Below are 110,007 nucleotides of genomic sequence, written 5' to 3'. Positions count from 1 at the left end.
CATCCATAGCACCTGATGCCTGCTGTGTTTTTGGCTTCAGCCATAGCTGCTTGTGCTTTATGTGCTCCTGGTCAGCCAGGGAAGGAGGGGAGTGAAACAGAGATCTTCTGGTCTGACAGAACAAATGGGCGGTTAGGTTCAGACCAAGAGCTCATCTAGGTAAATCTGTCCAAAGGTGCCAGATCTGTGGCTCGTCCAGGAAATCAGTGAAACGTGATGATTCTTGTTCACAGTCTTCTCTAGATGAGTTGCCTCAGGGGCTTTGCTGAGCATGGTGGGAATTGTCTGTATGGTGATGCTCAAAGTTCTCCTCTTATCCACATGCTTGGACAGTCTTTGGAATCCATGTAAACCTGTCTTGGTTTTGGTTGGAAAGGAATTCCCATGAGTTACCACTTCCTTCATGAACCTCTTTCATTTTTTCAACTTGGCTTCTGCTGATTGGTGACCCCTCATTCTTGTTTCAGATCAATCCCTTTCCGACATTTCTATGCCACCTGGACTTTTGTAGACCTCTTCTTTCTCTCTTTCTCAAGACTCATTTTCCTTTCCCAGTAATCTGTACAGTTGATTCTACTTTTTCTGAATGCTATTGAACTGATGTTTTTTATGGAGCAATCTAGTTAGGTGAGACTGCAATCATCTTCTGGATAATTTTCTCAGAAAAGGATTTGGCTAAATTTATAGAGCTTTGAAATATAAATATATATATGTATAAAAGCATAAAGGAGGTCTAGATTTAAGTCTGCCAGTACAGTTATGTAAAAGAAAAGATCTCTGGAGGAAGAAATTGCATCTGTAAAACTGCTCAATAATGAGCTAATGTGATACAATAAAACATTTCGTAGCATATCCTATTAACAGAAGATGGCTCGGTCACCCTGGTGAAGTGCTCACATTTGTGTCTACTAGAGGATGATCAACTCAAACCCTTTTAATTACACACAAGGACTAAGGGATGCTCAAAAAAGGAAAGTAAATCTTTCACTCTGAAGTTACTTATGAGCAATGGCGTGACCTGAAATTACTTCTGAAATTAAGGGGGAAAAAAATGTTATTGCATCTCTGCCAAGGAAACTCTTCAGTTACCTGCACTGATAACCCACAAACTGCTCAGGAATTGATTGACAGAACAAGTGTGTTCTGTTGACTGACTTCAGGTGGCTTCCCTCATGAATGGACCAAGTTGTAACACCAATTTAGGAAGTGTCAAAATGCATCACTACATTTAACACAAAACTGTCTCGAGTCACTTAAGTATGTAATGTAACTTAACATCACTAAACAACACAGAAAACATATCTGGAAGATCGTTACTGAAGACTGTTGGGTACATCAGAATTTTGAGCTGATGAATCTTTCTGAACTCCCTACAGGACTGTTGATGATTTTGTCTTTAACCAGTCCTTGCTGGGAGGAATGACAAGTGAAGTGGGACTGGGCAGGGAGGGTAATTTGAGCTGCTAATGCCTTTTGGTGTTCTGTTATGAAAGTTGAAGGTGCAGAGGGTATCACCAGCCGGGCTATCCGATGTAATGGGGAGAGGAAGCGTTACTGAAGAAGAAAAATATAATGCAAATGAGACTATTGTAATAGACCATATTGAGCCTATTTACCTTTGAAAAGAAAAACAAGAGGCTAATGACTATGAAGGGGAAAGAAAGGGGTGTTGCATAGCATGGTGTGGTGTATCTGCCCCCTGACGCCTTGCAGGTGTACGTTTCAGTCCCATACTCCCTGTAGGGTCTGTTGTGCTCTTCACCTCAGGTACCAAGGGAATTGTTGATACTACCTCTGGCAAGTAAGGAGAGCAGCTTAACCCACATTCTCCGCATTCCTAAATCCACAAAACTGGGTGTGGAAGTGACTCAGAGGTGCCCCTAGGTGTATGTTTCAGTAAGCTATTTCCACAGCATCTGTTGTAACAAATACCTGAGAGCCCCAGTCCTGTTCTGAAAGTCAACTCAGATTGTCTCCTGCAGCTGGAGACAAATGATGGATATCACAGCCGATAACACCATTTTGGAGATACCTGCGAAGCCACTTGCTGTTCCAGTGAATGCTTGATTTGGCTTTTGTCAGCAGCACCATTAAAAAGTGCATTAAAAAGTAAATTAACTCAGCAAGGTGTAAACATCAGTGTTATCCTGGCTGCTGATCACTTCCATCAACAGGTCCAGTTCCTTATTGCCTTCACCAACAGGTCTGATCAGCCCGGTGGTGTTGTGCTGCTAGGACAGGTGATTTACATGATCACTCAGCATCCTATTAACAAGCAGGTATTTGCAGAGTATTTTGTGCTGGTCTTTTCCTGAGAAGGTATCAAATTTTTAAATGTTTTTACTGTAAGAAATACCCTTCAGCAGAAACCATGACAGATCTTATTCTGCTGCCCAGGAAAGCTCGTTTCAACCACAGCTTATTGTGAGGCCTTTCTGGTTTTAGTGTCAGCTGCGTTCAGCAGCCTGGTGACCGTCTGTGGTCTGTAGGGCCCGGCTGCAGTGGGGACTGATGCAGGGTGACCCCCTTCCCGCTCCTGATGGAAGAGGGAAGGTCCTTTGGGAGAGGGTATCCTCTCATATGGGCTCTGAGCTGCGCCTTGTCTGGTTTCCGCATACTGGTGGGTTATTTTGCAGAGGCAGCGCAGCTCCCTTTGCTTGTGTGAGCGGTCAGACAGGAGTCCTGGTCCCACCGCCGCCAGCCTCAGCCCCCTGCCGCCTTTGCCCTTGAGGCTTCCTCCTGCCCGCCATGGGACCCTGGCATGGGTGGCTTGTCTCTGTGCTGGGGGAACGAAAGAGCTGCCTGCTTGTCCTGGAAGAAGTTTGTATTCCTGCTCCTACAGGTCTCCATTTCCTTCTCTGGGAGGCCATGTGCCGCAGGGCACGTAGCAGGAGAGGGGCTGAAACCCATTTGCTCCAGTGGAAGAAACACAGGCCAGGTTGTGGAGTAATAAGTTTCAAGTTTGGCGCGTGACACTTCCTAGGTCTGAAATTCAGCTTACGATAATGACCAAAGTGTTTCCTCTGTCATTGCTAAGGTCTTTTTAGCTGCTCAGGAAAGGACTATTTTGTCAGTGAGCCTACAAGGTGATTGAAAAGTGTGAGCTGTACTTGGCATGTCACTGCTTGGGGTAGTAAAAACAGAATTGTCCAGCTAAGGTTAAATTTTCAGCTATGCATAACTAGATATTAACCACCAGAAACTAACCTACCCCTTGCAAACCCCTTCTGTGGATGCTTTATTAACCCCAGACCTCACAGATGCGAGAAAGGAGAAGGCTGCCGCAGGGGAGAGGGATCTTGTGCACTGAGAACCGCTAGTCCAGGGACCCGGTTGTTGAAGCCGATGGATAATCAAATCCCTGCTCTCTCCCTTGTCTTGGGACTCTTTTCTGCCTTTAATCTGAAATCCTAATTCTGCAGCCGGGCCCTAAACCTCTTGGGATCCGAACGCGGCGCTGGCCGCAGTGTCCCGGGCCCGGCCCTCCTCAGCCCCCCCCCGCCCCGACCGGCCGCCGCGGGAGGCGCCGCTAGAGGGCGCCATGGGCTGGCCCGGGCGGGCGGGGGCGGCACCTGTCGTTTGTAGGCGGCGGTTTGTGGTGGCTTCGGGCCTTAATCGCCGCGATGGCTGCTCAGGTGCTTCGCGTTAGACAGCCCGAGGCTCTTGTGAGTTACTGCTTACCTGCCTGTAGTTCTGTGTCTCTCCCCCCCTCCCCCCCCGAAAAAAGCTGCATTTTCTCACAGAGGTTTGCCCGCAGGCAGGCAGCGGCCGGGCCGCGGCGCGGCTGAGCTGTGCGAGTTTTCCTCAGCCTGGCTGCGGCTGGCTTCCTTCAACCGTGGTTGTACTTCGTACGTGTCCTCCCCATCCCACAAACCTCCTCCCCATCTCTGATTCCAGAGGGGACACTTCACCAGGTAACAGAAAAAGCTGTCTGTGTCCCCCTCAGCGCTGAGTACACAAGAACGCCAGCTCCTCCTGGCTGCTGGCCCCCGGGGTAGCCCAGCAGGCCGGTGCCTTCCCCGCGTGTTGCTGGCTCAGACGGAGCCTCGTGTCCCCCTGAACCCCCACACTGATTCCCAGCCTGCCCCGATGCATCCACCTACCCGTGAGGAGAAACCCGATGGGCTTTCTTCAGGCGCAGTGTCACTGCGGACTCCCCTGGTGTGGGACCTTTGTAAAGTTACTGAAATAAAACCTACAGAATTTGTACTTAGGCTAAATACCCAACTAACGTTACTGCCGTCTTGGAGAACAAGGGCTGTGTGTCACAAGAAATGCTCCGGGAGCAGATCCTGTGTGTCTTTCTATATTATGGTATGCAAAGCGGTGACTGCAAAACTCTTCTATCCCACAGAGCTGCATAAAATTGAATCTTGACATTAAAATACTGTGAAAAGCTGCTTATTATGTTTCTGAATAAGTACCAGAATATTCTCCTAGGCGTTTTCCACTCTTTAAGCAATTTTTTTTGCAGGAAGATACTTGGAAATGTCACAAAATTTGGTATCTTTATTTGAACTGCAAAATAGCGATGTAAGATGCAGAAAGTCAGACCTGTGCAGTTGGTGAATCGTTATCAAATCCACTCATAGGTGAAGCTTTGAGACATTTTTGTATTTTTCTCTCATTTCCAGCTGACTTGTCTCCATTGATCCACAGACACAGGAGCAGCACGAGAGAGGCGGGAAGAGTCACTCCTGATGAGAAATGGATTTTTTCCCCCACACTCATTATTGCAGAGGACTGTCAGGTTCCCTTGGCAGCCCATACAATGGGCTTGCTCTCTAATAAATGCAGATAGCATTAAATTAATGTTTCATTCCCATGGTGACAAACAGTGGCATCCAGTTCCAGTGCAGGATAATTCAATGACAATATGGCACTAAACAAGTACCTCGCCTGTTATGGGCTAATGAGAGAGGCAGAGTGTTCAAATTGGACTCAAAGCGTCCACGTAGCTTGGAGTGAGTTTATTAACCTGGAGACACACTGGTGAAAATGAGCTGGGAACTGGGAAATAAGACAATGTGCTTTAAAAAAGAGCCAAAGCACATAAAAATAAGCATTAAAGTATGGTCAATTTTACTAAACTTTTTCCTTCTACTTTTTATCTAGCTCTAACCAGAACCTGTGCAGGAGCTGTCAGGGGAGAAGAACTGTATCCACACCCGAGTGCAGGAGTGTAAGTATGCATGGAGATGAAGAAGAGGATCCTTGGTTCCTATGCTTGGTAGAGATCTGGTTGCCAGCCTGGCAGATGGTGGAGTTTGGCTTTGTCATGTTCTTTGGTCAGAGATTGGCAACCTAGGATAAGGCAAGGCTGTGGAGAACCAGACCCAGAAGTATTTGGAAACTGTTGCATGAAGGAACTCCAACAGACAAGAGCAGAGAGACTATAAGGGCCATTGAAGCCTGAAGGGTGACCGGAGCCCTTCATCACCCTGCCATGCTGGGAAGAGAGCTACTGGCCCTCAAGCAAGACCTGTCTCTGAGGCTCCTCTCTCTGCTTCTCCTCTGCTGTTTTTGTCCCCTCCCACTGCATACATGGCTGGTGAGCCTTCAGTAGGCCCAACAGTGAATGCATCTTTCTTTTGAATTTATCATGCGTGTGGGTAGACACTCTAGGGGGAACAAGATACAGAGCTCTTGAGACAAATGGCAAAGAAGGAGAGATTTTGCAAGGACAGGGAATTCAGCCTTCATTATTACGACTCGCCTCAGGGTTTTTTTCTGCACATCAGCAGGTCTGCAGGAGGGGAAGGATGGGCTGCAGCCTTTTAGAACAGAGGGTTCCCCTTTCACTTGTGCTCAGCTGTACATGCTGCATGTTTCTGAAAGGCTATTTTGCTGCGTGTGTTATCAGTGAGAGCAATGCTTCAGTTAGTGCTTGGGATAAAATCTTAGGGGTGCTAGTTTCTTTTTTCTTTTCAACAGATTAGTTATTTAAAAGCATCTCAATCATGTCCCCTAGAATTATTCTAAAGATTCTCATCACACTTGTTTTTTTTTTATTAATGAAAGCTCTTGGAGCCACATCTGGCATGTTTTATTGATCATAATCTCGTGGCTGGAAGCTCATCTTGGTAGCTATAGCAACAGAACTTTTTTTTCTTTTTCAAATGTCAACATAACTCCACAAAAAGTGGAGTAAGGAGGAGCAGATCATTTAAATTACTGAGGAGCTAATAACTCTCTTTTTCTGTAACCAATTCTGAGTTTTCTAATTTGATACAGTAAATAATGGATAGGAACAAAATCTTTTGACAGCTACATCTGCTGTGGAAGCTCATGAAAGAGAATAACATGGATGCACATGGTGTCTCGAGAGTCCTTTTTGCTGGTTGTGCGTTGTTCCCATCCTCCTCTGGGCTGCAGGCATCACGGGCAGGCTGAAGGCATGGGCCCTGGAGGAACGGCACCATGGAGCACATATTCGTAGCCCACCCTCTGCTACCCAGCCAGGCAGGGGTCTCAAACACTGCCCACGGCAGCAGGGCTTGCTCCAGCTCGTGGGGGCAAGAGGCACTCCTGAAATGTGCCTAAGGGTTAGGGTGAAATGCTACAGACTGAAATGGTAACTTTCTCTAAGTGCACTCTGATGCCTAAAGACCTCTGTGAGGTAGACACCACCAAGTTGTTCTTATCGGAGATTTTCTCAGGTATGTCTGCTCAGGTACAAGTCACCTCTGAACCAGAGGACCTGCAGGTAACCTGGCCTGCGTTGCAGGATGGCTCTTCCCTCTGCTTCCAGCTCCCTTATTTGGCTCTGAGAGCATTGGGAGCAGTGTCTCTTCATCCTGCCTGAAAGTGGCATCCTGAAAATGGTGATGCTGGGACAGTCAAATGAAGCAATGGGTGGATGCTGTTGCCTCTCTTGCTTTCCCTTAGGGCTTTCCAGCAAGGCAAGCGGAGAACCGCCCTCAGTCTCCAGCCAGGGCAGAAAGTCAGATCCAGCTGCAGCTGCCTGGCTTTTTCAGGTCTGCAGGAAACTACATATGGGTATAAACAGTATTTCTAAAAAAATTCTAGAGATTCACCCCTTGACATCATCTTTTCAGCAGCAGAAAAAAATAGCCCTTTGGAAGTGCTGGAGAGCACAGCCCTGAAAAAATCACAGCGGGCGAAGAGCAGGCTTCTTCCCTGGGGCCCCCCACTGCTCCCCAGGTAGGGGCTGGAAACTGTTCCCATCAGCTCCCCGGTTGGTGATCAGTGGAAATGGCTTCGGTCACCTTGACGTGTTCCCCCAATTGGCACCTGTGTTCCCCAAGTCCCGCTCCCGGTGTGGGAGCTCTCCCTGGGGTGCGCAGCCTCGAGCAGGGCTGAGGTTCTTGGCAGCATCCCACAAAGGGCCTATATTCCTATATTTCCTGGATTATGTTAAATCTCCGTCCATCTCAGTGGATGGCTGCAGCCGGGCGTAAGTGGCCGGGGCAAACAGCCCCAGCATTTTTTCCCTGTGCAGATGATGCAGCCGCTCATGCATGCTAATCCCAGCACCAGGTCACTGAGCGGGAACAAGGCGAGGATTGTTCCTCCAGAGCCTGGGGGAAAGCGGGAACGCAAGGCACGGGGAGGGGAGAGGAAAGATGCACTGCCCCATCCCAAACAGCGGCAGAGGGTGAATTGTTTCTCCATTTCGCTCTGGGTAGTACCAAGGGCTGGTTGCTGGTAGAGATACTGGAAGAGATGCTAAGACCTTGTTGCTGCTGAATAAAAGGGTGAGCTGGCGCGGATTGGTGCTGATTTGGTGAAACACGTTTCCCCTCTGCTGCACCCACAGAGCATCCTGGGAGAGGAGATAACCATCGGGAAAATATGTAGCTATGGTGCTGCCAGGGATTTGACGCAGCAACATACTTCTGCCGTTATCGGTTTCTGCTGGTTGAAGCTCACCTCCCTGCCAGGGCAGGTCTCTTGCTGCTTTAATGTTTAGAAATTCGGGGAGGTGTGGTGGTGGGTACATCAGCAGGAAGGACCAGTCTGCTGTGTGGTTAAGTGTGGGCTCCGTGATGCTTTGCTTTGAGTTCAGCCAGTCAAGTGCATCGCTGTGACAAGTTTGCAATTTTATAAGGTGAGGGCAGAAATGGAAGGGTAAAGTGCGTCCATAAGAGTAGACAAACCCAATGTGCCTGGAGAGAATTTAAAAGACAAAACAACTTTTGTGGGGGAAGGTCGAGGGGACTTCAGAAGAAGTTGTCACTTTCCTCAATTTCAAGTCTTCCCTTGCCCCTAGGTTTACTGGATGCTATCTCAGGAAAAACCTTTCACCTTAAGCAAATATATTATTATTTTAGCATAGCTTAGGTCCTCTAACAGAGCAAAGCTGGAAGAGTTTGCCTGGTGCTGCTACTAGTGATGGGCAGCGTCATTGACAGGTTCATTGACAGTTTCATCAATAGCAAATTCAGTGTCCTGTGGGAAGTTTTGGACTCATACAGACCTCAGATACTTTAGAAAAGATTAATGGGATCACCTTTTATTTTAATTCCTGTTGTATCTTTACAGCAGTGCAGATTACACACCACCGCACACATCTGAGAGGAGCCTCAGAAAACATCATAACCCAACATTTAGGGGTACTCACAGCAACCTGCCCTGGCCCTGTAAGGATCTGGTTCTGTTACCTCCTGCTTTTCTGCACCTGCAGTCATCAATGTCCCTACATGTCTGTCACCTCCCGGGCTACCACAGCCAGGGAGAGGGGAGGTGCTGACCCCTCTTACACCCAGATTAGGAAGTCTGGGTGACAGGGAACCTGCTGCAGGGAATGTTTCAGTCTTTGGTATTCAATAATTACAGGAGCAAGAATGGGAAAGGGCTTTTCTACCTCTGCTGATGAGTGGTGGCCTCTAGGCCAGAGACTCACACTGACTTGACCCAATAAATATTTATGGACTTCGTTCAGGAAAGGGAGAGCTTCCGCAGGTGGAGCTGGGAGGGCAGCGAGAGCCTGCAGCTGCCCTTGGGCGGAGGAAGGGGCTGGACCAGGGTTTCCCACATCTTGGCTGACTATTTTAACCACTAAACCAGTGGGTGAAAGTAGCAGCAATGAAAACCAAACCCAGCACCTAAATGAACCAAACCAGAAAGTGATGATTCATGTATGGGTCTACAGAGAGGATTCCCTGCTCCCACTTCCTGTATACCTTCAAAGAGCGGAAAAACCTCCCTTTTCTTTTTTCTAAATATGGGATTAGAGAGAGTGTTTGCAGAGGTGTTTAAGCCCTCGTGGGGAGCGGGGCTGGGCTCTACTTTTCCTGGCAGCTATTCCAGCAGCTGCCTGGGGCATGCTGTGCTCCCTGCACTGGCTTTTCATCTCGTGGGTGGGTACCTACCTCTTCTGTGTCCCCCATGTAACTGGGATGTTATGAATGCTAAACAAAAAGTTAAATATCACAGGGCGCTATTGCAGCCTAAATCATCCCTGCGACTCTAGTCCATGTTTCTAGCTAGTCGTGTATGATTGTAGCAGGATTGTTTTCTAGACTTGGAGCCTGAAACTGCCAGATAGAGGAGAGCAGGGCAATGCATTTAGCTGAGGAGTTGGGTTTAGCTGCTGTATATATTACTGATACCATCATTTGTATTTGACTCAGTCAGCGTTCATTTAATACGCGTGCATTAACAAATACTCATTAAAGTCAGATAGAAGCTGACTGCTGTCTAATACACCAAATACCTCAGGCTACTCACAGCACTACACAACGGATGCGGTATTTATTCAGGTGTATATATATATAAATACATATGTATGTGCACATACATGTGTGTGAATGCACATATGTATATGTATGTTTGGATTTCTTATTCCTCAAGACGGTATTGTTCTGCTGATCCTTTGCTACAGAGATAGCCTTGTGGATGCTCTCCAGTTGAAATGACCTAATTCGATTGACGCCATCAGTGTGGGGTTAGGCAGGGCTGTTCTCCGCTGCAGTGAGCTGCAGCCCCAGCAGTGCCCGGGGAGGCTGCAGCCGGAGATCACCCCCTCCAGGGAGAAGAGCAGCCGCGGCTGAACGTCCCTCTGTCGGGCAGGAAGGGAGCAGCTACACCGCCCCAGCAGGGCATTAGCTGCATAAACCAGCTCTGCGCAGATTGGGCCTGGTGCCAAGTGTCAGAAAAGCTGGCGTTTTATTTAATGCGGCCACTTCCAAGGCAGAGCCAGAGTTGGCAACAGTCCTGTGCTGTGGGCTCCCTGCTGTGAACTTGCTGCCCACCCCACGGAAGCAGTGAGCGGTCGCTAAGGAGCACACAGCACTCTGGAAATGCAGCGTGCCATCTTAACGCTGCGGCCAGCCCTACTGCCGTTGCTGGAGGCAGCAATGTACCAGTTGCTGTGCCAGGGCAGGCCGAGGGGGCAGCCGGCAATTGAGGCACCTTGCTGTCAGGTAGCATCGGTGGCTGCTGCCACTTCTGCACCAGGGAACAGGATGGTGGTAGGAAGCTGCTTGCTGCCACCTCTCTTTCTGCACGAGCATCCCCAGAGCATCAGTAAAGTAGAAGAGCGTGTCCTGTACTCTCATTTACTTGGAAAAAGATATGTCACAAAATATTGACTCACTCTGCAGTGAGACTAATACTTTCCAAACAGCTGCAGGTCTCTCCTACCCTCTCACATATTCTTGTGGGGGAGTGACGTGGAATATGTTCCCCTCTAAAATGTTCTTTTCATTTGATGTGTGTGCTAATGCATGTGCAATACTGTCACTGAGATTACCTCAGAGTGTCACGTGTTGGAGACTATGTATTGTTTGTTTCTATAATGGCAATTCTTACTGCTGTTCATTTTAAACTATTTTTAAAAAATGAAAAGCAGACAAACAAATATTGGGAAAGTCTTGCTTGAGACAAGGAAAACAGCTCCTGGGGGAAAACCACTTTTATTGCTTTTAGTTTATGAAACACTTCACAGAGGTCAGCCTTCTTTTCTGTGTAAAGGTCACACATGGGATACAGAATGATCTTCTGAAAGTCTCATAGTGTGTTAGTAGCAGAGGTAGAATATCTGTTATTAATTAGGCATTAAATAATTAATAACTAAGATGCTGACAGAGGGCATGGGGTGGTAGGGCTGCATTGCAACTAAAGCACCTTGCTCTCAGTCTGCCTCTTCAACCACTCTGAAACAAGTTTACACAAACTCTTGCCTCAGCCCTTACGATTCAGCTGTGCTAGCTGAGCTGTGTCCCGGCCCTCCCTCTCTCCCCTTGCAAAGGAAGGAGGCCTTTGCCCACAGGAAAGGGAATATTAAATGAAAAAAACCCACCCTCAAGCCCCAGGAAAGGGCACTATGCTTTGAAAGCAGCCAGCCTGCTCACTCGCTCCCTGGTGACTCACGTCCTTCATGGCTGTGAGCAGCAGCCACAGCAGGAACCTGAATCAGGGTGTTGACGGATGCCACGGGCAGCCATGGGCATGTTGAGACTGAACGGGAGGTTCAGGTCTCAGGCAGCGGGGCTCTGGCACACACTGCCATTCCTGTCGCAAAACATGCGCGTACCAGACTCGACACAGGTGTTTAGGGACACTGCGTTTGCGTTGCAGGCACTTTTTGAGCACCCCTGGCTGCGTGTGACAGTGTCCAGGGTGTCACCTTTGCGAGAGCCATAACCTTAACTGCTAGATGGTTCAGTAGCTCCAGGGGAGCAGGAGGAGGTGTGCAGGAGGAGGTACTGAGCAGGGAGGAGCGCCCGGGTGCTACAAGGAGTGGTGACTCAGTGGAGCGTGCTGCCAGCCCTGAGGCGCCTGGCCGCCACCGAGCTGCCCCGTGGCAGGCGTGGGTGCGCACCGACTGCCACGCTCCTTCCTGGAAGGAGTCTCTGCCGCCGTCCCTCTTTAAAAATGATGAAACTAGGTTGTTCGGAGGAGTATTATTCATAGTCATATTTCACTAGATAAACCTCCGAGTTGGATGTGATGCCAGGAAAGGCACCAGGTTAACAAGGCATCAAAATCCACTCTTCCTACTTGATGAATGCATGTATGAATTTAACTCTCACACCATGACATGTTTTTGTACCTCCAGCTGGCCCTCGGCCTCCTGCTGGCACTACTTGCCTAATATTCATTGTAATTTTATACTTCTTGAATGACCAGCTTGGATAGATCAAATCTTTGACATATTCCTACCACCCCTGTGTGTGCGCAGAGGAGGAAGTATAGAAGCACTCATCAGGACAACAGTAATTAGCTGCAACTTCCGAATTGAAACGCACAATTAATGCTGTGTCACATGCCAAGTATCAGTCATGCAATGAGAGGGTTTTGATGGCAATTAGGAATTGCAGAGTTTTAGGGCAATTGCTCTGCCAAAAATCGCTCTCAGCTTGTACAAATTGTCCTAGGCGGTATTAATCCATTGTGCAGCATCAGCAGAGGGGCTGCTTGCATCTCACACTAACTCTTACAACCTGATCTCCAAAGAGGTGGCAGTTCCTCTGTCCTGGAGCACATCTCTGGGTGATAAAGTAATCCTGAGCCCAGATAAGAGCCAGCTCTCTTCCTGCAAAAAACAGTCAGTGAATACTGAAGGTCCTCCTGCTCAGCTTTCCTTGCTTGAAATCTTCTATGCAACGTCCAAGAGCCCCCTCCCTCTCTCACAGGCTTCTCCTCTTCCACTGAGAGCAGGAAGTGGACATGCAACAGGAGGCCCAGGGCTCCAACCCACCAGCCCATTGAAGAACAGGGAGACAGTGACGGCAGTGCCCGAGCAGCACTTCCCTCCACCACAGTCACCGCCAGGCTGTGTGAGGATTGTGAGTGTCTCTCCCTGACTGCACCTGGGAAGAGACCTTGTCACCTGTCCTACAAACATGGAGCATGGCGAGCCCCACAGGTGCTGTGCTCTGCCATGCCAGAGGGGCTCAAAACCTGAGAACTTCACAAAATCATATTTTCTTGCTCTTGGAGTCAAACATGCCAGCAGCCCTTACCTGCCAGCTACCATTTTGGGGAACAGATCTCAGACTTGCCCATGCCATCAGAGATGTGTGAACATAACTGACCTCTGCCTGCCTCAGTGCCTGCGGCTCAGCAATGCTGTCCACCAAAACCTCGGGGTTACGCAGTTTGTCCATGGCTATCCTACCTTCATTATCGCACATCGAAAATATTTGTCCCGGATCTGAGGCACCTTTGCAATGACTAAACTCTTGAGTCACCTACCAATAATATTTGCCATTGCAAATGACGTCCTGAAGGACAGCACTGCCTGGCTGATGCCACCGCATTCGTCCTCTGGCCCTGTCAAAGGTTTCTGGCATCACAGGGGCACTGCCAGCTGTATTTGGTTGGGGAACCCAACCTGAGATTTCCTGGTGGTTGGGTTTTCTCAGTGATGGTGAATATTGGGGCATTTTCATGATCACCTCCAAATGCAGGGGAAAGCCAGACTAGCTGCCTACTGAACAAGGCGGGGACATACAAGTGGTGTTCCCACTGAAGCTGAAGTTTAAAATCCTGCCTCTTTTAATATGCTAAGGCACTTAATAAAAGAGGGAGCTTGGTGCTGGTGCAGACAGCGCAGTGTCACCGGGAGCAGAGGGAGGGCAATGGCGAGCTCCTCAGTTTCCCCGTTAGCACTGCTCTTTCTTTTTTATTTTCAAGAAAGCAAACTTGGTTTTTCACCAAACGCCTCCTGCCTCTGTACCCCAAACTCCTTAAGGCCTGTTACTGTTTTCCCTAAGCATTTTGAACTAAATGCTGCTGTCAAACCTGTCCCCAAGCCCTGCTGGTACTGCTGGATCAGGTTATTTAACCTTCCACCCCTTAATGGTCCTCTTACAATATTTACTGCTCCCACTTTGAATAATGGGAAATTAATTTAATTCTGCATCCTTTTCACATAGTAATTGTTATTAAATCTCTGAATCCCAACGCAGTATTGTCAAGCAGCTTCTACCAGCTGCTGCAGTGGTCGGGCCTGATCCACAGGCCACTGATTTCTTTCGTTTCATGGAAATCGTACAGGACTCAGAAGAACCAAATATTATTTTCACTGCAGACTTTCCACAGGTCACTAAACAGATGCAAGTGCCATTATGATTCTGAACAGGGAGGCAGCCCCATCCCAGCATTATGAACTGGCTTGAGAAAATTACTGATTTCTTTTTTCAGTTCAGCAGCTGAATCAAAATGTTAATAAAAGAAATGAAGAAACAAAGACCAGAGTGAGCGGTTTGTAAAATTTTCAGGTGTTTCTTTTAGGTTAAAAAAGCTTTGTCCACATCTGACCCAAAGCAAAACATTTTCTTTCCTTGCATTTATAAAAACAAAAATAAGGAGAGGCTCCATACACAGATCTGTTCCTGCACACCCAAATTTGTCCCCTAGCAATATTACCTCACACAGCAGGTGGGAAAAATGGGGAAAGAAGGAAGATTTAAACCCATATCTGCCATTTAAGGTCAGTAGAGAATTCCCTGGAGTGGGCTGGCCCAGAGGGGTTGGGGACAGCCATATATTTGGGGGCCGAATGTTTTGGGAGAGATAGTTGTTCCTCTGGCTCTTTTCTTCCCCCCCAGCTCTTCTCCTCCCCTCCCAGCAGGTTTCCGGACGTTGTGTGAATAAAAGCCTTTGTAAGGAGAAAGGAGAGAGGGTCACGGAGACAAGCTGGAGAGAACGATGTCAGCCAGTGCCGTGCTTACAAGTCCTCCCTCAGAAAGCAGCTGTGCCCGCATTGTGTTGGCTGAATGACAAGGCTCTGCCGGCATGTCATGATGACCAAAAATGGTGCCGCTGTGTTCAGTTGACCAATAAATCATGTCTTGTTCGGGGATGCTCTCCTGAATAGCTTGGTAATCTCTGCTCCTAGCTAAATGTTCCCTAATGGGTGAGGTTTCCTTTGGACTAGATGTGAGTCTCCGATGCCTAGGGGTGAGTTTTTCAGTGGTGCAAACTGGAAGAACCTCTGAACGAGTGAGGCCAAGAGCATCCTGCAGCATCCCCCATCCATAGTGGGGGGAATTGTCACCAACAATTAATCATGTTTTCATTTGTTTGTTTGTTTTTCCCTAGAAATTTGGGTCAAAGATATGAACAGTTTTGGGATGACTGAATTACTTTTGGAGGAGAATTTGCAATTTTCTTCTAATAAACTGCTGAGATCTACCTGTTAATTACTATTAGCAGCTCTAAGGATCCTTTGGGCAGGTGGAGACTGTGTAGAAGAGACAGAAGCAAGACAAAACATTTTCCAAGCAAAGATATAATTAGGGATTAGAGAGACTGATCCTGTTGCATAGTGTAATTAGGAGATTATGGCATGGCATTGGCCTGGATTAGACTTGACAGAAAAATCTCTACCCTGCTATATAAAACCTCCCAGGTTTTGAAATGGAAACCTGTAAACAAAAGGTCTTCACTGTCTTAAACCCGTGTCCCAGAGCAGCCTTGCGCTGCTGAGGCTTGCGTATTGAGGAGTGAATGGAAACTTGTGGATTCCATTCACCACAAACTTGTGGTTTCCATTCTCTACCTCTAACCTGGGTTAGTGGCAGAGAAACCCCTGATGAGAGGTGACCACCAGCTCCATCTGCTGCTTCCCCATCCCTGCAGGGAAACTGGTCCCAGCTGAGCCTCCTCTGGTGTCCCCAGCCCTCCCTGGCCAGGCCTTTCTCTGAGTCCTCCCAGGTGTCTGCAGCACAGGGCAGTGGGCTTGAGGACCCCGTGCTCTGGCTTCTGGGCAGGATCCTGCCGGGATCTCCGGGTTTGGGAAGAGGCTTGAAGGACACCCACCACCCCCCCAGCCCTGGGTATTGTGTGGAGGACAGAACCACTCCCTTAGTGCTACATGGGGCCAAGGAGCACCCGGCGGGCAGGGAGAGAGGGGGAAACCCGTCTGCGCACAGCCTCGGTTTTGCAGAGCTCTGTATCAATCAGCCAAGCAGCCCCTAAATTAAATGAACACAAATAAAAGTGTGAGAATCAGCCACATGGATTACATTCCCTTACCTCCTACCCTAAAGCATTTCTAAAGTCAGTAACTAAAAAAAAAAATTACATCATACCTCTAAATGGACCACCAGCAGGATAGGCTTGGTGTGCTCTTGGTACATTAGTCGATTAATACTTGCTGAAAGTCAGTAAAACACCCCAGTGAAGCATCCCCCAAATCAAGCAGTAAGACCAATGCTGCCATCCAACCACAGTGGTTTTGTGGTGCCCAGAGCCGTAGGTTCCCCGAGAAGAGGGGAGTGGGGAAGCGTGGTGCCTCCCGCAGCTCCCAGCACTTTGCCAGGGCTTGCTTTGTCACGCACTACAGTTGCAGCAGCAAGGCTGCCCCGTTCCCACAGCATCTTCCTCATACCACTTTTTTCTTTTATCTAGTATTAATTCTTCAGTACAGAAGCCACGTTTTTACTGTGTTATATTTATTTCTTGTTCACAGCAGTATAGATTGTAATTGCAGACAACTCTGAGTACTTCACTTCCCTCATTATATACTCTCCAGCACACAGGTGGATAATAAAATAATAATCTGCATCTTATGGTCAATTAACAAGAATAAATGAGTAGGTAAATAGCATGTGACAAAAGCCCAGTGTAAAAGGCCCTGCAGCCTCTGCATCCGTTGCCTGTTTCTCTTTCCGATGCTCAAAAATCAATGTATAGTAAAGTTTCAACAGCCTTCACATGTAAGTGCTAGATAATAAGAGAAGATCTTGATCAAATCAAAGGCTTCTTTTACTTTAGGGAGCATTGATTTTAACAAGGTCATTTGTCTTTCTCTTGCTGTGCAATCACAGAATGAAAAATTGCAGAATTTACAGAAAATAGAGTCATCAGCACATCATCTTGTCAGACTATGATTTGTCTGGAGACAAATGACTGCTAGATTTCCTCAGCCTGGGAAGATAATCTGAACACTGTTGTCTAGTAGTTTTGCTCAACTTCCCAGCACTTACACCAAGACAAATATTCAGGATACTAAAATGAAGATATTTCAACATGTGATTTTAATTAAAAATTATTTCAGAGCAAGTGCTTGGATTCTCAGATCCATCCTCTTTTAAGGTATTATTTTGAATTGCTTTGCAATTTTATCTATAGTATGAACTAAATCTTTGTGATACACCATAGGCTTGTCTAGTAAATGTAATTGTCTCCCCTTTATATTGTATTTTCCTTGGTCAAGATTATTACCCCCTTGAGTACCTTACTTAGCCTTTTGCTACCTGACAAGCCAATTAAAAAGTTATTTGAAGTTGTAAGTAAAGAAAGAAGTGAAAGAAGATTTAGAACTATAAAAAGTAATCTGTATACTTTTATAAAAGCACCTGTCTGGGGGATATTAAATGACTGCAATGTATAGTCAGGAATAAAAGATAACACTGCAAATTGGAGCTGTCATTTCATCTCCTATTAAGAGATTAATTAATTTTCCTTGACAGTGATAGCAGTTGAGCTTCAACATAACGACACGTGATATGAAAGCATAAAAGCTTCTTTTAAAAGTGCATATTGATAGTCATCTGCCTGGGATCCTACAAAGTACTTCCCCCCCACACATTTGACCCAGCAGGACCATTAGGTGGTTTGTCAGAGGCTGCAGAAAGGCTCAGGAGCTCCTGAAACCAGAGTGCATCCTGATTTCCAGTGGTTTTTTTGGTTTTGCAAGATGTTGAAGATCTTACTGCTTATAAAATACCTGCTTGCTGTGGGGAATTTTAAATGTGAGTCTTCTCATTTGTGTTTGGGCTTAATTAACCCTTGGGAGGAACAAAGTCTTCTTGTATATCTAACAAAATGACCTGAAAATATCTGTATTTAAAAGCAAGCGTACCAACTGCGTGACAGCCTAGTTCTGCGGAATAACCCTGTCAGTGCTGCATGGCATTTGCTTTGGGGTTCACCCAGAGCCACAGGGGCAACTTGTTCCCCCAAAGATGCCATGCGCTGCAGGGAGCCCCAGCTCACAGCTCAGCCACCCAATCTGAGGGGCCTGACTTTACTTCCAGGAACTGGGATGATTTTCTCTGGCAGTCCAGCCTGGTTTTCCAGCAGATGGCAATAAGCCATACTGGGGGAGCGAGCGGCCTGCGGCCTGCGCAGCGGTGGGGCAGGAACCTCCCCAGCAGCCCTGCCAAATCCCAGCGGCAGGGAGAAAAGGGAAAAGCAGGGAAGAGAGAGCAAGCCAATGAATAATAGATTACTAAAAATCCAGCCAGCTAGAGAGTGCATACACAGGAGAGGGGAAGAGTACATAATTCATCTGTAACTGCTTGGGGGCGGGGGGGGGGGGGGGGAGATTTTAAATAAAGAAGAGAGATGGGTTGCACATTCCCTTTGTTTCTTTTTTTAAGTTGTCCAGCAGTGGAAATGTGTTTTTGTTCACCCATCTTGGCCTTAGGGCTCAAAGGTGACCCAGCTACCGTCCTGCCATCTCTCAGGTGATGCTGCCGGTCACACACGGGATGCCAAGGCGTGACTGAAGCATGACCTAAAAATGGCTGTTACCTGTAATACTGCAGGCAAAAAAGTGGTGAGCGTAGAGGATGCACCTTTAAAAAGACAGGGACAAAATCCTGGTACTGTCTTGTTGATGGCTATTTCATAGCTCCTGAAAATACTCAGGAGGAATTTCTGTCTTGAGATTCACCGTTAATCATCCTGCTCACTTTGCAAACCACCGAATTTATGTGAGGTTAGCTTTTGTCACAGCAAATGGAAACCTGTTTAACTTTGTTGTTTCTCCAGAATAAACAAGGGAACAGGAGAAAACAGCACGGGTTGGCTAACCTGGAGTCTACAAAGCATGCTTCCTTGGGAATCAACCATGTTTGTGTCCAGAAGAGATGATTTTAAGTGATAAACCTTGCGTTTGTCAAGATAAAATGCCTCAAAATTCTTACTGGACATTACAGAAAGCAACATAAATATAGGCTCACGCTCTCAGCTCAGAGGTCTGTTTATGCCAACACCCCGTCTCTGAAAGCTGAACAAACCAAGCTCTCCTGGAGGAATGGCAAATGAGACAACAGGCCCTGGTGTCCCGCTGGCAGGGGCAGGTACAAAAGGCTGCTCTAGGCTGTAGGACCTGAGCGTTTACAACTGCCGCTGTTCCACGGCTACCTGCGTAAAGCTCCTTTTGTTTTCTCATCTTGCTACACTCTCGGCTTCAGTGAAAGGCTTTGGCAACAAGTTCCATGTTCTAGTTTGTGTGAAAACCTTTCTCAGTTTCGACTTTGTAACATTTCAATATCACTGAATGTTCCCTTCTTTTTTTCTTTTCTTTTTATGAAAGAGCACCCTTAGAAACATCTGATCTGCTTTCTCCTTTCCATGACGTTATTTTTTTTCTTATAGTGTTTCCTTTTACTGGTCTATTCCAAAGATAATTGTTTTCAATCTCTTAAAAAAAAGGCCTAACACAGTGGGAAGAATGGGTAATGCCCACTCATAAAACATGTAGAAAAATACAGAGCTACTCTTATAAGCAACTGCAGTTCTTCCATTTTTATGTCTCCCTTACCCTCTTCCAAGAAGCAAATTGAAAGGGCTGAGGAAGATAATCGTTTTGGATGGGTATGTGATTGAGATCCTAATAATAACATAATTGCAAGAGCAATAGTTGAAGACCTATATCTGTTAAAAATTCCTGACTGTTTATTATTTGCCCACCACTGTATCAGCGGACCTGCTTTAACTTCTGCTGGCATGACAGCCTCTCAGCCTCCACGGCAACAACCTGTTCCATGCTTATTTTTGAATTGTTGTATGTTCAGCACCTAATGAGACACTCAGTTTGTGGCATGCATGGAGTACGTGGTCCAGATTATCAGCTCTGCATTTATTTTACCGTTCCGTTATGACGACACTGATGCAGGGAGGTAAGCGCCAGTACGTCATTCAGTGCCAGACGGACTGGCACTGAAAGCTGCAGTTTGAGAGACCTGCTCAGAAGTAACTGTCTCATGCTTTATTTTCTGACCAAGAGACAAGATGCCTATAGCTACCGTGTTTCTTTTAGTGATAAGTTGTGGTTATTAATGCACTGAACAAGAGTAGGAATGGGTGATATTTTTCCCATGGAACAGTAAAATCACAACAAACATGGTCTCATTCATTCAAAAAGCTCACAGATTTGATCTGAATTCATCTAAACGATGCTGCCTAGGCAGAGTGAAGGAAAAGCAATGTCACCGTATTCCCATCACGGAGCTGGGGGAGGGGGCCACCTCTCTTTGAACATTCGCTCTCAGCGTGAAAGATGTGAAAGACACAGGTTCAGTGTCTACTTGAGGGGATTTAAGTCCCTTCCACCACCTCTTTCTTAGTCCTTCATTGCTAACTGCCACACTATTAAATATTCTGGGGTGCTTTCAATCCTGTTGCTGCTGTTCCACTTAGCATTAATACTTGAATCTTCACAGGCAGAGGGACTGAGCTTCAGATATCTTCCATCCTCGAGGAGTGCTCCAGGCTGAGAAGCATTCACATCCTTTGTTGAAATGACTGCTCATATATTTTCCCGCACCAAAACCGCGCCAGCCAGAGGGACTGAAGGCGGCCCACTTTTGAGTGACTGTCTCATGGTTAGGATGCTAATCTGGAAAAGATGGTAAACATGATTTTAAATCCAGTTTCTGCTTCATTTGAACTAAACTACAAGGTCTTTGTTTTGCTATAAAAACTCACATTTAAATTTGTTTTGACCCAAGTCAGGGCCTGTTTTTAATTTTGTTCCCCCCCCCCCGCCTTGCTTTTTCTGTCTTGGCAGGAAGCCTGAGAACTCTCCTTCCCTTTTCATTAATTCCAAGCATAATGATAACAAAACTCTGAGCCGGTGAACACCTCTCACTTAGCTTTGGAGTTTATTCATCCCTAAAGTATACCTACTATTTTGTAATTGGAAGCACCTTCTAGGTATTCTTTTATCAGTAGTATAATAGATACTTCCATCTCTGCTGTTACTTCCTTGTGAACCTGCCTTGGTGTTAACAGCCTTTATCTTGGCTCAGCTGTTTGTAACAGCTCCGGGGCTCCTCCCTTCCAGGACATAGTTTCATCCTGACCGAAACCAGCATCCTACACAGCGTCACTCTGTCGTTAGGGCAGACAGGTGCTGCTCCATATTTCTTCCCACTCTGCAGGAAGAGATCATCACCTCAGTTATGTAAAACAGCGGATGGAGAATACATATTATGTACTGCTAAAGTCATGACCTAGTATGCACAAGGCTTCCAGACTTTCTAATTAGGGACTGAGCTAATTAGAACTGGCTAAAATGTCCATATATTGGACATGCTTTTATTTCATAGGCTTCAAAAGAGAGATAAGCCTCTCCCCCTTCCAAAAATGTTTATATTTGCCATCAACATTTTCACTAAAAGGTTTAAAATTGCATTGAAACTTGACTTTTCAAATGACATCTGTGATTACATGAATCAATGGTTTTGATGAAAATAAGAGAGTTTGGCTTAATGTCAGTGATATGGGTAAGAAGTTTTTACGAACGCTTTAGGGAGTGCCAGGACCGTGAATGGCTGAGCATGGGGGAAGAGGCATTAGACACAGCCGTGCGGAAGAGGTGCAATGCAGTGTCACAGCTAACATGGTCTTTCTTTTCCCCCTTTCTTTATCACAGAGCAATTGTAAAGTCAAGCTATGATCTACCTGAAACATTCCAGGGGATCCTTTGCATCAGCTTGAGGTGTAAACCTATGCTGGTCCAGCCAAAATACAAATTTCCATTCTTTCTAATGACAAAGCAATTTTACTATTTAAAAACCACATACAAATAACCAAGACCCAGCCAATCCCTTTTTATGAGTTTCTCCCATGGTTTGCTCTCTAGTGAAAAACTTGAATGACTCATTTCTGGCTAGAAGCAGCTGAGACAACAGAACTAACGGCAGCATTGACTGCATCACCTACAGCGTTATTGCTATGCCAGCCTTAGAGCAATGAAATATTTGTAAGGGTTTCTTTTCCTTTTCCAATGGAAAACAATTGGGCAAACAGAAGGAGCAAGGAAAACCAGCAGAGAAGCTTGCAGGAAAGCAAACATAAGACAAAATGTGGACTTGGATTCCTGAAGATATCTCTTATCTGAAGAAGGAGCGACAGGATTGGAAAGGGTTTGGTCCCTGAAGTCCAGTGACTCCTTGGGAATGGCTATGATGTGCTGAAATTACTAACAACTCTGAGCCAGCACATAGTTTCCTTCATACCAGCCCACTCAGGGACTTGAAATAACTTTTTTGTTAGAAGCAAAACACAGAACTGAAAGAAACACAGCATGTCATGGAAATGTTATAACCTTCTACCTGGCTCTTTCTGCAGTAGCTGTTGGCACAGAAGGTTTGTTTTCTCTTTTAGGAAGCAGAATTAAATAGAGGAGAGTTGGTGCAGGGCCTGTAACGGAACAGAGGAACTGGAGAAGGAAGAATAAAAGTTGGCATCTGTACTAGTAAATTAAACAAGGTCACAGACACTGGAACTTGATCATCTATACTGTGAAATTGTTAGAACAGCCCTTCCCGTGGTTTTGGTCAGAGGCTCACTTGCCGTTTCCCACACGTGTCCTGTGATGAGACCTTTCCCAATAGGTAGTTTAGAAGCGAACACCAGATTTTGCAGAGCAAGAGCTCTATGGCTGTGGGCCCTTCTGGGCCGGCTGGCCTCACTGTCTGAGAGATGCTCAGGCCTGTTTAACTCACTGGTACAGGCACAGCCATGGAGAATTCAGGGACCTTCACATCCTTCTTCCTTTGACATAAGCAACCAAGTCACATCTTTTCTCTAAATGTATCGAACAGCATCTTGAAATGAGTTAAGATTTTTCCTGATTCTAGTGCTCTCTCTGAAGCCATTCAAAGTCTCCACCCTCCTGATGGCAAGGAGCTTTAAAAAAAAAAAGAAAAAAAGGCCAATTTACATCCATTTTGCTTAGAGAAAAGCTGGTGTTTCCCCTGAAAAAGCTGGTGTTTCCCTGACATATTTACAGAGAGGAATAAAAATTCCTCTTCACTTTTGTTGTTTTCAAATGAATATGGGAGTACGGAAATGGTTAGGGACCTTGCAGAAGATGGAGTACACTGTTCACATATTTCAAATAGTTTCTTCCATGCTGAATGACAAAAAAAGAAAAGTATTTTTTACCCTTGCTTCTACTGGCTATTCTAGTTCTTATTTCTATTATGGGTAGAAAGCACCTCCTAATTTCCAACTCACATCTATTCACAGCTCCCATAGGAAAGCCACCCTGCACATACGATATTTCATGCAGCAGCAGCTTGCCCGGTCACATAGACAGCCCTGGACACTAAAGCTGTGCCTGTACAACTAAACAAATCAGGCTAAGGCTGTCCTCTGGCCCTGGTGAACTGGCAGCATCCGTCAACTCTTTCACCCTCAAAACTAGAGTGGATACATCCGAAGTGCCTCATGGGAACAGTCTCTGGTCCGTGCTAATTCTCAAACTGCTCGAACATGGAGAGATTCAGTTTGGCCAAAACCATGTGCCAAAACCATGCCAGGGAGCACGCTAACAATTTACCATGGTGGCTGGCCCCATTTGTTTGCCGGCACAGCCACAGCCTTAGACTGTGATTTGCAAGAATGTTTACTGAGTTGAGTATCACAGTTACCAGATGAAATATTTTTCTGAATCACTGGGATCCACAGAGTGAAACCTCTTTTCCCAGGATTGCTCTCTAGCTCTGTTCTCTTCAAGACTAACCCCATGGTGGCCAAGCAACATCTTTAAGAGAAAATATCATGCTTAAAGAACAAAAGATGTCAGAGAAAAATGGAAATATCACACATGCATGTCTAGTTTTCTGAGGATAGGTAGGATTAAATTACTTCAGGCAGCTCAAAATTAAAATGCTAAGTCACTCAATTTTTTCTCATGAATTTATCTAATTCTTTTTGAACATGAAAACTTTCGGCATTCACCAATTCCCGCAACAATGATTTCTACTCTTTAACCACATCAGTAGACTCTAGAGTGCAGCTGTTCTGATCACATGCGGGCACCTACTTTAAGATGAGATGAATTATCCTCCAGACTCCTTTGACTGTAACAAATACAACCCCACTGATTCTCAAGGGAGCTTAGATACCTGCCTTTGATGTAGATACATATGAACTCGGGCAGGATGAACCTCTCGTGACGTCTAGCCATGCCTGTTAAGCTGAGATGAATCCAGTCTATCAATTTCTGCTGTTTCTCAGCAATAGCATTCAGTACAAACTGGACAACCTCATATAACTTCACTTTGACCGTCCACTGGGAACTTTATTGGACCGTGAGAAGCCTTTGCAGTTGCAAGGGTTCAGCAATGCACAGTCTAAGAAACTTCCAGTTTCAGAGGGCCCAGAAGCGAGCACGCTGCTCGCTGAGCCACACCAGGCCCTCGCACTGGACCGAATTCTGAACTTGTGCCATTCGGGGAACCAGAAAGTCCCTCGTGTATCTTCACTAAGCCTGAATTTTGTGCAGAACAATCAAATGAACTTCAATATGAATAAAACATTTAACACACAAGGTTTTATTTCATTCTTTTTGCACAGCTATGCAATATCTTTATATTTATTTCTATTCTGCTTATTAGTGGTTCATAAACACAATTCCTTCCTTTTCATCAGACAAAAAATAAGCTACTTAGAAATTAAAGACACTTCTCCAAGGTATAAATGGACATTTACATTGTGCTTTTTCAATATCAATACCTTTCATTATAGGTTTATCCCAGGAAAGAGATATTATTATTGAAATTATTAATTGTGCCTTTTGTATGTTTTTGCTGTTAGCTCAAACCACGGCTAGATCAAGACACGACTAGTTGTGCAGAGCTAAGATTGAGCTTAGACAGAGGTCTTAAGCCAAGGTAGCACAAAGAAATGTCCTCCTTTACCCAGGGTCTGCTTTAGCAGTTCCGTCAGAAAATTAATTCAATATCTTTCTCCACTTTTCATTCTGTGCTGCGACTCAGCGGTCTATTTTCATGCTCAACATAGAAGTGACACGGTTTGGAATACTATGGTCAAGATGAGAAAAGCAATAAACAGTTAAACTTCACAGGTATGTAGTGAGCCTGGTCTTGGTGAGAGCAGAATTAAAGGATCAGTTTGACCAAAACAAATCTCACTTTGTTCTTTAGTAATGCTGACAATCTGATAGTTGTAAAAAATTGTTCTTTACTTGCAAACTGAGACTGCTAGTACAAACAACAGGCACATTGGAATTTTTGTCACAGCTTCCATTGGGTGATCTCAGAGACAGATGCAAATACCGAGCACTGCAATGACCACGTGGCGAATGAACAGAGCAAAGTAAAAAAACATGCGCTGACCGCAGTCCATTCTGGCTAATACGATTTACAAAAATAATCAGCTGGCAAGATTGAAAAATCTTACAAATTCCTCCCTGATTTTTCATAGTAAACCAAATTATCATCTCTGAACTGTGGATAAAAGTTCCTCCTTAAGGCAGAGAACATTCCTTTGTAGTGTCATGGTGAAACAAGTTCTTTACTGAACTTCTGAGAAATCTGGGTTCCTTTTTCTGTATTCTTTACCTCTTTGTTCCCTTTTCAATTGATTTTCCTTATACTGCGCAGTTATATAAATAAAAATGGCTCATCTGTTAGTTGAGTCAGGAGATGGGGAGTAAATTGACAAGTTCGTGCAAAAAGCCCACAGTATCTGCACTTTGCTAAAAAGTGCTTTTGTAGTACTGAGAAAGAACAGAAAGGAGGAATTGATTGTAGGTATATGTGTAGGTGGTAAAAGTATTTTTAGATAGAGGTGAGAGGCTAGAAGCTGTCAAAAAAATGAGAGTAGGAGCAGAGCAGACAGGAGATGCCCCAGGTCATGTGCTTTATATCAGGTAAGTTGAACCATTTTATAAAATACACTTGCAAGTAGTATTTGAAGTAAAATAAAAATATTTTCTATTTATATCAGAACTGTTTGCTTAATTAAGTGCATTTCTTTGTCTAAATTCACAATGGTTTCTCCAGTGTGTATCACTACTGAGGTTCTAAGACCAAACCCAGAGGAAAAGTCTCTGAAAAAAGGAGTGAAAACCCAAGGAAACAGCACAAAGAGCAAGGTGGGTATTTGCAGTATTTGCCTGTTAGAAAGCTTTTCGTATTTGCCTTCTCAGCCATTTCCTAAAGAAAGAATCACCACAGTTCATAATGAGATTAGTCTGTTTGGTAAGGGGGGGGTGGCAAACAACGAATAAACAACCCGGATTTAATACCAATCACGTTTTAAGCAGCACATTTCTGTTGGTTACCTAACATCAGCCTGGCATTATGAGTAACAGGACAGCAATGTCCAATCTCAGATACGCATTTCAAGTTAATTAAAACATAACACACAACTCAAAGTACTGCGACTGAGGCATTAAATACTGGACAGCTGACCTTGTAGAGATTTGAAATAGAGAACTCAGAAGAAAAAAAAAATAGCAGAAAAGTAAAATGAGAATTTGCCCTTCAAATTTAATAGGCTCCAATTTTTTACACACATTACCCTGGTATTCCAGAACTTTGAAGCTAAGGACAGAAAGGATCCTTTCTATGGCTAATTCAAACACCAAAAAAGGATTTTTCCAAGACTGGATTTTCAGAACTGCGAAACTTGTTTTCTATGGTTTTGTGTTTTATGATAGATTGTAAGTATTGGGTCAACTTTTCCTCCACAATTGCAACATTCATAATGTCACTTTCTTACGTGGCTTCTCCTGCACCTCTATACAGCTGCCTGGTTTTTTTTTCACAAAACTTGTGGGAGCTTAATTACCTTTGAGACAACTCCCTTTTGGCAAACACAGGTAAATTTGGACAAAGGTTTTGAAGTTTGGCATAACAGGACAGATAGATAGACACAGTTCAAACACTGACTTTTCACGAGGAATCAGTTTACGAAGAGAGAGATTGATGTCTGTGTGTGTGAGTTATAAAACATTCAGAATGCGACAGATACATGAATTAAGTCCTGCAGTTTCTACCACAGCTCACGCAGACTACATAAAGCAGTTGTAGTTGGCAATTCTTTCAACCTGAGATTCATGAGGTCACCACATGTGCTGTGTCTTTCCACCTACCATTCACATATAGTCCCACCTGAGGTGTCAGTGTGACAGTCATCTCCAGGAAAAACAAGGCACGGTGAGTAAAGGTTGTGAGCTCTAGCTCCTTCTACTCCAGTGAAATGATAAAGAAATCCTTCCCAGGCAGAATATGTAATAGATGCTAAAATTGGATTTGGGCTGGACAGTTTATTGGTAATGTGGAATCCTTCATGACTGCACTTGGGCAGGGACTCAAAATTACATATCTTCTGGCACCTTCAGCTCTATTATGCACGTTGATATTATGCGGGACCATTGGTTCAGCACTGACTCAGAGGGAAGAGTGCCTCAGACTGAATCACTAATGCCATATCCTGCAGCACTCCAGCGAAGCCTTGGCAGTAAGGACGGATAATAACAATGTGGTTACTATGACTGATTTTTGAGATGTTTTTATGTATACCTCAGGCGTGTCAGTAGGTAAAATGCTGTCAGCTTGCTCAGAAATACCCAAGTGTGCTAAGTATATTATTCTCTACCACAAAACTGACAATACAGATAGAATCCTATTAGACAAAAACATCCAACTGAACACCATACCCTGAATTACTCTGTATCTCTTCCACATAGATATAATTTACAATAGAATAAGTATGAATATGAAACTACTGACCTCTTACATGTTTCTTTTGCCTTTTAATGATAAATAATGGACATCTGTATGCAAGGTGTTTCAGTTACAGTAGAAACACTAGTCTCCAGTTGGTTTTTCAAGACTCTGTGAATAACTGCTGAACGAGTAGGTGTGACAGTGGTATCAGCCTTACATCAACAGAATTTTAATAATGATGTTTTTTGGACAGACAGCCCAAAGTCAAATGATCCTTGGTGCCAAGGGGACATTTTCAGAAGTATTCAGGCTAAGATACAAGAAGCAAAGCTGTAAGGTATTTGCAGTGTTTACTACTTGTCTTGCATGTTGTCACATACCACCTGATAAAAGGCATCACAGAAATATTGACACTGGAAATATCATCCAATATGAAAGTGTGTCCACATGTTCAGTTACACCTATTGATGCTATTTTTATCTTTTCCTCAGTCTCTGTTTCTCTCTTTTTCTTGCTTGCACTCCTCAGGTCTCTTCCCATTGCCTTTCTTTGCCTTCAGCAAATCTGTTCTTCCCACCTTTTGAGGATCTTACTGTTGCCTTCTTCCATGTGTTAAAATAATCAAAGAAAAAAAGTTAGGGCCAACATTAGTCTTGATTAGAATAATAGAGTGCAGACAGTTTACACCTCTCAGTGCCATTGTTTCAGGATGTTTGTGGATTCATTCAGATACGGCTGTATCGGTCACAGTCAGTTCATGCTTTCAAGGTTATCTTTGCAACCACGAGGACTAGATACCATTTTTTTTTAAAGAGAAAGATAAGATCACTTACAATTTGAAAATGCTGTGAAGGCCATATAAACGTTCCCAAACTGGATGTTTGACAACTTTTACTAATAGCATAAGAGATACTAAGCAAGTTAACTTGGACTAACTGGATAGGACTACGTCTTATTATTTCTTTTTGGTCAGACTATTTAAAAATTGCTGTTGCTTCTGTTATCAACTACAGATCACTCAGACCCCTGGCTGCAGCGAGGAAGGGGCGTAGTTTTTGTTTTCCATCTGTTCTTTTTGTTACGGACAGAAAGGCCCAGACGTCTCACACCACCGTGCGAATCGGAAGATGACCTTACCGCTCCGGCAGCGGCACCGGGTGACTTTAGCAGAGCACAATGCAGGTGGACGGTAGAATGGACGGACGCTCACCAATTTCACATTAGGGGCAACATGCCCTTCGGGGGGCAGGACCCACGCCATCCGTCAGGCTGGAGCCCCTCCGGTTCTCCTTTTGGCGAGAGGGCTGAACCCCTCTCTGCAGTCCCCGCGGCCGAGCGCTGCCGCCCGCAGCCAGGCCCGGCAGCAGGCGGGGTGTCGGGCTCAGCGACTCGCCCCGGGCACGCTGTTCAGGGCGGCTCTGCGGGACCACCCCCCCCGCGGCGCGGCAAACCCGCCGGCCCGGACGCCGTGAGCCCGCGCCCACCCCCGCTCTCCCCACAGACCCCGCCGGCGCAAAGCGCGGTGTCCCCGGGCGGGGGGGGGGGGGCTCTGGGCGCCCCCCAGCAGAACCAGGCGCAGGACCGCGTGCGTCGCCCACCGAGAGCGCGGCCCACACCGCACGCCTACGGCGGCGCTCCTCGGGCACGACCCGAGCGTCCCCGCTGTACCGGCAGGGCCGGGCCGGACCGGACCGAACCGAACCGGATCGGGGGGCGGGAAGTTGGTGCGCTGCACCCGCCCCGCCACACCCCCCCGCACGGCCCCGCCCCTCGCGCCCCTCCCCCGGCACGTGACACGGGACGGGTGACGCCGCCGTGCCCCGGAGCTGACACTCGGCTGCGGGGTGGGCGGGCGCAGGGGCCGCTGCTGGCGGGAGGGGGAGCGGGGAACGAGAGCAGCAGCAGCAGGCGCCGCCGCCGCCGCTGCGACTGGAGCGGGGCCCGGCCGCACCGCCGAGGCAGGTGAGGGGCCGCGCCTCTCGGCTCGGCGGGGGGGGAAGGAGGGGGAGGAGCGCGGCGGCGCTGCCGCCGGGACAATCGGGCAGGGCAGGGTGGCCCTGCGGCGGTCGGAGGGCACGTCCGCGCCCGGGCCGGGGCCAGCTTATGGTGGCGGCGGCCTCAGCCCCCCCGGCGCCGCCTTCCGTCCCTCCCCCCCGCGGGGCACCGCCGGGGAGCGCCTCCCGTGCCAGGCGGCCGGCGGGGGAGGCGGGGTGGTCCGGGCGGCGCCGCCCCGCGGTGCCCCCGTTGGCGGCGGCTTCGTTCCCCAGGCGCCGCCGGGAGCGCCGAGTTGGCGGCGGCGCCGGGAGGCAGCTCCGCACCTGGGCGCTGCCGGTGGGCCCGCGGTGCCGGGGGCGGCGCGGAGGCTGGGCAGGGCCGCCCGACCTGCCTTGTGCAACCGCCGCTCACCTGCTGGGGCCGCGGCCGGCGGGAAACAAAGGGAGGCGGCGGGCAGCGGCGCCTCGGCGGCCTTTCCCAGGCGCCCCCCCCCGATCCGGGAGGGTCGGGTTTGACGCCCTTGTATTAGCTTGAGCGCGGTAACTTCGGGTGGTTCGGCTGGGGTGAGTCGGTGCGGGTGTGCTGCGGTATTTATAGCCGGTCTTTGGAGTCACCAACTTAACAAAAGCCCGCAACGAGGAGCAAGTGGGCTGGTGATGCGCTGGAAGCTCGTTAAGGTGTGGGGTGCTGCAGCGAGGCTTGAAAAGTTGTCCTGACAGTTGTTTAAAATGCATCGCTTATTCAGTACTCTGAGTCACAGGCAATTATTAAGTGGTTACTTATTATGCCTTTGATTTTAAGGACGTGTGAGCTCTGGGAAGCTGGTTTACTTGGAAGCAGTGCTCGATTTGTAACCCATGTTAGTAATCTCGGAGGAAACAGCAAAGGATTAAGCTTGTTTTCATAAAGCTTGTAAGTTGTCCGTGTTTCGTGTGTATCTGTTGTTTGCATTTGCATCTTTGCATCTATTTTTATAGAACTTTTGCATGCTCTGGATGCACGGTTTGCAGATGGTGGTTTTTACAGGCACCGGTGAGGGCTGTTTGTCTGCGTGAAAGTATCAGGTGACGAGTTAGTTGTGTTGGATAAAGAGTGGCGTCCCTTGGGAAGGAAGGTATGAGTAGGGTTGAGTTCTCACAAGGTTACTGAGGGACTGGTCTCCAAGCAGTGGCTGCTGTATAGCTTGAAGCCCCAAGGAAACTGCCCAGGGAGAAGCAGAATCATGAAATCTAGTGAGCTGTAGCCAGGGTATCTCAGCTGGCCTGAACCGATAAGAATTTATCCTAATTTAGCTTCAGTAATTGAGTTTATTTCTGTATCAGCAGTGCAGAAGGGTTCATTTCAGTAGTGGGTGAAGTTTGATGCTGAAAATGGAAAAAGATTACACAAGTCAACTGCTGCTGCTTTGTAGGACACCATGAACAAGGTCACACGAAGAAGTTTAAGGCAATCGGTTAATATTCTGGGTGGTATACTTATTATCTGTTTGTATTATACAGTAAGTAACAATTCCATAGCCATGGTGAAAGTTTTTTTCCAAGAGGAAAATAAGAGAAATAGCAAAAAGTCTTTTTAGTGTGTCTCAATTACCTGGTTCTGGAGGATCAGAGGAAAATACTCTGTGTCTGATAATCTCAAGAGAAGTTTGAAATACCTGTTGTGTACCTTTTTTTTGTGTGTTACGAGTTCTAGGATAATGCTGAAGTTAGGGATGATCATATCTAATATATGATCATATTATATACATATCATATATGATCATACTTACGATTCTATGTCTATGTGTGTTAGGACCACGTTTCTTTCAAGACCATTTACACGTGCTTCAAGATCAATTTAGCGAGCATCGTTCTGCAGTTAAGTCTGAGTGCTGTAGGGTTTAAGTTGCCCTAGGAAAGGCTTACCTCCGAGCAAACCTAAAGCTCTCCCAGCCCAACCCGTCTGAGGGCGGCTGAACTGTCACATTGGGGTTTAATTAGACAAGGTCTCGTTTTGTGGGGACGTACATAAAGTCTAGCTAGAGGCAAACGTTTGCATGCAGAACCCCTGATGGTACGTGTGCATCCCCCCGCGGGGAGAGGCCGGGCCCCGGGAGGAGCGGGGAGAGGCCGGGCCCCGGGAGGAGCGGGCTGTGCCGCCCCGGGAGGAGCGGGGAGAGGCCGGGCCCCGGGAGGAGCGGGGAGAGGCCGGGCCCCGGGGCAGGGCCGCCGCGGCGCCCGCGGGCGGTGGGAGAGGGAGGAGCTGACCTCTGCAAACACCGAGGGCTGCCAGCCTTACTCAGCCTTAGCTGAGTAAGAGGTGGGAACGGTTCCAGTCGGAAATCGGAGCCCGAAAAGATCCACGCGTGGGTACGGAGTGAAGGATCTCGGCAGGGTGCCTGTACGTAACCACGGGTGGGCTCTCGTAGGACAGCGTGAGTGCCTGTGAAACGGCGGAGCGCGTTTCCACCTGGGGATGTGGCCTGCCTCACATCAGTTAGCCTGTAGCAACCAGGGTTTTCTTCGCCAGAAGAGAAGTGTGGCCTGACTCTGGTTTTTTTTTATTCCTGAATAAGTTTTCTTATGTCTTCCTTGTCAGTGGGGCTGTTCATTGTTACTAATCTTTTAATCAGGTGCTGAGACTTGATTTAAGGTATTAAAGCATGCAGATGTTCTCTGTGGAAATAGATAACTTTTCATGCTTGTCTAATTAGGGTTCTTCAACCTTCTTTACCAATGTGGGTGCCACCCAGTATTACAGGCAATGGCAAAGGAAAAAAAATAGTTGGGTTACAAGGTCTGACCTCCCGTATCCCTTCAGTTATTGACTAACAGCACGATGAAGTCAGTACTCCAAATGTCAATATTGTGCATTCACATCTGAATTATTCTAAGCCTCTTACAGCAGAGGTTTGGCTGAGGCTTCCAGAGTTCTTTAACCCAAGTTCTACGAGACAGATACATGGACCTGGAGAGGACATGACTTACTGTTAACTATACCCTCGGCTGTGCATAGGGTACAGGCAGTCTGTGGCATAACAGCTGCATTAAAAAGATTCAAACGAAAAGTTAATGCATTTGGATCAGTGAAATCAAGGCCATAGTACTTGTTTGCAGACGTACAGGGTTGATGTTGATCTTAAACTTACTGAGAAGGATTTCCCACCTATAACGTAGGTATCTCTTGCTTCTGTCTGTTGAGTCAGAGAATTAGAGCCTTGCTTGATTCTGATGATGTGATCTGTTTATAAAGCTGTTTTAGTATTCTGGCCAAACACAGAACACAGCCTGTCTCTTTTTATCTTATGTTCAACATTACCAAACGTTTGCTATTGACTTGATAATTTTGCAGCTTGGATGAAAGAACAAAAAATTGCGCTGATTTTTGTTGGGTTTTGTTTTTGTTGGTTTTTTTTGAAAGGGATGAGGCTGCAAAACTGATTTCAAAAGTGGATAGAGCTACTTTTGTAGCTAGTGTATTTTATTTAACTTGTATTTCTCAAAATTCTGATTTTTTTTAAGCATAAAATGCAACTTATTGAACCCAGCTGTCTTGAAAAAAATGTTAAGCATGCATTCTCAATAAATAGTTACAGGCAATTTGCAAAAGAGAAATGAAAAATCCAAGTTTTTAAATGTTTGGTAGCCCTGTGGGAAACCATGGGCTTATGTTCTCTTTTTGGTTTCTGTATGGGAGAAGGAAAAACTCTGAATGTGCCCTCGTCCTACATTTCAACTTCCAAGGTAGCAGGCCTTACAGGTAGACTGTAACTCGGAAATGCTTGCATTTTTCTGGCCTATGACCTTGAAGCAGTGAAAGGGGTTGGTAGCAGCTTTGAAGAAGTGTTGGGAGGAGTCAGGGTTAGTAACGAGGAAAAAATAACATTTGTATGGCTTAGCTTCCGAAACTAGGAAGAGAGTGGGAATGGCTGCAATTTCTTTATGCTTACCTGCTGCTACAGTTGCTAAACAACTGCAGAGCTGAACTTAAAAATACCTGTTTATGTAGAACAGCAGGTAAGCAAGTTGTTCTGTACTGAGGCTGTAAATAGACTATAATGCTTTGAATTTCAGTGTAGCATTTTATGGTAGAGAGAGTAAACACGAGAATCCTAGCATTCTTTTTTACTGCTTTGTGTTCCTGCTGTCAGCTTTGTTGAATGTGGTACCATCACTCCAAGTCCTCCATAAAGTTGTAAGTCTGACCTTGTGATTCCATTTGGAGTCTTGTAAACAATGGTAGCTTTCAAGTTACCTGTAGGAAATGCTTCCTGGAAGTAAAATATGATGAACTGTGGGAGAGAGAAAGTTTAAAGACGGGCACTTCTGTCTTGGCATCATAGTTGAGCTTTTTAGCTTCTTTTTCTACTGAGTTATGTGGGAAATGCATTTGTTGTTTTTTGTTTTGTTGGGTTTTTTTTTTTTTTAAGGCTCAGAGCAAATGGTAGAAATGGTGAAAGAAAAATTGAAGAACTGTTAAAGGTTTCTGTTTCAGCTGTCCCCACAAGTCCTTTTTTGCTGGCGTTTCTGTCCTTAGCCCCGTTTAGGGTAGCTGAGTTCACTCTGCGTGTGTGTGCCTGCATGGAATTGCATTAGTTCCACTTTGTGGCAGGGTAAACACTACAGATCTCATCACAAAGTCTTAACTTGCAGAGCTGCAAGTTTATACATAATTTTTCTCATTCATGAAACATGCATTTAGAAAAAAAAATCTATTTGTTAATCTTTATAAGATTAAATGTGGCAGCATTTTACTTGAGTTCTCCTACGTTCTATTTGAATGCTGTAGATCTTCCCCTTTACTTACATGCTTTGATTTTCAAGGTTATCTTTCATGTTAATTTACTATGTTGTGTCCAGCGTAAGTTGGCAAGACTGGTGCTTATCCACTCATGAATTGATGTAGCGTTGATGCTACACGATTAGAGACAACTTGGAGTTTGTGGGTGTGGATACAATGGTGGTTGTCTGCATTATAAGATGCTGAAAGTACTTTTCAACATTTTCATGTATTATCGAGTTCTGGTTTTGATTTGTAGTTCTGTTTCATTATTGTTGGGATTTTTGTTTGTGTTTTCCATTTTAGCCCTTAAACTTTTGGTTAATTAGGTTTTCTGTAATGTAAATACCACAAAAAGCTCTCTTAGGAGCAAAGTAAATATGCAGAATTTAAACCACTGAAACCAAAGTATCTAAGTATCTCAGAAACTTTGAATTCTTTTATTTAACACTACCATGGATTGACTCAGACTAGTGTGTCCCATCCCCCCCAAGCGCCCCCCCCCCCGATTAATCAACATTATTTAGTAATAGAAACAACAGGCTTAATGAGCCACTTGATAGCAGGAGGCTTGTGTGAATAGGAGAGTTAAATCGGTGACTAAGTTGTTTTGCTGCCTTTCTATTTTATCACTGAGAAAAGTATCTGAAAATCTTCCATTTTCCCTCAATTATTTAGTCTGAGGTTGACATAAACGGAATGGGCAGGGTTATTTTTGAAATTATTTTCCTCTGAAGTGCTCTTAAACAATTATTACATATACATTTTTTTCCCCTTTTTTACAGCTCTGATTATTAACAGGCAAATAACACTTCTGAAACAGAATGTTGCTTACCTTTTGCCTGAAGAGGTGAAATCTTTTCAAATAGAAATGGCTGATAAAGGTGGGAAGATTCTCCCAGGACAACTGTACATTGAAGTGGAGTACGACTATGAGTATGAGGCCAAGGACAAGAAAATTGTGATTAAACAAGGGGAGAAATACATCTTAGTGAAAAAGACTAATGACGATTGGTGGCAAGTCAAAAGAGATGAAAATTCCAAACCCTTTTATGTGCCAGCACAGTATGTGAAGGAAATACCACGAAAAGCACTGATGCCACCTGTTAAGCAGGCAAGCATGCTGCCAAATAATGCTCTGAAGTTGACACATGGATTACAGAGATCAACGGAAAATGTGAATAAGTCACCAGAGCTTTCTAGTTTTGGAAAATCTTCTCCAGTTCAAGTGTCTTGCTTAGTTCGAGATGCCAATCAAAATCTGGGACTGAACACTAGCCCCGGTCAAACTCTTGGTTTAAGTCTGGACCTTACCTCAAACAATGGAAAACTTAACAATGAGTTGCAATCTCCCAAGGTTTCCAATCAGTATAGAACCGTCTCCATGGGTCATTTCCCATGTCCAGAGTTCTTGGAAATAGAGAAGACCAGCTTTTTGCATGAACAATCTTGTGATTCAGCAGGAGAAGGCTCAGAGAAAATTCACCAAGATTCAGAGTCTGGAGATGAACTCAGTAGTAGCTCCACAGAACAAGTGCAGGTAAGCTAAAAAAAAAAAAAAAAAAAAAAAAGTCCTTGTAGGGTTGTGTGTGTGTGTTTTTCTTTTGTTTCCTTATTGCCATAATTGCTTGCTGCTGTTTTGAGATGTATTCCTAATAAATTCAGATTGCTTAAGTAAAAATGTCTTATCTCAGCATGAACTGGTTATTGCAGTCTAAACAGTTGATGTGTATAGCTCTATTCCTTGCAGAAATACTTTGCTTTGTTGATGAATTCCACTTATGTTATGCTGTGATTCAATGTTACAGAAACACTTTTTTCTTTCTTTATTAGGATTGTTTTGAGATGATGCTGAATTTGGGTTATATTTTCTTCCAGAGGAAGGCAGCCTACTGCAGTAACTCTTCGCTTCTTGGCTTATTGAAATAATATAATAGTGCTAGTTACTGTCAGCTTTTCCTAAGTATGTGTATAGATAGCGTGAGAGCTTTAAATTGATGTATTAGTGGGTTTAATAGTTTAAAAATGGTACACTTAAGATTTATATGGAGTTTAATTTCTGGCTTGATTATTTTATTTGTAGACTGTCGTAATGAGTCAGCCTTGCCAATTTTGCTTCTCACAACTTTGCTCTGGATTAAAACTTGAAACATGTGAGTTTGTTAATTAGTATGGAAGAATCTCAGGAATGATGTACTCCCACTTCAGGCTAAAACTGAGTATTGATGGCCTTTCTCCTTAGTAAAAGGGTTTCTCTCACTTTTTAATTTCTTTTTTAACAGGCCTCCCCCACCCCCAACAAAAGATTAGCACTCTGACTTGGATAATCAGGTCACTTCTGGTACTGGTAACCAAGTTAATTAGTCTATTGTAATCCAAGTTTGTTCTTTAACCAGTGATGTATGTGTACATACAAAATTATGTATGTGCGTATATACATAATCCCCCCCCCCCCCCCCCCCAATCTTTCTGTAGGGAGATGTTGAATTATTTTAAAATTCAAAGGTTAAAAGCTCCATGGTCTTGAACTTTCTTACTCTGTAATGTGAAACTGTTGTTGCTTGGGTACAAACTGATCATTCTAGTAAATGCCACTTGCCAGCATATATTCAGAGTGCCAAAGGAACTCACGCAAGTGTGGTATTCAAATAAAAGTTGATCTAACTTTAGAAATCTTATCATGGAGTGCTGGGAATCAGTACTTTGCTAATAAGACACAATTAAGACAAAGCTTAATGAGTGAGTGTGGGGAGATCTTAAAGATACAAGATTGATTGGGTGATTTATGTAGTCTTGAACTGTATGAACTCATATATTTATTGAAATACTCATCAGTAGTTTTTCAATATCCTACTCTACTTTTGGCCTCATTTTTGAAATTCAGAGTTTCTCTAGTTATGAGACTTAAAGCCTCTAATATTTGTATCTTTTATGACAATTTTATTTTGAACACCCCCCCAATAATGATTAAATAGGATTACTGAATTTAATTTCTTTTTTTTTTGTTTAGTAATTTCTCGCTTATGCAATGTGAAGATTGATCAGTTTTCTTGCACTTTCTTTACAGCAGTGTCCTAGCTTGCTGTAGTTGATATGAGCCACTTTGAACTTGGAAGAATAAAATAATTATTAGATGCTTATTTTAGAAGCATGTGTAGTAGCCCATCTACTGCCATAGTAATTGATTGCCAAATTATGAAAATACTAAGGAATGTTTAGAAAGTATATCCTACTTTAAATAGTTTACCACACTAAAGTTTATATTAGATGTTAAGACAGTTCCTTGTACTGTGTTGACTACAGTTTGATGGATCTTCTCAGATGTAGATGAAATTAATGTTACGTGGGTGTCTTCTGTCAAACAATAAGAAATGTATGGCCTGCTGCTCAGTTTCCACCGGACTTTGTGACCATTGATGCAGTTGACACTAAGTCTTTTCACCTTTCTCCCCCGTCCCACTCCCCCGAATATACTTGACTCAATGCTACAACCTATTTATAAGTTTAGATTCAAGTCGGGCAGCTATGACCATATTTGTAGACTTCACTGGGTTATGGAAAGTTTGAAGATGGACATTTGCACAGTGTTTAAAAATTACAGATCCTAAAAATGCTACATTTCAGCTGTGGAAAAAGCACGGTAGTTTCTGACTGATGTTACTGAAGAACTTGCCATTATCATGGTCTTGGGTGGCAAGATGGCAGATGCTCACTGTGCCTTGCAGTTGTCTTATTTTAAAACTGTGAGGTAACTTAATCGCATCATGCTCAATCACAAGCTCTTTAAATACAAGGAAAATGTTTGACATTTAGTAGCCATAGAGATTAAAGCAGTAGTAGCACTGATGTCACTGTTAGCTCAGTCTAGATATTCAGAGCGCCAGCCATCTCACTGGAACAGCCTTGCCTTTTTTTTTAGAATTCTTTCAATAATGAGCATTGTTTAGTAGAAATCAGCTGTGCAGAAATTAATGGCTCAGAAAGCTGTTTTTATTGCTGGTAGTCTGTAGCGAGAACATCAAGTTCCCAACTTTCACGCACAAACAGGATTTCACTTCACAAGATTGACTGTGGTTCTCCCTCCCCTGCCTGCTGTGGAGTTCAGTTTTATGCAGTCTGCATTATAACAAACTCTAAGCTACAGGTATTTTCTCTTAAATTTGTAAGATGAGAAGCTAGAATGACCTTATTAATAATACCTTTGTGTAGGTGATTTTTTTGAGGGGTTGATGTGATAGTGTTCAGCCCTAGCCCAACAGTCAGTGTGTTTTCAGTATCCTGAATACAAATGTATGAGATTCTTCTAAGAGGTGGTTACATTATTCTCTGAAGATTATTCTCCTTCTCTTTTCCTGTAATGAAGTGCAAGTTCTGCAGCTGTACAGTCTTGAGCTCGTAGGCTTGCTGGCTGTGGAAATACTGGAAGATCCAGAGTCTCCAAAGTACTGCATAAAGGAAGGATTTTTTAGCAGCTGAAATATTATATGAAATGAAGGGCAGAGAGGTGACAGTGTGAGCAGAAGACTTTTCTAATGAACATGTTAGCAAATGATCTGGTTAAGCAAAAGATCAGGACTGGGTAATAAATATTCCTGACATTTAATGCAAAGAAATTCTGATTATTGGGTGCAACTCTGGCGCATAAGGCATTGTAAGAATCAAATATTAGGGACTGGAACTGTAGGAAGGCTGGAGGTAATTAGAGGAAGTAGGGCTTAAGAGGAAACAAGCTTCAATTTAACCAGATGTAAATCTCTGGTGGAGATGGCAACTGCAGGTAGAATTGGAGTTGAATGAAATGGTTCAGGAGTGCATAGCTGGCCTTAAGAATCACTGACATGGTGGTGGTTTGAGCTGTGAGAATCAATGAAATTCAAGAAAATTTTAGGAAACTGGTGTCAGGTGTGATGCCCTGGTCCCACAGGAAGGGCAGAAAATACTCCTCAGAGAGGCCAGGGATGGGGGAAAAAGGAAAATTTTGAAAGAGGAGAGTTCTGTAGCAGAAGACGGACAATACTTGAAAGAAGGAGGTCCCAACAGTATGCACTACAGCCCTGAGTAATTGTTCTGAAGAAAAAAATATTACATGCTTTGGCATGCCTAAACAGGAAAGAAAAGTTGAAGCAAAAGTGGAAGGCATTAAAAGTGGTCTTGAAAAGGAGCTTTGGGCAGTGTTTGCAGGTAAAATCTACTAACAAGTATTGAGAGAGAGAAGGTGTGCAGACGAGGAAAGAGTTGTGTAAATTCAGACATCGTGTCAAGAATGGTTAGGATGATACTTTGGAATAAAATCATTATGACAGAAATTAAAACCTGCTTTCAGCAATGCTAATACATAACCTATGTGAAATAACTTTGTTTCTCATGAGTGTCACCTCCTTGCCTGTCATAGGAGACATAGAATATATTTAAGAGTAAAATACGTGTGCTGTCTTAATGTTGCTTTTTATGCTCATTAAAAGTTACTTTTAGTAGCAGGCAGGTTTTAATCGTTATAAATATAGACAGTGACCTATTTGCAAAGATTGTTCTGTCTTTCATCCTCTTTAGTAATTGACTATTGCATAAACTGTGAAGCACTAAAGGGGATTATCACCAGGATGGCTGTTTTGCTTTGATTAATTCTTAGTAAAGATCTTGCAAAGAGATCTTTCTGTCTTACCACTGTGATTTCTGGGGGATTACTGTAACTTTTTTAGTTGAGAAAACAAAATTTTTTGTGTTTCCATAGAAGATGTGGGAGTACATCTCCTGGAGATCTTCACATTCTTGACTTTGTCACTTAGTTGGAAGACCGGTGCCAAATCATTAGTGTTAGACTGCCTTGCTGGCCAAACGTTAAAGCTCTAAAATAAATGACTATCACTGGTTTTGTGGGGCCTGGAATTAATTTGCTTCTATTTAAAAAAAAAAAATCATGCGATTTTTTTATTTCATTAATTTGCTGAAGGAAGAAATAATTTGACAGTATGAAGGAAGCACGCTTTATAAAAGAGGGCTTTTTCTTAATGAAACTGAGCATGTTTGCAGATTCATGGTAACATATATAATGTAATATTTTGAATTATATTTTAAGTACCATCTTTTCAATCTCTTACCTCCTTAAACTCAGCATTTGTTACTCTAAGATGTTAAATGCTAAAATATGCCCATTATAATGACGTGAAGAATAACTTTCAGTGACAAGGAACAAAAAGTTTTGTAATTTAAGGACTTTTGTAAAACATTAAGACAATTTTTTATTTTGTAATTTCAGTAACTACTGCTAGAACTTTGTAAACAGTTTGAAATGTTTTCTAAGTTCCATCAGTAACTCTGAACGTTTTCAGTCTGGAACCTTTAAGGAATACTTTTCCTGGCGATTTTTTTTCCCCTCCCAGTGAGAACAGGTCTGGATAGTTGCACTTTACAGTGGTGCTGTTTGTGATCAGCTCTGTCTCGGTATTTTTAATGTGCAAGTCAGCTAACAGATAGTTATCCCTCTCAATCTGAATGAGTAATTCTAGATTTAGGTGCCCGAGAATGCGAAGGCGCTGTGTCCCACTAACACTGCCTGCAGCCTGTATGCTCCTCTGAACTTACCTGCTGCAACTCAGATCGACCTTCTTTTAAAACAAACAAACAAACAAAAAACCCCCACAAAACTCCCCAAAACAACCCAAAAGCCAACGCAAGTATTATCTATGTGAGGCAATTGTCGAAAAATCATAACCTGGGAGACAAGTTGCCTTGTTCTAATGCTGGTCTCTGAATGCTCAGCTGAGCAAGCTACAGATCTGCCTGGTACATGCAGTTTCGTGTTGTGCTTTCAGAATAGAAACAAATATCTAGAGCACTGTTAAAACTCTGCAAGTGCCAGCACAGTCTTCTGACTTTTCACCCTTATTTACCTTAATTTAATGCAGACGGGGATAAAGCGGAATTTCCAAGGCATCAACTTACATTAATAAACCTGTGCCTTTCATCCTGGTAGAGCTATTTACTAGCTCAAATGAAGCTCAAGCTGCAGTGCTTAAGGAGTAATAATCATAATATGGAATTGATTTTTCTTGTTTTCATCTAGAAAAGTGTAATTTCTAGTGTGCAATATGAGCTTTAGTGCCTGCGGTCCCACCTGCCTTTTCTTTTGAAGTAGTGCAAAATACCACCCTCAGCAGGGGTGACAACAGAATCTTTGCAGATGGTGGGGTGAATGCTTAAATAGAAAAGCAGCCCTAGGAAAAGGAACGGGTGTTCTGTCTGACTGCGGCCTAAACTGAAAGCAGCTGGAGATGCTGGGGACTTGCTTGTTCTCCGTTGGCGGAGCTTCTGTCGGTTTTAAGTCGGGAACCTCCAGACATAGAACAAACTTAAATTGCTTTGTAATAAACAAAAACCCATTTGAGAATATTTGATCATGTCTTGTTCTTGCACATAACTCTGAATATAAACAATTGCATTTGGTACGGCTTTACTGAGTTACTGTCTAGGCAGTTGTATATTGCAGTGCTTACCTATGGAATAAATGTGCTGTTATTTCGTAGAATTCTAAAGAAAGTATCATTTGTTTCACAGCAGTGAGACAAAATGGTAGGGAACGTATGATTTGGTAGAATAAAATGCAGAACACTTTTTTTAGGCAGCTCTCTCTGGAATAGTAGACATTTGTGCTTAAAAAAAAAGGAAAGTAAAATCTATGCATACCTAGTACCGAAGCAGCTGATGTTTCTCTGACGTGCCTTGCTAGGTATGTTTGATTTAAAAATGATGCAGAGAAACAGGTTTTGCCCTTATGTGGGGTTTGTTCTAATGCTAAAGGACAATACTTTCGGACAAAACAATCTTTCAGGATAGTAAGAATTGAAGATTTTAAAAAGACTTGTGATGGTGAGTAATTGGGCTACATAGATTACACTTATCAATTTTGAATTTAGTAACTTTTTAGTAGGTTGTTTTTTGAAAGTGCTAGGCTAATGCAGAGAAGCAATCAAGCATAGAGAATGTCAGTAGTAGGAAATGGAGCAGAACAAAAAATGCAGAACTCATAATTCCATGGTATTTCTGTATTTTAAATAGTGTGCAGTCACTGGCCTCTCTCATCGTGAAAAGGAGATAAATAGTCCTGAAAATAGCATAAAGAGTTGAAAAGAATGAGCAGAGACATGGAATAGTTCCTGTGTGAAGGCTTTGCAAAAATCTGACATGCTAGTGGGTGCATATACAGAGGACTCCTGATTTTTAAGTTGGTACTGTAATTATTGATGCTGAAATGGCTGAGAGACTGTTGAGATGTAAAGGAACATTAATTTTGGTATTTTTTTCCTCTCTTTTAACAGTTTTTATCTGCTTGTCCTGTCTGTCTTTTATAAACTTTTATGTACAATGATGCTCTGAAGACTGGCATAGGTGTTGGAGTCTGTATTTCCATTAATTCTACTTCTCGGACTGATAAAACAGTTTTGTAAATAAAACCTAAAAGTTGAGGAGCCATCTGAATGAATTCAGTTTATTGCTTATGTTGGGTTTTGATGTTACATTATCTGGCTTCAACTTCTGTTAGTAATCAAATTCATGATTAGAACTTACTGGCTCCTATCTTAAATCTGAAATTACGTATTATGTTTTGAATTTAATTAACATAGTTGTAATTGTTCCCTTTTTAATTGTTTGCCTGGGGCTTCTGGATGATCTTCAGGTTAAGTAAGTTAAGTAGCTTCTCTGTGTTCTGTTTAAACGCAGTGCTGAAGAGCAGAGTTTTGCATATGTTTTCTGGTGGTGTCGGGTGTACGTCACTGCCATCTCTCTCTCGCCTTTCTGGATTATTGTTCGGTTGAATCACTTTGCTGCTCTGGTCACCACCTGGCTCTACAAATATTTATTGCCAGTACAGCACTGAGGTGGGGAGGCGCTGGCTTAAGCGGTCTTGTGATCAAGTACGTCAATAGCCCATACATACTCCTTTATTGCAACTTCAATAGTCATAAATAATCCAGTGTGAAGTCTGCAAATCTGATGGATTGGAGGACATGCTTGTATCTTTAGTGTTGTTGATGTGATAGGACTTTCTGCAACAAATGTACTAATATAAAGAAATATTCTAACAAAATACTATGTCTGATTAAAACAAAAAAATACTATTAACAAACTTTCTGGACTCTCAGCTGGTTGTTCAACATACCCAATAGTGTTGTATACACATTTATTTTCTAGACAGGTTGATAGATTGCCAGGATATTGTTTAGAAATGATTCATGCTGCAACAGAAACTTTATACCGTGTTGCACATAACCATTGTTTGTTCTTTAAGTATTTAGAAGAAGCTTTATCCTGTGGTAAAGTGTTGTAACACTAAACGTGAGGTTCTTCTGTGACTTTGATTTGATTGCATTCCTGTTGAAATTTAATAAAGGTGCTTCCCCCACCCCCTGATGATCTATCAACATGCTTGGCCCTATCCATATCAATTCCTGGTTATCTGCATCCAAGTCAAAGAGCTAATGGATGGCTGTTGTGCATAACTGTGTTCTGCTTTAGACACAGGAGACTATGTGTATGTATATACATATATTCTATATATATAATTATCTATACAAAGACATAAAAAATCAGGACCCACTGTTCTGTTTCTTGATAGCACTTGGTTTGCACCTCATATAGTGCAACTACCAACTTTAAACTCCTTCACAAAAACTTCATGAGATGTACTCATTGGTGGTGGTGTTGGGGTTTTTTTGTTTGTTTGGTTTTTTTCTTCCTCCAAATAAGTCCATTTGTCCTGGCTGTGCCTTTTCTTTATTCTCCCTCCCAGGTGCTGTGCTCTAACTTTTAACAGCATCTCCATGCTACACTAAGGCCCTGTACTTTTCATACCGTAACGTGTGTCACTCCTTAGCACTCACACCCACAAACTATGCCAGAGGACTTCTTCGCTTCCTCCCAGGCGTGCTTCTCCGAGCCGGGCTCTGTGGCCGCCTTGCTTTAAGTGGGCAGCTAGATTTGAGCTCTGGGAGAAGAGGCAGGGTGGCCATGCCAGTGGCCCAGCTGTGATGCAGCGTTGTCCTTCCGACCCTTTGCTCATAGCTCATGCTGTCGCTGAGCTCAGCCACTCGCCCTTGTCCCCGTGGCAGATCCTCATCGGTTGTCCACCGCAGCCTTTGCAGTAACAAGCTTCAGCCTTCAGCTTTACTTGTTTTCCTTCCTCTTGCCTTTGCCAGTCTGAAGGTTATGTTCTTCATGTGACTGCCTGAGAAGAGAGGTGAAGGAAGTAAAACTCTAGAGATATTTTTTTATCTTCTTGTTCTATGCTCTTATCATAAGGAGAGACCTGTCTCACTTCCTTCTCTTTCCAAGTTTGAGAGCACTTGTTCCAATAGCAGGTTGTGGGTTGTGATGCACCAAGGTGTAAACTTTCCTTTAAGTTTGTTTACTTTTCAGTTAATTGTATGTGTAAAAACTGTATTGCATCCCTTTTTGCTTTTTCCTAGTTCACAAGTTGCTGTTGTAACCATAAGTTCAGCAAAACTTGAGTATGTGCTCATGTTCTTTTTTTTTTTTTAATGGAAAACCAGAAGAACCCAAATACCAAGTGCTTTGCTAAAATCTAGCTCTAAACTCTTTTATTCTTCTTTTCTTGCTTTGTAAAGCCCTAAACCCTCAGCAGTCCAAGCTTAAAGTGTGATGATCCCTTATGCAGCATTTATGGATGATGGCTGTCAGACTGCTTTCTAGCTGCTGCATGTCTTCAGCATGCTGTTTATTAAGACAAATAAAGAGAACTTTGTGGGGTAAGAAGATGTTACGCTGACAATTTCTTTGCCATTGATTTCTGAGGGAGATTTTTGACTGTAGCTTAAAGGGCTGTATTTAAGTGCTGTGTCCATAGGTGGTCTCAGGAATTCCATACGCTTATCCCCTTCTAGCATCGTCTTCTCCCAGTGCCTCCTTACCGTCTGTCCAGAAACTGCTACTGTGCTTCACCATGTATTACATTAGAAACTGTGATTGGAGCACTGAGGACCAGGCTTCTGTGATGTCCTTGGTCTGGCTGGATCTGGGCTTAGATGCAGCCTCAGAATTGTTGTAAAGTAAATAAAATTCCACAAATACTACATCTTTTTATGTCATCTTAACTGTCATCTAAAACCAAAAAAAAGCTGGTTTAATATCTAATGTTACTTCAATAAAGTAGTATTTGCAGACTTAATTTAACATCTATTTTCATGTTGAAACACAAAATTTAGTGACAGAAGTATACTTATTTACTCTGATACTGAATTGCAGAAATAGCTATTCTTAAAAATGAAAGAAATTCTTGCTGGTGTAAGGAAAATAAAGGGGAAGAAAGAGTGCAGAAATGCATGGCTGAGTTTCATGCTTTCTGTGCTGAAACTGGGTGCCAACAAACTGTCTGCAAGTAGAGAGAAACAGACGCAGAAATACAGTCAGAGGACAACTACGTATATTTTTTCTTTAGTTGTTGTAGGGGGGAAAAAAGATGCAACCTGGTTGAGATTCCTATGAGAATTTTATTGCTTAGTTTAGTTCTGCTGTAAGCAGTATGTATAGCCTGTTGCTGAGTATTTCTGGGATTTTGAAGTGGTCTTTAACAGTACAATTGTGTACCTGCCTTTAGCATTTTAAAAAACCCCAAAAAACAAAACCTCAAAAGTGATCTTAAAACCAAAAAACTCTCACTTCTTGGACTGGATGCATTTCTAAAAATATTCATCCTACTATTTGGTACACTTTTGCAAAATGGGATCATGATGTTAAAATAGAGTGAATGTAGCCTATTCTAGCTAAGTTAAAAGTTGAGAATTAAAAAACGTCTTAGAAGCACCATGGCATAATTACTTACAGGCTTTTTTGTGTGGTCTTGAACAGCTACTAGAGGAAATATTCCTACTTTGCTCAGATATTTAAATAACTTATATAAATGTGTCAACTACTAACACTTACTTTGTTCATCCTATTACGTCTTTTAAGGCAGAATTTTAAACGGAAGGCTTCACTTACTGTTGTATGTGTATGTCTTGTCTGGCATGAGAATTAGCCTCTACTTTATCCTTCATTACATCACGCATAATATTTTCTTTTGGTAATAGTAGATGTTCTTTGTTTTAAGTCACTAAAATCCATGAGCTTGAACATGAGTTCAATCAGCCCTGACAAAACTTAAAAGTTGATTGTGTGCTGGAGCACGTATATTGTTGAGGCAGCGTCCGCTGAGTTTAGAAGGACTTGTGACATTTTGTCTTAATTCTTCCTATCTCCCCCCTGCCCTTAATATAAATGATGGATGCTAATATATGTGGGATTTTTATAGTTTATTTGGAAACTAAACAGCTGAGTATGTATGTATACTGGAGGTGACAATACCTAAACAGCCAGCTTCTGGTCCCATTAAGAGCCCAGCTTGTAATGGGAATTTAATTTTAAAATGCTCTTCCAGTGGAGCTGTGACCTTCATTTTCATAAGTGCCAAAATCAGAAGTATTTTTCCTGGTCAGAGAGGTTTTAAGCACAAAACACATCTAAAGTATTGGAAAAACAAGAAATATATTCATTTTAATGCCATACACTTTTTTTTTCCCCTCTTTTGCTTTTTGCCGTAAGGTTTGTTTGCTTCAGGCAGGCTGGTGAAATGTCCCTTTCCAAGGTACTGGGAGACAGTCAGGATGTCAAAGAAATGCAGTATCCTAAAATGCCAGACTCCTTTGGAAATTAAACTGCTGTCTCTGCTCTAAGTTGTTGTACAATGACTTTGTCTTTCACCTTCTACAAAAATCTTGCTGTCTGTCATGGAACTCACTAATTATATTCAGTGTTACACAGTAAATGTGGGAGAATGCTGGATCTGAATGCAGATTTAGTAAAGGATGATCCAGTATAGGGACTGGAGGTTTTTAAAGACAGGAAAGTTTAATCTGTTCACTGCTGGTTGAAACCTGCTGGGTGAAAATGAGTTTTGATTTTAAAACAATGAAATTTTAGATAATTATTTAATAATGAGCTAAATGAATAAGTGGGAGCTTAACATCTAATTTTAATTTAACCATTTAAAAGGTTATCTCTTAGTTGAAATTATGTTTACATATGTGAAAAATGATCAATAGTGTGTCAAAATGGCTTTTGTATCATCTGTAGGCTTCAGTGATGCTTCAGGGAAGGTTAATGTGGAGAAAGAAGCCTATGGAAACAAGCTATCAAAACCATATCAAACAGCCGCTTGTTCCAAATCCTTTTCAAGTTGGGGGATTTTGTCATATAATTTATTATGCTTAGCATCTCAGTAAAGGCATCCTTTATGACAAGAGTGACTTTTTTTTTGTAATTGATTTTTTTTTTTTGGTAACTTCTTGCTGCTACTACATCCATTTTGTTATGGTATGCCAGTACGGCCAAAAGCTTTGTACTGCCTTGGCAAAAGGTGGCATAAAACTTCAGCTTCTGCTCTATCTAGATGATTCTATATGCTAAAATGTAAAGTATGTGCATGTATTCTTAGAGCTTAGTGTTTAGCAACTTCCTGTAACTCTTGTCCTGCGTTTCTGTGATTTGAATGATGTCTGCAAGCATCGGACCTTCAGGCTTTGCTGCAGGTTTTGTTACGATTGCTGTGCTCTCCCCATGCCAGATTGTTTGCCCATCCTCTAATCCTCCATTTCAATGGCAATCTAAAAAGCACAGCTACTAATACTTCCAGTAAGTGTTACTTAGAAGATACAGCTAATCACCCCATGTGCTCAATTGCTGCTCTTGCGAAGACAAAAGCATTTAGAGTAATGTTAGCCTAAAGCCTATTCAGGTATTTAAAGTTTCCCAGTAAGTTTATGTTTTTGATACAGCTGTGGTACTAGATGGGGCTGAACAGCAAAGTCTTACCAGTTCTCAAGCAGAATAAGCCCTATTTATTGACAACAGTGGGCAGAAAGCTCTCTGGGCAGCTGGCTGATGAGCTTGCAGCACTGTTGCTTTGCAGACCCCTGCGGGACCTGGAGCCTGGAGCTCCTACAATGCCTGCACTTGCCTGTAATTCACATTTTTAGAGAAGCTCAGTGGGAATGTCTCTAGAAAACAACATAGAAATCAATGGCAAAGTATTCTTGTGAAAACTTGTATGTAGTAATTTTAAATACATTGAAAACCTTGTTTTTCTGTCTGCTGTATTCACGGAAAATTACTGTTTTTCCAGAAATAGTAAGGCTTTAAATGTCTCTTGTTTGTGATATTCTGGTTTAGCTAAATCATCAAACAAATGCAACAGACATCTAAAGGTGCATCACTCACTGATGACCATTAGTAGAAAAATAACACGCCCTTTTACCCTAGTATATATTTTTCTTGGAGACTCCCAGAAAGCTCAGCTTCCATTCAACCTGTGTTTTCTGCAGCTGAACAGCTGCTTTCGGTCAGCTTTCAAGAACAGCTTTATGTGCTGAGCTTTGCTATATACTTTAGCATAGAGGTTTTTAATGCATACATGTCCTTAGAAGTTGTTGGTTTGGGGTTTTTTTTCCCCCCGATAGCTTGGCAGATAGTACTGCAATACTTTATTATACTTGTAGTTTCAATGGGAATGTTCTCTAAAGGCTGGTGGCTCCAGCTGATCCGCTGAATGCTGAGCACAGAATTATAATTCAGCAGCGTGACGGAGGGCCACATTTGCTGTAGCGAGCGGCCGGGCACCGCTTACTGCGTGTTGCTTAATCAGCATGAAACTATTAGCAAATTCTTGCCATCTCAGCTATAATGTACTGCTAATAGGTTTGCTTTATTGCATAGGATAGTCAAAAAAGCCTGGAATGTTTTAGTAATTTTAAGTAGCATAACATTCCTCTTAATGAAGTTTGACAGCATTTTCTAAACTCCCTCACACTGTATATATAACAAGAGTACCATAAATGCATTCCTGTGTACTAAGTGCTGATAACTTATTTGTGTCTTCTCCTAATGAAAGCTTTCTTACATGAAAGCTTTTGGCATAATTTAAAATTCTAATGTATTATATAAAATAGATTCCTGGAAACAAAAGGATCTGTATAATTACTCCATTTTAATTTACTCCCTTAATTTTGCCGAAGTTTTATATTTGTCAGAAGGCTGTAAATCTTAATTCAGTCAAACCCCCCCCCCCAACACCCAACTTTTGTGATTTTTTTGTTTTGTTTTGTTGTTGGTTTTTTGTTTTGTTTTATTACCCACCCCCAGGATTTTGGGACATGCTTTGTAATCTGAGGTACGCAATGCATGGGGAGTTAGCATGGCCTCTGTTGCTCAGACCATCAGCAGCGCGTTTGAGAGGGCTAGTGCCAGATACCCGAATCTGACTTTTTCTTCTCTGCCTCTTGCTTTAAGAGAGAAGTATTCATTTTTTTAATGGCAGTTTAACTTCTTTATTTTACTGGTAAATTGAAGTGGCGCTCTAATATCTAGGGATTGGGACAATTTTCATTTTTAGTTGTCAGCAGTGAAAAATGGTGTTGCCTGGCAGAAAGCAGATTCAATTACGTCAGTTTATTTACTTCTATTAATTTGTGAATCTGTCTTATAATCATGGGAGAAGTGGGAAGGGTCTCTGTTGTCCTGCTTCCCACCTCGGCACCGAACAGACCGTGCGAGCGCTCTGCGTGTGGGCAGGGGCATAATGAAGAACACAGCTTCCTATTTTTATTGCTGGGTCTGGTTCGCTTGGAGCTGTGTTCACTTGTTTCTCTCTTACATCTGGGAGTCTTATCTCAGTCCTGGAGCCAGACTTCAAGAGAGGTTTTTACAGTCTTAATCCGGCAGTGCTGCTCGTAGTCAGAGAGGCCCTAGTTCGAATGTATTGCGTACCATACGTGGGAAGACCAGATGCCATTTTTATGATCAGTGCATCTTTAGCAGGCCTGACTGGATCGATCTAACTGTGACAACAGGCCTTTGGAGATGGAGCCTGGACTGGAAATATCAAAATACTTTATTCCCTCCACCCCCTTATTTCTGGCAGGCGGTACCTCTTTGTTTCAGCTCTTCATAAGAGGGCTTTCATCCTAGGAAAACTTTTGAGGAGGACCTGCAAACAAGCAGGGGGATTTCTGTTAAACATTTAATTATGATTAGTTGTTGATACTTGTCTGAAGGAATGAAATCAGCACAAAAAGCTGGAATAAGATTTGATATTCCTTTTTTGTGTGTGTGTGTCCTGTGACATACACATTTGGCTTCTATACCAAACAGCATTTTATGTTGAACAGATAGTTCCAAACCTTTAAGTGAGAAATTTCAGTGTAGGATGTCCAATGTTAGGTAGCAAGCTAATTTTTTTCTTTTTGAGTTATCGAAGAACTCAAAAATGTAACAGGGATAATTGTAGTGACCTGATAGTCTGATTCATACTGAAAGCTGTAGAAAAAGTTACAGTGAAACAGAGGAAATATTTCTGTTGACCATGTTAGTTATCAGTCCAATCTGTAATTACCAGTCCAATCTATATGTGTTTTCACCTCAATATACCCCCCTAGAATGGGTGCTTAAAAAAAACATACCCTGAACTATGCTATGGGGAACTTAGCTGGCAGGACGTGCAGTTTAACCTTCCTTTCTTTCAGTGTTCATACCAGTGTACAGCTGGAAGTACTAAAGTGGAGCTGCTTCCTATTAAGTAGATCTGAGGAGTCATAAATATTTTAATTTGATTACTGAAAGCTTGATGAGATGCTAATTCTTGAAGAACATAATTTCTTAATTCAAATCAGGTAGCTTTTCTGTGGAGTGTAACCTCTTCATTCTCACGGTGCTTGACCACTAGTCCATACCACTGCGTATTCAACAGTAGTCATACTAGCCTGGCAGTGGAGGTGCTCTCACTGTTTTGGTTTGGGGTTTTTTTTGCCTTTGTCATAATTTTTAGTTGAATGTTAAGGTTTGATTTATTTTTATTTCTTTTAACTTGAATTGCTCAGTAGGTCGTGTAAGACTTAAGGGACCACTAGAATGTGTTCTGACACCTCTTTTCCAATGGGTATCAGCAAACATCATATTAAAACCTTCTATGTGAAACCTGTAATGGCTACGTTTAAGGAATATTGTTGGAAGAGAGAAGATACTCAGATTTAGTTTTGGCTTTTGAAGGTGGATGGCTGTGGTGAGCTTCTGGGGATAGGCTTAGCCCATTGTTGAGGAACCCATTCGTTATTATTCTTTGAATATTCTGGCATACACTTTTTTTAAAAAAAGTTTCTAGACCGTATGACACTGCCTTAGTCTCTTCACCAATTCTTTTACTTAAGATTTGATAGCATCAGTGCATACAGCCTATAGCATGTCTATTTTGTGGTTCTTTCTCAATTACTGTAGCATACAATCCATAGGTTTTTTTTTATCCCAATGTCCACATTGAAATGGTATTAGAATTTAAAAACTTAAAACTAACTGCTTCTGAACAGATAAATACTGAAGTTTAGATTGCACTGCAGTTACTCAGAAACTTAAAAAAGCCAAACAAAAGCTCCAAAGCCCAGTTCACTTAGTTTGCAAGACCTCTGTTTCGTATTACAAAATATAACTTGTTTCATCATTTGCTTATTTGCAACTTCTCAGGGAGGACAAGTGACTTGAAGTTTCCTGTCAGTGCTGCAGCTGTGAACCAGTGGAAGTGGCTGCAGGTCTCAGTAAAACTGCTCTTCATGAAACACCTGGGGTTTGCTATCTAACTTGTAAAATTTTTTTTTTTTTTTTTTTTTTTTTAAACTGTACCTGGGAATTGACTTAGCAGCTCCGTTTGAGGGCTGTGAAGTGATAATTCATAGTCAAGGAAGAGTAATTGAAGCACAAGCATTTCCAGTTGTCTGGCATGTTTCGGGATATTGTTTCTGTGCTGGAAAGCTTTTTGGTACAGAGGTGATTTCCCTGCTTTTGTGATTGTGGGTTTGTCCATTGCTGAACTTACGTGCTCTGAAAAAAATGTATGTGTTAATCTCACAAAGTCTAGCATTGTGTGTATTTTCCTGTCTGGTTTCTTTTGCATCTTACTGATTTTTTGGGTTAACCACCTCAGTGAACAGGACAGGAGCCACTGCGGGGTTGATGTGACCGAGTGAATTGAATGGAGGGATGTCCTTATTTCTCTGAAATCTGAGAACCTTGATTCTCCAAAACTCATCTCTCAGATCTGTGGGAATGTCTGAAATTGGAAGCATGACTAGATCTGGTGGAAACTTCTTGCTTTATCCATGTCAGTTTTGCTACAGGTTGAAGAAAATTGTCCTCAGCTTTTTTTTTTTTTTTTTTTTTTGGTGAGCAGGCAGAAATTTCCCCTTTCCTTACTGATTTGTTTCTGAATGTTTTATAACTCTTCTGGGTTGTAACTTATTTTAAGTATTGATATGCCCTGGAGTTTTGCAGAGGAGAGGAAAATACAGCATCTTCTCTTGCTTAAATTAAGATATTCCCACCATACCTGACCCAGGTTTTCTACTAAAAATTAATATTAGTAATATGGCTTTTTTTTAAAATTTTGTCAGAAATTACTATAAGCACTCTGAAAAAATGTACTGTTCCTATTTTTCCTAAAGAAAAATAAAATAAAAATTGACAGACATATATAGTCTTAGCTATGCTGGACTGCTGTTAGTCCTTTGCCTCACTACACTTTCCATCTCATTTGATGACAACTGAGGCAAAAGTATCCCTTTTCTTTCTAATTCTGTAAGGTAATATATTAGATTCAGAGTGATAGGTGGTTTTTTTGTGCTTGTCCACGCAGAGTGGTGGAAGACCTTCAGCATTGCCGGAATCGTTGAATGCCTCACTGGCTAGCAGGCAACTCGCACCCTAGTCTGTGCAACAGCCGAGTTCCTGAGATGGGCTTATTTTGCAGTTACCTTGGTTTACCTCCTGCCTGAGATAAGCTTTACTCATTATGACTATTACCGAGTTTTATCTTGTTGGTGCATCAGCCATCAGTATGATACCCTTTTTCCTGTGGTTGGAAGGGTTGGGTGTATGTGAGGAAAATATTTTATATTACATATATGAAGTATTGCATGTGTTACAGTTTATGTTAAAGTAGTTTTTCTCAAAATGCTAATACAACCACTTTCTTCAGAGATCAGTTTTTTCAATCCAGGTGGAGTGCTTAAGCTAGTGAGCAAAATTATATTTCTCTCTTCACTCTTACTATTCATACTACTGTGTTCTGTACTCTGAGATGACAGGAAGAGCTGTCCTTATTCAGCTTAAAAATCTTTGTTCTCTGTCTGAGCTCCTTGGGGTACTTCTTTCTTCCTTTGATGGCATGAGGCCTCTTCTACTTTGGGTATGTTCTTTAATACTCCGATCACTATGGTGCTGTATTGCTTTTTCTTATGAAAAAACAAGGACTTACACCCAACATCTCAGTTTTGCATACTTGTACAATAAACCAGCTTCTTACTATACATTTTTATTAGCTTGCTCTATTTGTTTCTAACTTCAGATGTGAATGTGCTGCCTTTCAGGATGAGGGTTAAAAATGTCTGAAGCTATACAAAACCTTGTGAGAGTAATAAAAATAAAGAACCCTAACGTGGCTCATTCTTACTGCATAGAGACAGAAGCAAGAATACCAAAAGTGCTACTGAAAGTTGTTGGCTAACCGGCAACTTAAACCTTCAAGGCATGTTCCCAATTTTCCTGATCGGGCTGTTGCAAGGTTTCATTCTTTATGCTTTGCTTCTCTCTGTACAAAAGTAATATTTTTTAATTTAGCCAGGTTATTTTTCCCCTGTCCCTGGCAGAAATAGACAACTCTTTACTTATTATTGTCTCTATAACTGAGTCCATTTTAATGTTTGAAAATAATTCCTTCTCTCAGCCACCTTTGGGATTTAATAATGCAGCTAAACCTCCTTAAGAGCCACCAGGTTCTGAAAGAGAACGTCCTGCTCTCCTGTCTCCTAGGTCAGTAAGACACTTCAAAGACATCTCTGACTGACCTTGCAGAGACCTGCAAACACCTAAAGGGTATAAATATGAGGGTTTTTGTTTGTAAAGTCTCAATGGGGTTAATTTACTGCCAGTCTAGTTTCTTCCATCAGCTTGCTGCAGGGTCACATCGGCATCACAGGGACGGAGGGGAAGGGAGATGGGGTTACCCTTCTTAGTAGCAGGTGGCCAGTAGACCAGCTTAGCTATATCTTAAAATTGTATCAGTAGTCTTTTATTTTCTGAAATAAATAAACCTGTGGGTTTTTCCTTTGTTTTCTAAACATTGAGTTGTTGGCTGAATCCTTTGAACTATGTGTTTTATTAATTTGGTGACATGAACTGGATTAGCAAAAGCATTTGCTGAACTTTTGCTATAAGCAGAAGTGTCAGTGTGGCTTCTGCCTTTCTGCACAAAGGAAATTCTTTGCTTGTATGCATGGGGAGTTAGGGTAACTAACTCATTTAAAACAGTAACTTACTTTTCTCTTGGCTTCCCTTTCTGCTACGATGAACAAGCCAGTTTTTCCAAAAGGAAAAAGCAAAAATGAGATCCCCCCCCCCCCAGTAGATATCGTGATGTGTTAAAAAGGGTAGCTGTTGAAAAATTTGCCTGAAATTAGAAATATGGAAACAATCAGGACTTTGCATGTACAGACTCAAGAAAAATTACATTCTGAGATTTGTATTTCCCTAACCTTGGTCTGTTGTATATTAGGGTATGAATAAATTACTTGATGAACAGGTTTTGTCATAATTTCTCTAGACTTTGGGTGCATAATTTGATTTTTTGGTTTGTAGAGGTTTAGAGCTAGCATGACAGTATGGAAAATGTAGTTCTTCATCTATTTTGAAATTGTATAGCCAGACAGGATCCCTAGAACATACTTTTGAGATGTTGCTCTCAGTTTATAAATTGGGTAGTATTGAAACTTGTTTCTCAGGTTTTTAATACAATGTTTATGGCAGTTAATGTAAATGGCCACACTGGCTGTTTTCTGAAGGGATTGCCTGTTTATTCCCAAGTGGTACATTCTAATCAAGGAAACTGTCCACTAGAGATTTGGGGCACGTGAGTTGCGCAGTACCTTGGGAATAGTAGCTGCAAGTAATAAACTCAGGAGAAGCTCTGAGAAGCAGATGTGGAGGGTAGCAGCTGTCTATTAAATGGCGTGAAGTACAGCTGCCAGGGTGTTCAGGAAAGGATAAAGCCTACCAGTTGCATGACAGAGTATATTCTTGTTAATATATTAGGAAGGCAAGCCAACAGAAATTATTCCAGTATCTGATTTCATACCATACTATGGTTCCTTCCTAGGGCAGTTAGCAGTGTTATTCACTGGGGTTTGCTGCTTTAATTTATTCTTGTAGCATATTTCCAGTATACCAGTAAGTGTGCTGATAAATTAGCATTGCTCATACTGTTTGAATACTGATGATGTTGCAGCTGCCTATGTTATTAAAAGCTGTTAAGCGTTGCAGTTCATAAGCTCAAGAAGATACTTTGAAATTTATTCTAACACCTAACAAAGAAATACTAACATAACAAATGCTTGCAGAATTTGCTGCCACAAGCAACGCTTAGCGAAGCAGAGTTTCACACAAGTGAAATCTGCTTTTACAGCAGACTAAAAGGACAACAGCTGTAAATCGTGTGGGAGTTCTGCATTTTCTTGTCAAGTGTTTTGGAATGAAATACCCTTTCTGACAGAACACAGATTTGATGACTGCTGTGTTTTAGAACTGTCTCTTGCAAATTGTTCTTTTCTCTATTTTAAAAAACCTTAATATTTGGAAAGTGAGCCATTAATATACATATATATAGTTTTTATATTTTTAGTTTTTATATTCTTAATGGTTCTGGCTTTTTCTTTCTAATAGTAGAATATTACCATTTTTGTTCTACTGAGTCATGAGTTTTTGGTAACTTGCATGGTAGTAGTTAGACTTCATTCTGTTTGATCAAGTGGTACTCCAGCTATCTTTTCGGCTTTTGAGTTTGCCCAGTAATGCAACTTCAATAACTTTAGAATAACTTGGGAATCTTATCAGAGGTGATGTTTACTTTCCCATCTGCACTTTCCATGGGTGCCCAGCTTTACACTGCTTTGTGTAAGCACTGGTCCCTCAAAAGTACAGTTAAATGCCATGGGATCTGTACTTTTAGAAAATGTAGAGTGTAGAAAAAAATTGCTATTCAGTTTGAAGTGACTTAAATTAATGGAAACTTTTTCTTGATCTTTAAGCTATTATGAGTTCAAACAACACTATTCTATACTCCCCCCCCTACCCCCCAATTATATTTCATAGGAGCAAATGTTTTAGATTTGCTGTGGTACTGTAATGGTGGCAACAGAAGTGTTTCATGAAGAATCTGTCTTAAAAAATCCTTCGACCTCTCTGAGGCAAATGAAATGTATGGCTATACGTGAAATGAGTTAAAACAGTAAAAGGCTTGGTCAGTGAGGGCTCTCCAGTACTCCTAAAACTTTAAGAGATTATTCTGCTGTATCAGTTACTCTGCTGTAACACTTCTAAAACAACTGAAGAACTACTTGTGCTCTTGTGATACTGCCCTTCCAGAAAAAAGTAGCTGTTGGCGTAAACAGGACAGTTCTCCACTGGAGAAAGCAAGTTAGCTTTTTCTGGTGTTTTCTTAGTGTACTTAGTTTTTATAGAAAATAATCATCGAGAGACATTACTAATGATTCCCAACAGCTTTTTTCTTCACAAATCTGCATTCAAATATGTATATGTGGGTTCCCCAGAGGTTAAACTAAATGCAGAATAAAAACGGTGTTTCTAGTAGTATTGTTGAAACATCCTTATTACAGAACCAACTTGATACCACTTCCATGAAGGTGGAGGAAAAATGAATGTGTAAATCTACTACTGCATGGCACGTCCAGGTTGTTCAGCATGCTGGCTAAATTTCTGAAATAAGTTACAGACACTACTTTATGTCTGTTGAAAGCATCAGTGGTTTATATGGTGAAGTGGTCAGGGTAAAAAAAAAAAAAAAAAAAAGGAATGAAGGAAACTTACTGGTGGACTTTTCAACGTTGTTAAATTTGGGCACTCTTTCCTAATTGGGGTAAGCTTGCTGTGTAAGCGTGTATGAAGTGTTTCATATGGTATTTAAATTTTCTTCTATAGGAAAAGCAGCTTTGTCTATGTCTTTGGACAAAAGCTTTTTTATGGAATGGAGAAGCTAGATTGTGCAAGTGGCAAAGTACAAGTACGGTAAACACTGTCATCTTTGTGCATGTTTTACAAAGGATGCCATTGTAAGATCTTATTTCCGTTTTTTAAAATATTTCCCTCACTGTTGCAATCCTTCAATCAATTATATACTTTCTTTTATTGCTATAAACTTCCTAAGTTCACATGTAATAGTTTTGCTTACTGAGATGGTTGTGAGCACTACAGAAATGTGAATGGGAAATCTGTAGAGTGTACAGGAGAAAAACGTTTTCCATCAGTTTTCTTTGCCTGGTCACTGATGATGGATGATCTGGGAGTGTTGTCTCTCCCTCTGTAGCAGCCCATGGTGTACCAGGGCCCTCCTGCTGCAGCGGCTTCCCGCTTGGGTTTGTGAGTGCTTGCGAGTGCAACGGAAGAAGCCATCTCTTGGATTTTTGCAGTACAGTTTAATGAATCATTGTCTTGGCGGCTATGAAAATAATTGAAGTCACTTCTTTTGGACTACCGAGGAAAGGGAATGTATTTAGTTCAGAGGCTTTTTGCTATGCATCTAGATTTTTTTTTTAATTGCTAAGGTGTTACAGTATCACCAGATAAAGATTTATATTTTCAGCAACTTTGGGGAATTTTTTGGTGTGTGTTATGGAAAGCTAAACCAGAAGGGAACTTAAATGGCTGAAATAACACAAGCGCATTCTGGCAGAACGCGATGTTCTATGTACTAAGGGTCTTTGTTTTATAATCTTGTTTCATAAAACAAAATATTAATAGATGTATTTATATTAAAATGAATTGTATGTAAATATCTCCAGAAATAGAAGAAACTAATAGCTCAGCCTTTAATTCAGTGTAATTAAAAGGCAAATTGACCAAAAGATAGAATTAGTGAAAGTAAATCAGATGCTTAATTTTACTGTTTTCAATTTGATGGCAAGTTATTGGCTAGCAACTTTAAAAAATGGCTTAATTTTTAATTGGGACATGTTAAACATTTAACTGTTGAATGGCCTTTACTAGGCAAATATATTTGAATGATTTGTACAGGGTGATTTTAGTTCTGTATTGCTTTGCCATGTCATTTATTTTTTCTTATCACTTTATAATGGCAAATCAACTGAACGTGAGAACTTCAATGCAGTTAAATAATATTTGCAGTGCTGTAGCTTGTCTGAAATTTATAGTCAGCTATTAACAGGCTTATAATATTTACTGTCATCTTTATGTATTCCTTAGACTTACAGAGTGAATTATCCAGTTAAGGTCGAAGAAGGTTAGTGTGGGGAAAAAAAAAAATAAAAAAAATTTGTGTGGGTTCCCATTTCAATTTGGCTTGTTAAATTAGTTTGCTATCTTCACCTCTGAGGTGGTAGAGGACTTGCCAAAAAATCTTCATTGTGGATTTTTGCATATTACACTAAATTTTAATTGTGCCTGAGTGTGTCAGAAAATAAGTAGGGTCCGGAACATGTTTGTAAAAACATAAGCCAAGAGCAGAAAGAGGAAGGAGGAGATGAGCTAATGATTCCAGTTGAAGCTGTCACTTTGTGAAAATGAAACTGTAGAGTTTTTGAGATTTCTTTTATATCATTCCTGTTGAATAAAGATGGTATTGAAGTCTCAGGCCTTTCTAAAAGGACAGTGGCAATTCCTTGGCAAGAAGCTTGGTTGTTGAGGGAACTGGGATGCTTCGTTGCCTGTCTCAGGATGCTGTGGGATGTGCCTCTTCTCCTTTCATCAGCTTGCTGCTGCAAAGAGCCGTAGTCTCTCATTTTCCTTTCAGTATAATGCTGTTCTTTTGCATAAGTATGGACAATCTGTTGCTTGTAACTTCTTAAAGAGTGTGAAGATTTGCTTTTTTTTTTCTCTCCCCTCATTTTTAGCAGCTAATTTCAGCAATCTGCTGCTACTGAAATGGAAACGTTTAATTTCAAGTTCGTAACAGTAAGAAAAGCTGCAAACAGAGGCATGACAACTAAAGCAATTTATTTGTAAAGGAGGAAGAATCACATGTGGTAGGTCATGTTTGCAGGCTAACATGGCAGTTGTTCTTTAAGCAGTTGTTATGTTCTAGAAGTTTTTGTCTTGGATTTAAGTGCTGTAAAAGGAAAAATGTAATTGCCATTTTCAAGGAAACTGTTTTCTGTCTTTTAATTGCTGACATCCTTGATAAAGTATGTTCTCATTGCATGGAAATAAACCAAAAGCATTTTTTAAGTGATGGATAGGGAAGAGATCTGTAGTCCTTGTTTCTCCCAGAGCTGCAGGCTTACTCTGTTGGAGTGCAGTGAACTTTAAGTTTGCTTTAATTTTGAACACTTTAAATACTGCCATCTGAAAAAAGCCATTTGTATAAGGTAACATTAAAATTTCAGGTGTCCTCTGAGAAGTTGATACACATTTTGTTAATGAAAAATGCCTTGTGAAGTATATTAAGTTTGCTTTTCATTGCACCGAGTTCAAGTGTTCAGAGGCCTGATAGCATATCTGCGGCCTGTGTTGAAAATGTTGACTGTTCATTCATGAATGATTAACAGGTTGGTTTTTTTAAAGGTACATATCTGCTTCCTACTATGTCAGTATAAAAAACATGCTCTGAAAAAGCTGTGTGTACAGTCCCTATGTGAAGAATGTTGTGTGTTAATCCCAGAAACTTTGTACTGCCTGCATGAAACTCTTCCTTACCAGTTTGCAAGGATTTTGTGCTAGCAGACTTTTCTGTGAGACTGAACTTCTAAAGTAAGAATTCTAAAGTATTAAAATACAGAGTGTTACTGAGCTCAGGGAGAAGTCCTTATATTCATAAAGTTGTCATAGTGCTTAATGGGCTGTACAATTTTTTTTCAAGTTGTAGCAGCGTAGAAGTTTTTTGTGGTTTTTTTTTTTTCCTGATCTTGATCACTTTTCTAGCAAGAACGCTCCACTGTTCTTAGCAGGAGAAAGCAGCATGAAAAAGTCTGAAACCCATATCAAATAGCAAATGAATATTGAAATATTTTGAATATGAGGCATTCTGTGTGTGCGTGCATGGGCACGTTGAAGGACGTGTTCTTGTGATTCTGATAGTGGGAAGACAAGGAATCTCTTTTGGTAGATTTAATTCCATGTTTATGAGCATTTGGAGCTTGTTAGTGCAAAAATGAAGCTCAGGGAGTAAAGTTCTAGCTGGAAGAGCTGTTTAGTGTTTAGCATATATTTAAGTTTCCCTTTACTGTGTATGTCTGGTTTTGGGAAAACAGCCATGGAAGTGATCAGAAACTATTTTGATCTAGGTAATGTTTTATCTGTTTGGATTTATACATTGGTAATGAGTAATGGGTTTGGTAAGTGAAAAGAATACACTTAAATTAATATGCTTTTTGGCTTGAAACTATTAAAGGTTTTTGCAGAACACAGTCTTGAACTTAAAGCAGTCGCCTTAGAAGAAACGGTGAGGTGGTGCAGGGCCCGGGAGCTCTACAGGGACATCTAGTGGGACCTGCCTCTGCAGGACACCCCTCCCAGGCTGGGGGCAGAGGACTGATCTTCCTGCCAACACTGACGTAGAAAGTACACAAAAGTTAATTTCGGGGAAACTTTGAGCTTTCTAAAAGCAGTTTTACTCATCAATAAATGAGAAATTGTTCAGAAAATTAGCCTTGATAAGGTTGGGTGCTGTTGAACTGAGCACTCTTGTAGACACAACAACATACCTTGCCGCGTGGCTCGAGGTATGAGGAAGTAGCATTGTATGCCGTGTGGTTATTTAAAATAGTTCCTGATAAGAAAGTTTTATCCCTCAAAGACATACTTACGACTAAGCTGTGTATTGTAGTTTGATGGCTTTGCATTTTTTTTATGCTTCGCTGAAAGCAGTAACTTACAAGTGCCTTTCAAAAATCTTGCAATTCTCCCCAAAAAATCTGTCAGAAGAGCCAGCCAGCAGGGAAAGTAGCTGGAGGCTTGGTTGGCAGGACAGTTAGCTGTCTAGCTTGTTGCTTTCCCTTGAAAACCAGAAATCTGTATATTGAGTTTGGAAGTACTAAACGTTCAGAAGAAAACCCCTCATTATGCTTTTGTCTCATGTTAATGTTTTAAACTTAACTAGTATGCTGCCCAAGTTATGTGGCAGTACGTTGGCTGTGAACTCCCAGTATTGGCTTGGCACATACATGTCCTGCAGTTTCTTCTGGAGTTGTTCCAGTTACAATGCTGGAACCATTGAAAACCTCCATTGTGAAACCTCTGAGCCATATTCCTATGTGTTTCTTGAGAGAATGCTCCAAAAACTATACTTAGCATTCTCTAAGGCTTTCTATTTGGAAAACACTTTTATTAATACACAGAAGTGTTCTTCTAATAATGGCACTTCGTTGTCTTAATTAAAACAAAAAAGCAAGCGGCAAGTGCAGGCCAGACAGTAAAGCCGCCTTGTTGTCTTGTGTGGAAGAGCAATTTCAGGAGGACGGGAGCGTTGTGCAAGCCACCGACCTCCCGCCGCAGCAGCCAGGCTTGATGGTGCTGCTTTTGCCACTTCCTTGAAATAGAGGAAGAACCTGAAGGTTTGCACGTTCCTCAGTGCAGGTGTATGTTGTTGCTTCAAATAACAAGCCCGGTGGTTTAATGGCAGGAACGGTTACGTGGGGAATGCAACTCTGGGGGCCGACTGGAGAAATGAACGCAGAAACTGCACTCTTGAATGGGGAGACCTCAAGGTTACTCTCCTGGCATCCCGGGGAATCAAGGTTTATCCCTGAAGAGGTGATGCTTTGTTCCTAGTAGCATTCTTCATGCTGTTAGTGCTTTCAAGAGCAGCTCTACCAAAGGCAGCCATTCTACCCTCCTCCTCAAAAAAAAAAAAAAAAAAAAAAAAGCAGAGGGGGGAGGGGAGGACTTGGGCAGTAGAAAAATAGTTCTTTCACTGTTCATCAAGTTTTGTGACAGATTTTTTTTTTCCCTTTGAATAGGTAGAGGAGAATACTAATTGGTTTTGGCGCTCTGATTTTGCCTGTGCTGGATTTTTTCCCCTTGTGGTTTGCCTTAAACATACTGTACTTGCTATATCTAGCAAGCTGTGTTTTCCCTTTAAAGGCGCACAAAACAAGTCCCTGCCCGTTTTAATCTTATTAAGCTCCCCTCTAGCTGTTTCCCCTTTTGGTTGTGGGTATTGCCCATATTTGGTTCCAGCTATGGTGCAATCAGTTTATAACTGATTGTGTGGTATCATATGCTGTCTTGCCTGAGCAAACCCTGATAATTTATGATTAGATGTGGCCTAGATTAGCAGTTTATGATTTTAATGTTTAAAAGTACATTATAAAAGATCTTTTATGTAACGCAATATGTTATTTTTTCCTGTGAAAGAAGCAAAAAGAGGAGGCACAAGGATTTGCCTGCAGCAAAGCTTCTGAATTAAAACCAAGTAGGGGGAAGGGATGATATAAATTACATAGTGCCTTTCTTTAGAGTGCCTAAATAATGCGCCCTAAAATACAGAGATAGCAGCGCATTACCAGGAAACTATTCAGTTTGGTTTAATAACTAGCTGCTTTTACAATCTCATAATCATAGCTCTCGTGAAAACGCATGCTTTTATATTCTGCATGGTGTGTTTTATATACTTGTATTATAGTTTAAAAATTGAACATCTGAAAGTCTATTTCTCTCCTAAACGCTTTAGTCTCTTATTTGGAAGTACTCATGGTTTCAGTGAGTGCAATGGACTTTTAATCATGCTTTCTGCTGGCCTTCATGGTAGCAAACTGTTTATGAGATATTGCCATTAGTGTTTTGTTTCCTTGTAGATGTTTGTTCTGCTTGTGTGCATGTATATGAATAAAATTAGGTGGATAAGAGTATCCACTTAATTTCTGTAAGAAGAGAGTGGTAATCAGAACACTTGGTGATACTGCCTAAAATAAATAAAAAAACTTTATTTTAAAGTTTGGAAAGGCATACAGGTAAACCATGCAGGTGTTTCCCAGAGTTTTTGTCACAACATTGTACTTGTCTTTCCAATTGATCTGTCTGTTGAGAAAATGAAAATGCTGCTTTATGTTGGGGGACCTAGAGCTGGTGATAGTGAATGTAAGACAGATACAGACCTGTTGGAGCGAGTCCAGAGGAGGGCCACAAAGATGATCAGAGGGCTGGAGCACCTCTCCTATGAAGACAGGCTGAGAGAGTTGGGGTTGTTCAGCCTGGAGAAGAGAAGGCTCCAGGGACACCTTACAGCAGCCTTCCAGTACCTAAAGGGGCCTACAGGAAAGCTGGGGAGGGACTGTTTACAAGGGCATGGAGTGATAGGACAAGGGGTAATGGGTTTAAGCTGAAGGAAGGTACATTTGGATTAGATATTAAGAAGAAATTCTTCTCTGTGAGGGTGGTGAGGCACTGGAACAGGTTGCCCAGAGAAGCTGTGGATGCCCCATCGCTGGAAGTGTTCAAGGCCAGGTTGGATGGGGCTTTGGGCAACGTGGTCTAGTGGAGGGTGTCCCTGCCCATGGCAGGGGGGTTGGGACTAGATGATCTTTGAGGTCCCTTCCAACCCAAACCATTCTATGATTCTATGATCTGTATTAGCAGTGAGGGGGAAAGTTTGGGGAACCATCTTTGCCTAACAAGTGGCATCTCAGAAATGCTACGTTTTGTCTTGAACAAGATTGCATTACTTACAGTTCCTCAGCAATACTTGAACTGCAAAGCTGAAGTTTTTCAACAAGGCAAGCATATAATTATTTTGATGATGATTCCAGTGTATTTCAAATGCGCTGTAAAACATAATTATCAGCTGTCATCTGGAGAAATGCTCCAGTATTAAATAAATATAGCTTGTGATATCTACCTTATGGTTAACAACCTAATGTTTTCCCACCCCAGCATCTTGTGGCTGTCCTTTGTGCTTTTGTACTTAACAACAGAAAAGGGAGTTTGTTGGTTTGTTTTACTACTGTAATATGTTCTGATTTGTAAGGGAGCATTCTAAAATTCATTTGCTCTTTAACAATACATTTCTTCTCTCAATAGCCAACTACTCCACCAAGCCAAGGGAGGCCTGATTCACCAGTTTATGCTAATTTACAAGAACTGAAAATATCTCAGTCTGCACTTCCACCACTACCTACAAGTGCTCCAGTCCAAATAAATGGGGAATGGGAAACCCATAAAGATACGACAGGACGCTGTTATTACTACAACAGAGGATCACAGGAACGAACCTGGAAACCTCCACGGTGGGCCCGAGATGCAAGCATTAATAAAGGGGATTCCCAGAGCCATGCAGATCATGAGGTAGTTCCTTCTGAGAAAACACAAGCGATAAGATTGTAATGCATATGAATGCTGTTTTCCTATGGAATTTGGTATTGCTGAGTTTCAAGGTGTCAAGGAGTGTCTTTTTGGTCATGTGTCTTGGTATGAAGTAGTGAACAGTTTAGTTCTTCAATTGCTTTTGTGTACAAGAATGCATACATGAACTGTGTACAGGAGTAGTAAGTTGTAAAAATGCTTTACAGTCCCTCAGCAGGTATCACAGCTTTTCTTTTAAAGGTGAAGGAAGACAGAGAGAGATACTGAAATTAATAGGTCTATAAATGAATGAGACAACCATTGTGACTTCTGACATGGAGTGTGTTCTTTTTCCCATGGCACACCTTTGGGAGAGAAGTGGGGGAAAAGAGCGGGAGTGTGACAGTGCTTCTAGAAGCAGGATTGATGGGGATGTGTTGAAAAAGGCAAGGGGAATTATTTATTTTTATCAATATCAATTAAATATGCAGTAAAACAATGGCAGGGGATATTCAGGTATTTGTTACTGCTTGGTTAATGCTGTGGCAGTAAATTTAAATGAGATGTGTTTCTTAGAGAGGAAAGTGGTTTTGTAGAGAGGAATTAAGATGGATGTAGAGAACTCCAAGTTTTGGAATCAAACCAGATTTAATGCAGTTCTACAGGACTTTCCGCCTTCATCAAAAATACTGACATAATTGAAGCTTCTATCAGATTAAAATATATTTAATATTATTTTTATAATTAGTTTTCTACATACTATTAATTTATATATTCTATGATGCTTTTAAAATGTTTATTTTTTTTAAAGGGGCATATGTGACTGTTAAAATTTGAATTTTATTTAATTGATGATTCCTAAAGAGATGGAATAATCTTAGTGAATACAAAAAGCAAGTTTAGCTGGAAAACTTGTTGCAGCATTTTATTTAACCATTTCCTTAGCAGATTTGAATTTACACACTTGTCAATGATTTCTGCCTTGGATAGCTGTAGAACAAACTAGGAGAAAGGGAAGTTAAAGGAGCGATATCTTGTTATCAAATTGTGTCAACTTCGAGAAAATCCTTCATTCTGTGAATGATATCTTAGAGAGCAGAAGACGAGAACATTAAATTACCGTGCTAGAAGCTCTGCCTAACCAAGTGTCTAGGTCCAAGGGTAGCACATGCTGATGGGGGGGGAGGAAATCCACCCCAGCTTTTGGCAGTTAGCCATAGGAACTTTTGACTAGATTACATTCAGCCCATAAACATATTCTTTAGATATATCGGTGGATTTTTTTTTTCATTATGCAAACCTTTTGCTTTTGCAAAATCTTTTGCCAAAGCTTTGCTGCAGACCTTGCTTAAGAGAGTTGAAGCTTTCCATGAAGTTATGTTAAAAGATGATGTGGGTTAATATTTGAGGTGCAGATATACTCTGTGCAGCGCTAGGGAGAGCCAGGCAGTGGTGTGTGTTATCTGAACTGCAGTGGTTCAGATAAAGCAAAGGAATCGGTGGGAGGTGGATATTACTATTCAAATATGCTTAAAATAGTGCTCTTGTGTTCAAATAGTACTTAGGTTTCTGATTAAAAGAAAAAGCAAACATTTATCAAGAAATCTTCTATGTATTTCACTCTTATATACCCTTTTCAATTACCTGTAGTTTAGGTGGATTTCCTCCTGAACCTATTACAGTGTTTAGTTTTAAAATTTAATTGTGGACTGCTCAAAAGGCTTATGTTGCTGGAAGTCATGTTGTAGAAGTCTACCTCTGGGACGGTAGTGCCAGAAACAGGAGAGAAAGGAAAAAGGGATCCTTTTCATAGCAGCCGTGACATCCACAAGCATTCAAACAGCCAAATTTTCTTGCCACAGGCTAGTGGCAGCAACAGGGAAACTGGTGAAATGTTTGTGGCTGTCACTTTGGTATCTCTGTTGATGGTCTATTAATTTCTTACTGGCTGTCCTTTTTGCTGGATAAGACTGTTTTTAGTCTGGATAAGGTGATGGGTTTTTTGAGTAGTAACCCTCCTTGTAGTAAGTGTAACTGGTTTTCTATTGTCATCATTCTTCCTTCTTTTCACGGAAGGACTTCCAATAATTCTTTCTCCATCCCCATCTGCAAATGATCCCTCTGACTCTTACTCATATCTCTGTATCACGACTTTACCACATGGTTGCATGTTCAGAAAGCTTGATTTTTTTGTTAATTTTTTTTTTTATAAGTTATTTCAGCTCAGTTCTTCTGTTTATTTGTGATGCTTGAGGTATCACAGATTGGCCTTCAGACTGTTTTACCTATCAAATTTTCAGTCTTTGTAAGACCAATGGATGATGCATGTTTTGATTAATTTTTAACTAGACACAAGTTTATATTTCCAGTAGCACAATTTCCTTAAGTAATTTGTGTCCTCTCTGACTGGGTTTTGAGTCTAGGGAGGTATTGTATGTTACAAGGTCATGGCAATCCACTTTCCAGCAGTCACGTGTTGATTTTGAAGCTGTGGGGTTTTTTTCTTCTTTTTTTTTTTTCTTTCCCTTTTCTGTTTGGAATTTAGGAGTGTACTTCACACTGCACTGTTCATGTTCACCTTTTTGTTTATGACCTCTGAGTACTTAAACCAAGATACTTAGAGTAAAGGTTGAGATCCAAGCCTAAGCTACAGTAAAATATAGGACATCTCAAATTCTGTCTGATTATGAAGACTTAGAGCAAATATGACTTAATTATTAGTAAAACCAGATTTAATTTATTATAATGAAGTCAAATTGGCTTTTACACATTAGTCTGAGTTATGCTCATTTCCTTCAGATTTAGCAATAAAAGAGCATGTGCAGGAAGCTTAAAAGCTAGTTGTATGTCTACTCATTTGTCCTCAGAGGAGCTTGTATTAGATAGCAAAATGGCAAGGTGATGTAAAAATGAGAACTGTGAATGATCATATATTCTAATATATGTGTAAAATATTAGAACATGATATAGCTTATAGTTGGTCTTAGAACTTTGTGATTTGGAAATTGAATTTTATTGGATAATGAAAAAGGGGTAAAATTGTACCTAATTTGTCAAAGAAGTTGGTAACAGATATGGCACAGGGAAAACAATTGTAGGTTATGGCAGTTACTTGGATGGAGTGAGGGGAAGCAGTGAAGTCCTATCGACAGGACCTCTAGGAAAGCGTGTAAGATCTTGGAATTACAGGTAAAATTAACAGGCCACTACTTCTGATAAATGTATTTGAGGAAGGAATGCTCAACAGTAACTGGGAGAAATTTGTCAGGTAGTAAAGTGATTTAATTAAGGTGGACTGTAAAAGGAATGAGATGTCATCAGAGAAAGGCAAACCTCTAATACCTAGCTAGGAGACCGTAATGTGGAGTAGAGACCAACAAATGAACCAGCACGCTGTAGAAAGGCAACAGGATTTCATTTACATTGAAAACTACATTTAAAACATGTGGCCAAGATGGAATTTCATTTCCCTGTTTTTTGTTTCAAAATAAACAGGATCATAAAGGAGTGCTAGATTCTTTAGTCAGTATTCTTTCTTCTTATTTTGACTTTTAGAAGTAGTAGTAACTTTCAAAACTAGACTGGTTAAGTGGTATAAGAGAGACCGTAACTTTTTTTTTTTCCCCTTCTCCTTAAAAGCATAGTGATGAACTGGTCTCTGCCCTCAAGAATTTTCCATGTAAATGGCAAAAAGCCAAGAAAGACAGTAGAAGCGATGATGTTGGGGACCTTTTCTGTAATTCCCTTTAGTATTTCCCTTTAATGTCACAGCAAAGTTCTTAAAAGGTGTAAGGTTGGGCAGTTGTCTGCTTAAGAAGGCTTTATTTTAAATGTAGTATAGTATAATTGGGGATAGGACTCTGAGGAAAAACTATGGGCGGTACAGAGAAAGCATATAGTCAGTTAATACTGAAAAAGTGTTGAAAGTTAAGCTGAAAGTTGCTGAAGGTGGTTTGGCCAGTGTTCTCTAACCCCTGTTGATGCAGCTTTAGCAGTTCTTCCTACTAGTTGAGGAGCAAGGAATGCCTTTGCCTGGTAAACTTTGTTAACAACTCAAGAATTTCGTTTTAGTGTAGGTCTGCAAAGATAAGTGAGATTAGTTAAGCCTTGAAGCATCAAGACTATTATTATATGGGCACTTTACAGATAGACACATTAACAGTCATTCTTACTGAACATCAGTGGTTTTTCTAGGAGAATTTTCATTTTTAAGTCTTCTGTTTAGTTTTACATGTGTACAGTGTTTCCTCAGTGTCAGGAGTTGCTTGGAAGAGGCAAATACAAATGCATTATGTTATTAGGTCATAATTTCTATGGTAATAATAAAAATGTCCAAAGTCTACTACTTTGAACATATGTCAGTGCACTTAATATTTAACCATTAAAGCACAATGTAAACTTCAATATGTGTATACAATATAGCTATCTTATAAAACAGTAGTTCCAATGGGGCCAATAGCACTCTTATCAACTCCTCAGTCTTAATTCTTCAAGTGTAGCAATGGGACTGAAGACTTTTTTTTGCCCCGCTGGTTAGAAATTGGCACTTCAGAATTTCATGTTACCCCACATGCGAGAAAGGTAGTGTTGTTTAATCCCTAGTTTACATACTTGCATTCTGTAGACTGTAGAGGACACATTTTCTTCATGTTACTTTATTAATGACCTGGAAATTTCCCATGGGTTTTGCTGTGCTTGGTGAGCTTGGCTTGTATCAGTGTAGGGAGCTTGTGTCTCACAACTGGTAATCATTTGGAAATGTCAGTAAACACGTAGTCTCTAAACCCACTGACTTTTTAAAACTGGTGAGTTTCTGATACCTTGATATTTTTTTGTAAGATTTAAGTTTTTCAGGAGAGGTTTTTTTTGGGTTTTTTGGGGTTTTTTTTTTAGTTTAAAATTGAAATTCTGCCTTTCTCCTGCTTTTTAGTTTTCCTCAAAACCCTTGTATTATTGAACTCTTAGTCAATATTTAACTATAGTCATTTCTGAATAGCAGGATGTGTTCCCTCTTAAGTGTTTTGCCTCCTAATAGCCGAGGATCCAAGATAGTGTGAAAGAAAATCTGCACTGAATTCCTCAAGAGACTGAGGCATAGAGATATTGTTGTGGAAGGTGAATGCAGGAGACTCATTTTTAATGCACGAAATGGATGCTTTGAATAATACAACAATACATTAGCAAGGAGATGAACAAGGTGTATGAGGGAACAGAAATTGTTTGACGTGTGTGTACAAAATCTTTTTTCTACTTTACATGTCAATCTTGTTCCTTACATTATAGTTCACTTCTAGCTTCAGAAAATAGTCTTACACCTTAGCTAGCTGTGCCTGGAAGAAAGCCTTGCTTTTGCGTTGCTCATTGTCACATGCATCGGAGTTGGAAGGAGGAGAGCGGAAATTCCTAATATGTTAGGATGCATTGCACAAGTGCTGTAAAGTGCTGGGACCTACAAAGGTGCATCTGGAGTTCCAAGTTGTGCTTAAGATTATTGTGTTTCCAGATACAATTTGGGAAGGGAAGAAAAGGATTTAGGTATGAAAGTTGGGATGTTGCCAGAAAACCAAGGTAGCAGGTGTCTCAGGTTTTTTGAGGCAATGCAGATTACTAAAGCTAACTCTCCTCGTCATTCAGTAATGTAAATTTGTGAGAATAAAATTTATATCAGAAAAAAAAATCAGACTTAAATTTGAGTAGCTGAAATTTGGTATACTAGAATTAAAGTAAATTGTATCAGTATAAACCAGTTGTTCTGAAAATACTTTGATTTGCTTAGCAGTTATCAAATATTTCTGTACTGTAAAAATGCATCTCTTATTCTCTGATGTAAGATATAAAAATGCGAACTCCCTGAATTTATTACTATTCTGTTTCTAGTCAAATAATCTTTGATCTTTCAGATTTGAAAGCACTTTCATTCTCAAAACTGCCTTGTATGTTTCTGACTACTTGTAGCCTCTTTCATCAGAAGAAAACGACCACAGTTCTTGTTACAGCCAGTCAGATAGTCAGTATGGGTCTCCTCCAAAGGGTTGGTCAGAAGAGTTGGATGAACATGGTCAGACCTTATATACCAATGACTATACTAATGAAAAGGTACTTTTTCCCTTCTTCTCATCATGTGTTCTAAATCTTTTCCACTAATTCACTGTTAGAAGTGCAGATTTTGTTTCTAGAAGTGAAAAGCATACCTCAAGCAGTATCTTCTTTGTTTTTTTAAATATGCATGAAACTTTAGCAACCGAACTGACTTTTTTTTTCTTATGTATGTTCTTTACTATTTAGAAAAAGTTTTCTAATTTCCAGTTGGGTATCAGATTATATTAAATGAACATATCGTGTATAATTTTTTTTTAATTCCTACCTTTCCCCATGCTCTTGGTTACACTTCAGCAGTGAATTTCATACCAATATAATGTTTTCCTTACTGTCTTTCTAGAGCTGTTCTTGTCTACATAGGCCTTCCAGTTAGGATGGTTTTGAACTGAAAATATTGCTGCTGTATCAATTTAATCCTTTACTTCACTAGAGATTTTTCAGTACTCAGATGTAGACAAAGTTCTTAATTAAACTGCAGCTGTATCAGCAGGTTTATGTTCTAATTATATAATTGCTACCGACAACAACATCAGTTTTGGAATGTTATCCTGCTTAATCTATTTCTGCTAAACATCTGTAGAGCACATACCTATGTTCTGGCAAATATGCAAACTTTTTTTTTTTTTTAAATTGCACTGGGATTGATAGAAAACAGTGTTTCCTATCACAGTTTATTGGGAGACGATCTTGTGAAACCTGCTTGACCCAAGAGCATTGCTGTGAATGTTTCTGTGCGTATTCTTGTGCGATCTTGTAGACTTTTGCTCATGACAGTTCTTTCCTTTCTGCATAACCAGTCACAGTTGTAATAGTTTTACTTCTTTGATTGTGAGAGTTGCTTATAGAGGTTATAGAAATTATATTATCTTCTTCATGATTTATTTAGAAACTGCATCTCATATTCCTGTTGATGTTTTAAAAATGGAGTTGTTCAACAAGTGCAGTTATCTCTTAGATTATCAGCAGCTGCTGGTTGAGCTTCTTGTAATTCTGTAATTTTACATATAAAATCCTTACAGAGATCCGATGAAAAGATTGCGTCTCCTTAAACTGACATCATAATGTTGGTAAGAGTGAGATATGCCATTTTCAGAAATACTGGTTTATCACAGTCTCTTGTGTCATATTGCAGGACTATTTTCTGAGGAGTTACAGAAGGAAAAAATATTAGCGAACCCAGTTTGGGAAGCTGAAAACTGTGTGGCTCTCATTGCTAACTAAACTTGGTTAGTTAATGGAGGTTGTGCACCAGGCACTGCTGAAGTGGATGGCACCTTATTAAAAATTAACTTTAAATCCCAAGTATCGGAGATTTACTCTGTTATGACTGTCACTCTGATTACATTTCCTATCATCACATTTCTTTCTACAGTGGATAAAACATGCAGATGAACAAGGTAGACCGTACTACTACAGTGCTGATGGTTCCCGATCAGAATGGGAGTTACCTAAGGTGAGTGACCTAAAAAAGAAATGTGAACAGCATGGGGCTTTTCTCCTCAGTAAGTGTTCTATGGGGCCTTTAGTGGGAGTTATTCACAACAAGAGGACTTTATATATTGCACTTGGTCATTTCTTGCATTTTTTGTGGAATTTCTGATTGCGAAGAGAAGAAAATGTACTCAAAGACATGAAAAATGGATGTATGTAACTATTCAGATGTCAGAGAAGATCTGAGCTTTTCGTGCAAGGCTGCAGAATAATATCTGTGATTTTGCTGTGATAAGGAAAAAAGAATTTTTTTACTACAAAATGTTTCCAAGAAACTGTAGTCTATTTTTAGTACCCTCCAAAATGCTTATACAGACAGATGTTGAAAAACAAAAGTTTCAGCAGAGTTTTATGGTATTTTTGAGGATGACCCAGTTTGACCAGAAGTGTGTTCCAGTATTTATTAATTTTGTAATGAAAATAGGAATTTGTAGGAAAGCAACAGAGTTAGGGACACTTGGTAGTCTGAGGGTGTACCTAATACTACCTAATTCTCATTTTCTCTTTGAAAAGCTACAGGACATTTGTCACGATGATGTAGTTGTATACGTCTTTCTTGCTATTAGGATGTTGGCTTGATTCTATATAAGGTGACTGTTTAAAAAAAAAAAAGTTTCACATGGAATTGTGTGCATACATATATGAAAGAGCATGTTTCTCAATTATTGTTTCATCAGTCCAAAAATGGGTGTCCGAAGTCACTTCCACTTAGAAGGAGCAACCTTAATAGGTAGTGCTTATATAATATTTGTGAGAGAATATTTACACTGAAGCTATATGCTAGACTGTTTCTTTACCTCAGTAAAAGAATTTGTTTCTGAGTCACTGAAGAGTTGAGTTAGCTTTGTGAATTCTCTTATGTTGGTCTGATGTATATTACAAAATATAAGTTATTTAACACATAAACCTAACAATATAAATTTTATAACTATTGGTTTTAAAAGCTACTTAGCGATTATCAGGTTTTATCAGAAGCAGTTGTTAGTTCAGTATGTATAATTGAAGTTAATTTTTGGGGATAACGTCTTGGGTACTTCATTCTATGAATTCTGCAATGCAGAAAGTTTTGACTGTGAAGAACTTGCTTTCCACTAAAAATAGATTGGGTTTGGTTTTGAACTAAATAGCAAATTAAGTTGGCTTTCATCCAACTGCAATAAGTCACAAAGATAATCCAGAACTGTTACCTGAGGCATATGAGCATAAGGGCTGGAGTCTAGTATTTGTGTGTTAGTCTATGATAGTCTAGTGGTTCTAAACAAACATCTGAGCTCTGTTGTATTAATAGCCACCTCCAGAATGAAACACAGCCTCTGTTTCAGAGTTTGTCATCTGGTATGCTTTAGTTCTTGTTTCTATGAAAATGGTCATGTATTGCTATTACAATTTTTCCTTGAAAATTACTTCTCATGAGCCATTTGGGCAAAATGTATTCTTTAGTTCCTTCTTGAAACTAGTAAATCTTGGGTGGCGGCATATACAAGGTTAGTAGAAGTAAAAGAGCAATTGACTCTTGGATTCACGATCGTATGTATTTCCAGAAACCCTTAGCTTTTACCTTTAAATGCTGTGGAATAGATTAAATATTTCAGCAAAGTTTTAGCTAGTTTATGTAACTATATATCTGCAGAACACAGAGCAGAGATGTTACACTTGTGAGTAATTGAAGCATGATCGAAGAAAGATTAGTCTCTTAAATCTTACTGAAGCTGGTTCCAAAAGTGCTTAGGAACAAATGAATTGGAAAGACAGCATAGAACTGCTTTGAAGAAAATAATCTATACTGAAAACTCTCACGAGTGGTGAGAGAAAACAGTAGAAAGACTTCAGCATTGTAGCTCTTGCTTAAATGAAAATTAAGTTACTAGGGAAAAAAGTCCTACTCTTGGTCAGTTCTCTCCCCAGTGTATTTAGTTCAAATATAGCCTTCCAAAAATTTGTTGTGAAATAAAGTGATGGCATAGCATGGTCATGTGGTGCTGTTAAACCAGAACAAGTAGAGAATCCTTTTGTTAGATAGTTCTTAATAATCTGGACTTCATTAGAACTAAAAATCAGTTGGAGGTTTCTGGAAATAGCACGTTAGTTGAGCTAATACTATAACATTAAAAATCTTAACTGTTATAGCATTAACTGTAAATGTGAACGTGCTTGGGAATAACACTTCCAGTATCCTTGTATGTGTGTTAAAAATTGTGAGGGTATATGTTGGGGTGGGGGGTGTGTGTAGTTACAAAACAAATTACTTTAGACAGTTTCATAGAAAGCCCTCCAGTCATGTATATTTAAATAACATCTAGGAATAGCTGAATGCCTCTGGCTAAAAATGACATCTCGAATGGAGTAGTTTTGACAAGTGCTGAAAAGTCTATTAAGGCTCGCGATGAGTGTGACCCAGCTTTTTGCAGTGGAAGAGAAGAATATGCTGAATTATTCTTTAAAATGGATAATAATCTTTAACCATAATTTGTACTACATCTTGCAAAAGACTTTGAGTTTTCTCCTATACCTATGCATTCTGCTGTGTTCAGTTGTTAGTTCTTGCCAATTATTAAAAAAAACCCCAAACCACAAAACCACCAAATAAAAGTTCATTCCTGTGTAGATCACTGTGATAAAATACGTTTATTTCCTGTGTAGTGAATGAATATCTAAATTATGTTGAGAAAGGCTACAACCCTATTCCAAAAACCTAGTTTTCTAATATGAGTTTTATAATTTAAGCAAATGACAAATCTGTATTAAGTGGGGGGGAGGCTGAAGATAAATTGATCTCAGGAATGAGAACTCTAATTTCTAAAGTTTAAAAAAGGTAATCTATGAAAATCACAAAAAAATTAGGAAAACTATGTAATAAATATTGAATAAATAGCTCAAAGGGGAGGTAGAGGGTACAACCTGATAAAATTAGAGATTAATGGTCACTCAAATTTTCAAAATGCAATTCTAGGCTGATATTTCTGACAAATCAGCATGATGCTTGGCCATCCTCTGACTGAGCTCTTTGATCCAAGAATAGACTTTGAAAGAAAATGCGTATACTATAAGCCTCTGGAGTGAATTCATAGTTTTGATATTAATATTTACAGACTGTGATACTGCAGTTACACTTTCTCTTCTCAGAAGTTCCTGCAGTATTAGCTCCCCTCACTGTATCCACAGAAGCAGTGCGAGGTAGAGGAGCTTCAATTTTTGGCAGTCTTAATAGACCAGCAGTCTGTTAATTCACTCTCTGTGCACTGCAAACATAGAATATGAGCTCAGGGGACTCCGTTGTGATACTCAGGTGAATGATTTTCTTGCTGGTACCTGAATGCTGTCAGACAGAACATGTTATCTGAAAAAATTACGATAAAACACAGTGCAGGTAATACCAGGAAGATGTCATGCGATCAAATGCTGAAAGAAAATAAAGATGAGAACATGTAAATAGAGTCTGATTGTCTTATGGGAAATTTGTCTTGTTCTGAGCAGTGCTACTTGATTTGAGGTAACATACTGTGTGCGTTGGCATTCGTACCTGCTGTAAGTCAATGCACTAAACATCATCACTAGCGACAGTGAATCATCTTCATGTTCTTGTCATAAAATTTGGGATTGTTTGGTAAAAGTTGAGATAGTCTCAGCAGATATGAGGATCTAGATGGGTTTTAAGGACAAAAGTGCAAGTGATATGACAAACCTGAGAAATCAAGAGGCCTGGTCTGGTCTTCCTCATTTGTCCTGGTGTTTGGTGGTTCCCACCTCACTCCTCTCCTCCCAAATAAGATGATGAGTGTGTTGGTTTTGCGTGGCAAGGTTTTGGTAGCGGGGGAGGGCTACAGGGGTGGCTTCTGTGAGAAGCTGCTAGAAGCTTCCCCTGTGTCTGACAGAGCCAATGCCAGCCGGCTCCAAGACGGACCCGCCGCTGGCCAAGGCCAAGCCCATCAGCGCCTCTGTGATAACATATTTAAGAAGGGGGAAAAAAATGGTTAGAGCTTTTGCAGCCAGAGAGAGGAGTGAGAAGATGTAAGAACATCTGCAGACACCAAGGTCAGTGCAGAAGGAGGGGGAGGAGGTGCTCCAGGCGCCGGGGCAAGATTCCCCTGCAGCCCGTGGTGAAGACCATGGTGAAGCAGGCTGTCCCCCTGCAGCCCATGGAGGAAGGATGAGGGGGTGTAGAGATTCCACCTGCAGCCCGTGGAGGACCCCACGCCAGAGCAGGTGGAGACACCTGAAGGAGGCTGTGACCCCGTGGGAAGCCCACACTGGAGCAAGCTGCTGGCAGGACCTGTGGATCCATGGAGAGAGGAGCCCACGGTGGAGCAGGTTTGCTGGCAGGACTCCAGCCGTGGGGGACCCACACTGGAGCAGTTTGCTCCTGAAGGTCTGCACCCTGTGGAGGAGACTCACGTTGGAGCAGTTCGTGAAGGACTGTCTCCTGTGAGAGGGACCCCACGCTGGAGCAGGGGAACGATGAGAGGAGTCCTTCCCCTGAGGATGAAGAAGCGGCAGAAACACCATGTGATGAACTGACCGTAACCCCCATTCCCCGTCCCCCTGTGCTGCTGAGGGGGGGCGGAGGTTGAAGTTGGGCCTGGGAAGATGGGAGGGGTGGGGGGAGGTGTTTTAAGATCTGGTTTTATTTCTCATTCCTCTACTCTGTTTTGCTTAGTAAGAAATAAGATGAATTCCCTCTCTAAGTTCGGTCTGTTTTGCTCGTGATGATAATTAGAGAATGATCTCTCCCTATCCTTATCTCGACCCACAAGCTTTTTGTTATACCTTTTCTCCCCTGTCTGGTGAATGAGGGGAGTGATAGAGTGGCTCTGGTGGGCACCTGGCCCTCAGCCAGGGTCAACCCACCACAATGAGGAGGAAGAGTGCCCCCAGCTTTTCCTTGGGCAAGCAGCAGGACCTGTGGCAATCAGTGTTGATTTGGAGCTCTTCTTCAAAGACCAGCAGTCTTAGTGATCCTGAGGCTTAGAAAGTGAAGCAACGGACGTCCAAAGTGAGTTATCCAGAGGTGTCTATCAGCCATGTGTATGTTTGAGAGAGAGCTGCTTGTCCCAGTGGTCTCCTTGTTCTGTGTGGGTTCTGTTCCTGTAGTGCAGCTGGTGCCTCCAGCTGCTACCACCCAGATGTTCTGTGGCAGAGAACAAGGAATCTCCTTTGCCTAGAGAAAGGAAGGGAACAAATAAAATGTCATAAAATGACAAAAATTAATTTTTTATTATTTATGTGGGTTTAAGAAAAATGTTATTGATGTAGTTGATCAAAGCAAAAGCTGTAACATCGCAGCATCAAAAAACTTTATCCAAAGCCAGTGACAGTAGTAGCATTAAAGAGTGGTTTTGTTCTAAGACAACACTTAAATTTAAAAAAAAAAAAAATCTTCGGTTTCAAACAGTCTGTTGGGATGACTGCAGATAACAAGGCGCTAAAGGGTTCTAGGATATCAGAGTATTTGTAAATGCTGCTGGTTTGATCTCTGATTGCAAGAAGGTAAAATGCTTAACTTTGGGTCTTTACTGATTTTCTCTCTTCTCCCTTCACCCACCCAGTTCCTTTCATCTGGCTGAGGATGTTCTTAAAGCAAACTAAGAAGAATCTTTTTTCTGTTTCTCAAAGCTGACAGATCTGTGTCATCTCCATAAGAATGGGGACAATACCACAAATAACTCAGAGGTGTTATGTTTATTTCAGTCACAATTAGGCTAGGACAGAGCCTTGAGCCATGTGACATATCAGGTTCGAATTAAATATAAATCACTCGGCCAGTTGAAAAATCTTACACCGAGGCAAAGAAAGCTTTTAAGCAGCTGGTGAAGACAGTGAACAAAATCAGCAATTAAAATAAACTTGTGTGACCTAAATTTACACCACTGGTGTCCTTACCCCATGCCAAGAGCTGTTACAAGAAGTCTGTGTTACTTGGTGCGTGCAGTCAGAGTAGGAACAACTTGCTCATGTCCTCCCATCCTGGTAGGAGATGCTCCCAATGAAATGGGAACAAACTGATGTGCTGAAGGGGTTAATGTAATGGGGCAAAATTAAGTTTGTAGAGAATTTTCAAGGGGTAGTAGTGTGTATATTTGGAATTCTGTGCTACATTATCAAAAGCTTTAGAATTAAGAAAATAATCATCGCACCCTAAGAAGATGCTATTAAGGCACATGATGTAGTACAGATCGTCCTACCAGGCAATGAGTAGTCTTGAATCAGTCAGTTTTATTGCATTGTACGGCCCTTGCCTGATCTCTGTCTTCAAAATTACACCAAGGCTTAGGCATAGAAAGCCTGCTTGGAGTTATGTAAAAATAAGATTTTGTGTGAGGGAAGGAGAGCCCAACCTAGTTGCTTTATTGTTGCTAATAAACAGTGGGGAAATATCATTGTAAATGCCTGTAGAGGAGGCAACAGCTCTGCAGGAAGGAGTCCTATAGAGCGTAAGTAAGTGAATCTGACCCGAAACTGTTCTGCAAAGCTTTTTGAACTGAGCAGATTGGGTGGGGGCAGACCAAAGAGAAGCAGGGCTGGTGTTGTCTAACCTGGCTAGGCTCCTAGCTTGAAACTTCTCTGGCGTTACCTGGTCTAGAGGATGGCTAGTTCAGTTGGATAATGCAGAGTCTAAACCAGTGTCTGTATGTCACTGTGATTCTCTCTGGAGATCACAGACCAGTCAATTTATTTTAAAACAGAGGCCGGTCCTGAGCCCAGAAATACATAAGCTTTTTCTTTCCCCCTCCCCTTAGTAGTGTGTTCTACTATTCGTAATGAATAAAACAAAAAATAAACACCTGAGCAAAAAAAAGTTTGCTTGACACCTCTATTGTGAGAAAATAGGGCAAAAAAAATCAGATGTTCCCTTTAAAGACTTGTCAGTTTACTAATGCTGTTTGTACCACCAATGCAAATTAGTTAAGCTGCTAAGATGCATATAGCTCAGTTGTTCCTGGGTTGTTAGCAGTGCTTTGTTAATGAGCTCCATAAACTGTTGCTTTGCTTTTTTGTTAAATAAGTTTTACAGAACTAGAATTTCATATTACTTTACAGGTCCTTTCCCCTTTAAGATGGGGTTGTCTGTTAGATAGGTTAACTCCTGATGGCTTGCGATGGTATCAAAGGCACCTGTTAAATGCAAATCACCTGTAATTAGGTTTCTGCCCATATCCTAACTCTGAACATAGACTTAAATTCAAGATGAATTGCTTTAAGTCTTTGACTGTTTAAACTTAAATTCCTTGAGTTACTGAAGTGGAAAGTGCATGGAGGTTTTCCATAAATAATATTCACCAGTGTCACTGAAGTGTAAGTCTATTTCTGAAATAAATGGTTCTATTTCATAGCAAGAAATATGTTTGAATTGCCCACTTAAATGTGTTAGAACTGCTGCAAGGAATGCTGTTTGTGGCAGCCTTCTGTGATTTAGACATAGTTTCACTGAAAATTGTTTAGAACTCAATTGTAGTATGGGCAGGCAGTTTTGCTGTATATTGCTTAGCTTGCTGCCACAGTTTGAGTTGCAGTTGCATCTGCAGAGTGGGTATTTCTGTAACAAGAAAGTAAGCTGGTATTAAATTCCTTGCAGCATGAATGGTGGTTCAGCTTTTGGTTTAACAAGGGGACAGAGTTGCTTAAACCTCACCATTGTATGGAAGCAGTTGTCATGTGAATGTAAACGTGCTGAACCCCGTCCAAAGTCAGTGCAATCTCAGAACTGAATTCCTGCGATGACAACTAATACATTTCTTTCTGTACATGACCTACCAAACTTTATTTCCAGTACTGCAAGACCTATTCACCTGGGAGTATTTTGTAACTCTTGTGCATAGTTATTTACCTTTTAAGCATCTGTTGACTTATTGGAGCATTAACTCTGTTCATAGTAAAATACAAAGCTAGCCCAAGCATAGAGTCTGCCATGGCATTAGTAATCCTGGTTCTTTATTTGGGCAATAGATGTAACTGTGTTATGCAATTTAGCTTAAATTTAGCATTTTTGTTACTTAGGTTAAACCTTGCCATGCTTTGTTCGTAGGCATAGTTATAGGTTATTCTGCTGTTGAAGATCTGAGACTCTGAGCTTACAGTAGGAATCAGTAGCAAAACTGTAGAACTCAGTGTGCTTGCAAAGATTATTGCTTTAGCCTTTTTAAATAAAAAGGGCACTTGGCTGTCCTCTGTTACTTCTTACCCAGTGGATTTTAGTCCTTTACATGACTCTGCAAATGCTGCCCCATGTTTCTATGTGCAGATTTTGGTCTTCTGATGCTGAATAGAGAGAGCGAGATTTTTAATGACTTTAAAAAAAAAAAAAACAAAAACCAACCAAACCCCAAACAACCCACGTACATCGATGTTGTCTTTTCTTGTTTGTATTTTCAGTATTAAACTTTGTTTGAAATATTTTTATAATTCTTTATAATGCTACCTCAGTGTTGGTGGTGATGATTTAAAATGGCAATGCTACTAATGATAAGTATGCTACAATGCTGAGATATAATTAAATGCTAGGTCCTTTTCATGACCTTCACATTTTCTCAGCCTATACATCTTTACATGCTCTTGAGTTATTAGAAAACCTATGTTGTGATAACTTCATTCCCTCCTTGGCTATTATACCTCTGATTCTTAAAGTTATTTCCTGCTAAATATTTATTTTCCATGCTTATGTACATTCCACACTGGCAAATCCTTTTATAAGTAATTTGATGTGATTATTTTGAAAAAGTAAGTCCTTCCCTCATGTCTCCTCTCCTAGGCATCCCAAACCTTTGGGTAAAAGAGAATAATATCCAGGCAACCATAACTCTCAATCTAAATACCTTACTGCAGGATAATAGGGTTTTCCTTTCTTACACAATAGCTGGACAGGTGATGTGGTACTGTCAGTGCAATATGAAATGTGAATATTTAAATCGTGTATTTATTCTGATTCCGTGGTGGTTCTCAATATGCTGATTGGTTTGAAAACCAGCAGTAAGCTGGTTGCACAAGAAATGGAACATCTCTCTGCCAGTGGAGAGTATTATCCCAACAGGCCAGTCTTAGTTACTGCCTCGGAGAGGACTACAGCAGAGAGGACAGGTCTGAAGACTAAACACAAAATAAAACCACGGCTAATCTCACACCCTTGGGTGACATCAGGAATCTGACAGTTTGCACTGTTAAGGTGTATGAGTGGTATATCCAAGTTTTGTTTGCATGAATTAGATTCTACTTATAGTTTGATTTTTCTCTTCTTTAGTATAATGCTTCACCACAGCAGCAGAGAGATATAATAAAGAGTAGGAGTCTGGACAGGAGGCTACAAGAACCAATAGTTTTAACAAAATGGAGGCACAGCACAATTGTGTTGGACACCAACGATAAGGTAGGAGCAAGTTAAACAGCATGCTGGAATACCAACTGTTTCTGATGTGTGAAGTATTTAATTTAACAGAAATGAGTATGCGTGAATTTCTGAAATCTCATTTTTCTTATATTCTGTTGTATCATTTTGTATAACGTTCAGCAAAAGCAAGGGCTGTTCGATAACTTTGCTCCTGTTACTTCACGACTAGTAACTCTTTTCTTGTTATCCTTGAAAGTATGTTAACTAGTGTTAGTTCAGGGTTTAGCTTGTACAACCATTTTAATTACAATTGGGAATCTCCCAATTCAGTTTAGGCTATGGAGTGTAATTTGGGTTTGAATTCAAGAATTACGGATGCAGGTGAGGTTCTCATATAAGATATAGTGATATTTCATGCCTGAACATTTTAATTGTAGGAAACCCCAAGTAGGAATACACTTTAAAGATTGCAGATGAATAATTGAAATATTCATAGAATTGAAATAAAAGCTGCACTTGCTGAAGTAAAAACTATGCCTTAAAGATGTAAAATTAGTATTATATAGTGGATTTTTCCCTTTAAATGTCTGTTCCATCGATCTCCACTGTGATATCTTAAGGAGAGAGGAGCAGCTGTGCGGGGTTACAGCAGGGTTGTGATACTGTTATTGAAGGCCAAAGGACAATGCTCAAAGTGCTGTAACGCTTGGCTTTGATCCTGTCCGGAGCCGAGCTGGGTGTTTAGTCTCAAAAGAGCTGTGGGTCTGTAGCAACAAAAGCCGTTTTCCGTCCAATCTTAGGGCATATTCTCCACAGTCTGTTTTGGGCTGTTTAGGCCAAGGAGACAGAACCTCTGCCTTGCTCTCCCTCTGCCTGTCTCTGGCTTGATTTTTGTCACAACCGTTTCTGCTTGTGCTGGGACGTTCTGCCCCTGGGTGAGGAGAGTTGATCTGATCTGAGCTGGGAGGAACTGAACGGGTGTTGTAGGGTGGTGACTTGCTGGTTTCTGTAACTTTGCAGCAGTCCATCCTGAGATTCATGGAAACGGAAATACTTTGTGATGCTGAAATCGTAGCACAGGCTACTCAGATACCAGGAAATGGCATTGCAAGCTCCCTTTTTCTAAAGATACAGGGAAAAATGAAATCACTAGATTTGGGAGTATGGCAGAAGGGCCTATAAGTGGGCATGTGTAATCACAGATGTCAGACAAACTTAAATGGACAAAACTGTTCTGCAAGGCTTTTTGAACTAAGGACCAAAGAGAAGCAGGGCTGGTGGTGTCTGACCTGGCTAGGCTCCTAGCTCTGGAGGCTTCTCTGGCGTTACCTGGTCTAGAGGATTGCTAGTTTCAGTTGGATAATGCAGAGTCTAAACCAGTGTCTGTATGTCACTGTGATTCTCTCTGGAGATCACAGACCAGTCAATTTATTTTAAAACAGGGGCCGGTCTTGAGCCAGAAATACATAAGCTTTTCTCCACACACATCCCCCGCCACACACCCCTGCCCCCCAGTAGTGTGTTCTGCTATTTATAATGAATAAAACAAACAGTTGTAATGAAATAGATCTGCTGCCCGGCATGTTATTTTGCTTGACCTGTTGTTTCCGGTACATTTTAATGACTTTCCTTGTTGAAACGGAGTGTAGGAAAGTGGGTTGTCATGAGTTGACTTAGTTCCTCAGAATAGGATTTATTGGATTTGATCTTAAGCTTTTGAGCCGTCAGTTTAGAATATATCATACGTGGTGCTGAGGCGGCAATGGACCCTGCTTGGCTGGAGACTTCGCACCTGTACGCATTAGTTTAGCTCGAGCGATTCCGAGGTCCCTCTGCTGCTCGTTGTCCCTCCCTGCTCCTCCTTAAGCATCCTTCTGTACTGTCATGAGACAGCCTAGACAGAGTCTTGATAAACCAAAGCTGAGAGGACACTTGTAGCCTCATCTGCAGTTTACGCTTCACAGGCAAGAACAGTTCTGTTGGAGATAGCTTCAAGTTTTGGCCTTGCTTTTAAAGGAAGCCTTATCTTTTTATTTTTTGGCATAAGATTTACTTCTGTTTTGGAACAATCTTTATGTAGTGCTGCACTGAATGAAGAAGCTCTTGTAAAACATTGAATAAGTAGAGCTGTTTACTTTTCTTCAAGTCCCAGTGTTCAGATACCAAGACCTTAAACCTAGTGAAGCAAACATGAAAGTGTACACATGCCTAGTATAATAACCAAAAGAAACTGTATATATGAACCACACTTGTCAAGTCTTAAGTCAGTAGCTTAAAGTTCCTTTAACAGCTTCAAAAACATGCAGGCAGCATGCATTTTTTTTTTTTTTAATGGTAAGGAGACCACATAGGTCATAAAAAAGCACAATGTTAATGCTTTGAGAAAATTAAAAATGTGTAGTGGAGCAATAAGCTAGTGTTTTGTGGAAAGACAAAATTTGTTCAGTGCATTGATGCACCTGTTTTATTACCACTGGCAGGGCACACTGTTATATATTCTACTTTAAATTGGTATCTGGAAAGGGAATAGTTCATGACCAGAAATACAGGATTTCTTGTTCCAGAGTTGCTTAGTATATGAAAGCTATCTCTAATTCAGAATGAAATAGAAAGAAAAACAACTGATATTTGGCTGGATAGGCACATCAACCCAAGTTAGCTTTTTAGCTGACTTGTAGGGAAGCTACTTGCTTTTTATTGTCCTCATTTGTTTTTCGTGGAAAAGCATCACAACTCCATTCTCTGAAAATAGGCCAGTCAAAAGAGTGCTTGAAATGTGTCAGAGTTAAAGTATGGGTTGCCACGGCTGATGAGAATTCGATGATATCAAATGTACTTGTTAACTGTTTCTTGGCTGTGACACATACCTATATGTATAGCAGTCAGCTAAAAATTTTGATAAGCAGAGGGGGGGGAAAAAACCCCTCCCCCTGGGAGGGACAGTGTTGATTTTCTTTAATTTGAATATCCTCCCCCATCTAAAAAGATGAATATTTAGGCTGTTCTTAGGATTGCTAATGTTCTCTGGTTTTGTGCTACTAAAAGAACTAGTGGGCTACTTCTGTAGGTAGATTTACAAGTAAATTTTGAAGTCCGAGTGTTCGGAGTTCTGTAATGCTGGAAAAGCAAACTGAATTTAGGAGAGCTATCAAGGGAATTTAAAAAGAGGGAGGGGGAGAAATGTTTTAACAGTAACAGAGAACAAGTGATGTTTTTCTTCTATTTGAAATTCTTTACCAGATTTTGAAGTAGTGTATTTGTGCAAAGCAATCATTATTTCAGAGGAAACAAACATGCCCCCCCCCCCCCCTTTTTTTTTCTTTTCTTTTCTATTCCAGATGGGCAATTCTTCTAGTTTTCAGAGATTTAGTACTTTCTTTTGGTCTGTAGTTAACATCTAGTTTAAAAGAAAAACCTGAATCTCCAGAAATTTTCAGTGCTTGATTATAAGGAAATTAATGATCATGATTCACAAAAATTAATGGAGCTGGTATATGCTTTTCTACACATATAACAATTTTTTGTATTAATCTTATATTTGCTAACCACACAGAGACATAATCTGTTCTTTAAAATCTTCGTGTTTATTATATGGTGCCCTATAATAAGTTAGTATTATAAATGTGCTTCATAATCTGATAGCAATGTCTTACAAAAAATCTAGCCCTTAATATGGATGAAAGCTTTGCTTTAAGTTGATACAGTATGTATTACATTTTTTTTAAATGGATATGTGCTAATTAAGCCATTTTGAGTATTGTCTGTAAATCTTGTAAGAATACTGTTTAGTAAGCAGGTTCATAATATAATTATCTGAGAATATCGTGAATGCTTAAATAAAGTAAATATTTTTTTTTGTAATGTGTGAGTGTGTATAAAGAGAGAGAGAAAGTGTCTATAGGGTTAAAAAAAATAAAAGAATTGTAAGAAAGGTAATAACTTACGTCTCCTATTCAAATTTTATAGGAATCATCAACTGCTGCTAAGGCCAGTTTTCCTGAAAATGAGTCCTCTCCTTCTTCACCAAAGCATCAAGCCACAGTCAGTATGCAAAGTGTTTAAATAGATAAGTAGATGCTGTATAAACTGGGCTATTCATGATTAGAGAATTGAGGGTAAGCCTGCTTGTTGCTGAGAAAAACAATGGGATAAAAGTATTTGAGGCTTTACATTTAAAAAGAATGCATTGCTTCCAACTGTGCTTTCAGAAAAAATGTAAATGTCTTTGATTTAAATACAGCTTGGCGATAGGAGATTAAGTTAAAAACTCACTGTGGAATAAAGTTATGTCAAATTATGTACAACTTGGTTTACTTCCTTTGACAGTCAAGTCTTCTCACCTAGCAACTTGGAAGCTAAAAGCAGAAACAAACTCCCCTTTTCCACAAAGTCTCACTGTCAGTAGTCAGTAATAGTTTGTAGTATTTGATATCTCTATTTTTTCACTTGTGTTTCAGTCTCCTTGAAAAGACATAGAGGACCTGGCATAAATAAACTATGTCTTTTTGACTTGGTAGAATAAGTACTGGGAGGAAAACTTAAGCTTGTTAAACCATTATGCAAAACAGAATTTTTGCTTCAGTTTATATTTGAAATGCAATCATTGCTTTTTAAACAGTGGGAAATAATTAAAAAATGAAGTTTAACCTTTTTAAATTTTGGAACTGTATTGAAATATGTGTCTTGTGAATTTTGCAGCCCTTTAGTAGGTAGCTCAGGGTATTAAGGGCACAACTCCTGTTTCATTCTTACTCTGCACGCAGAGGAATGGTTCTCTGGCTTATTCATGCTAATCCATTCTTACAACTCTTCAAACAGTTTTCCACAATAAAATGAACATTGTTTATTAAGCAAGCATAGTTGGTAGCTTTACACACAAGCAGTTATTGCTGCATGTGTTCTAATTTCTCTAAATATGGCTCAGACATTGAATTATTAAAATTGTATTTTGTAGAACTCATTTGCTGCTTTAGATAATGGAAAAAATAATCTGTATTTTCTTTAACCGTCCCTGGGGATTTAAATATTACAAAGAAAACTGGTGAATGTTTGTGTATTTTGAGTCTTAACTTGCTTTCCACTTCTTTTTCCCCAATTACATTAATTTTCCCATTAGTACCCCCTAGTGTTGCTGCTAAGTAGGGCATTATGATACTTTTTCTCAATAATTCTTCTCTGGAGCATGCCCACTGGTTCCACTATGAGTAATTTATTAAAACCATAATTTATTTGAGAAATTGGGCATGGGTTGCTCAGTCACTGTGAAAGGTGGTGACAGGCCATTCCACTTACTAAACCCAAAGATTTGTTAGAAGGGTGCAATGCATAGGACTCTTAGTGGTGGTCTTTGTGGGTCACAAATAAAGTGATCTAAAGAATGGGCTAATTTGGCGGGGGTGGGGGGTGGAGGAGGGAAGTGACTCATTTCTTCTATTGAAAACACCAGTTTTGGAAAATAATATATACATCACTGGCTTGGGAAAGCATTCCAGCCAATGGAAATACTAGATGAGTGAGAGTAGCAGTTACCATTGGATCAAAATAACAGCGGAACCACCAGGTAAACGCTGTTGTTCTTGAAAACATGTCTTTTTTGTATTTTATGAGCAGTGCTTGAAACATGCAGGTAAAATTTTTAAGGTTCGTGAAAAACCGATCTATGTCTTTGCGAAGAGTGGTGTCACAGTATTCCAGCAAAAAAATTTCTCTTCAATATTGTATTCTGAAGTTATGGTCCACTTAAATTTGAGATTTAGAGGAGAATGCTGAAGAGAATATATCTTCTATTTTCATTGGATCTAGAATTGAGGACATTCATTTTTGTTATGATAAAATTAATTTGGATCCTTTCCCTAGTTGATTGGTTCAACTAATAGTTTAGTTCTTAAATTAGGAACTGTTCCAAGCTGTTACTGAAGAGGAATTGATTAAAAAAGTAATTTAACATTCCTTTAGCGCCATTCACTGGTAGGACAAGGCTAGGTGACAGGGAAAAATGATAGAATTTGGTACCTCATCTTGAGAGTCACAAATGGTATAAAACTGATGGTTTTCCTTTTCATCCTAGAATATTTTTTTTCAAACATTCCTTTATTATTTTTTGCATAGAAACTAGAATATTCACTCCAAATATTTGAAACTTGCAAACACCCTTCTTGTTCAGCGGTATTCTTTTTCCACAAATCACTGACTGATCTCCAAATTTGTACAGAGGCATAGCAATAGAAATGATTTTCATCAACAAGACATAATTAAGTAGTTTAAAATTCTAATATTTTGCTTGAGGATAAGAAAAAGTAGGACATCAAAGAAATGTTTCACTCATCTGTTTTTGAAATGAGTATGTTAATATTTTGTGCTTTTCAACCATGTTTTACTTAAAGTAGGCAATTATGCTAAAATAACTTGGAAGAATTTTGTCAGAGAATTTAGGCTGTTTGTCAGCCATGTCCTTTCTCAGTAAAGGACACAAACACTAATGTGCTATTACACAAATCATTATAGATTTACGTTTAAAACTTCCATTGTCTGGTACCACAAATGATTTAATTTGGCTTGTCCAAAGAACCTAGGCGGTTTACCCTCTTAATGGTAATGAGTACTTTCCCAGAGGAATTTTGATTTTGCTGATTTCTGCATGCACTTAAGACAATTTCTTAAACATGGGCAAAGATGGCTCATTGCCAGAAATTGATTATTTGAGGGGTTAATTCAGTGCTGGGATGGCAATAGAAGCAGATTTTCTTTTATATCTGTTATGTCTTACTCTGTCTTACAGGGTCAAGAGAAGTATGGGTTATTGAATGTGACAAAAATTACAGAAATGGAAGAAAGTTCGGTAAGTCTTGACCTGTAAAGTGCATGTTGCATAAGGGTTTGTGTAAGGAATCTGACTTTCATAAGGACAGCATACTGAGTTTTGCAATTTCTTACTTTTTGTCTTACTGTGTCCTACAAGAAAACCTCTAAGGAAAATTGTTTCCTTATCCCAAAGTATATGTTTCTCCCAGTGAGCTAAAGATAATGATGATAAGACTTGAGAGAGCCAGAGGCTCGTGTATGCCAGGGCTCCACACAGGGCAGTGATTTCTTGAAGGTGTACTAATGAGCGACAGCTTTTGAAAATGGGTTTGATTTATTTATTTAAGAGAAAATCTCTATAGTTTAGCTTGTCTTGTTCTTTAGATAGAATTGGTGTAAAAGGGGCTTTCAGACTTTCACTTCATCTCCTTTAATTTCGAAGGAGTGTACGTGTCACGTGCTTCCCTAATTCTTCCTTCACTCTACTTGTGAAGGGTTTGAAGCAGAATGTATCGCCCAACATTGGTCTTCCTATTAGGTGATGAGTGACCTCATTTCTAACTTCCCTTTTCTGCCTCACAGGCAGGCATTTACTTTATAAATCGTAATGTATAATCAAGTAATACTGTCTAACTTACATTTCTGGTGTTTTGCAAAGATTCAGTGTAAATACTGCATATGTGTGGCACATCCTCAGATTTAATTTAGGTTTACTTTTTTACTTTTTTTTACTTTTAATTTTTTAATTCAATCTTTTAGGTCTAAAACTGTGTTATATCTAGTTCAGTGTTTTCCTAGATTTTTGATACACGAAAGCATGCTTTTCCTGAGAATTAAATAGTCAGGACCCAGCTAATATTCCAGAGCTACTCTGACCTAGTCCAGTGCAGCTGGGCAGCACATCTGACCCGCGGTTGGGTTCCTCAGAGCTGCTCCGAAGAACTTGGTAGGAAAGAGTAGGCAGTGGCTCACGTAAGCTGTTGCGGGTACAGTACACTCTCACTATTTATGTTGGAATCATCCATCTGGATTACTGCACTGCTGTATAGAAAGATGCAGTATGGCCATCCTGTTGCTTTGAGAGCTGTTGAATAATGATTCATGTTTGGGCAATGGAATAGATTGTCAGGGCTTGTCAGGATTTATTTTTTTTAACTTCAGGAAGACGGGTACTTAGGCATACAAGCAAATAGCTGGAACAACTCATTTGTTCTTTTTCTGCATTTTTTAGATATGTAGCCAATATTTTATTGCCAGTGTAAATGAGCTTATTGCATAAACGTAGGACACTTGCATCCCAGTTAGATGTGATCAATCAGTTTCAGAATTATGCAGTACTTTGGCATAATCTACTAAGTACACAGTACACTGAGCGTTCCAGATTAGCTCCTTTGAAATTAAAATTGTATGGTGTTTCTCCTGGTGAACTGCTTCTACTGCTAATTAGCTCTGTTTGATTTAGACTTTGATGGTCAGGCTGGGACTGTTAACATATGTTCCCTTCTATAAATATGATAGCAATTATGACTTACTGATGGCACTAATGACCATATATATATGGTTAAGCATATTAACATAGAGGTCAGCTGGGCAACAATGATTGACAGTTTAAATATCTACTTTCAATGTCAATTCATCTTATGTTTATTTACAAATATTTACAGAAAGAATTGGATGTCATCATGGGCAGTGTTACAAGGTTCATCACTGCTGTTCACTAAAACCCAAGGAAGTGGAACTGGCTGGGTAAGCTCAGGAACAACTCCCATCCTCATTTAAGTGTTAATCACATAAAGCACAATAAATCAAAGCCGCCTTCTTTGCAGGGCTTAACTACCGATATTCATGCGTAATTTAAAAAAAATGAATGTGGGTAAGTTAGCAGGAAAATAGTTTAATGTAACAATTATGATGTAGAATGAGAAGAAAACCAGTTGTACTTTCTTATATTTCAGAAAGATTTTTAAATTTGATAAGAAACTGATAAAGAGATATTCAGGTGCCCTGTAAGCTTGAACTTTTTGCTCCAGGCCAAATATTTTTGGTTTTCTTACTAATATGTTTGTCTGAATGGTTTGTTTGTTTGTTTGTTTTACCATTTTGGATATTTTTCATAAACTTCAGGTAGTTTTGGATGTGATACATGTAATAAAGTAGTCTGACACTTGTTGTGTTGGACTATTTGAATAATGTAGTATTGTTGTCTTATTTAGTCTTTGCCTTGCTAGATTCCCTATTTTGTTTTGTATCAGCATAGTGCTTGACAAGTATTTGTATCTATTTTGATGTCTGGTGAAGACCTAAAGAGAAACATCACACTGAAGGTGATGATTATTCAATTTTTATATCACCTGTAGTTTAATGGCACTATAATCAAATCAGCGATATTTATCCAGCTGCATTCCTACATTAGTAGGTATAGAAATGGCTTTTATCTATGGCTTGCTTACCTACTTCTGCAGGTCTGACTTTAAACTGTGTGGATCTCCTATAATACCGAATCTGACCTCTCTTTAGTTATTCCTTATTCCAGTGTATTATGTGAATTCCAGCAAAATTGCTTCTTAAGCTATATATGCTATGTTGCTGTGCTTTGCTGGTCTTTCTACTTGGCTCACTTTCTCCTGTTCTGCTTCTTTTTGGGTAGTGAATTGGTAGTCGCAATTCTTTCCTAAAGCAGTGACTTAATTCCAGAGCTGTAAATGTCTCCTCCCCTCTGCCACCCCCCCCCCCGCCCTTCTGTTGTTGTAGGAGGGGTGGTTGGAAAAAAATTGGGTGAGGATGGATAAAAACCAACATTTGGGGTAGAAGAGAATGGAAAGAGTAAAGTTGGGCAAGATAGTCAAGCAGAAGGGAAAAAGAAGGGAAAGAAAAAGAGTAAAAAAAATTAAAGGCATGAGATAAGGTAAATTATGTTGTCTGGCAGGAATTGGACTTGGTGACTTCTGCAATTTGCTTTTATAGCTAAGGATCCAAAAAGTACTTTAGTGTTATAGGTATAAATATGCATGTTTTGAAAGTAAAACATTTTGCCTGAGTAACTAATCAAGTTCCAAAAACTTGATTACAGCTACTAATACTCTTAATCCAAATGTAGCTGTAGATAAAAAAAACCTATTCTTTTAACTTCACGTTGATATCACTAAAACACACAGGGCTAAACTAAGATGCTATTTATGAATGTGTGATACTGTTAGGAATCAATGTGCGCCCAAATGAATTATCCATAAAAGATAATCAGGAAACTCTGCTTATTGCTTAGGGATACTACTGTCAGTTTTGTTACACCTTCCAAATAGGTGTAACCATTTGGGCATTGGGGGCCGTGAGGGGGGAAATAATAAATTCTTTTGATAATTAAAGTGGAGCAAAAGTATCACAGTCACAATATTTCTGTGCAACACTGTCAGGTATGTGTACTGTCAAGTATTTGAGTAGGGTCAGCAAAATAAGTATCAACAGTATAAACAGAATAAAGTGAAGCTGGAAGTATTAAGGGAGAATCGTGTTCAAGGACTTTGTTGTATGCCTGCATAATTACATATTTACAAAGCCAACTGCAAGTAAATATTCAGCACACACTCTTTTTGCTTGCTGTGTAGGAAATTTTTTGAAGGTGTTTAAAAATTCCACCTCACCTCTCAAATTTTGATCTGTGTCAGTGTTTTAATAAGGTGAAGTCAAGTCTAACAGTTTGATATGTGATAAGAATTACACTGCTTCATTTTTATGAGAATATTTGTTTAGCATTCGTCTAGTGATTGATATAACCATATCCTTTTTTTTTGTGCATTGTTTTGTGACTTCATCGCTTTTCTTCCTTTTTCTCATCAAGTCATTTTGCCAAGGGGGCTCAATTCCTGAGCTCTTGCTCTCGCTGCTTTCTTCTTGGAAAAATGCTCTCAGTCGTCGACCTGCTGTCACCTATGTAAACTCTGACCAAGTTTCAGCTATCACTGTATGTGCTCTTGTTGCATGCCTCTTGTCACTGTAAGGCCACTAATCTTGAAAGTAAATGTGGATTTTTCCGAAGTTTTAAGTTTTTTTTAAGTTTTGTCACTTCATATATCACCTTGTGTATCCTGTTTGCTGTTTTCTGAAAGCCATCCAAGGTGCAAATTAACACAAGTGTATTGCAATAATCCTGTAATTGTTCTAATGGAGCAAAGTAGAAAAAGTATCTGGTTCATCAGTGCCAGAATTATAATCCCAAATTCTCCTACTAGTATCTTGACTAATAAACAGCATGACATGGTCAGTTATTTAACAGATATTTTGTGTCTAATTCTTTCTAACACAACTAATTTAGAATGTTTGTAAAGTGCCTATGATGCCTTTGATACAATGATGTACATGTTGCTTAATTCTAGCAATACTTGGAATACCAGAAAATGTAAATGTTATGCATAAAAAGCTGAAAAGAAAAGAGCTCAAGGATGTTCTGGCTATATGCCACGTACAGAAAGCTGATGTAAATTTGTAGGACTCTTTATATATAATTAAGCATCTGTAGTTAGTCCTGTTTTGAAGTGTAGATGCCAAACAGAAGCTGCTTATCAGAAACTGATAAATTGTTGGTAGTTAATGTGGTAGCTTGTTGCTCAAGGTGGATGAGAAGGAATTTAGATAATGATGCTAGTGTTAGAAACAAACAGGCTTGACTGGCTGTATAATTGGTTTTTAATATCACTTTCTCAGCACTCTTACCAGAATCAAACTAAAGCTTTCATGGAAAAAAAAATCATATGCTGAAGACATTAAAACCAATGTTTCAGTAACTTCTTGAAGATTTTGAAGTGTCAGTGATGTTTAAAACTATTTTGGTATCTTGGCTGTATTTCCAGAAGAGTGGAGAACTGTATGTTTTGAGTTGAGATTCCTGAGACTTCTAGAATGACCATTTTGATGACCAGTACCTTAATTTTTTACTTTTCTGTAGGGGGGAGTAACTTGTAGGCTTATTCAATTAATCTTGTGCTAAAAATGATGCAACTGCCTTTTCTTTGTCAAATTCATTGCTATCTGTGTGGAAGCCTGGAACAAATAATTTGTACGCAGTTTGGTATCCTTTAAAATGCCACTTTCTGTAAGGAAATCTGGATTATTTTTTTTTACTTATTATGTCTTATCACAGAAATTTAAATTTTTAACTGTTGAAAGAAGGTGTCTCAACTTTTGGTGTGAATAAGTTAAAATAGCTGTTGCCAAATTTTAGTGATGGGGCTTCATAAAACACAGCAAATGGTAACTGCTTAGAAGGATGTGTCTGTCAGCCTTCTGTAGTAGGTGCATGTCCTCATTGTCAAGTACAGTGGTGGTAAACCAAAAGTGGGTAAACTTCTCAAACATCAAGGAAACAAATGTTCTTTAAGGTTCATTTGGGCAAACTCTCGTTTACTGTGTTATGCCACTGTGTTTTTAGCCAAGGATGTTATATTTACATTACTACAGTTCACCAGTATTGCACAGCTGATTAGATGGAGCTCAGTTCTGAAGTTCTGAAGCTCCCTTGCCAGCCACAAAGGAGCATCTGCTTCCTCAGTTCTATTTCTGCAGTCCATCTATGGGTGAGGAGGATTTGGAATTAAAACGTTCCACCCAACTGGAATTAGAAACAGAATTACAGGAATGGCAGGTGTCATTTGTGTATCCAAAGTCTTCCCATAAATGACATCCAGTTCTGTTTCCAAAGAATGCTGGAATATATCACAATACAGACTGCGTGACTTGACCCATGGAGACTTCCAGGACAAGAAAACTCTTGAAAAGATTGAAATGGCCGCCTATGTGTTGATGCCAGCACACATCTTCAAGGCAATCCTTAAGCTACACGGAATCTACTATGTCTAAAGCAGAAAACCCAAACCCCTGTTCTTTCCAAAAAGTAGAATTTATCTCTGCCATATAACTAGGAAAAGTACATGCCATGACTACACTTTTTGTCTAGAAAAAGCTGTCAGGACAGCTTTGTATCTAGGACAGCTGGCAGCACCACGTATAGATCTCTCCCTCTTTCTGTCTCACACGGCTGCCCTTTCCAAACTTCCCAGGCACCTCAAAAGAGAAATCCAGTAAGAGTAAGAGTCAGCTCAGTAGGAGCTGAATTTATCCTGACTAGTTCTGACTTGGTAGCGCACTCTGTTGTGAGAAAGCAGACTTTATGTCTAGGTGGCAGCAGATGCTAAAGGGAAAGGTTTTCTTTTTACTGCTCTCAACAAAACCTGCTTGCTTCAGGAGGGTTCGATTGCCTTTAGCTAATCTTGCTATGAAGAGCATCTGAGCAGCCCTGTACAGAACTTGCTTCTGGAGGCTTTCAAGGAGGGAAGGGGCAGCTGGCATCTCATTTTCATACACCCAGGAGCAGAAACGAACCTTGTCAGGAAAGCTTAAAGGGGACCCTGCATGCTAAACTTCAAATTTCCTTGAATAAAGAAATTAAGTTTGTGATGAGTATATAATATGTTGGTATAGCAGAGGAGCTTTGCAGAGAGGCTGGATTATTTATATGAGTTTCCCCGTCCTTGGATCTCAGACAACAGTTTGGGCACCACTGGTGCGAAGGAGCAGGGGAAGACTTCTTTTTTTCCCCTCTGAGAAATTTAGTTTCTAATCTTTGGTTTGTTCTGTGCCTCTCTGAAATGCTGAAGGGAGTCAGGCCAAAAAGATGGGTAGTACTGCGATCTGTCAGGTGGGGAGTTCAGCAAGCTGATGTATTGGAGGGCTTTCCTTTTGGTCAAAACAGCAGTGACTGTTAACATGACTTTTTTTTTTTTTTTTTTTTTTTGATGTTGTTGACTTCTGGGTTTCTCAGCATCATCTGGGCAGTGCTTTTAGCAAATTCCCCTGATCCTGCAGAGGACTTTGACACTAGTCTGCTCTCTCCAGTGCCAAACTCTGTTAATTGGTTTGGTTTTTTCCAGCACGCAGCAAGATTGATCTAGGCTGTCAGGAAGTGTGTGGCTGGAGCACTTTGGTCGTATGTGAAGCACTTATGTCAGTCTCCCTTAAACAGGCAGCTGCTGCGTAGCTGCCCGAAACTGCAGGAGCCATAATGGCCCAGAAAGTGTTGCTGTGGACTCCGTGGCTGAGCTGGGTCTCTCTCAACAGCTCTGCTGTAATTGATAAATGTTCTAGGATGAGGTATCTGAGAATTAAGTCAGAAAGCAAAAACACTTTCTTTTCTTCCCCCCTCCCATTGGCATTGGGTAAATTAGAAATATTCCCTATTCTGCTGTTTCACAGGTAAAATAAAGAAGTTAAGATGCTGCTTTCCATTCAACACTTAATTGCCCTTAGGACTCAAGGCGAGGAGATTTTTCCAGTGGTAAACAGCCTTTCTAAAACACAATTAGCATTAATTAACATCCATGCTGGGAATTTAATCAGAAGCAGCAGATTAGTACTGTTTTCTGCACTGTTTTTTCTCCCCTTGGATATGGTTGGTCTTACACAGGCTGGAAACTTGTCTTCGCAGCAAGGAGCTTGTCCTGGGGCTTGCATTCCCCAGAGCTGTCACACGAACAGAATTCACACATCAAAGACTTTTTAAAGAAATAAAAAAGAACCTTTCTGATGGATCAGATGCTACAAGCTTCCCCTAGAACTACAGCATTAAATTTCTGTGCTACAACCAAGTGACTTAGAGCTTTCCCTCCTCTGTGTTTTAATTATTTTACTCACAATTAGAGCTTTTTGTTTGTATGGGTCAGTGAGTTGGTTTCCTTGAGGAATATTTCAAAGCTATGTGGTATGGGTTGAAACCTTAGTAAAAGTACTTTATTTTAAAAAAACTGTGATACCTAGTATAAATGTAATAGTAGTAGGTAAAAATAGCTCCCTGATGTTTTCCTCCAAATTGTTTGAAGGGTTACTTGTGGGTTAAATGCTTTTTTTATCACTTTGGTTATTTACTGTTTGTTTAGTAGCCAGACAGTGAGATAGAGTTCTGTTTACTTGCCAGGATAAGCTCCAGTATTGCAATAGAAGCACTACAGAAAAATATAAAACAACGTGACAAGCATTATTGGAAATACATATATTACAAAAATGTAAAAACTGAAAGTGCTTTTCCAGTGCAGGAGGGATGTGAATCCTATCTAGCAAAGCTACTATTTATGCTTTAACTTTTTTTGTTTTATAAACATCCATTGATAAACTCACAGAATGTTTTGAGGGGTTTTTTGGTGGTTGGTTGTTGGGGTTTTTTTTTCCTTCCCAGTTACTTACTAGCCAGTTCTGTTTAAAGTTTGGGACTATCTGACTAAAATCAAGGTACAAATACTGCATGGACTTCTACCATTTGTGATAGGAAAAAAAGCTCTGTTGGAATCTGGTTCTAAGGGCTTTAATCTGAGCAGCTTTTAGTAGGCATGCTTAAAGAGTATTTTGTGTGGGGATTTTGTTTGGTTTTTGTTTTCCTGGTATCATGCCTGTTGATTTATGGCAAAGTACTGTATTCAAGTTAAGTTGTATAGACCGTAAATAACGTATGTTATATAAGACTGTGTACCTGTTAGGAGTTTCTTTGTTTTCAAGTTCATCATCGTTGTTCCTTTTCTTCCAGAAGTTTGGTGTCAATCAGTCTAAGCCAGAATTTACAGTGGATCTCAAAGGGGCATTGATTGACTGGGCCTCAAAGGATAAATCCAGCAAAAAGAATGTTATTGAGGTGAAGTATTTAAAACCAGAATTATATGTATTTTAATTAATGACTTAAACTTTGTTTAAACTTAACATCAAAAACTTTAATTGAGTTTTCTACATTTCTTCCTGGTCAAATGTAGATGTATCTTAATACCTGCAAGAAATGTCCATTTTTAATATGTCTGTATGGGATATGCTTTTAAACGTTAAGCAGACTGTTATTTACTGTTTTCATTGGTAAGTGTTCTTGAGTGGCTATGTTGTATCTAAAAATTATGCCAGGGAGAAGTTTAATTTGATTTAGATATTTTCACTTTTGAATTCTAGTGTGTTTGTCAATTCTGATGATACCTGGTTTTATTTCTTTAAAGCTTAAAACCCGCCAAGGAACTGAGCTCTTAATTCAATCTGATAATGACAGCTTTATTAATGAATGGTATAAAGTTCTTAACTATACCATCAACAATCAGGTATGTCTTTGAATCACGGAGACTCTATTTTCAAGGTAATGTTGTTTAGTAAAATAATTTATGTAACGACTCCTAGTGCTTTGTGTACATCTTCATTTCCTGATTTTCTTGAGTGTGGGCAGGAGGTTGAGGGTATGGCAGTTCCTGATGGTGACACGTGAAATGTAATTAATAGTGGCAAAGGCAGAAGGGTGGTCACTGGATTAAGAATCAGGAGATGTGGGCTGACCTCCAGGTCAGAAATGAGCTTCCTTCTGTGGCCAAATACTTGTTCTGTCTCGGTGACCTGAAAGGTTCTGATAGAGAGGGAGTAAAGAGGGGAGGACAGCCAAGGCAGTGCTTCGTGACATACATTAATCAGCATTTGATACTGCTATTCACTTAACAAAGCTGCACAAACGTGCAAAGTTAAAGCCCTGGCAAAATACTGTATTATCTCTTCTTATCAGACAGCATAATGCCAACTATTTAATCAGCAGAAAAGTGATCAAACGTTTGGTCTTGATATTACCAAATAAGACTTACCATCTTTGAATTCAGAAGAAGTTGGAGGAGATCTTGGAGAAAATATTCCTCTCATAATGAATTGACTTCATGTATATTCTTAATTTCTATAGTTACAGGCCTGGCTGCTGCCCATAAGCTATATTTATTTTGCTTTTGATGTCAGACAATGGTCTTCATTTCTTTTAGCTCTGATAGTGTTGTCCACATATGGGTGTTTTTCCACCCAAACAGCAAATATGAATGGTTTACTTTCTTTCTGAGTGCTCATGGTTTAGGTTCTTAATCTTCTGCTCTCTCCTGGTATGAAAATGTCTTGAACCAGACAAGGCAGTAACTCAGCAATACCCTTCTCCTGTCTGCCCCGTGTAATGCAGCTGGGGCCACTTCTTCCCTGCTTAAATATAAACGAAGGTGGAAAGGCTGAGAGATGCTGAGGTGAGAGGGAGGTATCACATGTTAAGTTGAAGAAGTGAATGGTGGAATAGGGAGAGTTTATCAGCACTCTGGAGGAAATGGTGGTGTTTTACTACGGGGAGCCGGTAGCCAAGAGACCTAAGATTACAAGGGAAAAGTTCAAAAAGTACATTATTAGACTACCTGATAATTTGGAGCACTGAAGCTTTAGGTACAAACCTCCATCAGATCTGAAGCAGGCTTTTCATTTTGGGAACTTTACGGTAATAGTAGCTGTGAATCTCTTTCCCAGGACAAGTTCTAGTGTGACGAGATCTTCCTCGAAAGAAGGATTCTGGTCTCTGCTCTTTTCAGGCTGCTGCTGTGGCAATATGCTGTACAAGAGCAACAGCTATCTGGAGGGATCCTTAGCAGGGACATCAATATATTCAACTGCCAAATTAATCTTTGATGTGTAAAAAGGCTATCCAAAGCTTTCGAAAAGCAGCAAGGAATGAGGGTGTTTAAAGATTAACATCTACTCTTCAAGTTGAAGCGCAACTTAGTCAATGAAGTCATGTGTCTGCTCATTCAGTGGTCTGGAGTACACAATCTTGCCATATTTTTAAAATACCCTTCCTTGTAACAAATGACACTCTAGTCAGATTTTTGTAACTGTGTAGAAGTCAAGTTCTCTTTAATAGAAGTAAGTGATAGGTTGTTTTGGAAGGGAGTATGTTGCACTAAGACCAGAGGAAGTTTCTTTTCCTATTTTCTGGTATGTCTGCAGTCATGCGTGTAGCATAGGCGTGAGGCTGCAGGTGGGCAGTTTAACAGTCTCTGGTATCTGCCTCCACACTACATCATCATCTATGTTTTCACTTACCTGTGTTTAATGAGGATATGCCGAGAGAGCAATAACACAGGGCAAGAATTTTAGGTGCTGGTATATTTACTTTTTCAGAGTGAATTCAGTGTATGTTTTGACAGTGGTGAAATTTTCCAATGGTAGTTCTGTTTTCTATTAAGAAAATTTTAATTACAGAGATCAGAAATAGGGTAAATGCTCTGGAAATATTTTTTAGACTCTATCAATCAGATGCTTCTGTAGCAGACCATGAAATACCTGATGTTTGTCTGCTGCATTTGAAAAAACCCACCACATTTCTATTGTTTATTGGTTGGTGTAATGAAGTGTTACCATGAAAGGCTGGTTGTACTTTGTCCAGTGTCCAGCCAAACTTTTTTTATTGGGTCTTATGATCAAATAGTGTTTCTCAAAGTTATTCACTCTGCTCTTGAATGGTATCATCTCTGAAGATATTTTTAGCATCTAGAGTTCAGGAAAGAACCAACTGAATATCATTATAGGGGGAAAAAAATGTATATTCTAAAACTGTCTATTGGAAATGTGTTTGTTAATGCTATATTCTATGAATTGGCAAACTGATCACTGTATATCTTAAATCTAATAGGTAGTAGAGTCTGATGAAGCATTAGAAGATGAAGTACCAGATTCCCCTGGGGTGGAAAAACAAGACAAAGAAAAAGAGAAAGAGAATAAAGACTCTAAGAAACTTCGTTGTGAGTTAAAAGTTTTCCATTAATGGATTTTTAGCAATGCCAATTTTTATTTTTTGCATCTTCAGTATTATGTGTAAATAGAGAAGAATTCAAAAGGACAGCTAGAAATGAAACTGTTCAAGTTTGGAAGCAGGCTTTTATATAGTTCATTCTACGTCTTGGTGCCAGCTAGTAGATTTTCTTCCATGTTTTACTAATCATACTTAAAAAAAAAAAAAAGTACCAAATACCTTTAGCTCCTGCTGTGTGACACATGAATAATAGGAGAAATAGGCAGTGGTGAAATGGATTATTTTCAAGGTGTTGTCAAACGCAGAGAAGCTTTTCTCCGACTTCTATAAATGGTTTTGACTAAGAATTCTTTTGTCCTTTTACATGTTCAAAATTGATTAGAATTGTTTTACTTGGGTTTTGTCTGTGGTACAGCATCTGTAAATATTTGCACTATTAACTTAAACTCTGATTTTGCTAAGGTACTAATGATGCTATATTGGCTCATTTAGAGAAACTAAACATATTTAATTACACCTTCAGAATTTTAGAGCTAAATTTCTTTTAGCTGCAGAAATTTCTTCCTATGCACAGAAATATATTAATCAGGCAGACTATTTTCTATCTTTTACTTACTTTCTTGCAAATTACATGTAAGTGTTTATTTCTTTCAAAATAGTTAATGAAAGGCAGGATGGGTTTTGAAACATAGCTGTATTTTTAAGAATTCCACATCAATTCCATATGTAAGCTACCATTTAGTTAGCTTCACAGGCAATGCTTGGTTTTACAAGTTTTTTTGTGACAGGGTTGTCTCTTGGTGGTTTGAAAAAATGGATGGTATTTACAAGGAGTTCCAAAAAGTTAAGGAAAAAGATGTGGATGCATTACAAATTTGAATAGGCTTTTTATGTGGTTTTGAGCTTAATTTTTTTTTTTTAATGTTTCTTCCTTGGCAGATAAACGCAGTGTTGGTTCTTTGGATATTCATGTGAAATGCATTTCTCTTTTTCAGCAGTGAAAGCACCTAGCAATATAGATTCCACAGATCAGAAAAAGACCAAAACGAAGCTCAAGAAGTTTCTTACACGGCGCCCCACGTTACAAGCTGTCCGTGAAAAAGGCTACATTAAGGGTAAATGAACCTTTCTAACAAAGGAAATAATTTGAAAAGCTAAATTTAGTAGTTCATGCGTAAAATGGGGTTGGAAAGGTCTAGTTTTAAAGTAAAACACATGTATATAGCTGGTTTGACAAAAGTCTTGGATGTGTAGTGGAACTGGTGATTGATTGTCATTCTGAGCACTGCTACTAGCCACTAAACTTCATGGGGGATGTCCTCTCCTTCAGCTCGTTACTGGCAAAACCATGGTGAATATCGAGGGCCCAGAGGCCTTTTTGGACTTGGAGTGCTTCTTAGCTGAGAGTCCATTTGATCTGCTCTTCTGAGCTGGAAATGTCAGATAGCTGATAATCATTTGTGCATACAAGGGAAAGAAAAGTCCTTTGGGTGTAAAGTTGAACGCCTGTGCTCATCTGTTTCACAAGGGTGGTTTAGTCCGAGTGGAACCAGACAATCATGTGCCATCTCATAAGAAATGAAATATTTAGGCAATCTGGGATAAGGCTGATGGAATCTTAACTTCAACATCTTTTTTCCCCTAACCTCTTTTGAATGTATACGGTTTTAATTGTTTCAAAAACAATGAGTCTTACCGATATTCTTGAATCAAACTTATGAAAGAATTGATTTCCATTTGTCAGACTTGTAGAAACTTTGAGAGAACAGTATCTGCACAGGTTTAAGTTAATGTGTTTGTGTAAATTATTGATTTGGTACTCATTGTAAAACTTCATTTATTTATTTATTTGTATGCTTTAGCAGGACTTGTAGGTGGTGCTCTACTAGGGTCTAAATAGCATATGGGTAGGCAAAATCAGACCAAACCCTACTGTGATTTGCCTAACTACATACTTTAACAGGTGTGCTTCTGTTGCATGTGGCATTTGATAGATTTGTGTATCTGCAAGTATAATTGAACTGTAAATTATGGAATTTTTGTTTGGGATAGGGAGGCTTTATTCCCAGACTTTGACGTTTTGCTCTGCTTTACAGCTTAGTATTCATGTCGTGGCTCAGTGACATAACTTCTGACAGTGAATGCTAAGCCAAGCTTAATTTGTACACATGCGTGCTGATGATTGGATTTTTAATAAAGACATTAAGGAATGAAGAGTTTGTTTTTATTTGAAAGCATGGTGTAAATTTTAAAAGTTGGATCTGTGCTGTACAGTTTTACATGTACTGTATGAATAAAAAATACAGAAGTCTTTATTTAAAAGCCCAGTGTACTTTTGTGGCTGCTACAGAATAAGCTTAGTAAATGCAAAACTTGGCAAACTCAGTATGAGCAGAAAAAAAATATGAAAAGTTCTAGGAAAAAAAAAAAGGCAAACACTTAAAACAGCATGCACTAAGCAGAGAAGTAACTGTGCTAGTTTTGTTACATGAAAAAACAAAATTACAAAAGTTACTTTAAGATGAGAGGAAAAAATATGATTCCTGTATACGTGGAAATTGTTAATGTCAAAGGTAATTGTAACAAATCAGCTTGTTCCATGCAAGGATTTTTTTGTGCTACCTAATCTGCATTGCTTTACCTGCTACAGCTGCATGCTAGCCTGGCTTTCTACTGTGTGGGCTTTTTCAATCCCTTGCTACTGATTCTGCTTATCCAGCTGTCTGTGTGAGTAGCAGCAGCAGGACTGAGGTGTTTTGGGTCACTGGTCGCCTATGCATACAGCTAATAATACCATTATATGCCAGTTTTCATACTGTATAATTGGTTTGGTGTGCTGTTTGGATTTCCCAAAGCAGTAGTCAGATGCAAGTGTTGTTAATGAATCTACTCAAATTACTGAACATGAAAAATGGGCTAGATGCTATGCACGATGCAAATGCAAGAGCAGTTTCTCTCTTGCGTAAGCTCTGAAGTAAGGTCTACTAGATACTGCAAAGATGGCCACTTACCTTATTTAACAGATTTAAAGAAACAAACACACACTTCCTTCCCTTTAAAAGTGTGAACATTGCCTTTCTCTCTCAATACCCTACTTCAGTTTCATGCATCTGAACAGGGGAAGCCATCTGTTATTTGGGCATCTTTGATGAAAACCACAGAAAAGGATCTGAGAGATTTTTGTGATAACCTGAACAAGAGGAGTTAACGTGTTGCTGAAATACACTGAGACGTTGCAAGAATCTGTTCTCTGGCCAAGCTGATTTTCATTTTTGCTCCAGTTTGATAGAAAACACTCCTCCTGGATTGTGTGGTTTTGAAAACAAGACTCAATATTACCTTTTGCCCATAAATATCTGTATTTAGATTCCAACCTTGCAGCCAGTTTGCCTATGCAGAGTCACACTTGCATCTATTCAGAGCTCTGTGAGGTAAAGGTCTGTCATTTACAAATCCATGTCAGAACTTAAAAATGTTAAAAGTTAAAGACTTTACATTAAAATAAATTAATATGTAATGCTGGGTTAAACAGTAGGTGCAATGAAAGATGAAATTTTACAGGGTTTTTCCCCAGGCAATGCTAAAAGCTTTCACTTTTGTTAAAGTTTGTTATCTCTGTTCAGATTTTTAACAAAGATGAGAGAAAAAGTATTTTGAATTCAGAACAGGAGTGGAGTGTAACAGGACATTTGAATCCATTAAATTTCTTATTACAGTAATGACTATACGACTCTTACAAGTATCTCCTGATGGATTAAAATTATTTCAGTAGCAAAAGTTCCTTATTCAGAGACTCACATTTGTGTAACTGCTGACACTCACTCTTACTGGGAGCTTTTTCTTGCTGGGAGCTGCTGCGAGTTCTTTGCAAAACTTCCTTATTTTCACTCTTAATAGTGCAGCAATTGTATCCAGTAGTCTTTGCCCTTTGTAGAGGTTTGTTTTAACCTGAACTAGTTCTGTCACTTGAGTCTTGTTCCACCGTAAATCAGTCTCTTTACTTGGTTCCAGATCAAGTGTTTGGTTCCAATCTCACCAGCTTGTGTCAAAGAGAAAACAGCACGGTGCCAAAGTTCGTCAAGCTGTGCATTGAGCATGTTGAGGAACATGGTATGGTTGAAGTTTTTTGTTTCTGAATCTCTCCTGCTCACCACACTATCTAATTTTGAACGTTTTAATCCTTAAAATGCTGTAGACTTATTTGGGAGAAATAATCTGAAACTTGCATCTGTAGTTAGCCGTGGGTTTTCAAGAGTGGGAAGGTAGGTGGGATCCAAAATGGGGAGGGGGGAGAAGAGCTTTTCTAAGAAATTGTTCTGCTTCAGTGTATTTCAAGCTGAGGAGAGGGCAGGACAGCCTCCTGGCAGCAAGGGATTACAAGAAGTAGTAGAAGAGCTCAGCCCATCGAGTTGGGGTTTTTTCAGATTAAAAGAGAGAGACTGTCAAAATGCAACCATTCATTTTTGGAAGGTTTAAATGTGCTAACAATCATTTATATTAAAACTTCCGTGAAACAAACTTGTAGGAAAAAGTTGCGTTCCCGCTCTGTATATGTGTTGACTGCCAGAAGACAAGTCTGTTGGTCTGATGCACTTCAGCCAGTTACACCGATTGCTATGTGAAGTTTCACGCAGTTCTGGAGATTATCAGTGTCCACATATTGACTCAATTTTTGTTTGCTTTCATTGAAAATAGGTCTCTCCTATCTAATAACTGAGAAAATTAATATGTTTGAAAGCTACATGCGACATTCTGGGTTGTCTGATGTAAAGAACATCTTCACGCTTTTGTTAAAATACATTGGTTGTGACTCTGACTTGGCTCTAGTCTGTGCTGGTTTTCTTGCTTGTTTCTTGCTGCTGTCATTGCCCTATCTCTTGGAAAAGATGACTGAGAGGGGATTATGGAATCTCCATAATCATCATTCAAATATATACCAGTCTGTTAATCTGAGACCATTCTCTTGAGAATCAGGGTAAGTGTTACAGGGGAATACTACATGTGAATTTTAAGGCATCTTCCATGGGATCTTCATTCAGGATTTTGTTGCAGCCTATAGTCCTCTTTCTCAATGCTGCTATCTGATGGCCTGGGAGGGGAAAAATAACTGCTTCATTGCCTTACTCCAGTTTGACAAACTGCCACCTTGCTTCTAACAGCAGGCTTTATTCTGTTTGTGTTCTGCAGTTTGTGAGAAAGGGGTTATTTTGCTTTGTTCTTTTTTTTTTTTATTTCTTTTTTATTTTAAAGACAGGACTGCAGTGAAGATAGTGGTGAAGTTTTCCTTTTTTAAGTACCTGAGGGGAAACTGACAGAAATGAACAGCTTTTTTCCCCCCACTTCTCCAACTCTTCTTCCTACTGCCAATACACTTCAAATCAGTTCTTTCTATAAAGGAATGACTAGTGGATTATGGGGAAAAGGGATATGTCAGATGGTGCTGGTTACTGTGCTGTCTTGCATCAGACAACTCCTTGAGGAGCTACAGGGACTTGCAGGTACTCTGGCAACACTCACCCTCTCAGTGGCGCTGACTCACATGCTGCATTCAAGTGGCGTTTCAGTTAAATTCTTTACCTCCTAATCACTTCTGAGTAACTGCACAGACACAGTTTTCTTCTTTTCTGGTTGAGTGTGCAATACTGTAAAATCAAGGGCTACCCATTTTAGTTTTGTAGGCTGATGGGTAGTGATGAGTGTGCATGCACATCATTCCTTCTCCATCCAAACCTGGTCACTTGACAACTTTGAGATGCTCTCTATGCATGACTTGATTTGATTTTTCTTAACCATACATTAAAAAATTGAACATCCACAAAGTACTTAGTTCTTGCATGTTGGACTCCCATCTATTCCCTGCCCACCCACCAAGAGCATCTGAAACAAGACACTTGTTCTTATTGGGGAAACTTGGAGCTGTTGCCTCATTACTACTGTTCTACTGCATAGGAAGTTTGAGTTGATGCTACCAAATGTGGGTCAGCAAACTAAACCTTGTCTGATATGCCCTGCCCATCAAAAAAGCTAGCTGAACTTCTTGTTATGTTAAACCAAGTGGTGTTTGTTACAAGGTGGGTTTCCCTTGTTTTTAATTTTGCTGAGTAGACCTACAAAGAAGCAGCCTGATGATTTCAGAATTCATACATATGTAAGGTATTAAAATGGGTTTATCCCTTTGTTTTAGGATTAGATGTTGATGGCTTATACCGAGTTAGTGGCAATCTTGCAGTGATACAGAAGTTAAGATTTGCAGTCAATCACGGTAAGCTTCCTTCAACTATATTGCAACTGCGTGTGTTTTCAGATTGCTGAAGTTTGTAGAAGGCTCAGGAAAAAAAATATTCTTAATGTATAACCGCAGTATTTCATGAGAATTGTTTGTCATCTTCAAAGTAAAATTACTTCAAAATTACAGAATTTAGTGTGTAATCATTTGAAAAACCTAACATCCTGGAGGTTTGGTCTAATGTGAAGCATAGAGGCATTGCTAGAACATAATTCTAAAGAAAGGTGGTAATAGAATTTGGAGGGAGGGAAATTATTTCAAATAGAATAACTTCATACCTTATGGAAAAACAATAATGCTAGTGGAAGCTTAATATGCTTAAAAGTGCTGAGTTAATGCTTTTTAGCAAGATTTGCTACTGCCTTTTAGTATGGGGGTGCTCAGCTCCTCCTTGCCTTACTTTGTGTATAAAACCCTTTGACGTGGCTACATCCTAGTGTTTTGTTCAGTTGGAATCAGTAGGCAGCTTGCAACTGGGAAGACGACAGCAGCCCATCTACAGTCTGACCTCTCGTTTCTTGATTGACAGGGTCTAACAGTAAATGTTGTGGTATGTCAGCAGCTCCTGTTCCCCTCTGGAAAATGCCTTTGGTGTAGGGGAGCTGCGTGTAGTCCAGCAGGCAATTTGGCCGTCTCTGTAATGATTGAGTTTTTGTGTTCCCTTTTACACTGCTGCAGCGCTGTATCCCAGCCTGGAAGGGGCTGAAGTGGAGTAAGTCTTCACTGCTTTAAAACCAATAAGTACAGAAGAGTAGTTAGTTTATTTTAAAAAAAAAGCAAGCTTTTATAGTTAAATTATTAACATTAATTTTTTCTTCCTCCCTCCCAGATGAGAAACTAGACTTGAATGACAGTAAATGGGAAGATATACATGTCATCACAGGAGCTCTAAAGATGTTTTTCAGAGAATTGCCAGAGCCACTGTTCACTTATAATCACTTCAACGACTTCGTCAATGCAATTAGTAAGTTTGGAAAACACGCATGTGCTTTTTGTATAAGTTATCCTCAATATGTACAGGTCTTTTAATTATTTTGGACAGTGAAAAGAAAGTTTTGGCAATGAAGGTCAGCAAGGCAAGGCTTACCTGGAACTGCCTGGCAGTACTGTACGCCCGGCCAGGAGGTGGCAGCGTTTTCTCTTATATTAACACTGCAAAACATTTGCTTTTTTTCTCAGTCTGTTAAATTTTATGCTAAAGTTTTAAACAAAAATACTGATTTTTTTTTTGTTTGTTTGTTTGTTTCTACACCTCATCCTTTTGCAGAACAAGAACCAAGGCAGCGTGTCCATGCTGTTAAAGATTTAATCAAACAGTTGCCAAAACCAAATCAGGACACTATGCAGGTACTCTTTAGGCACCTGAAGAGGTAAGTAGCAGGCAGAAGGAAAGGCTTTGTATTGCTGATCCTCCCTTAAAGCTAAATAATCCTGTTAAAAGTACTAGGTGACTTTTTCCACTGCATTTTTCTGGCATAAATTGGACTTGATGAAAGCGATCTATCAGTCTGTATTTATACAAGTTTGCAGAGCACCAAACAGACTTTAGACAGTATGTGTCATAGTTGTGATGTTTACTGCCAAGTCCTTATGTTCGAGGGATTGTGAGAGGATCAGGAATAGCATTTCAAAACAAAACTTTTCCGTAGGGAGGAGAATCACAGCAGTTGTATGTCCTAAAGCAACTACTTGTGAAATAAATACTGAGACTAGTCATTTGCTTTGGACTGTGTCTATTTCCCGTCATCCTATTACTCTAACACTGTCTGGTTTTGTGTATTTCTTTTTCAGAGTTGTAGAAAACGGAGAAAAGAACCGAATGACCTATCAAAGTGTAGCAATAGTTTTTGGTCCAACCTTATTAAAACCAGAAAAAGAGACTGGTAACATAGCAGTCCACACAGTATACCAGAATCAGATTGTAGAATTAATTCTACTGGAATTGAATTCCATCTTTGGACGCTGACATTTTTCTTGGAGTAGAAACTGGAAGTGATGGGTTGGCAGCAGTACTCCATCAGAAGGAAAATCTCGGTGTACATGATGTATTATGTTTGTGGACCAAGCAGCAACTTGTTTTTTGCACTTTTGGGGAAGGGAGAAACAGGAGAAATGTTTGACCACTTTAATGCAAATTAAAGACAACACTTTGGATTTCTTTGAAAAGTTCAATGTAAAAAGTGAATTGAAAAGTTTATAGTTTGCCTTTTTTAAAGTAGCATTGGAAAAATGTAATATAGGTTCATACACTGGATTTCGTGGAGAGTAAAGCTATTAATCTTAAACTGGATAATCTGGAATTTAATCTTAAAATTCTTCCACTTGATAGGGAAAAATCCTGCCAACTGGTATGGAAAAATTCAGTGGAGTTACATTTTGTGTATTACAACCTAGTCAGATCTGTACGACACTTTTCCAAAGGGTTTCTGCATGCAGTGGCTGTCTTAAACTTGTGCTAACAGTTTGGTTTATTTTATTTAAATCTAATTCCTCACTTGATATCTGCTGTCCTTTTTTCTTCCCCCCTTTTCCTTTCTTTTTTCCTTTCCTTTCCTTTCTTTTTTCCTTTCCTTTCCTTTCTTTTTTCCTTTCCTTTCCTTTCTTTTTTCCTTTCCTTTCCTTTCTTTTTTCCTTTCCTTTCCTTTCTTTTTTCCTTTCCTTTCTTTTTTCCTTTCCTTTCTTTTTTCCTTAGCAACCTTTCTGGAACTTCTTAGTTGCTTTATAGAACAGCACACTATTTCAAACACTGAATTGCAAGAATATCCAGCAACGGATATTTGTCTTGTGGCATAATAGAAGTAATATTTAATAAACTTGTTCATTTTTTTCAGGGTATTTCCTGAGCTAAGTTTTGTGTTATACTGATTTAAAGCTAAAATCCTAAGTAAATACCAACTGTGTAACACTGTATTGAGTTCTTGGTATAATACTGTGGTAGCAGAAGTTTCTTGGTGTAAATACAGGCTGTGCTTTTGATTCTTGTATATAATTCAGTTCCTGTATAGTTTAAGAACACTTTAGTCACACATTTCTAATCATGGGTAGATTAGCTACAGTAGCATAATGTTTCCAGTGGATGTCTGGGTTTCAGCAGGGAAACAGGTTTTGGGGAGGGAGGGGGGACCTAACTGTGTGCACTTTTAGATGTTAATTACATTTGCGGGCAAATAACTGTAATGCAAATGGTACTGGAGAAATACTGAGTGTGCTTGCTAAATTGTTAATGCACTACAAGAGGAGCCTTTTAGGTTATTTAATATGTACAGGATACATTAGAAAAATGTATTATGAATTCTAACATCTACAAATAGTGAAACTCATGTTTTGATAGATGGATGTTTGATGGAATCCATGATGCTAAATTTGAGATTTTCTTTTTACATTAATGTAGAATAATTTGTAAAATTGGTTTTGAAAGATTTTGTTACAGGGAGCATGGTCTGCTGAAGATTTTTTTTAAATGTATTTTTCTAGACTAACTGCTGTATCTGACATATTTGTTATGTCTAACCTGAATAAAGAAAACCATTAGTTCTCTTAGAGTTTGCCATTCCCGCTTCAGACAACATGAACCCCCTTTAAACAATAAGAGCGATGTATCTCACCGCTTAACATGGGTACT

The 110,007-nt window shown here is 40.3% G+C and overlaps 1 protein-coding gene and 1 long non-coding RNA gene across 2 annotated transcripts; one reads left to right on the top strand and one right to left on the bottom strand.

The window, feature by feature from the left end:
* Positions 1-19,903: 19,903 nt before the first annotated feature.
* LOC142600606 (uncharacterized) lies at positions 19,904-29,344 on the bottom strand. Its single transcript, XR_012834184.1, has 2 exons — positions 29,240-29,344; positions 19,904-21,086 (listed from the first exon to the last, which is right to left on the bottom strand). It is a non-coding gene; the product is annotated as an uncharacterized LOC142600606 (long non-coding RNA).
* A 131-nt stretch (positions 29,345-29,475) lies between these two features.
* On the top strand, positions 29,476-108,551 carry ARHGAP12 (Rho GTPase activating protein 12). The gene is given in 19 exon segments (XM_075746529.1): positions 29,476-29,603; positions 35,180-35,934; positions 64,524-64,787; positions 70,740-70,880; positions 72,256-72,336; positions 81,604-81,729; positions 85,657-85,731; positions 88,469-88,512; positions 88,514-88,528; positions 90,156-90,237; positions 97,058-97,159; positions 97,506-97,604; positions 99,980-100,088; positions 101,095-101,214; positions 104,111-104,209; positions 106,284-106,361; positions 107,215-107,349; positions 107,653-107,755; positions 108,177-108,551. Coding segments are annotated over 18 exon segments (2,517 nt in total). The 5' UTR covers positions 29,476-29,603; positions 35,180-35,265; the 3' UTR covers positions 108,352-108,551.
* Positions 108,552-110,007: the final 1,456 nt, after the last annotated feature.

Source organism: Balearica regulorum, chromosome 2, assembly GCF_011004875.1.
Source record: "Balearica regulorum gibbericeps isolate bBalReg1 chromosome 2, bBalReg1.pri, whole genome shotgun sequence".
Taxonomy (NCBI): domain Eukaryota; kingdom Metazoa; phylum Chordata; class Aves; order Gruiformes; family Gruidae; genus Balearica; species Balearica regulorum.
This window is presented reverse-complemented; position numbering and strand designations above follow the sequence as displayed.